Source organism: Hirundo rustica, chromosome 14, assembly GCF_015227805.2.
Source record: "Hirundo rustica isolate bHirRus1 chromosome 14, bHirRus1.pri.v3, whole genome shotgun sequence".
NCBI lineage: Eukaryota > Metazoa > Chordata > Aves > Passeriformes > Hirundinidae > Hirundo > Hirundo rustica.
The window spans coordinates 7,065,970-7,185,784 of NC_053463.1; the positions used below are offsets into that span (position 1 = coordinate 7,065,970).

The 119,815-nt window shown below is 42.3% G+C and overlaps 4 protein-coding genes across 23 annotated transcripts; 2 read left to right on the forward strand and 2 right to left on the reverse strand.

Annotated features, from left to right (window-relative positions):
• Positions 1-10,839: 10,839 nt before the first annotated feature.
• On the forward strand, positions 10,840-18,664 carry LOC120759208 (leukotriene C4 synthase-like). The gene is made up of 6 exons (XM_040078287.2): positions 10,840-11,134; positions 13,447-13,696; positions 14,496-14,595; positions 15,594-15,664; positions 15,899-15,980; positions 16,496-18,664. The coding sequence occupies exons 2-6, from the start codon at positions 13,639-13,641 to the stop codon at positions 16,620-16,622; spliced, it is 438 nt and encodes a 145-aa protein (XP_039934221.1). The 5' UTR covers positions 10,840-11,134; positions 13,447-13,638; the 3' UTR covers positions 16,623-18,664.
• Positions 18,665-25,860: 7,196 nt separating this feature from the next.
• Positions 25,861-41,407, forward strand: HNRNPH1 (heterogeneous nuclear ribonucleoprotein H1). Of its 17 annotated transcripts, XM_040078201.1 has the most exons (16): positions 25,861-25,922; positions 26,503-26,614; positions 32,566-32,625; positions 33,389-33,526; positions 34,374-34,529; positions 34,732-34,875; positions 36,376-36,514; positions 37,512-37,690; positions 37,920-37,991; positions 38,070-38,203; positions 38,370-38,505; positions 38,675-38,758; positions 38,891-38,941; positions 39,271-39,354; positions 39,954-40,046; positions 40,627-41,407. In XM_040078201.1, exons 2-16 carry the CDS (start codon positions 26,566-26,568, stop codon positions 40,749-40,751), a joined length of 1,644 nt encoding a protein of 547 aa, XP_039934135.1. In that variant the 5' UTR covers positions 25,861-25,922; positions 26,503-26,565; the 3' UTR covers positions 40,752-41,407. The 17 variants fall into 17 exon arrangements, with proteins under 17 accessions (XP_039934135.1, XP_039934147.1, XP_039934143.1 ...); XM_040078213.1 differs by lacking the exon at positions 39,271-39,354 and having other exon boundaries at positions 40,512-41,407; XM_040078209.1 differs by lacking the exon at positions 39,271-39,354.
• On the reverse strand, positions 27,211-31,874 carry LOC120759179 (deoxycytidine kinase 2). The gene is made up of 7 exons (XM_040078220.2): positions 31,655-31,874; positions 30,895-31,010; positions 30,301-30,494; positions 29,941-30,088; positions 29,588-29,703; positions 28,190-28,289; positions 27,211-27,514 (listed from the first exon to the last, which is right to left on the reverse strand). Exons 1-7 carry the CDS (start codon positions 31,752-31,754, stop codon positions 27,467-27,469), a joined length of 822 nt encoding a protein of 273 aa, XP_039934154.1. The 5' UTR covers positions 31,755-31,874; the 3' UTR covers positions 27,211-27,466.
• Positions 41,408-42,534: 1,127 nt separating the features above from the next.
• On the reverse strand, positions 42,535-57,538 carry RUFY1 (RUN and FYVE domain containing 1). 4 transcript variants are annotated; one of them, XM_040078322.2, is made up of 18 exons: positions 57,251-57,538; positions 52,557-52,730; positions 52,132-52,249; positions 51,392-51,493; positions 50,945-51,068; positions 50,476-50,534; positions 49,685-49,750; positions 49,040-49,109; positions 48,496-48,597; positions 47,921-48,037; positions 47,429-47,596; positions 46,593-46,690; positions 46,028-46,147; positions 45,121-45,250; positions 44,604-44,698; positions 44,115-44,163; positions 43,864-43,941; positions 42,535-43,258 (listed from the first exon to the last, which is right to left on the reverse strand). In XM_040078322.2, exons 1-18 carry the CDS (start codon positions 57,516-57,518, stop codon positions 43,115-43,117), a joined length of 2,082 nt encoding a protein of 693 aa, XP_039934256.1. In that variant the 5' UTR covers positions 57,519-57,538; the 3' UTR covers positions 42,535-43,114. The 4 variants fall into 4 exon arrangements, with proteins under 4 accessions (XP_039934256.1, XP_058278472.1, XP_039934257.1 ...); XM_058422489.1 differs by having other exon boundaries at positions 42,535-43,289; positions 57,251-57,524; XM_040078323.2 differs by having other exon boundaries at positions 57,193-57,392.
• Between the last annotated feature and the right edge of the window lie 62,277 nt (positions 57,539-119,815).

Consider the following 119,815-nt stretch of genomic DNA (forward strand, 5'->3'; position numbering starts at 1 on the left):
GAAATAAGTGCTCCTGCTGGGCCAGTGGGACAGACAGGCCATAGGAGATGCAGGGTTTGATGCGACCACATGAATGAGGTCACGATTAAACTTGAGGAGTTTCCATGTCCTGCCGCACACACATGTGGGAGGGCAGGGAACATGACCCCACGGTGAGGAAAACAGGCTCCTGGTACCCTGGAAGCTGCAGCACCTCTGAGCTGTCTCTGAGCTGCACCAGCTGAGAGCAGTTCCATAGAAAGCTGTGTCTGAACCACCCAGGTCAAAGTGAGCTCCCGTGTGGTCTGTGGGCTGCAGCCTGTTCCAGGAGATAAAAGGTATTCTGTAGGAATAACAAATCAAATATTACTAGGGAAAAGTAAGAAAGAAAAGGGTGGTTTTTTTGTTTTTTTTTTCCCCTTGTAAACATAAATCTGTTTTGAGTTGATGCAATGAGTCAGCAGTATAAGTTTCCCCACAGAGAAAATTCCACTGTGTTAGGACAAAGCAAGCAGGGCCCCAGCATTCAGAAATAAGGCTCAGCATAAATGAAATCAGCAAATCCCTGCTTGCACCAAAGTTTGGAATCAAACACATTTTTCCAGAAAGATACCCAGCCAGCTCCTAAACTGCTCTGTTGAGCTGTACCCGGACTGAGCAGAAGATGCAGACAGGCAGGGAAACAGGCAGCACAGGAGAGATCAGATTCTTAAAGAGGAATCTAAAAACATTATGATAAAATACTTTAAAGAATAAAGCAGTACATTTTAGCAAGTGCCCTCCTAAATCTAGGCAAACCCATTTTTCCACCAAATATCTTTCAACCCTTTCTTTTGAAACCTGTCATTAACTCCAACATGACTGCAGGACAGCATAATACTCCTGCTTAAATCACAGAAGCACCAGGAAGTCAAACATACACACACACACACACATGCGTGCTTTCCTGTTCTCTCCCACCCTTTCCCAAAAAAGAAAACATTCCTTCCTTTTACAACCTGCTGAATCATGGCACAGGCAGGCAGCCCTTGAGCTGGGTCCTGCCTGTGCTGCTTTGTCATCGAGGAGAACAGAGTAATGTAAGTTACAAAGAAAAAAGAAAAAAAAAAAAAAAAGAATCTGCTAAAAGCATATCCTATGCAGGGATTTTGAGACGTTTGAACTTAGATAAAAGAAATACAGAATGAACACAAGAGAGAAAGAATCCAGAAGGAAAACAAAAAGGGTGAGTAAAGGAAACAGAATAAATATGCACAGGGTTTAACTGCTTTGGCAGCTGAGAAGGTGGTATTTTTAGACTCTGGAGTGCCAGGGCAGGGAAGATGAAATAAAGTGAATGGCAGATACCACATGGTAAACATGACATTGTCAAGGAAAAACATTTTGGTGTGTTCAGGCTTTATTGCAGCAGATTTACTTTGTCCCACTGACAAACACTCGGGAAGTGTGTTGTTCTCTGACTTTGGCAGTATGGTTGTAAAGGCAGAAATCAGGCAGTGTGGTGAGACTGGCAGAGCCTGAATATGCACCCCTCAGAGGTGAGAGGCAACTCTCAGTTTAAAAGTGCACTAGAACTTTGAGTAATTCCATTTTGGGGAACTTTCTCGCCATGAGTGTTATCAGACAGAAACCTCATGTGCTTTCCACTGGTACTTTCTTAATTCCCTCTAAATTGATCTCCAAAGTGTTCCTCCTTCCTTAATCCCTTCAGGGCATTGCTACATTGCTGAAGTTCTCCTTGCGTTTCAAGCACTAGCTGTACATCTTTTCAGACTCATCTCCTCTGGAAAACTGGCAAGAAGCGAGTGGAAAATCCAGCAGGTCAGCGTGGCAGGAGGGACACCACACTGGCAGAGAGCAGGCAGTCAAGGCAGACAACCAATGAGAGAACACTGACTTTTGCTCTTTCAAACTTTGAACTGCAGGAGGGAAGGCAAGCTCACATCTCTGTATGGAGCAATGTCCATGTGCCCTGGAATGCTTTCCATGAAAAACACATTTTGTTACAAAGACATCTCTGTAGACAATGCTTGAGAGAAGGATGGGAAAAGATGCATGAACATCACAATGTGGGGAGGATAATCATCTTAAAGGGAAATAATGAAGTCCTGCCATTTTCAGAGCTAATAAACATGAATGTAAGAAGTGTTATAAATTAACTGTAATGAGATGAAGCAGATAAATAGAAGAAAAAATCAACAGAGAACCAGTAACAGAGCAATAACAAATGGATGGAAAAAGACAGGCAGACACAGAACTGAGGTGGAAGAAGACAATCTATCCACCTGATACCATTTGCACACGCTGGGAAGTGTCCCTGAAAACAGGAACTTTACAGACAACTTCTAGGACCCAGAGATTCAGTTACCCAAGACAAGACAGTAGGTGCAGGTTTAGTCTGGACATAAAGTAGGGAAATCCTGAAGTAAACAGCTTTTCTGGCTCCCATAGGCATTGCACCACTTTGCTGGGTACCATTTGGCGTCTACTGTGCCACTTTTTGCCAGTTCTCTCATGGACCTGGTGCAGAGTTGCTTAAGAGTGCCCCTCATACATCCCCAGAATTATGTCCTCCCTGAGGGTCTCACACTTGAGGCATTTGTATCCAAGCATGGTTGCAACGCGTGCAACAGGAGTTATTCCCTCACTAGAGAAATGCAAGTTACCCTTTGGATTTAAACACAGCTGAAGACTTGCCAGTAACAGCAAGAGGCTGCCAACACCTTGGTGTGCTGAGGGCATCAGCAATACCCAAAACCTTTTGCAAAGAAGAAAATGCTCAATCCCTGCAGTTCTCTGAGAGCCAGGATACAGAGGGGCTGCGAGTGTGATTAGCAGCAAGACCAAAAGAGAGACGCTGTGCTGGAACAGGGTCTTTCCACTTTAGCTCCCACGTTGCAGATTCACCAGATCAGAAACTGACCGGCAATAGCTGCTCTCCCCCAGCTGCTCAGAGCTCTCTGCTAAGTCTTCTACAATAACCTCTTGAGTCGGTACTGCCTTACATCTTACCACTGGGGGCGTCTGGCTCAGGGATTCTGCTTTGTGTGTTTCGAAGCAGTTTGTTTTGAGGAACAAAAAACAAAAACAAAACAAACCAAAAAAACCCCACCAAAACCCAAGAAACTACCCCAAAAACCCACAAAACCCCCTCACAAACTCACAACAAGGACAAACAAACAAACAAAAACCACTCCCCCCCCCCCAAACAAAAATCAATCCTTTTTCAATGGTCAAGTTTCCGAATGTCTTAAGTTTTGACAGATTGTTTGGATGTGATTAATGGCAACTGAAATTCCATTAAAACACACAATATCCCAGGGAGAAAGGAAAGAGGTAAATAGGTTTATTATTTATTTAGGGGGAAGAGGGGCGAGAGGATGTCCAGACTGACTCCAGGAAAGAAACAAGGAAGGAAGGAAGAAAGGAAGAAAGGAAGGGTCTTCTTCTCCCATAACAACATGATTGCTCTGGGGCATAGCGGGGTTCCATGGCCAGGACTGCCTGGAGCCCTCCACCCACTTGTCCTTTGGCTTCAGGGGACAAGAACTCCAGCCCTGCACTAGAAGCCAGGCATCTGGAGCCAGATGCAATCCTGGTTAACTGAGCCAGCCTCAGCACCGTGCTCCTCCTCAGCTCTCTGCTTTCCCCACCATATCCTCTTGAAAAACAAGCAAAATCATGGTAGAGTTGCTGCATTTCTGACATGCCATGTAAACAGCACAAGGCCACCACCTGGAACCCCTCAGCAATCCTAGTCCAAATTTACTGAAGTCAGTAAACAAGGAATTAGCAGCACTTAACTCAGTAACCTCTCCAGACTGGCCACTCTCCCACTTGCAATCATCAGTTGCTGGAGCTGAAGAGGCTGGATAACAGAAAACATGCATTTCAGCCATTTTAAAGGGTCTTTGTCTGTGCCTGATGAGAAAACCCCCACCACTCTCTTCTTTTAAGGAAGACAGAAACCCAGATGTGGTCGGTACCCTGCACACTGTCTTTTGATCCCTATTTTTTATATTTCCCTACTGCTTTCACTTAAATCTTGCATGTGGTTTTGTACTGAGCTTCTTTCCATTACAAGCGTGCCACCCTCCATGTGGCTTCCTTCTGCGTGCTCATGTGGCTGGTCCGTGGCTGGTGTTGGGCGTCTGTCCCAGCTGAAAGCAAATCAAGTAAAGGAAACATGGTTTGATCTCTGCTGGATTAGCAGCATTGGCTTTTTGAGGAGCAGCACAGATGTAGACACGCCTGAACGACTTGAGAAATTGAACCTCTCTAACACTTGCTGTTGAAGGCAGGTTGGTGCCGAAATACTCCACTGCCAGAATGGCCCAGGTGGGATATACATCCTATTCAGTTGTCCCTGTTATGGAGAATCATCTTCTGGTGGATGGCCCCTGTGGAAAACTGAGACAACCTATTAAATTGCTATCAAGAGCCCTGTAAGTCAGAGAGCTCTGTAATGTGCAGTAGGGACTTGCTTCTGGGAAATAACCCCCCCCCAAGGAAAACTGCTTCCCAGTAACAGCTCCTTCCCCATCATGTATGGAGGAGCAGGGAGGGTCATGGCACAGGCCACGGTGGCTGCAACCAGCCAGGAAAGGATTTCATGTGCATTCACTGTATCCTTAATAACCACTGGGTCATAGGTTGGAGCTGCAGGACAGAGGGACATTGCACATTTAGCTCCCTCTTCAAAAACAACAGCAGTGCTGCAGCTGCTCAAAGGGGGTGGTCCGTGCTGGGGCGGGATCCACGCCTGTGCTCACCCCAGGAGGGTTTCAGCAGATGGGAGGGCAAGGCAAGTCTGATGCATTTCTATTTTCCAAAGAAAATCATAAGAAAATTGCTCTCTCTACGCTGTTCTCTCCTGTGCTGTCCTAAGGACAGCGAAGGGGGTTGGACGAGGGAAGTACAACAAGGCAGGTTACAGACAGCAGAGGGAGAAGCTCCTGCTGCTTCTCGGTGGGGCAGATCCTGCGAACACCAGCTGCTCCCAGCCGCAGCTCCCCGCTGCCTTCTGGTGGCAAAAATGCATTATGGATCTCTCTCCTGGCCCGGGATTCTCCTCCCGAGCCGGCGCCGAGGCACTTGCACAGGGTGTGTGGTTTGGGGCCCTGTCTCACACCCTTCCTGGCCCCGCCTGTCCTCCGCTCCCTGCAGAGCCGTACTGAAATTCTGCTTCTTTTCTACAGAAAAAGGCTCCATTCTGTGCCAGGAAGGAAGAGGATAAACAAACCCTGTGTTTTGAAGGATCCGACTCTGCCTCCAGAAATGAGACGTCTCCAATGCTCCTCTGACTCACAGGAGCTCCAAGATCCTGGCAGCCCTTTGTCAACATCCCCAAAAAAGTGCAGGCACCTCCGAGGTTCCGGATGCCCAGGGTTAGCTGGTCAGAAGTGGTGAACGGAATTTTATTCCTGGTTGCTGGGAGCAAACCAGCCAGCAGTGAAGGGTTTATAGGATTTGCTGCTGCTCGTATTTGTGATAGACGTTGCCTAGGAAAGGATTAGCTGTGGGGTCCAGAGGTGGTCCCGCGCCTGCCTGGCCTCCAAAGCCCAGCAGGAACAAAGAGTGTTCTCAGGACTCTGTCACTGCCTGAGTGCCCCGCTGCTAAGCTGAGCTGTGCCCAGCAGCAGCAGTGAGTGGGCACAGATGTGGCAGCATGATGAAGAGGAGGACCACAGCAAACCCCTGCTACCAGCCCACTGCATGGGGCTTTGAGCGGTCAACCTGGTGTTGAATTCCTCCAGAATTTTCTGTGGGAATATGTTGCGTTTTCTTGCATTGCTGTGGCTGGCAAAACCAAAATAACATTACAGTGAGGTGTGCATTCCCTCCCTTGGTTACAGAGGAAAATTTACTTTCAATCACTTGTTGTCAGTCTGAACTCTTGCCCAAAAAGGTGTCTAGAAATGGGCAAAAAAGTGTGCACTGTGGAGATGTACTGGAGGTTTCTTTTATGGGAATGTCTATAGGCCCTTGAAGTGTAGTATGAACATGAGACACAGCCTGTGGTGTCCTTATTATCTTTGTAGATAACTGAAAACCCTTTGGATGGGAAGCCAAGGCTGTCCACATCATCTGCAATCACCCTGAGAACCCTGCAGCCCTGCCCCACACCAGAGGGTTCTGCTTTGGAGCTGCTTGTTCATGACAAGTAAAGACAAGGGTCCTGATGATTGTATTAGCACCAAACATTTCTGCCCATTCTGTGTCATTCCAAGGCAATAGCAGAGCCTCTCCTCCAGGCTCACCTACTGAGTTTGAGCCTTGCTGCCTCTGCTGTTTGATTATAGGGGAATGAAAGGAAACTGTGCTTAGTGCTATTTCAGAAATCAAAGAACCTTTTTTTAAAAGCAGATGTAGGCAAGAGCACATCAACCAAAAAAGACAATAAGTGGGAATCTGGGATCCACAGGATTTTCTTCTAGTTCAGAGTAAGGAGAGTGAGCCACATAGCCCAAAGGGTGTCATGTTCTTGCTGCTCTTTACTGTCCTGATCTTAGCTTCATGCCAGTCTTCCATGCAGCTGACTGGAAAGCTGGAGATTGTTAAAACCCCCTAAATGTGGCCATATTAACAGCATTTCCAGGGAAAATGGTGAGCCAGAGGTTATGAAGAAGCACTGTGGTTGTGTGCAAGTGCAACAAGAGGTGCAGTATTCTCTGCAGAGTTAGGAGATGCAGAGGCCCCAGGGAATGTGGAGGTGGGGATTTATTTCAGAACTGGCTGGCTATTAAAGCAAGCAGAAGTTGGGGGGTGATATGCTTCCTTTGCTGCCTGGATGGATAGGGAAATGAAGGTGGTTTAGCCAGTTACAGAAAATGCTTGGCACAAGAGGGAAAGGAATGTTTAAGGTTTCACAAGTGAAACATGACAACCTTTGCTTTCATTTTCAAGTCAAATAGCTCAGAATTAGATCTTATCATTCAAGACTTCAATTAATCATGGGGCAAGTATTTTAACTGAAAGAAATAGGTCAAATTATAAAGGCAAGCTGCTACCAAGCTCAATGGAAACTCAAAAGAATGAGGAGGAATGAAGAAAGAGATCTGCTTAAGATTAATAAAATTATCATCTGCACCTTAGGGAATGTTTGTGTTCTCAAACACAAATTCCAAAGTCAAGAATATGGTGCTTTAGTTTTCCATCAAGACACTGGGCTGGGTAAGAGCTTGAATTCTTTCAGAGTGGGCTAAGTCCCCCAAAATGAAGAGGCTGAGCTGAGCTGCCCCCTCATTTGACTTTGTAGAAACTATTGGGTGCATATCAAATAAACTCACTATTTTGATTTTACATTTCCAGTTCATTTCTTTCATTGATTCTAAATGTCTCCCCCATTAGAATCTCCTTTTTGCAAGTGCATATACATGGAACTGGAATCAGTCACTGACTTTGTAGAAGCTCAACATTCTCTTTGTTATTTGGGATTATTTTAATCTAAGACTTCGTCCTGTGAATAGGTACATTTTAAATCTGTCCATCAACTCAGTATGAAGGGCCTTCCTTTCTGTTTCTTCTGGACAAGCCCCATCCAAGGTAAAAGTGGACTGAGCTTTCTGCAGTTCTAGACAAACTTTTGTTAGAGGATGTTTTCTGATACCTTTTTACAAGGCAGCAAAAAGAATCAGGGATCCTTCTCCCTTTATGAATATACAGATAAAAATCTGAGGCAAACTCAAAAATCCTGAAATTAAATTTGTTTCTAATTATTTAGTAATTTTTTTAACTGATTACAAGCCAGGGTCTGCTTTTGAGCTCTTAATAGATTATTAAATATATATTAAAAATCTGTGTGTGTGTGTGTGTGTATATATGTGTGTGTGTGTGTGTATATATATATATAAAACAAAGTTATATGTAATAAAAATATACATAATAAAAAATCTACCTCTATGAATCTGCTTAAGAAACCCTTCATTAAGGATGAAGATCCCTGGTAAGATAAATGATAAATTCTTATAATTTGAGGATTTGGGGAGTGATTTTAACTAATTTTCACAGGAGTAAAAAAAAGTGTTCTGCAAATAGTAGCTGACTGTGTTAATCTATTGTAAATATTGAACCTCTGGAAATAATAGGTGGAGATTTTTCTGTTTGCTTTAGCAATAACTTAAACACTGGTCCCTGATAAGTGCTGTACCAACAGACTGGATTCATTCTGGGTCTCTGCAAGTGCTGAACAGAAGCACTAAATTGTGATGTAAAGCAGCGAGTTTTACTCAGCTTCACACAGCATCTAGGCTTCATATGAGGCTGGAGGAGTCACGTTCGTGTGGCAGCTCTCCCCAGCCCTGCTGTCCCTGCAGTTGCCACCACTGTTGGGTACACACAGGTCAGCTTGACCTTGGCCAGTCTCTGATACACAAAGGCCACAAGAAATTATGGCCAGTAAGCAAAAACCCATCTGCTCCCACACTCACATCTTGCTCCCACGATCTCCAGTTGCTGCTGTCTCCCTGGTCTTGCGCCAGCAAGAGCTGTGGAGGCCAGCTCTGTTAAATTTCTCCTTTGGAGATGGGAGAAGAAACAGAGCTTGTTTGTGTTCCTCTGTGCTCAGTGCTGTGTGACCCGGGCAGCCTCTTCACTCTGCTTCCAGTGCACATGCAGCCTCCCAGCTGCAGCACGGTGTGTGTGCTCCTGGCTGTCTGTGTCCCACCCGCTGCCTGGGCTCCATTCCCCACCCAGCACATCACATGGGGCACCTTCTGGGGGAATGACAGTGAATGAGTTCAAAGAACAGTCCACGTGATGGTCTGCTCTCATCCACAGGATTTGCCTTTGATTCATTCTGAAGATATATTTCAAAACTTTTTGTCACTGTTGACATCAGTGGAGTTCTGCAGAAACATCTGTCAGTTTCCTGCCCTCAATGCCTTCTGCCCTTGCACAGTTTTGTCTATGGGGCTCATGCTGATGTCTATGGACACTCTGTGGTCTCATCCTCTGTATTTCTCTGGCTGAGCTGTGCCCCAGTGTTATAGACAGGGTGACACAGGGCAGGATGCTCAGCAGGACTCAGCTTTGGGCACAGTCCCGCAGCATTAAGCAGGGAGGGAAGAGCATCTCCAGTGAGGACCTATGGCAGATCTCCCCCCAAACCATCTCCTTTCCCTCAATCCCATGTGGAACAGAACTTCAGTATGAAAAGTCACCATAAGGCAGAGGGACTATTGTCCTCCTGATTGCCCCATCCCCGAAGATATGACTTTGCACAGCGACACCTCCCCACTTCAGGAAAATTCCCCTGACTCTTTCCCTGTTTCTGCCAAGCCAAGGGTCTCTTCTTTGCAGGACACCTATTAGGAATTCCAGACTTCCCTCTGGAAAATGTCTCCTTAGAGCTGTCCTCACTCTGCCCCTCTCCAATGCCTCGCCCAGCTTTATCTCATAACCAAGTAGGGCCAGCCAGCATCTGGGTGTGCTGATCCAAACAAGATAGAAATGCTGAACAGCTCTATTTTTTCACCTCTATAATTTGGGAAAAGGGAACTGCACTTCATGACCACTTTTCAACCTTTGATGTATTCTGCTATATCTTGTACACTTGTAATTTTTCTCCCACATCATTATAGGATAATACTAAGTGTATGTTAACATAAGAGCTTCCAAAGATGTTTGAAAGGCTTGTTTGTCCCTCTGCAAAGGGAAATCCTCCCCCTCCCTGACACATCACTCCAGAGATTTATTCTTCAAGTGAGCCACTTTCTGGCATTGTTCCTTTTTGTTTACCAGCTATTCCTGACTTTCTGTTGAACAAGAGGTAGGAAAATTGCCAAAACACATGGAAAAGGCTTTCCTTGTGTGACAATAACACAAGGCATGGCACGGCCAGAGAAACATTTAATTAATACTTTTAACAGATGTTGATCATAAATGAAGGGGCATAATTCATTTGCATGTACCAGTGCCTTCAGTTGATGAATTAAGGGGAGAGTTTTGGCATTGCTTTTATATTGATGTGCCCTCCAGTCAGACTTAATGTGTGTATGGATAAAGCTCACCAAACTCCATTAGAAGAAACTTTAAAAAAGTTTTTCCAAATTATCCCTAAGTAAATGAGTATATATATTAATTTATGTGGTTTTCCAAAGGCTCAGCTTTCCATCTTGCTTTCTGGAAAATTACCTTTTTATGTTTTCCCTGTTTGATCTCTAAAGTGATCACCTTTACTTCACCATTCAAGCAGCCCAGAGAATGGTTTGGCCCCTATAAATTTTGCTGTAACTAAATATTTGTGAACATTTATGTGACCTCTTTGATCTGCCATAGATACATAAATGCCAGGAATGTAGTGTGAAATCTCTCTGGATGAGCAGGCTAAGGCACATCTCCAATATACATTGAGTTTGTACTCCAGGAGATGAGTAGTCTAATGCCAACCTGGATGTTGCTGACAAAACCAACCACCTGCTCTTTTACCTGAAAGGAGGACCTTCTGGATAGAAGCTCATTTTAGGAAAATACGGCAATTCTTGTCACGCAAAGTTTTTATGTTTTTTCAACATACAAAACCCAGAATATATTTCAATGTGCTCAGGAGATCGGATCTAGCTTATGCCTTGCTCTGAGTCCTGTTGGGAATCACAAAGCAGAAATTGTCTGCAGCTGTCCCCACTTCCTCGGAATATGTGGCCAGCTGTGCCTTCCTAAGGGATAAAATAATTAATTCTTTTTTTTTTTTCTTGCCGTATTTTTAGCATGTCCTTCCTTTCACAGATGGACATCCAAGAATTCCAGAAAAATCTCAACACATGTAGGTCTGAGTTTAAGAGAAGTCTCCACGGGAATGGGAGGTTAGGAGGGCGCATTGCCAAGCCCACCACCCCACCCTGAGGAGCTGCACTTGAACAGAGTTGCTCGGGGCTAAGCTCTCTTTCTTTCTCTCGAACTAGAAAAAAATCTTTCTTCTCTGTGAGAAAAAAACTCTTTTGAATGAACTTTCCCCTCTTTTTTTCTTTGTGGTTATTACAAAGACAGTAACTGTTCTGACAAGAAGTTCCACAGTCACGGGTTTGGATATACGTAGTGGCCGCAAAAGGATTCAGAGGGAAAGGAAGCACCAGTACAACCTGCATTAGAAAATATTTCCATATTTGTGCAATAGGATTGGAAGAACGAGGTGCCTCCATGCTTCACAGCTGAAGGGGTGAGTTGCTCATCTGCAAAACGTTCTCCTTTCCACTAACAGAAAGCTCTTGAGCCATTGTAAGCTCCTGAAATACATTTCCAGGGGATGTTACTGCATGTAGCAGTGCTGGATTCAGCACTACTGGCTTCTCCTTGCCCTGCTGCTCCGGGCAAGTAATAGATGCAGTAAACTCTATGGATACTTAAAACTCCTCCAAGGCATTGTGTTGATCAATTTTCTTCCTAACATTATTTTTAATCCCTATTGGTGTTGTGGTCCGGCTTAGAGTACATCTCTACAGTGAAAGTTAGGATGCAGATAGGATTATTGGCTGCAGGAAGAGGTGGCAGAAGCAACCGTGGCAGAAGCAACCATGGCATGGAGAAATGACTCAGTGGGAGGTGTGAGGACTTTGGTCTGTGCCCTCTGACGCGGGGCCACATTCACACCAAGTGCAGAGCCAGGGAGTGGGAGAGGGGTACAGCATTTCAGTAACTCCTGCTCAGCAAATCCACCCTGAGGTGCGCCTGGGACTGCAAGACTTGCCTTTGCCTAGAAGGGAACTTGTCTGTGTCAGCTTCAGAGGGTGAGGTTTTGCAATACGTTGTGGTCCACGGGTGCTGAGGCTGCCCACCCATGACAGTCTCACCCGGGGCAATTGGTGCTGGGACCGGGGTACTTGTGCCTGTTCCTTATGAGCACTAAGGAAGAATGGAAAATAAAGTGAGTTCTGATGGTCAGAAACAGGGACAAGTAAAATGTTGTGCTCTTCAGGAGTTTATAAACAGCTAGAAAAAATATGCTTAGGGAGGAGGGAGGGGGGAGATGTGTTCTTGTTTATTCATTCATCTTGCTATTAGCCTTTATAATATTTAGACCATGCTAGATGATGACACTAGAAGTATTTTGTGTTTACTGATGATCTGGAGAACAGGAATGCTCTGTGGCAGCCTGTGCAGCTCCTCCTGGCCCAGATTCCATTGCACACATTTGACACTGTTGATGCAGCTCATAGTGAACTGTCATCTGAACTCAAATCTTTTCTGCTTGGTTGTTTCCTTTATTTTCTTTCACTAGCAGGCTGTTATCAGACAGGAGCAGAGGGAAATCAAACATCATTAAGCACTGCATGGCCTCTGCCCTTCTTGAGCTGACACAGGGGAGTTCTTAATTTCTTTGACAACTAAATAGAAGAAAACAAAACACAGTGTTCCTCATATTTCTAAACAGTCGTTGCAATGAAAAAGGTTCAATTCTGAAACAAAAGAATTAATCTTAGAGCTGGTGTTTGAAAAACAATGGGGTGTGTATTTGATATTTGGAAAAATACTAAGCTGGGACATTGTTATAGCCATTTTGGGTGTCTTTATAACTTATAGAGAGGCAGAAAACCAGAACCAGCATATTGTTTCTCAGAAAGCCTATCAAAGACATCCGGAGTACAATGGAATTTCTGTAAACTGCTTTAATATAACTTTCTATAACAGTGGTGTTCAACGATCACTTTGTCTTAACCTGCTTTCCTTTTTCCCTGGTCTGATGGGAGAATTCTTTGAATGAAGAGAGAGGGAGGAAACAAAGTTGGTGGTCCCAACATCTTCTGCCTGTGCCAAACGTTGTGCTGTTAGATGGCAACTAGATAAATGGGTCTCTTCTGACACGTGAAAATGTAATTTTCTTTTTGCTATGTGCTGATGAATTCTGCAGGTTTTTCCCCACAAGGAACTCACTCTGGCGTTTATGGTGAGAATTCATTGGGCTGAGGATTGATCATAAGCCTTAAATGCACATCTCCCAGCCTTTCTGGGATGAGGGTGGCTCTGAAACCCCCTTGGTGTCTGACAGTCATTCTGCAGAACCTATCCCCAGATAAAAATATCAGTGTGCAGGACAGATCTAGAGACCTTTTATGCTTTGTCACATCCTCTCTTACCCTCTCAGAGAGTTTTTCATGTAGGGTCTCAGTGCTGTGGCCATAAGTCATTCTCCGTGTCCAAGACATGCTATCCAGAGTCTGTGTAGGATTATATACACAGGGATATGTACCTTGGAATGCTGACTGTGCTCTGGTGTGACACAACCGCCCAAGCAGAGCTTTCTTCTGCAACATCAGCAAAGGGGATGTGCCCTGGCCTAAAGCAATTGCCCTGGGGGCAGTGCATTAGTGGGCTATTGAGATTTGTCCATCCATTCAGCTCCCAGTTCCCTTATCTCTCACATTTCTCTCTGTACTGGCTTTTCCACTTCCTCATAACTCCGTTCCTGGAAAAGGGCGGGTGGGAACGGAAATACTCCATTAAACCTGTCTCCACTGATTTCCATTTCTACAGCGCATATGATGACGGGCAACAGGCTCCTCCTAGGTGTGGGTATCACAGCCTAAATCTTTGCTTAGCTTGTTTAATTAGAACAAACCTAGGCTGCCAGATACCATCACAAACTGACACATCAGCAAGGACTGAACCTGGCCAGAGGAACTTCTGATCAAGTAATAAGATTTTCTAAGGTCTGGAAAAGACGGTATGTTGGATCAGATTCATTGGCTGGCTGCTGTGACAGTCCTGGGAGTCCTGGAGCAAGGTAGGGGCCATTGGATGCATGTGCTCAAATACTGGCTGGATCAATCTACTCTAACTCCACTGATTTTCTTTTGCTTTCATATTTAATGTCTCCTGTTACACTAGCACTTCACTGCTTTTCATACAGTGAACTGACATGTCTTGTCTGGGTTCTGGAGTGCATTTAACCAAACTAGTGCAAGGGAAGCCCCTTCTCTGAACTGACCTAGCCCCTTTATTCAGAAATTTTTTGGTAGATCTCTCCCTCTACAAACATGCAGAATTTCCCTCTTTGGGTTTACAGCAGCTCCTGAAGTGCATGTATATGTGAGCATACAAAGAGCTCTGCGGTGTGAAAAGGATGCGCTGTGGTGGGTCACATGGAAAAACTCCCAGCCATGGGTCCACCTTGCATGACAATTTAATTCAATGTCTGGTTGGCTTATCTGTGGCATCAGTTCCGTGCCTACACAGATATCAGAATTTAGAAGAGGAAAAAACCTAAAAGAATTTAAAAAAACGTGACGTTGTCAGTAGTAAAGTGCATCTGAATTGTGTAACAATTTTACCATCTGCTGATTATGCAAGAAAGCAGATAACACTGGTAGTACGTGACTGTATATTCCTTGCTTCTATAGCTACTATAGTTCAGGGTAATTCCTTTTACCTATCTAAAAAGTACCTGGGATTTTATTCTAACTTTCTCTGCTGTGTGGGGGTGTGGGGTTAGGAGGAGACTGCAGATCTTTTTCCCCAGCTCCTGACTCCACCGTGCCCAGTCACAGGACTGACCACTGCTATTTTTCTCTCTTTTGCTGCAGCCTACTTCTTCCTCCAGGTGATCTATGCTAGGAGGTTGTTTGGTATTTCTCCTCCAAAGATCTCAGGCCCTCCTGAATTTGAAAGGATCTTTCGTGCACAGTAAGGAACTCCTCTTACCTGATATTTGTCAGATCTCATGTAACCGCACTGCCTTTCCCCTGCTTTGCTTCTCCTTTCCTGGATTGTAATTAAGCAATTACCTCCCTCAAGGTTAATTAATAGATTGAAGAGTCAGCATCAGGATTGGGTTGGCTCTTGAGTCCTAAACCAGCCATTGCTGATAGAAACAACACAGGAATATCTACTGTACAGTAAAGGGCTCCTAAAGACCCCGAGACATAGACTGGTTTTATCCAAGTGGTGTCCAAACCTCAGGCAACTTCAGCCCTGCTCTGAATCTCACTCATGGGGAAGGACAAGTTCCCAGAGAATCTCAGCTGGAGCTGGGATGAGGATAATCCAGCATCTCTGCCGTGACTTCTGCACTGGGGCTGCAGTGGGGAGGGAGGAGCTTCCACCTTTGTTGTAGCTGGCCACTGAGAAAAAAGCAACTGAGTAGCTGGAGCTGGATTCCCTCAGCCATCCCCTTCTTTGTTCCTTCGCTAGCCTAGACTCAGCTTCATCCAGTATCCTTTGGTGCTACTGTGACTTTGGGAGGACAGGGCATGGCATACAAACAATCCCAACAGTTATAAGCTCCCTCCAACTCCTGCACAAAGCCTAGGCTGCTCTGGCCTTATCTCCTGGAGGGACAGACCTTCCCTACAGCTTGGGGCTTTGGGGCGTTGACAGCAGGGTTTGAGCTGCAGCACTTGGGAAGGAACAAAGGGAGTGATTCATGGAGGCTTTCTGTGCACAGTCTGAACTGGGAAACTTTTACTTCATTCCTGGTACCCTGGAGACCCTGTTCTTTCCACTGTTTAATTTCTGTGAATAAAGCTGGGTCAGGACCTGCGGGAAACCAGCAAGCCTGGAGGCTTCTTATGACATCTGTTGTGACAAGCAAAAGCATCCAGTGTCTGGAAACTGCTAGAGGAAGCAAAAGAGGAAGAGCTTCCTTCCTTTCCCTAGTTTATGGCTTTCCTCTTTCCTGCCAGGGTGAACTCCTCTGAGTATTTTCCCATCTTCCTGGCACTTCTGTGGCAGGCTGGACTCTTCTTCCATCAAGGTGAGAATATCCCATTACCTGGTTTATCACTGGAACTGTTGCCCTGCATGCTGGCTCAGTCCTCAGGCCCTGCTCAACTTCTGAACAACAAATTAAGCAGTAATTCTATCTCTGATGGGAGGGTAGAGCCAGAGGACACAGAGTCTCTGTTCCTTCACTTTGGGCTACCTCCTTGGCTCCAAGCAGCTCTGAAAAGCTTTTTGAGGTGGTCACTGTGATCTCTCCTAAGCACAGGTCTGGCTGCAGCCTTGGGTCTGCTCTATCTCTATGCCCGCTACTGCTACTTTATGGGATACATGGCATCATCCTCAGAAAGGTAAACACACTGATGGACACTCTGGCGTGCTCTTACACACAGTTACACACCCTTGCACACTTTTATACGCATACTCTTGCAGACTCTTACACACTCACGCACACTTACATGCTCAGACACACACACAGCTACACATACACACACCCACACACAGCAGCACTCAGGGGAGTACAGGGTAACCCCTGGGGGGTTGTGTTTGGGAACATAATGTGCTTTGGGAAAGCTCAAGACACTTGGGTGCTCTGGGGTTCCTGCATGACTCAGCCTCCTCTCCGAGGCATTATGTGAACATGGATACAGGGCTGGGGCAGCAACGCAGGTGCTGGGCAAGGCTGGAGCTGCCCCAAGCCCTTTTGTTGGTGTGTGTTTGCTCCCTTGGGGTGGAAGCAGGACATGGGACCCCACGCAAGGGGCAGGGGACAGGCAGGGGCTGCCTTTCCACCCACTTCTGCAGGGAGGAAGGGGCTGTTCCTAGGCAGGAAGCTGGGTATCAGTAACTGCCTCTCTCCCATCAGACTCGTCCCGATATACTTCAGCGCTGGAGTTCTCTGGATTCTCATTGCAGTCTCAGCCCTTGGCATCCTGCATTTCTTCCTCTGTCACTACGTAGGGTTGAACGTCCTCCAGCTTCTCACAGCATGACCCATTCCTCCGTGTTTCTTCACTGTCCTCATCCTCATTTCCTGCCCCCTCCTGCCCGCCTTAACAGACTGGTTGCAACTTGACAGCCCTCAACAGGAAATCCACCCTCACCCGGGGTTTTAACATCTCCTTCCTCACTGCCCAGCACTGGCAGGAACTGCTGAGCTGTGTAGAGATACTTTTCCCCCATGGCACTTTGTGTGCCAAGTGCTCCACATCTGGCTGCTCCATCGTGTCTGGTGTGGAAACAACAATCCCAAACAAGGACATATAAAAGCAAACTCTTCTCAGTCTTAGTTTCCCAGTGAGTTGCCAAAGGGAAGTGCCATGTGCTCCCCATCCTCCAGTGGCTCTGCCCTCAGCCCAGGCACAGAACACGGATTCATGCCAGTTTTCCAAAGCTCACACCTAAGAAAGGCATTTGGAACAGATGTGGGCTGAGGCATAACAAAAGAGGTGAGGGATAAACTGGAGCAGCCACCAACATGTTGTGCAAAAGTCTGTTGGTGCCCTCACGCTGGTTATCAGCCACTGCTGTAAATTGGACTGTGCAAACTCATCACCACTGCTGCGTGTGCCACTTTGAGCTCAGCCCAGAGACAACAGGTACAAATAAAAGGTCACTGAACTTGCTGTCCTGGGTGTCTCTTTGTGAGTCTGCAGAGAACAGAAACATGAGTGTTTGAGTGCAAGGTGGCTGGCTGCCTTTGTTTCCCTGACATGCAGCCCAACAAAGCCTGCAACCCTGTATGCCATGGGAGGAGAGCTCTGAGGAAGGAGAAACTGATTTTTGGAGATGTTGAGTTCATGGGTTGGGTGCTGAGCTGCTCAGCACCAAAAAGTGGTTTACCCAGTGTTCAGGTCCCTCCCACATCAAGAGGGGCTGGGTTTTCATGAGTCCAGTGTTCATAATACTGATGCTTTTGGCCACTGGTCCCTTCATGTTGGTGCCCCAGCTCAGGAAATCCCAGCAGTGCTCCATGTGTCATGTGGGGAATTCACACCAAACCCAGAGAGTGAAAGAAATTGCACGAGCATGATGCCAGTCCAACCACATTATAAAGCCTACTGCTCTCCCCTCCTTTTCCCAGCAGTAGGAATATCTGGACTGTCAGAACAAAAGGCAGGGGCTTTTTGGAAGAAATTATTATTTTTTCACATCGTTTCTTTTCCTTCCGTGCATTTTAAATTGGCTTCTCCAGCAAAGCCCCCAGTCCATTTCAGGCTCTCCTGCCCTGGAGTCATGCTGCTGCATTGAAATTGGCAAATGCTGCAGGGCAAGGCTTAAAGCCAAACAAAAACTGTACAATACTTGTCTCCGCAAAGTTTTCCGTGCAGCAAGGTCCCATCCTCACTGGAATCTTCAGGTGTCACAGCAAGATAAACAATAACTTTCTCCTGGCATCTTTGGTGACACATTTCAGAAAAGTCTGAGCATAGTGTAACCCCGACTGTGCCTTAGCAAGGTCAAGAAGGAACAAATTTCACAGTGAGATTTCACTTAGCCTTTGCATTAACAGGCCCTACCATCTCCTGAAGTTTCCCCCAGTCCTCACCTTTTTACCAGTATAACCAGACACATCCCAGAGAGTTAATGCAGAAGGACCAGCCCCAGCTGCTGGTGCAGGTCCTGACTCTGCATCAAAACTCTGCTTTCTAGGTTTTGTCCAAGTGGCTGCTCACTGGTTCTGTAGACATGTTACCCTGGTTTTTCTGAGTTTTTTATAGCCTTTTAGATTTTCATAAATGGAGTCAGATTTTTAGTTACTGTACAATATTAAAAGCAGTTCTACCTTTTCCCCACAGATGTAACATAAACAAATCCTTTGTTTTTCATTCTCTGTCCTTTGTTTGCATATTTCTAACCTGAAAACAATTGTAACTGACGGCTGGTCTGGCCAGTTGGCTTGAGAGGTGAAAACACTAAAAGCCAATCTTCTGCTAGACCCACAAATGTATAAAAAGTAAGAAATAAAACAAAGAGGCGCTCTCCGCCCTGGATTCAGCCTTGAGCTGGACGGAGAAACCTCTGCTCTGCGAAACCTCTTGTCTGCGTGTGGCTGCTTTGTGTGTCTCAGTGACACAGACACAATCTGTCTTTTATCCTACAACCAGTTTTCTAAACCTGCTGTATCAGCCTGGAGCCACTGCCCACCTCAGCCCGGCTTGTGTCTGCTCTGTGTGTGACAGGGCCGCAGGATGACTCAGAGGAGGGAAATTAATGATTCAGCAGTGAGATTGTAGCCGGCTTCTCCCCTTGGATGCACAGAAACCATTAAAAATCCTGGCACGGTGCAGTCAGGCTCTGGTCTTGGTGGCTGCCACCACCAGTTCTGCCACAGAAAATGTGACGGGCACATCATCAGCCCTTCAAACCACTGTCAGAGGGGTCATTTCAGGTGCCCCGAGCAGAAGGGAAGCTGCTCCCCTCCACCAGGGCTGCTGTCATTGCTCTGCTGCTTGATCAGCCACAGAAAACCACATCAGTCGATGGTTCAAACAATCGATGATTTGGGGATTTACTCAATTCCTGATGCTGCTGCCCAGCATGCTGTGCCAGCGCTGTGTGGCACCAGTTTGCCCACCTGAACGTGCTGCAGAAGTGCTGAGGGGCCGCTGGGCTGCCACAGGGTGTGCTGGGGGCTGCACCTGTCACGCCGGGTCACCGTCCCGCAGGTGTGAAAGACACCCCGTGAACAATTTGAAGGTGATCCAGCCGCCAGCGGCACTGCTGCGCTCCCGTGGGCTCTGCTCCAGCGCTGGGAGGAAGGCTCCCACCGCTGCCCGCGCCATGGGCTCCAGGCCCACGCCATCGGCCCCGCTCCCGTCGGGATTCGTGTCCCTGTTCCCCCGAGATGCTGTCTCCGCTCCTCCCGGGATTCGCGGCCGCCCCGGCCCCGGTCGCTTCTCCTGGCCGTCGGCAGAGGGCGCCGGTGCCCCGCGGCGGAGCGCGGGCGGGGCCGGGGGCGGCGGGGCCCGGGGGCTCCAAGGGCAGCGAGCGCCGGCGGCTCCGGGCCCGCTGCCGCGCCCCGGCACCGCTGCCTGCACCCCGAGAGGGGCCCGCGGCAGGGCTCACCAGGCAGCCGGCGCGGCCACGGCCTCTGGCACTCATCCGCGAAACCGCCTGCTTCCAGTTTGATCCGTGCTGGGCCAGGCTCTGGCTTTGAGGTATTGGGTAGGGGAATCCTGGAACCTCGCAGGAATCTCCTAGGGACGCTTTCGACAGACAGAAAGCAAAGCGCTCTGCGGACTCCAGAGCTCCTTCCTGCTTTCTCCCCTTCCAGCTGCCAGTTCATTGCCAGCGGCGGGGAGAAATAACGTCTGGCGTGCGGTGTTTGGAAGCAAGTCCGCTCTGATAGTGCCGCAGGCTCCCAGGATAAGCAGCCGGCCGGATAGGAGGCCGGCAGAGAGCAAAGGAAACCCGCAGAATCAGCGAGAACTTTTTTATCACAAGAGGTACAGAGGCTGAACTTGTAAACAAGGCTCTGTCCCCGGCGGGGCGAGTTCCATGCGGGTGATGGTGGAAGTGCAGAGCTCTGTCCCCGCGCAGAGCAGCTGCCCCCCGCCGCAGGCACCCCCGGCACGCAGGGGTTCCCACCGCCCTGTTCCCACCGCCGCGTTCCCAGGACCCCAGCCAGGTTCCTGAAAGGATTTCGGATCACGGTGCACAAGTTCGTAGCTTGAAAACTTCAAGGGTACCCACGAGTACTTTCCTATCCGTGACGTGCCTGATAAGGGCACGGATCGGTTTGCTGCGGGCAGCGGCGGCTTTACAAGTGGCCACCAGACCGAAATATTGTGCCCTGGCATGAGAAAGAACAGCACCGGTGCCCCAAATCCCACGGAAGAGCACCCCAGTCCCTCCAGAGCACGCCTTGTGGGACGGATGTCGGACACCCTTGAATTTCCCGGGGAAGCAGAGCTGCTAACTTTCTTTGGGGGGGTGTTTGGGAGGGAAACACCCAAAGGAAGGTGCAGCTGGTGACCCCGGCTTTGTGGCACTGGCATGTCAAGCAGGTTTCCATAGCACCAGTATCCATAACATGGGGCCAAGGGGAGGGAGAGAAGTAGGTCAGACAGGGCTAACAATACCCAGACAGGGCTATCTGTGGCTCAGCCTGACCCAGGAAAGGGGTGAAACGGAGAAGAATGGGAGAAGGAAAGAAAGAAAGAAAAAAAAAAAACAAAAAAACAAAAAAACAAAACAAAACAAGAAGTATCCACAGTCTGAGCAATGTATTTTTTCCCTCAGAAAAATAAGGACCTTTTAAAGCCACCTTTGTGTATCAGCGCTGAGCAACCGAGACTAGCACCCACCTCCTGCCCATCTGACAACAGGCTACAAGGGAATTCAAATGCTAATTTGGAGCCAGACTTCTCAATGGGCCTTTATTTCTGTGGCAGCACCAGGATCAGAGCTCTGGGGAGCCAGCCGGCAGGAGCTGTGAGGATGTAGTCTCCAGAGCAGGACTGAGGACGCTTCCCCTTTCCCCTCACCATTCCTCACCGTCACTTTGTTACCCCTTGTCTTAGTTTTACTTGTTTACATGCAAACAACTTCAAGGGCAAGGAAGAAGAAAGGCGGGCACATGGAGTTGTGTGAGTGAAATGCCCCTGCTAGTGACCTATTTTATGTGCTGAGTCTGCAGAGGCCTCACTGTCATCGTCACAGCATTTTGGGGGTTGCCTGCTTTGCAGTTTGCTCATTTTGAGCTATGTGTCCATCAATGCCAAGAGTAGATAGAACATTATGGGCAGTGAGATCCAGAACCCTCTTGATCTGAGCAAACATGGACACACAGATCTGCTGGGCGTGTAACAGAGCAAGGTCAGGGGAAGGAGTGCTTTGCTCAAGGGGAATTGGAGAGTGTGGGTGCAAGAGCACAACCCTCACCGGAGAGGCTGAGATGGACTGGGGTGAAGAGAGTGACTGTGGCTGACCTGTGTCATACCTGCGGTTGGAGAACACCATGCTTGGCTTAAACATCATCCCCCCACCATCACAGAGGAGGATGCAGCAGTGGATGCAGGCACAGGGTGTTTCAGACAGGCCAGTGATAGCAGGCCTGTCACCTGCAGACAAGTTCTCCCTTTACATTAACCACAGGCCACAACCCAGTACAGTAAAAACCATTCCTGCACTTGATAATTTAGTAAAGTCTAAGCAAAACCAAGGCTATCTACAACTTTGTATTGTAGCAGGTCGGGAGGCCAGGAAAATCCACATTCTAAAATTACAATTTGCTCATTCTCATCAATTTTCTACCTCCCAGCAATTACACTTGTAAGAGAGCTCCAAGAATTCACCTTTCCCCAGGAAAGGGCAGAGCCACAGCATATATAAGATGGACAGGGCTTAACATGGCCCTTTGTGAATGCCCTCCCTCCAAAGGAAAACTGACCACCTGCTGTGGAACCTTAGAGAAGAGCATGCCCAGCTCCAGCCTCAGCAATGCTGTGCTAGACTCTGTTCAGGGACCAAAGGTAAAAGTTATGTAGGAAGAGCAAAAGGGTCAGGACTCAGGAGGACTCACAGAGCACTTCTGGACTGAGAGAATAGAAGAAGATCTGTGCCTGAGCATGTGGCACTGGTTGACAGGAGAGAGGTGGGTGACCCCAAATTACTAAAGCAATATTGCCTGCAAGAGTAAAAGTCAGGGATCATCATTTCAGTGAGGTCAAAGCCAGTGAGTCTCTGCTTCTGAGCCTGCAGTTGGCGAGAGGCTAAAATAGGCTCCATTTCATGAATGCGGTTGGCCAGGATCACAAGAGCTCAGGACTGCTGCCTGCCCTGATACCGTACCACAGTGGTCTGAGTCACCCCACTGTGCAGCATCTACATCTTTACAGCTCGTTCTCCTTTGGGAGGGCACGAAGAAGTGCAGACGAGGCTCCTTGGAGGTATGTGAATGGCCCCTTTCCCTCCCCTCTCCTGTCCGGGCAGCACACGGATGAAGTGCCAAGGTGCTGTGAATGTTCTGCCTGAGTGAAGGAGCCTTTCCCGGGAGCAGCCTGATGAGCTCAGCACGGCGCTGCTCAGCCAGATGGCTCCTGGACCAGAGCTGACTCATGCCCACAGAGCTCAGGCAGCAGAACATGCAGACACCTGCAGCACGCTGTGGGAGACACCTCACCCCGGCTGGCCCTGCACTCACAGTGGGGCAGCTCCAGTGGTAAAAACCAAGGGTTCTGCCCACTGCTGTAATTCTAAAACGGAAACCGTGACAGGCCTGGGTTCCACTGACAGAGAAACACCAGGCTGATGAACTCGCAGCCCAGCCCTGAAAGGGTGCAACCATTGAGCTCTTCATTCTCAGAGTGGCAAAGGATGGTGAGCACAAGCCGTGGATAAGCTAATGAAACAAAGAGAAGGGTGATAGCTTCTCACAGTGCAGCAATGGCCTCAGAGAGAACAAGGGACTTGGGTATCTGCTTTCCACTAAAACAGTCTTTATCAACCTCCCCGCTGTTTTCCAGCTTGGTTTCTTAGTGAATTTCCCAGCTTAGGAAAGCTGGGAAACGTGAGCTACATCCAATCCATGATGCAGACCCCCATTTTCAGAGAAATGAATAAAGGTAAAAAAGGCAAAAAGGAAGAAAGATTAAGTGTAGCCAAAAATCCTTTTAAATTGTCCAAAGCAAACTTGGGAGGGAGACTGCACTGGCAAAGCTGTGAGCTAGCAGCATTAGTGGGTGATGAATGCGGCCATGTTGTCTAAAATGGCAGAACACACATCATGCATTTTTAATAGCATTGTTAACTTCTATTTGTCACAGTGTCACAGCTAGAGGCTGTTTCAAAAAGCATGGGAAATAACAGGTTATAATTGAATGGTAGGGCTTTTGACTGGAGGTCACACACAGAGAAACATACAAAGCATTGGTAGTATAAGCCTTCCATGTATTCCCTGTTTTCAGCCCACATGAAAATAAAGTCGGCTGCAGCAGTGTTTACTGAGAGTTAATCAGGTTTGCAGATTAACTGTAAGATCCTGAATTATAGGTGTTTATATGCAAACATGAGGCACATGCAACACACATAGCTGAGACATGAAAAATGAACTGTGATGGTGGCAGCAGAAGAAATGGATAACAGCTAAGGAGGAAAGGGAAAGCGCATACAGTGATGATGGTCTGAGTTCTGTCATCTCTTCAGAGCAGGTATTTAAGTTCTGATCAATTCTCCCTGTAATAGCAAATGCTGGTCCATGAAAGATTTCTTGGTAATTATTTTTTTTGCATTACAACAATATCTCCAAAACCTACTCAGAAATGGGCTTTTTACTCCCAGACACACAGTGTCTCCATATGCTTGGATGACTATGGAACCCTCTAACCAGAGCTGCAGATTTCCTTCGTTATTTTCTTGCCCTGGAAAGAAGTGCAAGCAAGGTAACAAAGAGAGACTGGTATAAAACAGAAAATTCTTGAGCAGGTAGCAGGTTACAAGAGCTTTACTTCGCTCCAGGTCCACGTGTACACTCAGCTTTATGCATCTCTCTGCAGACTGGACTGGGGCTCCTCTCCATGAACCTGGAGGGAATTTGGGATGCTGCACAGGGGCAGATTTCTACTCTGGAGACCACCTCTTCACCCATTTTCTACCTGATGCACTACAACGCCCAGCAGGCTGAGCTTGGCTTGGATTATGACCCTCACTCCCCCAGCTAACTTGAATGAGGCGAAACCTTCTGGGAATGCAAATGGGAAAATGAGAGCAGCTCCTCTCCCCTGTCGTCTGGGCAGCAAGTGTGCCTTTGTCCATTGCAGGAATGAAACTGAACTTCTGAAGTAGAACAAAGCCCTTTCAGGAAAAAACATGTACCCAGAGGTACAGCATGAGCTGTGACAGACACACTGGAGTTCACCTGGGTCTGTTGGAGGGGAAGGTGTCCAGGTGTCAGGTTCACACCATAAAACAAAAAGCCAGGTAAACACGATGCCTGAGTTCTAGAAGACATCATGGAAGAAAGATCCTATATGGATATTTTCAGGAAGATTTTAATCTCCTGTCTCCCTCTGTGCACATGCTCACATACCATGGGACAACCCCCATGTGCAAAAGCACTTAACCAGCCAGGGTCTCTGAGGAAAAGGGCTGCTCTGTTAGCAGTAATTCTATTTGAATTTTTAATTATTTTTGTCTTTCAAACACAGCATATACATTGGCTAGTCACAACTCTTCTGATAACTGTTTACATCTTTGCTTGCCCCTGCTGCTCTTGCTTCCCTTGGAAGTGGCTGTGCCAAACTTACTGTGGGATAGGTCAAAGGCAGGCTGAGTTTTTTCCTAAGATTAGTAGCAGTTACATATTTGCAGAAAGAAGTCATATGACCTTTCTTCTAACTCTGGAAGGCTATCCAGAACTTCTTGTCAGTGTGAACGCAGGATGATTTTAATTTCCTAAGAGACCTCTAAAGAGAGGTCTTACATCAGAATGCTGTTTAACTAAATAAACATAAGATCAAGAAAATATTAGGCAAAACAGGGTTCATTTGTCATTGTAAATTAGATAGCAAGAGAACAGACATTACATCTCTCTTTAAAGCCATTTAATCATGTGGATGCATAAACATTTTCTGTCCTTTTTCAAATGCAGTAATGGGGACTAAAAATACCAATCAGGACTAATAAAATGACACATAGTAAATGTATCCCAGTGTATGAATATTAATACACACTACAAAAAGCCAAAAATTATCATTATCACACTGCTAGAAACGCCAAGGCCTCAACGAGGATTAGCAAAGGGATTTGCTTTACACTCACTAACACTGGGCCAGAAACAAAGCTTAGAGACGATGCCACACCTCCACAGTCCTAAGGCCACTTATTATCTGTTCAATACCACAGCAAGGCTCCCTTGCAGCTATTTTAACCCGAAGCTGCTTCAGCTCATGACTCTTTGTGGAGAGGGTCGGTCTGGTTGGGAGAGCGTGGTCTGAGGGCACGCGAGAAGCGGCCATTCCCAGCACCCACTCGGGGATTCCAGGGGCAGCTCCAGCACAGGAACCTCCTGCGCCAAACCAAGCAGCCCCAGCAGCGCCTGAGCGGGGCCCGCTCGGATCGGGCTGAGCTCCCCACGCCCGGCCTGCCAAACAGCGGCCCCCGCGACTGCTGGGGAGCCCTCAAGGCCTCCCCGGCCAGGCCCGCGCAGGCCCCGCCGGGCCCAGGCCCCGCCGTGCCCGGCCCCCGCCGCGGCGGGAGGCGGAGCCGAGCCCAGCTGACACGGGCGGCGGGCGGTGCTGCAGTGCGCGGAGCCGCCGATCGCCGCCGGAGCCCCGCGGCTGCAGCTCGCCGTGAGCGGGGGTTCCGGGGCAATGGGGACAAGCGGGGGGCGGCGGGGCGGGTGGGGGGGGGGGACGGACAAGGCCGCCGCCATCTTCGGGAACCGGGGAGCGGAACGGGCGGGGGCGGGACTCGAACCGGAGCCGAGGCCGGGGGCAGAGACTCGAACTTGGGTCCCGGAGGACTCGAACTTGTGTCCCCCGGCGGGCGAAGGGGCTCGGGGGGTTCGCGGGGCCCCTAGGGCGGTCGCGCGCTCCCCCCTCCATTATTTCCCCCTTCCCCTCCGCACCCCCCCGCACCGCGCGCGCGGGGGGCCGGACGTGACTGGCTGCGTTCAATTTGTCACGCGGCCATTGGCTGGCGGGGGCGGGCGGCGCGTGACGTCAGCTCGCGGCGCTGCGCGGCCGGCGGCCATTTATAGGCGCGGAGCGGGCGCTGCGCAGCCCGAGCGAGCGGGGGGTACCGGGAGCACCGGCAGCTGCATCGCGGCCCATCCCCGCGGGAGTGCTGAGAAACGCCCGGCGGAGCCCCCATCCGTCTTCCCCGAGCTCCGCTTCGGCCGCCGCTGAGCTTTTGTTTCTGTTCGCGCAGCGCCTCAGCGCCCCCGCCCAGCTTTGTTCTTCTCGCGGCCCCTGCGGGGAAGGCGCGGCCAAGATGGACCCTTGTCACACCGAGGAGACCGAGGGCGAGATCCCCGGCTTGGGTAAGGCCTAGCGATGGCGGGCGGGGAGGGCTTGGCGGGAGGGAATGGGAGGGGGCGGGGGTGGGCTATCGGACCCTCGTGGTGCGGCTCGCCCGGGCCCGGTGCCGCGGAGGCCTCACGGTGGCGCGGGGGAGGAGGAGGAGGAGGGGGGGGAGCGGCGGGGACGGGCCCGGCCGCGTGCGTCGCTCAACCCGCACCCCCCCCGCCGCGTGCGTCGTGTCGGGCGGGGCCGCGGGGGCTCTTCGGGGTCGCTGTTCCGCCTCCACCGCCGCTGACCGCCCCCGCCGGCCCTCCCCGTGCTGGGGAGGGGGGGTGGGCGTGAGATCGCAAACGAGATAAGCGTAAATTACAGTTTATTACAGGTCTAACGTCCAGCCTTAAGTAGCGTAAATCCGGTGGAAACGGCCACTCAGTAAAGCAGAAGTTGAAAGTAAAGGTTTCTGGACGCCATAACAGTCTCGTCTTAAAATGGTGAACCCGTGCCAGTTATTGCAAAACAACCCTGCTCAGCGCCTGCTCTGTGTTTACTGGGTGTCGGCCTCTGACGATCGCTGAGCTGCCCCGTGGGGAGAGCCACTCGAGAGGCAGTAGGACTTTTAAAATCTTTATTAAACAGCAGAGAATATACAGGGAACAAAAACATTATCAAATCACCCCATATTTATTCGTTTTAGCTTTACATAACGATTTATCAAAACCCACAGAGCTCAGACAAGGAAAAAAATAAACAAAACCCGAACTTCATTTTTACATTTCATTTTAGGCTTGCTTTAAAATAAGCTATACAAGTAATGCCTTTGCTTAAAGTAAATATTTGAACACACAGATTGTTAGGTGGACTTCAGGGACTTGTTATTTGAATTCTTTTTCATCTTCTAAAGAAGTTAGGAACGACTTGACCTATGGAAAAAAGGTATATGTATTATTTGGCGTATTAAAAGCTAAAGTACTAGGCTTTTCCCTTTATATGGGAATAAATTCTGTTACTATAGTTTTCCAGTGATGTTTTGCCCCTACATTTAGTTTATGACCTGAAGTGCATGTGGCCTTTCAGAGGGGCAAGGTAGAAGATGGCATGCCTGAGTGGCTGTTTAAAACTAAGCTATTAATTGCTGGTTTCCGTGAAGATGTAATGACAAATACCTCTACAATTGATCACTGTGCTCCCCTTCCCAGTTTATTTAGAGCTGCCTAATTGAGGGAATTAGTCTTGGCTTACAGGAAACATTCTTCAGTAATCTCAAATTGATGACCCAGGACAAGATGAAGAAAATGGCTTATAGGGTTTGCTAGGAGAGCACTTCCTCATGCTTCTAACTATTAGGTGGATTTCTTTCTGTTTTTTCCCCATGGACTGGCTAAACTACTCCACCTGAATTTCTTTCAGCATTTACTTCTCAAGTCTTGCCGTTCCTTGGAACTAGTAAACACCATTTTGACTGAAGTGACCTCTTTTAGTACCACTTTGTCTCCTCAAATCGTTATTTACTCTCTCCCAAGTTTGTTTGGAAGTGTTACTGCTTGCATGGTGAAAAGCGGATACACCCACCCCCCCCCCCAATCTTTGATACTTACTTTATCAATCAGGTACTCCTGTTTAATTTTATCGTTCTTGAAATCCTTACTAACATCCAAAACTAGAATAGGAATGTCCTTAATGTTCTCAAAATCAACTCTGAAATGGAAGAACATAGTTTGAGTAAACACTACATGAAATAATGTGCATTTAAGACCCCTGCTCTTGATTACCACATGCACCTGAGATGTTAAAGCTGATGCTTGTTGTTAGTTGCTCTTCATGTATTTCACTAATATGGACTCTTCAGTATCTATATGTAATGTACAAGGGAAGGGAAGATAGTTTTTACCTTAATTTCTTTCATCTCATTCTTGTCACGGAATTAATTACCAGGATCCAATTTTGTAAGATGGAGTGTTTTTTTTAAAAAAAAACTCCCTTGCCCTGTGTCTCTCTCACCTAATCCACTTACCAAGAAGCATTTTTAAAGCTTCCTTTCATAAGGATGACCTCTTTAACAGGCTGTAAGTCTGGTATTTAAAATGTCTTGGACATAAGCAAGACCATTTTGGCTTCAGTTTAGGAACAGATGGGAGCAGTAGTCTTTCTTCTGAATGTGGAAGACATTTCTAAAACACAGTACGTGTGCTGAGCAACATTCTAAGTTGTGCTTGCACACTTAAGTGTTCCTATTACAAACACAGGAAGTGCTTGCTTATGAGTTTGGAATGAGTTCACAACGTAAACATTCCCCAAATTCCATGTTATGCACTGCTTTCTGTCTCCTAAGCATTTGGGTCATCCTATGTGAAACTTTAGCATGTAGATCAAACTGATAATGTACTTTTCCTGGAATTGTAATGCTTCCCATTCAGTAGATTATTTTGGACTCCTCTAGGGAAATATCTAGAGTCTGCTTTCATGTTTGGAGATTTCTTAGATGGGAAGGCCAGTAAAAGTCAATAAGGAAGTTGAGGGAAGGTGTGCAGAGATCACTCAGTTGCTGATTAGGTTTCTTGTGTGTAACAGGTCTGCCAAAAGCCTTTCTGATCATTGTTCAAATTGAAGTTAGGATTAATATTTAAACTTCATGTAGAAATATAGTCCTGCTAGTTTAAAGGTACTTGGGGCCTTGTCTGCCCTTTACATTGCAACAGAAACTGCATGCTGAGAAATAATATGATTGGCCCCTGAATGCTATTTGAAGTGTCCTATTCCTGAGTCCTTCCAATTAGTAAAATCCATATCCTTGCTGAAGTTACGACTGTAAGGCTTCCTAGTTGAAGCTAATGCTAAACAAAGGTTTCAAATTAGGTGAAGTTCCATCTCTTGAAACCTGTGGTTGTAAGTTCATCCAACTGCCTGAGTGAAGCTATACTTGATAAAACTAAAGCTTAAAGTAGGAAAGAGCCTTGCCTGCAAGTTGAAACTTGTTAGAGAAAATGGATTCCTACCTCATAGTCCTTTCATGAAGCCAGGTTTCATGTTTATAGTGCAGGTTTTCCAAATACTCAAGCTCAATTCCTTGCTCCTCTTCTCTTCCCCTCATCTGTAGCCTTTCCATGCATTTCTGGGGGGGAAAAAAAAAGTACAAACCTTGTCATTAATCATATGTTGTAGGTTAAATCAGCTAAACGGATCAAGTGGCCCTTAACTTGGAAGGACTAATGCTAGACATTAGTGAGCATTAATTTTAAATGCTTGGCTGAACATAAACGAGTCAAATCTAGAATAACTTTTTTGTGCCCTCTTAAGCCCCTGGAAAAGGAAATTTGAACTGAAAAGCCTCCATTTTTAGTGAGCATACCTGAGGTGTGGTTCTGAGATAGATCATGCCATCCAGTTCTATATCTGATTGAAACTGATTCAAAAGCCATGTGTGCCAGTCCTGATAAATAGACCACTCTGTTTCACTGATGTTTCCAGACTCGAACAGGTTAGAAGCAAACACGTATCTGCAATGAAAGACATCAGTCTCATGCCAGGAATGACAGAAGTGAGCTCCCAAAGCAATTGTCATTAGAACAGAATGATGGTATTGAAAAAAGTCTTAATCAAGCTTGCTCCTTTGCAGGTATTAGTTTAGGTATCAAGTGTTTCCTCAGCTCCACGTCTTTAAACACCTGGAAGCTGCTAATGTGAGTTCTTGTGCTGTGAGAGTAATTACCTGTCACTGTATACAGATCTTTCGAAAAATTGCACTGGATGTTCTGCTTCATGTAGCTTGGCTGAGACTGGTTTTAATTGTGCTTTTACTCGGCTCAAGCAAGCATAAGTCTGAAATGTGTAAGCCCATCTTGTGGGTTTGTCATACAGCATTTGAAGTAAGTTTCCTCCACTCTTCTGAGATGTTGAAAGTTCCTAGAAGGCAAGAAAATAAAGTTAATATGAATGTACTGCATTTCTCAGTCCAGAATTCTGATATGTTTAGGTACGAATTCTTGGCTTTCTTTTTATTACTAAGAAAATGCTTAGGTGTAGGACCCAAGAGACTTTTTCCTCAGGTGATGGTAGTTTTCATGACAGCTTCTTTGAGTAGTTTGAGTTCCAGATTTTAGTGTGATTCCCGTGGAGTATGGGATGTGATTTAGAATATACATTCAGTAGTATCTTGCCTTTACAATTTGGGTGCCTGACCAACTGTGGTATGATAGTGGGGATGACTCTGGTTGCTGCAGACTAAGTATAGCTGGATTTTGGCATAGCTCCCTCTCCGTGCAACTCCGTGCAGTTTCTTCTGTCCCAAATCCTGCGCACCTACCTCATCCTCATTCTCGGCTGTCTGGATGTTGCACCACTTAGCGATGGGCTCAGGGATGATCTCCCACTCATCGCTGTGTTTCTCCAGCAGCCTGACAAACGTTGACTTCCCCGCAGCTGCGGAAGATTAGAGCAGTTCACAAAGGGTTCGGGGTTTGTTTGCTCTGGTGCTGCTGATGGACCGGGGGCAGTTTGAGGGTTGTTAGTTAGTGGCTGTTGGGGAGAGAGGCCGGCGGGGTGCGCCGAGGAGCAAACAGCGCTAATCTGCTGCGCCAGAGGGGCCGCGCCCGTGCGATAAGGGCAGCCGAGGAGCAGCCGACATTTTAGGAGCTGCCGTGGCGGGCGGAGCTTGGGATGAGAGCGAGGGAGCGGCTGCGCAGGCGCTGGGACTTGGCGCGGGCGGGCGGGCGCGAACGAGCGCTGCAGCCCCGGGCGGGCCAGGGGGCATCGGGGGTTTGTTTGTGCTCCCGAGCCCGCCCTGCGCCTTGGTGTGACTGACGGCCACCCTGCCGGGAGGCTCCCCATCCGCCCCCAGCCTTGCTCCGGGTTCGCGTCCCGGTGCGGTTCTCCCTGCAGAACCCCCGCTGCCCGCAGAGCCGGAGGGACAAGCGCCGCAGCCGCCCCTCTCTCTCCCAGTTCCCCCCGGCATCGCAGCTCCTTGGGGTGCTCTCGGCCTGACACCCCTCACCCCACACACCTCCTCCTTCTCCCCCCCGGACTCCCCTACCCCCCTGAGCCGCCTCCCGCACCGCCGAGCTCACCGATGTTCCCCTCGATGGAAACCTTCCTGATGCGCTTCTGGAAGCTGGATTCGAGGGAGCCGGCGGGGCTCTGGCAGTGCCGCTTGGCGGGGGTAGACATGGCCGTGCCGAGCGGGAACTCACGGGGTTCCCAACCGCTCCAGCGCACTTTAAGCGTCCCGCCAGGCGGGTGGGCGGGATGGCCGCTTCCCGCCAGTCCTCCCCGGGAAGAGGCGGAGGCGCTGCCCCCTCCCCCGCCGCCGCTGTCCCGCTCCTGCCCAGATCCTACCGCCACGGTGTTACAAAATGGGCGTTCGGCAAGTGAAATGGAGAAGAGAGCTTTGTGCAGGAAGTGACTGTAGCACGGTTCCACTTACTGATCTAATTTGCATTTCAGTAAACGAGTTCGCCATGTTGTTTGATTTATTTACATAAACTTGAGCATGCATTTAAAAAAAAAGTCAAAAAGCCTCCAGCTGTGAGGGTGGGGTAGTCGTTAGTCCGGAACACATTAAACAGTTACGTGAGAAATGCGGCAGTGTAGGCTCGTAGTTTGTTTTGGTACTGACTGGAGAAGAAACACTTGTGGATGAGTGGTATTCATCCTGGAGACTACTCGAAGCAGCTTCTGGGCTCCAAATACCTATGCCGGGGCTCTGGGAGCCTGCTTAACTCCAGGCATGGGTCCTCTGTCACCTGTGAAAACTAAGTTAAAACATGAGCTGGCTATCCAAGGGGGAAGGGGATGGAGGATTCTTAGATGATGAGTTATTCCAGTTTACCCTTTCCTCCTCGGTAATACTGAGATTCGAGGTGAAATCTAGCTAGGTCTGGTGTGTTTGGAGGAAATGGGAGGGAATTAACTTTTCCGTTCTTTTATGATAATTGTGACCCATTGTCTCTTCTTTCCCCATCTCCTCCAAACACACCAGGCTTCAGTGACCGAAGCGAGCAGATTGTTTCACGTGGGGTAGCGTCAGCCTTTGAAGCTGGTAAGTGCTAGTTCCCACGCACGGTGTGTGCAGCCAGAGCGCTCCGCTGTCCGCGCCGCGGGGGGGACCGCGCCGGGCCGGGGCGGGGGCGGCAGCGCGCGGGGCATGCGCAGTGCGGCGAGCGGCACTCAGCGCGCGCGGGGCCGGGGCTTTGTTCGGCGCGGCGGGCGGCGCGTGCGCACAGGCGGCGCGCGGGGGCTCGGGGGCGGGGCCGGGCCCCGCCGGGGCACGTGCGCCCCTCACCCTCCCCGGCCGCGCCGCTGCCGGTCCGGTGCTCGGCTCGGGGCTCGCGGTGCTTTGTACTCGCCGGCCGCACGCTGCTCTTTGCCAACCGGCCGCGGGCGTTGCGCCATCGCCGGGGGCCGCGGGCCCGCCCGGGCGGCGTCTGGGACCGCGCTCTTTGTGCGGAGGAAGGCCCGGCCCAGCGGAAGCGGGAGCACCCGCCGCCATTTCCTAGCGCGCTCTCGCCACAGGCTCGCCCGCTCGCTGCCGCCTGACCGGGACTAGGCGCTCTCCGGACAGCGGATCAGGCTCGGAGCCCTAGAACCAGCGCGGAGCCCCACCATGTGTGCGTGCGGGGAAGGGGCAGGGCGCGGGCCGGGGGCGGGAGCGGCGCCGTGTGTGTCAGGCGGCAGCGCCCGAGGCAGAGGAGGATCAGGGAGGGCCGGGGCACAGGCCAGGGGGGCCGCCGGGCGCTCTGAGGGGGTGCGGGTGGCGGCCGTGCGGAGCAGCATCTCAGAAGGGCTCGTTCTGGTCTTTCTAGCAACCACAGAAGCAGAGACGGAGCAGAGCCTCACCCCCAATGTGATGCTCAACTCGGAGAGCAGCGAGGGATATGTGGTGAAAGTCCGGGGGCTGCCTTGGTCCTGCTCCACCGAGGAGGTGCAGAGGTTCTTCTCCGGTAAGTGGGACTGTAGGGGGATAAGAGATGTGGGAGAGGGGCTGGACTCTGCTGTCAGTTCTGGGTCCCTACCAGGGACACTGTGGCAGTGGGAGTGTTGTAATGAGCAGTTGCAGGAAGTGTCAGTAGCCAGTTTTAATTTGTAGTGCAACAAGTACTTCAGCTAGAACCTGGTGTGCAAAGCCACGTTCATGCCAGCGGGAACTCAACACAAAAGAGCTTAGTCTGAGCTACGGGGATAGCCACAACTGCCTTTGCTGCTTGAGCAACCAGGAGAGAGAAGGTTTCGCTATAAAAAAAGTTCCACCTGAAGCAAGAATTTTGAAGCTAAATCAGTTTAGTTCTTGTATTGTCCCAGTAGACTCTTGTTAAGTGTTTAGTGTGTGTATCCTTCCCCAAATTAATAACATTCCGCAGTAATAAATAGTGGTGATAAATACATGCTTCCTGCAATAACTGGAGCTTTTGAAACTGCTTCAGGAACTTGATCTATTGGTCTTGGTTCTGATTTAGTTTGCTACACTTACACTGACTGTTACTATGCCTTATTTCATGCTAATAAGAAAGTTAAGATCAAAAGCAGGATGGTATGTTCAACTTGAAGCAGAAAAGCTTTGAAAATAGCTAACTTGCAGTTTACCATAATGATCTGTTGGCTTGACTAGAATGGTAACTTTAGTTAGTGTCTTAGTTAATTGTAATTTTTTAATTTGTAACAAGAATGCTGCAGGTTTTCTTCATATAATTGCTACACAGTATCAACTTTTTGTTTTTAGGCTGAAACTTTCAAAGTAACACTATTCCTGTAATAATTAAAGTAATGCTGGGCTTTCTGTTTCATTTTCAGATTGCAAAATTCTGAATGGGGCCCTGGGTATCCGTTTCATCTACACCAGGGAGGGCAGACCAAGTGGAGAAGCATTTGCTGAACTTGAGTCAGAGGAGGATGTGAAATTGGCCCTGAAAAAAGACAGAGAAACAATGGGACACAGATATGTTGAAGGTTTGACTCAGTTGGTCTAGTAACTGACTACACTGTGTTTGTGCTTGATGGGTTTTTGGTTAATTGCTTTTTTTTGTCTATTTAAAATGCATGTGAAAGGACAAATGGACTTGCATATCATAAAGTTGACTAGTTTCAAGGCAAATGACTTCTAAAAAACTTCCTTAATCCAGAATGCATTAATTCTAAGTGCCTTTTACAGTTTTCAAGTCAAACAACGTTGAAATGGATTGGGTTCTGAAGCATACTGGTCCCAACAGCCCTGATACAGCTAATGATGGTTTTGTACGTCTTAGAGGACTCCCATTTGGCTGTAGTAAAGAAGAAATTGTACAGTTTTTTTCAGGTATGTCGGATAAAAGTAGTAGCTGTAGCACTATTGGTTTATGCAAAAAAACCCCAACAGACCAAGCAAGCATGGATTGCCCAGTATTATTCCAACAGTATTATCATGGGTATTAAAAGTAAATAAACCAGTTCTTCACTAGTTTTCTGGGCATGAGGAATCCTTTGGATTACTTCCTAAAGTACTTGATAATTAAGTAATTTAGGGAATGCCAAAAAGGTACTCAAATTTATACTTGGTGGGACATACTGTTCCAAGTAAGGATTATAGAAAAGTGTCTTGCTTTCCAAGTAAAGCTGAACAGTTCATGTAGGAGGATATTTCCACCCCCAGCCTTGGCTGATTTGGCCCTGGTCAGTGAAGGATGTAGAACAGCCTCACAACTGGGCTCTGTGTGAGGAGCAGGTTCTCAGTAAGGGCCCATGATCTCTTCCCAGCATAGAGTTAGTATTGAATGAAATTCAGAGAAACCCTGCTGAACTCTCCCCAAGTACAGATATACAAGTTTGCCCCTTTCTCTTCCTGTGGGGAAAAACACTTACCCAGACCCTTGATGTTGCCTAGCTCAGTGTTATTGTACATGAAGAGATAATGTCTTGTTTTGACTAATTTTTACTTTTTTTGCAGCTGTTTTATGTTTTACAAACTGGAATTAGACTATTAAAATGTCTGAGAATGGAATCTGTTGATTGTTTAGGATTTCACTTGTTATTATTTTTGAAATACTAGATTTCTAAATGTTTTGCTATAACAAGATATGATTGAGCTTGCTGTTTTGCTTTAAAATACAGTAGAAATATTTCCAGTTTTACAATCTCAGAACTTGTTTTTTGTTTTCTCAATTGGTGATATGAACAAGAGCAATTTCTAAGCATGTGCATTTTAAGCTGTTTTTTTCTAATGGTGAAGTAATTCAAGCTTTTAAAGTTGTTAATGTGCTTAATATATAAAATATGTTTCTTCTGTCCAGGAACTAATACTTGAAAATTACTTCATGATTTTTTTCTTAATTAAGCACTTCTAAAGATTAAAAAAAAAAAAAAAATCGATGCTGAAACTTAATGTTTGCATAGTTATTTTACCTAAAATGATTTCTAGTAAAATTATTTGTTCTATATAAAGCTGTTTTAACTTGCTGTGTTTGAATTTAAGTTTTCTTTAAAGTTCATCTTAAATACTTTCACAGAATTGACGAGGTTTGTAATAATGTGTGAAGTTCTTAACGCACCCTGCATTAGATGCCTTCTCTGAGGGGCTGTCCCTGACCCTTGGAGCATTTCTGAGCTCTGCAGGGTGGGTTAAGAACCTGAACTGAATGGTATGTGATCATGGAGCTCTTTGTTGACGTGCCTTTCTTATTCTGGTGTTCTAGAATCAACATACCATTCTCTTAAAAGTGTTTAAATTCTGGTGTTTTTAAAGCTATAAGAAAAAACTCATGACTGGGCTTGTGATGTTAATATTGCCCCCCTACTGGGGTTATTTGTCCTTGGGTTGAAGGGTTGGAAATCGTGCCAAATGGGATAACATTGCCGGTGGACTTCCAGGGGAGGAGTACGGGGGAGGCCTTCGTGCAGTTTGCTTCACAGGAAATAGCTGAAAAGGCTCTAAAGAAACACAAGGAAAGAATAGGGCACAGGTGGGGATGGATGGTTGGTTGGCTCTGTCACTTTTCTTATGGTAAACAATTAAATCCATATTCTCTCTTCTGAAAGTGATAACACCCAAATCAAAATAGAATTTTGGTCTCTAATTTGGTGATGAGTAAAGGTATTGATTGCTACAGTGTGTGTGACACAGACTGTTAAATCTACCCAAAAATACATGATAAAATTGGACTAAACTAAAATGTGCTTTGGAAAATGAGCAATTACAGGCATTCAAAACTATAGCTTGGAAATGACAAAGTTGAGAGACTATGGCTTTAACTTCTCAAATAGCACCAATTCTGCCTTTAGCTCTAAAGACATGCACAGTATTCTTACTACCATAAGAAAATGTGATACTTTCTAAACTTGTTTTATAAGTTGAAATGTAACAAATTTACTTACTTGTATTAATCTTCAATGTAATAAGTATAGCTTTCAAGAAATTGTCACAAAGGGTTTTATTCAATTTTACCTGTGACTATTTTTCATTGAAGCATGCCCTTTTTGCCTACGCTGAATCATTGAAGCATAGGCTGGGTTCAGTAGTACATGCAGAGCTTTCTGTGGCATCCTGATGGGTTAAACTCTCGGTGGAGATCGGGTTTTTAACCCTCTGTTTCCGTTGCCTCGAGCAACAGTGCTGAGTTGAGTGGACACTGGTCCCTCCTACATTGTTTGACTAACATTGTAAATTGGGGGGGAGGTGGGTGGGGAATCAGTATTGCTCCCCCACCCTTAAGGCTGGGATACTGCAAAGTATGAGGAGCACATAAACCCTTCAGTAATTTTAATTTCTTGAAAATAAGCTGATTTAAATGTAACATAGTGCTAATAATAGAATGTCATTGCCTACATAACGTAAGGAAACCTGGCTTAAAATTACTGCCAGTGTCAAGGCTATGACTAAGTAGCTTGTTGTAATGTGAAGTTGTGAGGTGTTTGTGGAAGGAATAGAAGACTGACTTCTCCCTGTGCAAACGCTTGTAGGTACATTGAGATCTTCAAGAGTAGTCGAGCAGAGGTGCGCACTCACTATGACCCTCCCCGCAAGCTGTTGGCCATGCAGAGACCTGGTCCGTACGACAGGCCCGGCCTGACGCGCGGATACAACAGTCTGGGTAGAGGAAGTAGCTTGGAGAGGATGAGGCGCGGAGCCTACGGAGGAGGTAAGTGCCCGGAGGCCCAGGGAGCTGCTGGTTTGAAAAGCAGCAACTCTTGGACCTGGTAGTGTCTCCCCATCTCTTTATGTGCCCTTGGCCTTAATTCTTGTAGAAGAAATGTTGTAGTAGTGGTTGTTTGCAGTGTGTACTGTGTATTTGGATCTTTCTGTAGTCGAAATGAAAGTTTATTTGGATCTTTGTGTAGTTGAAATGAACATGTCCAATCTGTTTCTAGGTTATGGAGGTTATGATGACTACAATGGGTATAATGATGGCTATGGGTTTGGTTCTGATAGATTTGGAAGAGGTAAGGATCTCTAATAGGAACAGTAACTGAACTTACGACATGTCCCAAAAGAAACTAAAATACATCTGAAAGACCTAGAATGGACTCTTTTCTCCGCAGGGATGTCGGACCACAGGTACGGCGACGGATCGTCCACCTTCCAGAGCACGACCGGCCACTGCGTCCACATGAGGGGTCTGCCCTACAGAGCCACGGAGAACGACATCTACAACGTGAGTGTCACCTGCTGCTCCCCAGCGCGCGGCTTCGGGTCCTGGGGTCCTTGTGGGGCACGCCAGCTGCGTTGCAGCTGGAGTGTTCCTCAGGAGAACGTGGCTTGTTGTAAACCCGAACTTTTGCATTGGTGCGTTTTAATCTGTGTGACTGTTCCATGTGTAGTTCTTCTCACCTCTGAACCCTGTAAGAGTACACATTGAAATTGGACCAGATGGCAGAGTAACCGGAGAGGCAGATGTTGAATTTGCTACTCATGAGGACGCAGTGGCTGCTATGTCCAAAGACAAAGCAAATATGCGTAAGTCCGACTGTTCGGAAGAGGCGGCTTCAGGGAGCTGACACTGCTGCAGTGCAGTGCATCTGCTGCAGCTGGAATGCCAAAGATTTCACTGCAGCTTCACTTGAAGTGAGACAGGCTGCATGGGTTTGGTGTGAAATGCTCTCATGGGAAAACTTTTTTCTTCCAGAACACAGATACGTAGAACTCTTCCTGAATTCTACAGCAGGAGGAACTGGTGGTGCCTATGGTAGTCAGATGATGGGAGCAATGGGTATGTAACAGTCTCACTGCACTTCCAAACAAGCGTTTGCTATTGAAGGAAGCTGGCTCATTTTGTACAGCTCCTGCTTATTGTGTGCCTGGCATCAAAACTGAAATTCAACATTCTGTCTTAATCACACAGTCAAGGAGTCGGAAGGGGTAGTCCAAGATTGGAACACTAGCACGTTGCCAGGTACATAAACCTTTTGAGAATACATTTGAACTTTAATAGGTTGAATAAACTTGTGGTGCTGAGTGTGGTGTGCCTGTTGGGATGAATGGCTTCTTTGGGAGCGTGGTAGTGCAGAATTGGGGAGATGCCTGTCCTTCTTATTCTCCTTCCCCTTCCCTACTGGGGATACCAGAACATAGTTCGGTGTTGGAGGATGTATCTGTGGCACGTGACCTGCCATTCAAGCTGAGAATGGTGGTGAGAGAGAGATACTTGGAATTGGGAGAAATTGTCTGAATTGCTCTGGCAAACCCCAAAATTGTTTAAAAATCTAAAATGTGTGTTTTCAGCACAAGTCTTAAATGCCTGTTGCTGTTGTGCCTCTAAGACAGATACCCTCCTGACACCCAGCTGGGCTGGTTTCGGAGATGAAGGTGGGGTTGGTTTCTGTGGGGGCTCCTTTCTTGAGGGTACTGGGGGGGTGGGGGTGGTGTGGATACACTGATGCTTTTATAGTATTTGGTTACAAAATGTTTGTAGTTTTAGTGCTGATACTGAAACTAGAGAAAGGAATGTAGGCAAGTGATGAGGTAAAGAGCAGTTAGTTTAAATGGAGATATCTGTGTCTGAGCCACAGCATTGCTGTGATGCGATGCACAGCCATTCTGGAGCAGGGCCATGTGCACAGTGAGTGGCTCCAATTAATGAGCTGCTGTGCCTCTGGAAGGGCAGCACTCCTGTGTGAGGTTCCTTAAAGCCAAGTTTAAGTCTTTTGGGGTGTGTTACAGTGCAGATCAGTCCTGTTTAGTATAGTCCACAGAAATTGTAAAAGTAACTTCTAAAGTTCTTGTTACTGCTTGATTGCAGGGATGTCTTTAGAAACCCCATCACATTCCTTGAGCATGTTAAACTTCCCTTGGTGTGAGCAAGGTAGTGCCAGAGTGCAGGGGCTGTTGGTTGGGTGAGGGTTGGGTGTTGATGATGAGCAGATCTTGACCGGCAAGGTCTTAATGTTTTTACCCTTAACTTGAAGGGAGCCAGTCCAGTTACGGTGCTCCAGGCAACCAGCAGCTGAGTGGGGGTTATGGAGGAGGATATGGAGGACAAAGCAGCATGAGTGGCTATGGTAAGAGCATTTCTTTGCTGGTTTCCATTGGGCTGGGTGCAGCAGGCATAACATGCCCTTCACTGGTGTTGAAGGGTTGTGTTATAACCTGGGCAGCACAGGCTCTGAAAGTTAAAGATGTGGATGTTGGGGAACTGGGGGGGAATCAATTCAATGCTGCAATGGGGAGCTGAGGGGCTGAGGGGGGAAATGTGGAAAACTTTTCTTTAAAGGGGAAGGAAATGCCAGTCTTAGACTTGCATTGCTCTGATCACTTCTTTTCTTAATCTGAAAGCTGGAGATCAGCTTTATTTAAACACAATACAAATGGGGGTGGGGGTCATGGGAGGCTGGGTCCTCCCTGTTCCTTCCCCCAGAGCAGTGGTAAAGCTCTGGCTCGGGAAGGGGGGTGATGCAGAGCTCGTGCTGTCGTTGAACATCCGATAACTGACTTTGGGTACGGAGCTGTAAACTGACACTTTGCAGCGTTGGGCACGGTAGACGGTATTTACGAGGTGGCCCAGCAAGGACAGGCGTTGGGGCAAGGATGCTTCGAGTCGGCCTGAGGCAGCTGTGAACCTGCTGTCGGTTTCCCCCTCAGACCCCGGGAGCCAGGGCGCCATGAACAGCAGCTACTACAGCAGTGGGAACCGCGCATCCATGGGAGTGAACGGCATGGGCGGCATGTCCAACATGTCCAACATGAGTGGTGGCTGGGGAATGTAACCAATCGCTGACTTTTGGTCACATCTTTTTTAAAAAACAAAAAAACAAAAAACTAAGTTTAACAGTTTTGCAATACGAGCTTGTGATTTATGCTTTACTGTAAGTGAATTCAGGATTGTTTTAAAACCTTTCAGGTTCAGTATTTTTGAACATACAGAAATGAACATTCATCTAGGATGTAATAACCAAGTAAAGACTATAACTGTTAAACAATTTGGAGCGTTTCTCAAGTTAGTTTTGTTGTAGGAGTGTATTTAAGCAGTAAGCGTATTTAGGTTAAAGCTGTTTGAATTATGTTAAATGTTGCTCTTATACCATATTACATCCGACACTGTTTTGAATACATGTTGAAAGAGACATGCTTTTTTGTAAAGAACAATATAGGAGCTGTGTCTGAAAATCAAAGTGAACATTTGGCATGTTAGTTCTAGTTTATTTCTTTTAATATCCTCTAAGGCATGTTAAAGCTTTTTTTTTTTTTAAGTTAATGGGGGAAACATGTTGAGACGCAATACGGCTACTTTAGGATTTTGGTCTTGGTGTTCGTATAAAATTCTGAGGCCTTGATTTAATCTTTCATTGTATTGTGATTTCCTTTTTAGGTGTATTGCGCTAAGTGAAACTTGTTAAATAAATCTTCCTTTTAAAAACTGGAATTTACTCCTTGACATTCTTCTTGTAACCACACTTGCACCCACGTCCTCTGTGATCGTTGTGCTCTTGCCGAGCAGTGACTGCTCACGGAGCGCTGATCATGGAGTGTTACAGTGGCAGCTGGGGGAGCAGAGGAAAGGACCCCTGCTGCTGGGGGTGCCCCATGGGCGTTGGTTCAAAGCACTGCATGGCTGTGCCCTGAGCAGGGGGGCTGGGAACCAAAACTGCTGGGGGGCATGAGAGGTGATTTGTACTTTCCTGTAGGCATGGGTGGACTCAGGAGCTTACTGCAACTCTGTTTTAATAAATGCAACGTGGCAAACATCCTGTCTAAAGATGTGGTTTTGTAAGCAACATAGTTAAAGCTTCAGGAGCACAGTAACTTCCCCTGAAATAATACGGAATCTGCTTCCATGCAGTGGTCATAGTATTGTATTTGCCCCTGCTAATTGAACCACTTGTCCTGAACGGTTAACAACCTGAGGCCCCTTTCTACAGCGACAAAAGTGCCCTCCTGTTCTGTAGCAGAAGCTTAAGGGTGGATTCTGAGCACTGGGCACTGCAGCCATGGCTGTCTGCCATGAGAACAGCTGGGATGCTGACAGCCCAGCTCGACAGACTCATGGCCCTGCTGAGCTGCCAGAGCTGGGGCAGTGGGGATCTCCCCTGGGTTTGCACTGTTCCACATGGAGCCTGTGGAAGAAGCTCGCCTGGTCAAGGAGTTCCTCTGGAACCTGGGACGCTCAGGGGCGGTTTGCGCACTGCTGGTGAGGTGACAATGCCGTGCACTGGCGCAGGAACACAAACTGCCTTGGCAGCCCTGGTCAGCTGAGCCCGGGCCTGGCAGAACAGGGAGCAGGTGCCCCTGGGGCTGCGGCAGTAGCTGCTCTCCGTCCAGGGGTGGGCACAGCTGGAGTCACTGCCCTTTTTTTTAATGGAAAAGGGCAAAAGCAGTTCCAGCTGCAGAGCAGTGGCTTCATCCAGCACCTTCCAGGGAATACCACAGTGCTGGCCAGGTATCCCAGACACATTCTGGTACCTTTAGCTGAAACCCTGCTATGCACGGCTGGACTAGAACATTCTCTTCTAGGATCTGTCACAGGTGTCAGAAATTAGAACTTCGACTTGCTTTCAGTTTTTGCAAAAGACTTTTATTGTGTAACTACTGCACTGTGGTCACAGCGACTTCCAAAACAAGTATAGTGTGCAGTTTTTGACTCTGCAGTGAACTGAAGGCACATTCATTGACACTCCTTATAAAGCTTTCTACAGACAATTCATAAATTGACCTTTTCCTCTCTGACTTAGAGCAAATACAAAACTGTACATGAGCCAGGGGAACACACGGGAGCACCTACAGTGAAGGTAAAGAAATTAGGTTCATGTACAGAGACAATGATCTACAGGAATCAAATAAATGTAGAAATGCCATATACAAATTTTAATACAAATATCTATAAAAATCAGAAAAATGAATCTTAGTTTCAAATAGAATTTTGGGGAAATTACAGTTGATATATAACTTCTTAATTATTTCAGTTGGAGAAGCATTAGCTTGCACAATCCCTACAAATTTACACTGCTCTTACAGTGGAAATTATCAGACCAGCCAGTCCAGTCTGCTGCACAGAAGACACCTGCAATTCAGAATTAAAAAAATAATGGCTACTTTCCAATGTTAAAGTGGCTCAGTCAAGGGTGGGAGAGCCTTAGGAAGAGTTAGAGGAGCACTGCTGAAGCAGTAATGTGTGACAATTATCACAGACACGGACGGGTTTTGGGTACGATGGCAGCGCGAGTTCATTACTGGAACAAGTGCTGCAGAAGATGTCCCCGCAGTTCCTGCAGTGGTGCTACAAAAAGAGTCAGAATGAGCACAGCTGCCTACAAACAGCATCAGGAAGAGAGAAGTCAGGCCTTGGGAACTGCCCTAGTCCCTCCACTTCCCACCAAGCCCAGCCCTCCCCCAGCACCACTTCCTCCGCAGGGCCGAGCACAGGGCGCAGCCGCCCTCCCTCCCTCCACGGCCAGGAGCTGCACCCGTCTGGCTCGGGGACAGCCAGGAACAGGAGCCGGAGCAGGAGCGGGCCTGGCCCTGGAGGGAGGGCGGCTGCGCTGGGATCGGCTGCGCTGGGATCGGCTGCGCTGGGATCGGCTGCGCTGGGATCGGCTGCGCTGGCCTGACTCCCCGCGCTGTCCCACACCGCGGGCCGGGCACTGAGCAGCGCCTGCTCAGCCGGGAAGGGAGCCCGGACACAGCCATAGCAGCTCTCCACCAAGAGCACCGAAGCAGGGGGCAGTATCACATTTTGGGTGGTAAATGCCAAATTATTCCCTATGTATTTATCACTGCAGCAAGATTCGGAATTGAACAGGTTCAATCTTCCCTAGCAAGGGTATGCAACAGCACCGCTTTTGTTTTCCATGGATTATTTAAAAATCTCCTGAACAACATTACCTTCCTTCTTGAGATGGAGAATTCCTTTCTACATTGCTTGCAGTGGGTTGCTTCATCATCCTTCAGCCACGTATGACCCTGGAAAATTGGAACAAAAACAACGCTGGAGATACAAAGACGCTTACAGGCATTTTACCAACGTTGTTGGTATTTTTCAAAAGCCACCTTTTAAAGCAGAATAACCAGGGTGAAATTCAAAGGTGTTAAATGAAATTAATATGCTTAGTAAAATACCCATGAAAGAGTAGTACCTTTAGTGCTTTGTTTACTTCTTTAATGTCTTCCATCTTCAGCTTCGATCTGGAAAAAAAAATATGCCCTGCGTGACTTTTTATTTAGTTGTGTTTGGTTTTCCCTGCCATTCCACTGTCGAGCCACTGTACCCAAACCCCAATTCTTCAGTGAGCTCCCTGTTACCCCTCTGAACCACTCGCTGTCACTGGGAAACTTTGTCAGCTCAGGGTTTGCCCCTTTTCAGTATAAACAGAAGAATGTAGGAAAAGCACAGTTCCACTACAAGAACTGAACATTTCCTTTAATGTTTCCTCTCAGCCAGCTCACTCTGACAAGATCCTCCCTCACTTTCATTTCATGGCTCTTTAGTTTCTCATACATAGTAATTGCCTCCTAAAATTCTCACATCAATTGATTTTTATACATAAATGAGGTTTTAAATTCTTGGTATTAGTCTGATACTCCAGCTTCTGTCATTTACAGGAGTTCTGGTCCCTAGAACTTACTGGCTGAGATGAAGTCCCATTTCTTGAAGAGCTTGCTCCTGCTCCTCATGGACCTTCTTCAGCTGCTGCTTCTCGTCTTGCAGCTTTCTCAGTTCCTATAAAATCAAGTACAAACTCAAGTTTTTTGTGCACTGTTTGACCTATAACCTTGATCAGTCTACCCAAACTACCCAAGCAGTTCACTAGAATCAGCTCCTTTGCAAATTCCCCTATTTCTAAGGCTTGATTTTTAAAATTACACAGGGGAACTACCCACAGTTTCTGCACAAACAATGAAATAATTTAACCATATTTACCAAGAAAAGGAAGATTTTTCAGGCTTTGAACATCCTTCAGCATAGCTAGAACATGGCAGTCCTGTGCCAACACAGGAGCACACAGACAGATATAGGTGCACAATTGTGTCCTCAGAAACTGCTCCATACATGGCAGCAAATCCTCTTCAGGTTAACAAGAATGTTCATGCTTAAAAAATAATTCACATTCAGTTATTCTGAAAGCTTGAAACTCTGCATACCTTTTTCAGTCCTTCCATCTGTTGCAATTCTGTTTTAAGCAGAGCGGTTGCATCCTTCTCTTGGTGCAGTTCTTTTTGCAAAGTTTGTCTCTGTTCCTTCTCGGATTTTAACTCCTTTTCCAGAGTTGAGCTATTTAAAAATAATTCATTCTAAAAAAAAACCCTATAGCAGATGAATATCCTATAGCACTTAAGGATAGCAACAGTGTGAGAAGTAGAAATCTTGTCCAAAAGAGGGCAAAACTAGAGTGGTGTTCTGGGAAAGGAAAGAACAGGCAGCAGACGTCAAAAATGTTAACACGGTTAACATTTAAGATATGTTAACATTTTCAGGTCACAGAAAACAAACAGCAGTGAAGGCCTAGAAGAAAACAACAAACCAAAAGACCTCCAAAGAAACCAATCCCCACAAGGAAATATTTCACTACCTGTGTTTCACCTGTCGTGTTTAAATGGGACACTCTACCCTGAAGTCTGAACAGTGCAAGCAGCTTTTTCTATTGGTAGGAGAAATCTTTAGAGGATTAACATTCCCTAAGAACATACCCACAAGTCCCTGCAAAAATCCCAGTCCCTTTGGATTGACAGTCCTACAAGCATGACCATACCTATCTCCTGATTTATTAAAAAAGCAATTGAAAGCTCCATTGCTAGTTGGAATGGGCAGATTTTTACTGCCACTCTGTGCTCTAAATTAGACATTCTGGAAAAAACATGTCAAAAGCCTGAGGCTAACTGTGCACTGTACAGAAGTGCTGTGCTCCCCTGGGTCCTGCATACACCTGTCAGTGCTGAAGACAACAGAATTTCAAACTCACGCCCTCCTTAGACCTGAGCATAAAAGGAGTAGAAAACACTTTTTAAAGAAATGGCAAAGGGAAGGAAAACACCTGCTCAGATTAAATACCATTTGCCGTCCAGCTGGGCCATCTGCTGCCGACACGAGTTGAGCTTCCCAGCCAGTTCCTGCTTCATCTTATTGCACCGCTCCTCTGCCGCCTGCCTGGCCTTCTCTGCCTGCTGCAGCCTACATGGGAAAGAACACAGACATTTGTTTCCAATTCACTCCTTCCATGCACCCTCTCACCCTCTTCTTTGAGAGTTACCACAGGGATCTTTATAAAAGCTTGAACTGAAAATGCTAGTGGAGAAAAAAAAAAAACTTTCGAAAGCAGTTGTTTCTGAAAAAAACCCAAAAGCAAAGTCACACCTGTTCTTAAAGTGAAGTTAACATGTTTTTCAACAGCCTGCTTATGGAAAGAGCTACAGTTTCCCAGTGGGTCAGTTATGGGCACATTTGCCTGGGAAGAGAGAACGGCAAGCGCAGAGGGATGAAGAGGAGAAGTAAAAAAGCTCATGCTGGCACACAGGCCCAAATTTCTGTGGGGCATATGGAAGGTCATCCTGTAGAGGTTTATATTGGAAACTTTCTACTGACTTCAATGTTGACTTTCTGATCTTGCAATTATTACCTCTCTTCCATTTGTTTCATAGAGGACATCATCTCATTTGTTTTTCCTTCAAAAGAAGATATTGCTTCTGTTTTCTGTTGCAATGAACACTCTGCATTCTGTAGGAAATAACAAACAGTGTTTAAAGTGTGCCACCAGATAAAGAATGTTCAGCTTGCTAAAGGCCATGCCTGGGTCTGACTGGAATGTGTAAACAAAATGCTGATAATGCCAGAGCAGACATTGTTCCAGTTGTTTTGTTACAACCTCAGAAAAAACCCAAACCACCTTAACGAAGTTTTGACCTATGAGATCAACTACAAGCCAAAAAATGTTCTCTTGAGAAAAAAAGCCTGAAGAAATAAAACCAGATTAAATTGACAGGACAAGAATACCAAGATGATTTGAATGTAACAAGTGCATTCAGTGGGCATGGAACCAGGAAGCAAAAAAACCTCCCATAAAAATATTGCTTTCAAAAGCAAAGGCACACCTCAGCACTGGGGCTTCACTGACTTGCAAGTGTCTGGGAAGGACGCAAAGACCTGGTTAAAGCCTGAACAGGCATCAAGAAATAGGCTGTAAAAATTGAGAGAAATCCCCTCTGTATTTCTGGTGCCAGATGTGGGAAAGGAAGGCTTGCTCAACTCTTACTTCATGCATGGAGAGGCTGGTTAAACTTTTGTTTCATTAATGGAAACAAGCTGTGTATATTTTGTGTGAGCACTGCTACACCATGGCTTCCTTGTAGAAATGCCTATCATACAGTTTGGTTCAAATGAAAAAAATGACGTAAAACCACAACCCACCCAAACAAGAGAAACCCCACAAAACCATCCCCAGCCCCCTGTACATACCTGGGATTTGTGAAACATCTGCAAGTTAATGGCCTTCACTTCTTCTAACTGCTGGCGAAGGGCAACTAAAGTGTCTTGTTTTTCATGAGTATCTTTTTCCAGAAGTTTCATGGCAATTTCCATTTCTGTTTTCATTCCAATTTGTAGCTCCAATTCTTTCTCTAGTTCCTTACAAAGAGATTTCCTAGTTACTCCTACGTAGCCATAGGTTAGGGATAAAACCCAAATAACCCCAAACACAAACTGTGCCTCTGCTATAATAATGCCAGTGGTTTCTTAAAAAGAAGCCTTTTATTTCCAGCATTCTAAAAGCCCCAGTTCCCAGTACCTTACAGACACTGTTAATGACCAATGCTCAGCATCTTGCTTGCAATTGCTCTATGAATTCTGAATAGGTGCAAAAGGTGCACAGCTGTCATCTTGTATTTGTAATGTTACAGTAGGCTGAACCCAGTGTCTTTCACTTCACTTTCTACAGTTAAGTTTCCTTACCAGCCTGATTTTTTTTTCTTCTTTCAACTGCTTCCAAACATCACTGTACATTTCATCAAGACCCTGGCGTGACTGCTTGTAAGTATCCAATTCTACTTTTGTATCCTCTTTTGTTACCTACAAGAAACATCAGCTACATAAGATTACAAAGTATTTAAAGTATCCCTTTAATTCTTGTGTGTAACACAGTATTTCAATGTATTATTTCAAGTAAAATCCCACTGTTTTATAATTAATGACATGGTAAACATTAATAAGCTGAAATTTCAGTAATGAAATAACTGTAGTAATTTCAGTAATGAAATATCAGGTGAAAAGATACAGTAATGAAAAAAACACTTTAATCCTTTACACTTTTACTTTAATACCGCTAATACTTGGAATTCTTCCTTCTCCAGGTGTACTTTTGGGTGTGTAGTAAAGAACAGTAAAATCTAATGCCTGAGCATACAACACCCAAACCCAGTGACCTGCATAGGAACGTGCTTAACTGTGCTGAGCATTCCAGTGCACAATGGGCTTGGGAGAACTCACTACAGCTGATCAAAAGCTCATCATCTCTAAAAATGTCCCACCTCTACACTTTTTTCACTCCGTTCACGAATTAATTCATTCTGTTGTTTTAGCTGCTGCTGCTCTTCCTGAAGGGATCCAATTCGGTCGGTAGCTGCTGCAAGCTGTATGAAGGGAACAGATCTCTGTTTAATCACTGTGCAATCATGCAGCATCTAGAGCAATTCTTAAGTCAGTAGCTCAGTCTCTGCAGCAGCTGTGCTGTTCACTTCCCCTTTTGCTCTCCCCAGGAACTCCCTGACCCTTCTGCAGCCGTACCCACTGTCAGCTGAAATTAATGTACTCACCAACATTTGTTCACCAACTTCTGCTTCACGCCCTCACCAACTCTTTTAAATATTAACTGAGCAAAGAAAGGCACCATAGCGTAAAAGGCTAAAATTCACCCTGGATCTGTGGTACGAGCTAGAAGTCACACCAATCCATGCCAGTCCCCACAGCTCACCAGTATCTACTCAAGTATTTTAGGTGTAAGGTACAGTCTTAGGGAGTTTTGTCTCTGATGGAAAGGGGCTGTGAGAAATACTTAACAGACCAGATACAAACCTCTTCCTGGAGTTTTGAATTGGTCTTTTCTAAACAGTCTATTTTGTTCTGGAGATCTGCAACCGTGCAACTGCAGCAAGGGAGAGAGACACATAAAAACAATAACTGAAGTGTCAATGTTTACTCCTATCCTCAGCAGTATTTTTATCATCTTGCATTTGTTAACAATGAAGTACTTTGGTGAGCTGGCAAAAACTCAGAGGAGGAACAACTGACCCTCTTCAGCACTGAGAGGACCATGTCCTTCTGCTGGCAGCCCTGTTCTGGCTTAGCTTTTGTGGTTCTAACACCTCTCCTGCTCAAGAGAGTAAGGGAGGCCTGCTCCTCCCACTGAGCAACATATGGGGGAAGAGTAGAGACTCTTCCTCTAAGGAATAAATTTCCAGATGCACTTGTAATAGTTCCAAATTGCTCTGTTAATCACTCTCAAAAAATTAAACTATTACACACACTTGCTTCCCTCATTGCACGTACCCGCAGAAGAGTAGGACTACAAAATAAAACTAAGATTTTTGGGAAATAATCAGAAAAGGCATTTCAATATCAAACAAAAATCTACAAGACTGGCAGCAGAGACATTCAAAGCCATGCTGGAAAAGCTAAACAGGACAAGTATTTGTAAATGAGAACAGATGAAAATCCCACCTTAGATGTCGGTTCAGTTCTTCGACATAATGCTTCTGGTCAAGGACAGCTGTAATCCCTCCATCTCTAGTTGTAAAAGCAAGAATTTATTGACTGAGAAGAAACTCCTTCATTCTGAAGTGCTATTCTGTACTAGAGCTTTAAGCACAAACAGAGACAAAATCTTTTATCCTTTCCTTATAAAAAAACTTGTGCCTGAGCTGGATCAGAAGCACCAGGGAGGTGAAGTAGCTGCTTGGCTGCTTCTCAGCAGCTCCACAGTGAAGTGCTCTGAAGTGACAGAAGCACATAAAATATGAAGATGCCTTCATTTACTGAAGGTCTTAGAAGACCTTAGGAGACCTGATCTGTGTTGCTAACTGCAGTCTCAAATCTAATACTTCACTTAAAATTACATTTTTTTCCTCCATAACTGATCTCTCCCTCAAAGACAGCTACTCAGTTGAGTGGGTTTCTGAAACTGTGCTTAGAAACAAAGCAGTGAGCTGGCAATGGGTGACTTGGGAAATCATCTCTTCTAAAACCAAATAAAATCACAATCTAATATTTTGTGTACTTTTAATCTTGTCCCAACTCAAGACTGAAACTCTCCAAATTCTTGTTAAAACTACCACAAATTCAGTCTCTGAAAGATGTTACTTTTGTTTAGGTAACAAAATCTGGTTTGGGTTCTCCTTTTAGGATGATTAATAGTTTGAGATCTCCAGCACTCCCATCCTCCCACAGACTGTCTGACAAGTTTGTTCTACAAAGACTGTAATGATTTAGAATTATTAATTCACCATACATACTGTTTGCCATCACTATCCTGTGTTTCCTTAAGGTACAAGGAAAAATCAATCACTCCAACCTGAAAAATATATTTAAGATATTAACACACCTTCACAGTGCAATTATGAGTAGAAGAAGGCATTACTGTATATTTGGAAAATGAGAAAAATCCGAAGTTTAGATTTAGAGAGACAAATAATACCTATATTCTTCTTAGCTGATGCAAACAGGCAAGCTAGCATTTGTCATAAAAGCATCAAAGTAACCATATTATGTGTGATGAGTTTCCTCACAGTTATCAGTTTTGACAGTATTTCCATAAACTGCTACCTATGAACTTCTTTTTAATTTACTGAGGGGAAGACAACAAGCTTCAACACAGTCCATGCTGGAAAGAAATCTGGACCCATCTCAATAAAGTATTTATAGATGTACTTAATTCTACTAGAATCTTATACCAACTGATCCTATTTAAGCTTTAATCTTCACCTGGGAATCCAAGTCTTCTCCTTTCAAGCAGAAGTTTGCATCAATAACATTCAGCCCAACCAGCAGACCCACAATAACTGCTCCTTCCTCCTCCATCATCAATGCATCAGGTTCATAAAATTCACTGGAACAAAGAGTATAAGGGTTCACTGCACATCAAACAATTATAATCACACTTCCATCATTGAAATCACATAAACAATAATGCGGCCTTTACAAAACTTAGCTGAGTTCTCACTAATTTATTGCATAAGGCAGAAGATTTAGAACTCTCCGAAAATTCTCTGCAAGTTCCTTTGCAGATTCCTTGCAAAAACAATTAACCACTTGCTCCTCTGCAGGCTGCAAGAACTTGCTGCTTAAATTGGTCAATTAATGACTCTCCTTGGAGCCACAGGAGGTGTCAGTGATTGAGGAATATTCAGGAATACATGTCTGTGCTGTTACCTTAACAGATGCTTGTGGTCCAGGAGTACTTTGAGATAATCTGCCAGTTTCTTTTGCATGAGTGCCAGATAAAGCCAAGCCCTCCCTCTGCCCACAGCAGTCCTAAAAAGAAAAGTTGCATGTAAAACCAAGGTGTTTTATTGTCGAGATTTGTGCAATTCAAAATTCTCAGTTACAAAGTGAGAGGAAGGAGATTATATACTAAAAAAACAACAACAAATCTCTGGGGAAATGAACTGCTGTCTCCAGAAGACAAGAACATTTAAGTATATTCCATTCTTCAGGGAAAGTATATTGTAAAGGCTTCTTAATTTGAAAAAAACATACGTATTGTCAACTACCACCATAACCAAGCATTAATATATCCTAGTATTAAAATCAAGTCTATTTCAATCATCCTGAATTACTCAAACCAAATACTATCAGCACACACACAAAATGACATAAAATCATGAAAGTGGGGGAAACAAGAGAAAAAAAAAATACCAGTGAAGACTTTAGTTATTTTTAGCAAGGTTATAAAAGTTTCCAAATGCTGTTTTCAATCTGACAGCATTGTTTGAGACAGAAACTGAATATTTTGAGATATCCTCCTTATCTCTTGGAGAAGTCAATGCCTCCTACACACCCTATTTTTTTCTTTGGGAACAAGAGCTTGTTAAGGAAGCCAAGAGACTAAGAGAAGGATGCCTTTTCCCAGCAGTATGAGCAAAATGCATCATCCCCAACAATTAACTTACTTCAACTCTGGCAGATTTTTAACACTAGTTGCTATATCTGATGCTTCGGGACAAAGTTTTTCCACTAGCTCCAAAGGACCAAAAAACGATTTGTTCTGTCCAATAAAAGTCTTCTTCACTAAAGGGAGCATACAGAGAGATTTGTGAGGAAAAATTATAGGCTTCCAACTCCAGAATTTTAGACAAACTTTACTTTCTTACTTTGTCTTACCAGCTCATATCTGTGGAAAGGGGACATTAAAAATACCCTGACAGGAGGAGACACGAAATACAGGGTGTACAAGGGTAACGACATATCTGTAATACTGACACCAGCATTGTATGTTTATAGAATTAATGTCATTCAGAAATCAAGATGGAGCCACGGCAGGACATGACAGAGACTCCTTGACCTGCCTCTCTTCAGCCTGGCAGCCAGCGCCCACCTTTGAGCCCATGCTTGAGGCAGTGCTCCAGCACCACGAAGAACTGCTGCAGTGGAGGGAAGTCGGAGTCCAGGGTCCGGCCCAGGCTCAGGGCTGACTGGATGAGGATTTTGATGCTGAGCTTCATCATGTTCATGAGGTTGGCACGCTCCTCCATGGCGTGACACCGTGTACCTGGGGGCACATGGGTGGGGACAGGAAAGCTGCTTTACAATCACAGAATCAATAAGGCTGGAAAAGACCTCCGAGATCATCGAGTCCAATATATGATCAAACTAGGCCAGGGCATTGAGTACCAGATCCAGGTTTTCTTTACACAGCTCTGGGGACAGTGTCTCCACCACCTCCCTGGGCTGCCATTCCAATGTATAATCACCGTTTCTGTGAAGAAATTCTTCCTAATATTCAACCTAAACCTGCCCTGGTACAGCTTGAGATTATATCCTGTTGTTTTATCACTGGTTGCCTGGGAGAAGAGACCGACACCCACCTGGCTGCAGCCTCCTGTCAGGGATTTGTAGAGACTGATAAGGCCATCCCTGAGGCTCCCTTTCTCCAGATTAAACACTCCCCACTCCCTCAGCCGCTCCTTATAGGACCTGCGCTCCAGAACCTTCCCCAGCCCCTCAATGCCCTTCCTGGACCGAGGGGTCCCGAACTGATCACAGCACTCGAGATGTGGCGTCCCCAGTGCCGAGTACCTGGGGACAATCCGCACGGAGACGCTGCGCAGCTTTTAAAAACCCCTCGCCGCGGTGCCCGCGCTGGGCCTCCACCCTGCGGCGGGGGCGAGCTGGGTAAACCCCCCTCAGCGGCGCACCCGGCCCCCGGGGAGGGGACACGGCCCCAGCTCCGGCCCCGGCCCCGGCCCCGGCCCCGGCCCCGGCCCCGGCCCCGGCCCCGGCCCGCGGGGTCCCTACCTGAGCGGCGGGGCCGGGCCGGGGGAGCCGCGGGCTGAGGGCCCCCGGCCCGCCGCGTTACCACGGCTACAGCGCGGGCGGGGGCGGGCCGGCCGCCATCTTAGAGCACTGTGAGGGGCGCGCGGCGGGCGCGGCCCGGCCGGGGCGTGTTGCAAAACGTGGAATATGTATAGATTTACTTAAGAAAATATGTTTTTCGATCTTTGTACTATTTCAAGCCTAAGCGATGATAAGGATGATTTAACCCGTGAAACATCAGCTAACGAGCAAGCTGTAGGTGACGCCCAGGTGTTACAAAGGAGAATCACTGGTCGGTAGAATTGCCTTGTTAAGGTTTAGGGCTGGACATGATTCGGTGACCTCAGGCCTAGGGGAGGTTAATAAAAGGATGTAGCACTGATAGTGGACTCAAAGGATGCAGAATTTATGCGCCTCAAGGACGGCCTGAAGCTGAGTCAGGGGAGGTTTAGGTTTCGATCAGGAAAAGGTTCTTCACCCAGAGGGTGGCTGGCGGCTGAGCATTTGTACAACAGGAGCATTTGTACAACACTTTCAGACACATGGTGTGACTCCTGGGGATGGTCCCGAACAGGGCTAGGAGTTGGACTCAATGATCCTGCTGGGTCCCTTCCAACCCAGCATATCCTATGATTTTATGACACTTGGCTGAACCCCCAAGATAAGGAAGAAACTTGTAAAGCCAACACAGCAACTGTGCTCAATCAGCTCTGACCGGCTAGAAGGTAGTTCTGGCAGGGGCAGATTGTGACCACCAACCCTAGAAACTCACTGACACAAAAGAACAGATAGACTGAGCATGTGAACTAATGAGCATGAAAGTGACCCTTTGAACATTAATGCCTAAAAGAGTGAAAAGTTTTGGAAGTTGTGCTGGCTTTGTGGATTTGCCACCCAGCCTCCTTCCTGTGCAAATCCGTAAAAATAAATCAAATCCTTCCACTCTGTGCATAGATTGGCCCCTTGCAGACCAAGTGAAAGAATCTGTTTTAGGACAACAGGGGGCGTGGGATTAGGACTCTTGCTCCTTAAGGCACCTACAGGCTCTGCCTACAGGAGCTGCCAACAGCCCAGTGGCCACCAAAATCACATTTTAAGCCACTGCTGTTTCATTAGGACACTTTTGCTGTCACCTGTGGGTCACACACCGCCACACTCTGCAGAAACAGCAGTGGCAGAAGCCCCAGCCCCATATCAGTCACATTCAAGATGGTTAACAACGCTCTTAAGGTCGTGCAAAAGTCTCTCTAACGTTTTCATTTTTGTGCACACAATGTTAATTTAGGGTTAAAAATGAGCAAAACTCCTCCTTATGTCAGAAGAGGGAAAACAGAATCATTCTAATCTAACTGACCTTAACAACCACAATACACATAAAATGCTGCCATCTCTGCAGGCTATTCTATAGTTCATTGTATATATACTACATACACTAGATACAATAGGATATATAGTATATAATCAATATACAGTATATTATGTATATACATATATTAAAAATGAGTATATTGAATATTTTCTATAGCCAGTGGGTGCCTCAAAACTGTATTTAATGTGTTGATATGAGGCTGAGGATTAAAAGCACTGTAATAATTAGAATTTTGATCTCAATATTGTCAGAAAAAAAGCTGCACAAACAGAAAACCAGAGGTTTTTTAGTGTTTCAAAGCAATGCTAACCATTTTAATGGTTTTTGAAATTTGAATTTTTACTTACCAGGAATACTTTGCCTCTACACCTTGCTCAAGATATATATATACTACCCACAAGACTTAAAAAAATAAGATACCATGAATGAAATGCTCTTTATGAACACAATTTTAAATTAAGAAGTGGATTAATATCAGTTTGCATTAAGTTAAATAATTACTCAAACAATATTTTTTAGACTGTTGCAAATACACACAGTCAAATACATCTTTTGCAAAACTGTGCAGGTGGGTACATGCAAAATAAACAGGTATTAGACACACTACCAAAGCCAAGCATCAAAAATTAAGTATCAGGTTACCAGTGCAAAAGATCACAGATGTGATGCTGCAATCTTTAAGAATGCGGTCACACAGTTTTGTATCTTATTCAACTCAAGAGATTTGTTTCGACATAGTTTTGAAGCTACATGCCTTGTTTACTGTAATTATTCAGCGCACTTTGAAGTCAGAAAACACTGAAGCACAAAGGAAAGCTCACAGTTCTCCATCCCTCGGTCTTTGGGACTGCAAGTCTTTCTTGATTTGTTTTCTTTAGATTTGAAGCTTCTGGCCTCTCTGCAAGGCAGGACACAGTTTCCTCAGTGGCAGACTAGTTTTAGGATGGGGTTTATGTGTTTAGAACATGTGATCAACAGATCTGAAGTAGCAGATAGATGTTATAAAATCTCTGGGAAAAGATTTCAGTAGGCAACGAGCTCCAAGTTTTCCACAAGTAGTCTTGCAGGCCTTGGCTCATTTCTTAAACATACCTGCTTGATCAAAGGTAAATAATATTGAACAGGTAGAACAGGTGCCTTAGTGCCTGTTCATATTTCATATACAAGTTATTAACTTATTTTTCATACAGAATTTTCCACAAAACTCATCAACATATTATCCAAATCCTTTGAACAATATGGGAAGGTTGTGGTGTGTTTCCTTACTTTACAAGGAAGAAGCTGAAAGATTATGGTAAAAGTTTCATTAAATGAGGGAGCTTCATTTCAGGTAAGAGAATATTTTATTCCCTGCCCCTTGCCAAATGCTGTATGCTGTTTTCAATTATATCTATCCACAGCATTATTCCAAAAACAAACAAAAAAACTGGGATATTCTGCACTTGGTCAGGTTAGATCCTGATGGGAAACAAACCTGCAAGAAGTTTCGTGTGAGACTTTGAGATGCAGGAAAAGACAAAAGACTATTTTTTCAGTACAATTAATCTTCAACTCTAACTATGTAACACTGAGGAATTTTCACAAAAAATGAAGAAGTCCATCAGCAGTAACATTGCCCCATGCTGTCCCAATTCAACTCCATGGAACTGCCCTTTGAATACTCAGTACTATAAAAACCAAAAGGTTAGCACCAAACAGAGCTAAGTTAAGTTCCAGTGCTCCAGAACAATTAAGCGCCAGTCTGAGACTCTGGAGTACAATGCTCCAGGCCAAATTTCTGTTGCATTTAAATAGGTTTGGGTTTTTTTTTCCACATTATGAATAGTGCTGAGATTTATTTTCCATATGATTCAGCTAAAGCCATTTTAATTGTTTTAAGAGACCTGTTCCACAATTCTGTAGGGCTGCTAGATCCACAAATGCCAATGTTGAACAAAGCAAGCTGTAGTTACTGAAGGCATCTTTAGTGTAGTTAAAAAGTAGCTTATAACAAATCTGTATCTTAGTTTGCTTGTTTAGTCTCTGACATGAAAGGTACCGCGAATTCCTTCCCGGAACCAGCAGCACTCGAGGGAGGATGTAGAATTTTGAGAGATCCCTCAGTGCAGCCAGGCTGCTGGGGCTTTAAGGAGAAGGAGAAAAGGCAGCAAATAAAACAAAAGTAAATTTCTCCAAATATAAAAGTTTAGGTTTCTTCTGGTTATAACGCATTTCTTAAGTCCTACATCTGTGTCGCTTGTTTAATTTTACTTGAATACAAAACTGCAGCATCTTAAAAGAAATTCAAAGTAACACCCATGCACCACTGACACGACCCAGCAGCACTTACGGGAGCGAACTCATTTGCGCACCACAAAAGCGAGTTTACTAAAGAAGCGGAGCCGTACTTGTCTTTGCCGGGCTGTCACTGCTGCCGGGCTTGGACACCAATCCCACCAGGGATGCGGACTTCAGGGCGCTGCCATAGCCCAGCGCCAAGTTTTCCGAGGCTTTCCTGGCCAGAGACAAGATCGGAGCAGACCACCGCGCTTCCTCCGGTTTCGCCTTCTCCTCGTTCCTCAGCTCGGCCGCGTCAGGGAGCTGTTTTTTGTCAATAATCTCAAAGTCTTCCTCCTTTCCCCCGGCGGGCGCGGCGCGAGGCTCCCCGGCAGCCATCTTGGACGGGTCACATGACCGCGGCCCGGGGCGAGGGAGCCGCCCCCACCCCGGATGAGGGGTGGGAGCCGGGAGGGGTCCGGGAGCTGGGGCACGAACCGGGAACGAACCGGGAACCGGGCACGAACCGGGGACCGGGAAGGAACCGGGAATGCGGGCGGGTACTGAAGCCCGAGCAGATCCCGGAGGCAGCGTGAAGCACTTGCACACAGCGGCAGGGCTGCAAGACAGGCCCGGCCAGGACTGAGCGCTTCGCTTGGTGATCGGAGTTACAGGGCGTGGAAGATGAAAAAAGAGTTTCCCTTTGAATAAGTTAGGAAAGGAACAAAAAGTACAGGTTTTTACTGCTATCTGTGTCCCCACACATAATTTTCAATAAAAATATTAATGTGTTTTGACATCTCAGATTGACACAGTTAGGTTGTGAGAGCTTAACGAGATCTCTATTACTCTGGCTGTGAATCAAATCGGTGTAACTTAAAGTGGAGGTTTGGTATGACAGGTGCACTGCTCTGAAAAGGGCTTGTCCTCGTCACTGACTTGAAAACACAACTACTCAGTAAAGCCACTTCATTAATGTGTATGGGCTGGGTTTGGTAGAAAGATCTGTCGTGAAGGGGAACTGAAATCATCCCGGTATGAAAATTTGATCTTGTGTGTCTCAAATATTGATGTAGCCTACTGATGTATGGCTTGTTAACTGTTTTTTTCATCCAGCAGCTGCATGTGCTTGAGATATGTCAGTCATTTAGTCACGAGGTAGTAGATGCTGCGTATGAGCTTTTTGTGCTACATAGAGGAAAGTAAGAAATAGAAGGAGAATAGAATCAGCGAGTTGAAGGTCAATTTCCTTAGTCCTGCAGCAATATAAATCTTCAGGTCTCTCTCTCTATATTCCCCCTCTACCCCCCCCCCCCCCCCCATAAGCTACTTTATGATCGATTCTGTCTTCTTCGCTTCTTAGCCACTGAAAATTTAACAACTTCCGTGTGTTACACAAAGCACATGGAAGCTCTTATGTTTTTGTTGAGAATTCAGAGATCAGCAGCCTCTTATTCATCCATGATTCAGATGAGCTAACTATAGGCTTTAAGATACTTTTGGTAAAGGTAAATGCTAGAAATAGGTTCTGCTCCATCTTGTGGACTCCAGCAGTATCGGGATGTTTGTAAGGAAATAGCTCAGCTCTGTAGCTCCTGTCTTGCAGTTGAATATACGAATATACCTCTTGACAGGAGTAAGACTTGATAATGATTTTCTGCCTTTCATTAACTGCCCCATATTAGAGTCAGGTGGTGAAGGTAGTCTTGGTTAGAAGCAAAATTCTAAGCATTAAATTAATGTGTTTTTTCCAATGGATCTGAAGAATAGGGCATAAAAGTTTTGTGACCGAGAACATAAGAGTTAACCAAGGCTCCTCTTTGCCTCATTATGTTGCTCCCTTAAGATAACAGTGCCTCAGACTCTTCTTTAGAGCCTCACAATGAGTTATTTTGTAAAAATATGAAGTGAAGCTATCACATAGTCTGCGATAATCTTTTCTTATGTTACTATTAAAGAAACATTGGATAATTTTACTTCAAGTGTGTGATGAGGAAAATTTATACTGTGAATATAATGAATAATGTGATAAAACTTTTGCTACACATGATTTAATTGTGCTTCACTTACTACTCTTTGGCCAAAATTATTTAATAAGCCACTGATTATTTTAAATGCTGTCTGTCCTCACACTTTTTATTTTAAAGTAATGAAGAAGTCTTGTGGCATTGTAAGGGAGCCCTAATTTAAAGAGATTTGTTTTGTTTGCAGAGTACAATTTCCTAAGGAGTCATTTGTGACAGCCAAGGAGGGTGGAGTTGATACAGAATACAGCTTTAGGCATGTTAAATAAAAAATAAAAAAACATAAGTGATGTAACTTTGGTTTTTGTTCACTGATTTATCAGGGAGGTGCAGTATGCATGAATAACACTGTTTACTTTTAGCTTGGAGATTCTGCAGATGATGATATTTCACCACTCTTTCCTTTTTGCAGACCACTGGTCCAGCTCTTGCTACTCATGTGAAGATGAACAATATTTTCTTTTGAAAGCCCATTTTGTGGCTCGTTTACGTCTGCCATAAATGTCAGTGCTGTGTAATCACAAAAATACTTTAAAACGTTAGGGCTCATTGAAAAGTTAGAGGCCTAAGTGACACATTTAGTACTTCCTTGTTTTCCTAACTCCAGAAATCAAGGTGTTTCTAAAGAAAAAAAATTGCATTATGAAGCTAAGTAAAATTATATTCTTTTTTCATGCAAATCTTGCACAGCCTTGTTTGGTTTTATTGTTCCCCCTCCTCTCTGTGTTCTTACATGTCAGGATAAAAATTCACTTTTGAAATATTTAAAAAGTAGTGAATTCAAAGTGTAGAAAAAGATTATTCTGGAAAAAATCCTATTTTAATCAGGAAATTGTACATGTAATACAAAAGTCTGTCTAGCAGAATGGAAGATAATTTTAGAACAGGAGAAACTCAATTCTTATTCAATGATACTTAGCAAGATAGTTTCTTTGGCTAATTCTTCTTTAGCTGAGATTTATTTTGGGGAGGGGGATAATGTTTTAAGAAACTTTTTTTTTTTTTTTTCCATTTAACATTTCCAGTTAATCACACACTATAAATATTTAAAAGCAGCAAAATGCCATTGTGTGCTAAAGGCTAAATTTCTGCGATTAGCTGTTATTTATACTTTGCATTCCTATAAGTTTTTCAGTCAGCAAAACAGATTATCTTGCGAACGATCCAGTTGAATTTTTGACCTTTAAAAGCAATAAATACCAAGTGTAGCTGTAGTTGGGAATAACATAAGACCCCCCAAGGGGTGTGTTATGTGTTTGACAGCTGATTGTAGAAGTTTTAGGGAGCAATACCAATCACAGTATTTGTTAAGAACTCAGTGGTTGCTTTGTAGAGCTGCATCCGCAAGTCCTGAGCCTCCACTTTGTGCAGGCAGGACAGAAGCCGTGCATGGACACAGTGCGGACACCCAGAGTCACCTCCCAGCGACGGCAGCAGGGTCAAAGAGCAATAAAATGTTCCTTGTGCTCTTCTCTCTCTTCCCATTCCTCAAACCACTAAAACATTCTTCCCTTTGGCTATTGGGGTGAGTGCCACTTGAGGAGAAATGGTATTAGGAAATGATAACATTTCCTTTGGGACGTAATCAAAAAAAAAACCCCAAACCCTCAACAATTTCCAGAGCCATGAATGAATTCCTCCGTTATAACTGTGATTAAGTAATTAGAGACAAAAGTTCTAGTTGTTGTTCTATTCTAGTGCAGCTAATTAGTTAAGATACTTTTCTATCACTTCTAATAAAAAATTGATTTAAAGAAAACCAAAATTCCAGTTGTGTCATTACACCTGTATTGAGTCAAAGATTTTCTTTTCATTTCAGAACCACAACTTTGTGCTCCCTGATCCCACTGCAGAGCTAGTGTCATCCTTGCAAACACACATTGGTAATGACAGAATCAGCTGTTTGAAATTCCTTTCTATTATCATTAGAGTCCCTAAGAGAACATGAAAACATTTATAGCTGGAAATGTGTGTCATTGTAGTAAATAAAGGAAAAGACAGTAAAATATGGAAGGGAAACTTGCATTGAGATGTTGGCATGGAATCAAAAGAATTGCAGCTCACTCAGTATAAGTTTAAATCAGATAGTTAAGACCAAACATCCACCAGATATATATTGAATGGCAGTCTAAAGAAAAGTCCAGGTTATTTATTGTTCTGCTCTGAACTATTGCCTGGTTTTTCGGGGGGAAAAAAAAAAAAAAATCTTTCAATAGGAATATAGTGGACTAGAATGTGAAGTGTCAGAAAGAAGGTAAACCCCAAACACACTGATTTTCCTGTAGTTATTCAACATTTATTTGTCCTGTAAAAAGAGGCAGGGGCAAAACTTCCCAGCAGGTGACACTACAGCACCGCTTTATTCAAGAGCAGCCTCTAACGCCCAGCGAACACCACGTTGTGCAGCTACCTGAGGAAATACCGGAGAGCTCCCAAGAAAAAGAAAAGAAACAAAAACTCAATTCACCTGAGCGACCCCTGGAGCTGCTCTGCGATAGCGGCTGTGCTAAGAGACCTCTGGGGGAAAGGAAGGAGCTGCTCCAGGAGTGCTCTCTAATGGAATAATGGAATCCGACCTGCTCATGAAGCAGGCTCGTTTACCAGTTTTCGAGTTTCATGTGGGATTATGAAATAATTAATATTTTACAAAAGCTGGGTTTTTTTTTCTGATGCAAGTTGTTACATAATGTTCCAAGGACTTTATGAGTAGGAAGGTTTGGATAAATGTTTGTCATTTGATCTGGTCTACTAACTTAGAAATCAGAGAACATCTGTTTGAATACCTTAATTTCTAGACTTCATGACCTGTGTGATTTTGGGTTACATTTTTTATGGTTTATCTGTTTTGTGTAGCTCCCCCCCCCCCCCCCTTTTCTCATTTTTAAGTTTTTACTAGCTTTATTTTTTTAAATTCTTCCTACTATTGAATGCAGACAGTTTTGTATCAAGTACAAATTTGAAGGTTTTATAAAAGTGCTGTGAATTGACTGGACTGAGGGGCATAGGGTCAAAGGAATTATAAATGTGATTACAGGCTGAATCCTAGTAAGATATGAACACAGTATTTTTGAAATGTGCTGACGTTTTTGCTACTTAATGCAATTTTCAACTAACACACAAGAGAATACTTATATGTGACTTAATTAGGTGAAGAAATGGGCTCATATCTTTCTATTAGTGTAACAGAAATTATGTAAATTGCACAAGAAAATGTTGTTAGTTATTGTATCAACCAATGAAATACTTTATACACCCACTAGACAAGTTTAGGAAAACACCTTTATGCTACACAAAAACACTGCTAGTAATTTTAATCATCTGTTTCAAAAGCAGATATTGGAAGTTCATAGAAAATATTTAATCCATTATCGAGAAACTAAAGAACATTTAAGTGCTTGCATGCAGTTCTGGTGACACTGCACTCGTGCACTTGAGGGCGCAAGGTGGCACAAACTGCTGCAGGTTTCTCCACAAAGAATTTAGGACCGAGTCCTCTGTAAGGTGCAAGACACAAAGAGTTAGAAAAGATTGCAACGAGTAGTGTGAGAAATGCAATTCCCGACTTTTCTGCTGCCTTTGATTTTCTCATTTTCTGATCTCTCTATGAGTGACACTGCATACTAATTAGTAAGATATTTAGAGAGCTTAAACCGAAAACGAAGTCAATAAATCTTTAGCTAGAGTTTTCTTTGCTTTAAATAGAAACAATATCTTCTCTCTCTTCTTTCCCTTCCTTCCTTGGAGTGTTTTTCCTTGCAGAGCTGTAACTTAAATTTGGTATACCACACTAAGGGATGTCTCCCAGACCCTTTGATTCAATAGGAATTTTTATAGGGTGAAAAAGAGAAGAAATGTTTTACAGATGTACAAAAGCACCTTAGTTATTGACAGAATCAAAGGGAAACCTGAGCTTTTGGTTAATGCAGGTGTGCAGCTCAGCTTCACTGTGTCTCTGTTATCAGTTCCCCTCACATTACAGCTTAGGCTAATTTCTCATCAGGCCTTTCCATGCTTGATGGAAGCTGGAGTAGGCAGGTTAGATCTCAACAGTGAGATTGTTTAGTGATCTCTGATTAAAAATCCTTTGAAATATCTTCACTAATCCATCTGAGGGAATTAATCATATGTAAGCATGTCACCTTTGGAAACAGAACTGAAAAACGTAGGGCTCTAGTAACTTGAGTGGTTTAAACTAGTTTAAAGGGCCACTGGAGTGCTGCTGTTCTCCTTTTCCTGCAGCTGCGTTCCCATTTCCCTATATAGCACTGCTCCCCATCTGACCTCCTGCCAAGCCAGTCTCAGGTGAAAGCAGCAGGGAATACAGGCTGGGGCTCTGTAGCACCCCAAGGGCAGCACTGCTGGCTGCCTTCTTGTCACCTCTTGCCTCTGGCCAAACCCCCTCCTCAGCTCCCTTGACCATTGGCTTGCTGAGCCATTTCAGTCACTGAGTTGGCAGAAAAACTAATACAACAAAAGTGAATAGTTATTCTGCTGATGGAATGTACTGAAGCAGCTCATATTTTCCAAATTGTGTACTGGAAGAATCACTTCCTATATGGGTCCTGTGCAATCCCCAGTTTTCTGCCTGCCCTGGCTTCTTCACAGACACTCCACATGGCAGATTAGCAAAACAGATGACAGAGCTACTACTGGAGTGTTTTATCTTAAATATCCTTCTTTCCATCTTTTCTCAATCATAGGGACTCCTGGCATCATACCAGCATAGGGGGAAAAAACCAAACAGAAATAGAAAGAGGAATCATTGCTCTGATAAATCCCAAAAGCTTCTAGTAATCAATGGATCAGAGACTTTGTGATTAGGAGTTGTATCTAAAGTAGCCATATTTAGATAAAGAGAATATAGGGAAAACAAGATGTGGGTATAGACTGAAAGCTTGTACATGAAACAGCAGAACCTCCTCAAAAACCAGCAAATTATTATTCTTTCAATTTTTTTTTTTCTGTTTAGCTCCTCAGTTTATACTGTTTCTGATTTACACATTAACCTTGAATGCTGATGATACTGTCCTGTAGGCAGATGTAACTTCCTTCCTCAAATACCGAGAAACAGAGCAACCAAGGAACCATGACAAAATATTCAGCTAGAAAAAAAAATAGAAGGGTCTAATAAACCCAACTGCATTTAGTGTGCTATAGGTGGCATTGTTAGAAGTGCCTACCATGGCAAATTTCTATTGACACCTCACCTGATATAATACAGATCTCTTTAAACTATCTCACATAATCAAGAGAATTCCTTTTTCTATGGCAGACCTCCTTCTTAGGGGTGAACCTTAAAAGCACACAAAGATGAAAGTTAGAGAGTTGTGAAAGAGCCACAATTTATGATAACTTGGGTGGCAATGAAGAAGTGTAATGATGGCTTCAACGCAATAAAGTGGAGATCGTTAATCTTTTTAGGTGAAACTTGTTTAAAATGTCTAGCAGTGTTAAAGAAAGACCTCTAATTGAATTGCCACTTTGTGCAAGCGGTGTGGCAAAGACACATCTGGTAGATGGCTGTGTTTTGTTAACAGAGAGTGGTAATTGGCATCCCACTGTTAAGACACAGTGTCTTGCCATCTTTCCTTTTCCTCTTTGGTCTAATAATTTCAGAAGATTCTACACGTTGCCCTGACTGCTGTTGGAAATTGTTTCAGTATTAGTAACTATTAGTATTAGAAATAGTGTTAGTAACTGCAGCAAAATTTTCAGGTCCTCTTTTAAAAAGAAAAAAACCCAAAACACCCAAACCCCCATCTGAAAATGGCTCTGTTGACTGAAGTGAGGAAGGAAAAATGTGAAGCCCAAAAGTAGTAATAAAGACTTAAGTTGAAGAGTTTTGTTGTTTTTCCAATAAACATAAACCAATTATTTTTGGTTTTTAAGTACAATAAGAGCAATAAAAAAATCCCATCATTCTCTGCCAATTATCACTTCAGGCTGTGAACTTGTCAGAATTCATAAGCTCCCAGTGCAGCATCCAGTACTGCCAGGATATGTTGGTATTGATCTCCCCTGAGTCGATGCTTTATAATGGTTGAGGGCATGAGGCCCCCCAAGGCACTGTCACATAATGCCCTGCTTTGGTCTTTACCTGTGTCAGGGTTGCCACATGCAGTCTGTAAACATGGAAGGAAAAGTTCTTTCACTGTGTTATATTTGTGGGTAACCGCCGCTCTCTCGGAACTCTCACAACAGGCTGATATTTCAGGAGCATCTCCAAAAGTTCCAATGATGATGGTTCTTGCCAGTCAGGCATCCCCTCCCAGGACCTCCGTGGTACTCTTGGTGTCTTGTTTCTTAAAAATCCACCAGTACTTTCAGGTAAAGGAGAAAATCTGGAGATGCTGTGGAAGAAGATGAGTAAATGGGATTTAAAGGCAGTTCCATTTGTTGTATTTTAGTTGCAAATTGAAAAGTCATTGTGGAGTTGCATGGTGTCAGAAAAATAGTTGGCTTTGATTTTTGGAGAAAATGTTATGTTTATATGTAAGAGAAAAACTGCTTGATTAAAAAACTTCACAGTTTACCAATAAGTGATACTGCTTTTTACTAATAAGGAGAAGATTTACGGCTGAGACACTGCAGGGAAACTTAGATATTTATTTAATTGCCAGGTCTTGGGTAGTTTATTTATGTCATGACACTTATGTTGTTTATGATTCCAAACTTTGCCTTCATATTCTTTCTACAGAATGGTCACTATCTTCCTTAATTTTCTCCATGTAAGCTGCAGGCTGTTTGGAGCAGGGACTTCTCATTCTATTACTAGATGCATGTATCATGCCTGGCACAACAGAGCTAATGTGGTTTGGGTAAGTAGATATATATTTAATGCTACTGTTTAAAAAAAAAATTATTGTAAAGTGCTGCTGTTGAATTGGAGTGCTTCCAGTTAAAGTTACTTTTATGTCTGGTTGTAGAGAAAATGTTTCACAGTGAAAGCTATAAATTTTCATTAACCAAAGCCAACTAAATTTGCCACAGGCTTCTAACTTCAGCTCATTATGTGTCTTTGAAAGTAAAGTATTTCTGTTATTTGTTATTTGTAGAGACTGAGCTGCAAAATCCATAACTGCTTGAGAAATTATGTAGATTTGATGGATCCCAGAATAAGAAAGATGGAGGGAAGGAAAGAGCAAAATTTTGTCTTGAATAAACAGAATGTGAGAGAAGATTTTGAACTATTTTAAGACTGTAGGATAACAGAGAAAAGTTCTAATTTTCCCCTTCTATAACAGACTTATGATTTCTCACTGCTGTGCTCATATTTTATAAAACGCAATTAAAGAAAAAATCAGTTAATACAGGCAGGGCCACTATTTTATAACAAATCCAGCTTTTTTTCAGGCTAGCCTCTGGTCAGTGCAGATCCAAAAATAATGCAACTATGGACCTAGGTGCAAGTTAACTTTTTCAAAATAATTTCTGATACATATCTCTTTCCATTTGACTATGACATTCTGTAGAGATTCCTAATTAGCTAAACTTCTTTTAAAATTCAATTTGAGATCAGAATCAGAACAGTTGTTTGATTTCCCACTGGTGGAGAAGTGAGTGAGCAGCTCCACGGTGCTTAGTTTCCAGCTGGGGTTAAACCATGACAACTTATTATGTAAAGTTTTACTTCTAGAGCAGCTCTGAGATGCACTGAGCACAGAGTCCAAAGGGAAATATTTCCTTTATGCCTGAAGTATCTCTGAAATTTATTGAAAGAGGTTTTGTGATAGTTTGGAGGTAGTGCCTAGATCTGAATTTTGGGCCTTAATCCTCGATTCTGCCTTTTGTATTCATCTTCCTCCTTTATGTTCCCTAGGTGGGCAGAGGTGATGGTGACGATCACATTGCTGTCTTAACTAAAATTTATATTGCTTTATGAAGAGGAAATTCACTGGCATTAATTAAAGATAGGATCCCTGCTTGTTGATAAGGAAAAAAAAAAAAAAAAAGCCAAGTGATTTCAGATCTTGCTAATCAAAATTTCAATCTCTGCAGTGAATAATCGACATGAGATCCAAATCTCTGTAAAGTAACTTTAATTTATACTCATGAGCATGACAGAAGCCACAGGAAGCTGGTAAGAATTTGCTTTGAGAAGTTTCCTTCTTCATGATCATAGTTGTGAGGTTTATTGTTACTTTAATTTAAAATTCCAGAAGAACTTTATATTTCAGGACAAATCAAATGTAACCTGCATTGTTCTTAGGGGCCATAGGAAGAAGAGATTGAATTGGGGGTTATAACAAATTGTAACAAACAAACAAACAAACAAACATGCTCAGAGGTTTTCCTGCACAGGTTAATAGATGTTCATCTTTGGTGTTAAGTTTTGCATTATGTCTGAGCCAGAGCAGGAGCTCACAATCTCCAAAAGAACATAACTTCTTACTTCTTTTTTCTGCTTGTTTGTCACCAGCATGTTCCTTCCTTCATCTTCTTCCCTTGGCTCAGGAACTCATCTGACACTTACCATGAGCTGATTCAGCTAAATCTGATTAAATGAGCAGAAAACTACAGCCCTCAAAAAAAAAAAAAAAACAAAAAAAAAACAAACCCTCCACAAAAACCCCAACCAACCAACCACAACAAACACTGCCCCCATCCCCCCAACACCTCAGTATTTTTCTACTTAGCTGGAGAGCTGAATGAACTCACTAAAAGTCAAGTGAGTGTCAGAGACAGTGCCAAGGATGAAAATATATAATTGGAAGAGGGACTTATTCTCTCCATGGGAAATAATATCTCATTTCAGTTACAGGGCAGGAACTTCTGTTATTAAACTGCAAATCTAGGTGTAATCCTTTTTATTTTCTAGTAAGTCTCTCCCTCTTGCAATTTAAAAACTTTTTAAATGTTACAATATGCATTTTCAAAAAACCATATCAAATATTAATTTAGAATGTTACTTTTTTTTCTCTTTTTAGGAGACCATCAATACAAAAATCTAATCTTTGTGAATCATTCAAGCTGGCAAGGACATCTTTGGTATCTGCTGCCGTCTGAGAAATCTGTTCTATAGGTGGCACTTAATCTACTTTTCTTTAGCATATGCCTAATTTTTCTGATTTGAGTGATCTTGCTTAGGAATAAAATAATCAGAAATTGAGCCTTGCCAACACAAAAAATTAGGCATCTCAGGAAATACCATGTTCCCATTTTTTTTTATTAGTTCTCCTTCAACTTGTTGGACCTGACAATGACCAGTTACGGTCATAGTGAGATCAGTTTAATTTCCATATCACTCTTTGCACATATTTGACTTTTTCCTTTGACTGTGATGGTTTCCTGCCTGCTATACTGCAGAGTCTGATGAAAATTCAGCTGCTGTGAGAAACATGTGGCACCAACACTGATGACTCAAGAGCTGGCAGGGAGCCCTACAGTTTTGCTGAGTCAGTTGTTATTCCTGAGTTTGCAATTTAATGGCTTATCTTTTTGCTGGTAAAATTTATATTATGATTTGAGGGTTATTATGGTTTGTTTTTAATTTTCATATTTTCCTACCTATGACTTTTTCTGTTATTTTATAGAACCAGTCTAAAATAAGGGGTTTAAAACAGTGGTCTCCTTTTTAGAATCTGAGAACCTTTCACACACCTCTTTCTCGGAGTTATTTCTGACTAATTCATTGAGTTGTAAAGCATAAAAGAAAGAATTTGAATTTTTTTTTGATGATGATAATTGAAAATATTATGAAATAAAAGCTATGCCTTGATATAAGTAGCAATTTTTGCTGAACTGAATTTCTGTCTCAAAATTCCCAGACTTTTCAATCTTAAAAAAGGCTTTTTTTTTTTTTTTTTTTTTTTTTTTTTTTTTTTTTTTTACTATTTGTAGAAACACTGCACTGTACAATAGGAAATAAAAAACAAGTTTCACAAGGTTTTACATTTTTCTTTACAGAAAATTTTTATTTTTATCTTAATCTTGAAATATTGCAACAACTCATGGGACTAGTTTAAAAATACCTCAGTGTGCTGCTACCTCCAAATTTGCAAATGAAACTTTGGAAACCCAACCTGGGAAACATTTTTTTAATACAGTTCTGAATATACAGTTCATTACTGTCACTAAAACACTCAAATTTAGCTTGACTTAAATGTCAGAAAATATTATTCAGGTGCAGAAGACACCAAAGATCACATCTAACTGTTATATTGAATCTTAATTAGCAGGGGGACCATATAAAACTCAGAAGCTTCCATGAACTAAGAAAACAACCCTGACATTCTCTGCTCACTTCTGGATATTTGTTACTGACTTTGATCTCCAGTGATAATCTCCAAAGACCCAGGATTCTGGTTCACTTAAAAATTTGGTTTGCTTTCAAATTTTGCTGTTAAGTCATTATTACCAAGGAACTGGAGGGACCAGAACTTCATAAAAAGCATTTTATTTCCCATTACAAGAGTTAGAGTTCAGGCATAAAGCAAAGCCTGTTTCGTCTCTGCAGCTCAGTTTACTTAGTGTTAAATATATTCTGTGCATTGACACTGTATCCTTTTTGGGTTTTATAAAAATCAGAAGGTTTTGTGCAGGTCCCATTATTTTTAGAAAATATCATAATATTTTTAAAAGATGGAATAAAGTTGTGAAATGGCCTAATGCATCTTTGCTTGAGATAAGACCACAGTCCACATCATGTTAATATATTAATCTGGAAAATAGGGAAAAAATCAGTTTTTTTCTTCTAGATTTTCTTCTTTGATATTTGTTCCTTGCAGGATTATTTCTAATTAGATTGTTCTTTTTTCCCAGTCTCAGAAGGGACACATACAGTGAGTGAACAAGCAGACTTTGTAGCTCATACATCTGAACTGCAGCTAATAAAGTGCACTGACACTGCAGCTAAATTTGCATTTTTAAGAAGTCAATTGTCATGATTAATTACATAATTTCCCTTTGTTATGTGAGAATGGTAGGGGAGCAATCTGTGAAAGACTCTGCATCAAACTTCAGATTATCTGGACTTTTATTATGGTTAAATTTATGAATTTGCAGTGTGATCTTGAAAAATACTTCAGGTGCTCAGAAGCCTGAGGTGAGTTTTGTTTGAGAGGGCCACGTTAAATGTTCTCTCATTCTTCTCTTGTCATTTAATTGGCACCGTATCACCTGTATTATAACAAATTATTGGGATACCAGAATCTGTCTCTTTCTTCCTGACATTTCCATTGTTATGAAAAGTGAAGTTGAAACCCCATGTCAAAGAAGGTGGAAAATATGCCTGTGTTTATATTTAAACACAAGCAAAGCTACTCTAAGCCCGTTTCCTCATTTCTGCCTTCAATAAGTAAAAACCATTCCTGAGCAAGGTATCTACCAAAATCAATGAGCTAATACCCAGGTTTGCATGAAGTGCTGCAAAAGCAAATGCACCAGGGAACCTTTCTGAATATTTATGTAATGCCCCCCTTGCTCTGCATGCTGTGGGAATATCATGTGAGGACAAATGGGATCAACACTTGGATGCTGAGAGTGATGGCTGGAGAGGATGAGATCAATTTAGCACCTTGAAGTTGGGTTGGAAACCTTTTGGTTGGCTGCAGCACACGGACCGTGATTGCTCTGTGTTACTGCAGCTTTTGTTCATCACAGTGCTGTGAGCAGGTTTCAGTCAGTTCTCAGCTGGCATTTGAGAATGGAGCTGATATAAACTTGTAATTTTCAGTTTGTGGGACGTTCTGAACTCCATGTTTTGTTTTCACCTCAGGATATAAATCAGTGCACTTTCCGAAACAATTCTCAACGCGGCTTTGTTTAAACTGACACATTGCTGACAAAAATGGTCTGTGATAGCCCAACATAATTTTTCCCGTGGCTGCTTTGCTGGGTAAAACTTCATTCTGGTGTATTCTGGGAAATTTCAGGTATGTGACAAGGTCCTTTGGGAAACAGAGTGATACCATTGTCACAAAACATACAGGACACTATGAACACTGTAAGTTTTACCTCTGAAGTTTAGTAACAATGTTGTCAGTTTTACCTTTTGCTTTGGATTATTTATGTTTCCCTACATTTTGGATTGCATACTCCATTTAATGGCCAAATTTCTTTATTTTCATAGCCATTTCTCAATGTTTTCAGGAAAAAACATATTGAGGTGTAAATTTTAGATCATGACCTCACTCTGATGGGTCTGCTTAAAAACTGAAAGCAAAGAGATCTTGTCCCAGAGCTCACCATCTCTGTGAAGTTGTTCTGTGGCTCTGTTGGACAGAGAATGGTCAGTCACACTGGTTGTCTTAGCTCTTACCTGGATTTTCAGGTTATCAGTTGCTGTTTGGGCAAACCTTTCTGCAAAACCTGCTGAAAGCTGCCGTCCCCACTGCTTCTGTTACAATGTCAGGTGCAGCCCTTTGGTGATGTGGATGTGTCTTGAAGCTCAAGCTTCACAAACTTACCTAGATGAAAATGATTTTATTTTATTTTTTTGATAAAAGAATTATTTTCTTAAATGCTTCCTGTATAATTGGAGAATGTGACTTATTTTAATGTTGGGAAATTGAAAAAAGGAAAAAAAAAAGAAGAAGCAAGGTCTGCTGACTTGTATGAAATTTGTGTTCCTAAGGCAATGATTCAAAGTAACTTATAACACTGCTACTTGTTTTTATCAGTGAAAATAATTTAAATATTTTTAACATCTCTTTCTGTGGCACTATTCAGTATAGACCTCAATTCTTTTGGAAGTCACTGTTAATGCAACTGTACATTAATTCAGCCATACATCACAGGTGCTGATGAGAGCACAGTGTTGTGTGCATGGGGATTTTCCCAATCCTGTTGGCACATCCACTCCCTGATCTGTGCCTCAGCCTCCCACAGGGTGCCACGGGAGTAAATGTCTGGGAAATGGTGATGGACATTCCTCAGTTGCCACGATGACCATGGAGACAGAAATCATCAATGTTGTGGACTTCAGATTTGGCACTCATCACTGGCTACCACACTCAGGTGTTAGGGCTGAAGAGCCACACTGTCTCTGCCATCTGTTTGGGCTAGAATTTAAACTTGGAAAATGAGAGCAGTGAGGAACTTTCTCTCTTTCTCTCTCTCTCTTTTTTAAAATTTATTATTATTATTATTATTATTATTATTATTATTATTATTATTATTATTGATTATCTTCTGGTTCTCTTTGATAAATACTAAGGGAAAGGAAAGGAAATAATATTTGCTCATCTGGTGTGCAGGAAATGTGGTTTGACACAACCAAGTGGCTTTTAGGTGGTAGGTCCTTATAAATAATTACATAGGAGTTACTTTGACTTATTTTTACTTTATATAAGAAACAATGCAAAATGTAGGTATTTTGTCAATTGGCTTCCAAGAAAGAAGAAATGTAGGACATATAATAATATGTTACATTTAGAAATCCATAGAAACATGACTTTTCATTGCATTCATTGTTTTCCTGCTATTGCATAAATTAATTTTTTATTTTCTAATTTCTATTTTCACTGTCTCTAGATGAAGTCACTCTCTTGTAGTCTGTGACTGTCAACTCTTCCCTTCAAGAACAGATTATTGACCATTTTTTGAGTTTACTGTTTGTGAAGAAGCCATTTAAAATAATTTTAGTAGGGTTGGCTAAAGTCCATAAGTCATATGCTATCTGAGTTTTTTATCATATTGAATTCAGGACCTGAAAGTGACATAGTAATGAAAAGTCAGAAGAGGGAGAAGTGGATCAATATATTGCTAAATTCTTATTGAAATTCTCATGCTTAGACTGTTCTGGGCGGTTTTATTTCGGCTTAACATTTGCTGAGTAAAAGTCATTGCCCTAGAGATGCAAGATTTATTGACACACAGAGATGAAAATGATTAGCTAAAAGGTTTCTGCACAAAGAGAATCCGAATCAGCTGAAGCACTACAGGGTGGCTCATATACAAGAGGCTGAGCTATTTCAAATAAGTTATTAACGCTCAAACCTGAAAGCTGAGGTTGTTAATATTATACCAATTGTTTATTCTTTGCTTCCCTTGTAGGGACCGTAAAATTCTGACAAAATTTCAGCTATATATATAGGCTTATATATTCTATACACACAGGTTTTGCTTTTTAGAGTTCATGAATGTTTTATTATATTACCATAGATTTATTTTCTAATTAAGCACATGGTTGTTTATGTATAGATACCAGCTTTAGAAGAATTGACTTTATGGAATGTTCCTGCAGTCCTGACAAATGTAAAGCTCTATGACAATATATTCTGGTTCATTAGGAATCATGCACACTCATTTTTCATTTGATTTCATATGCCACATACTCAGCATCTTGGTACACCCTGTTTAGCTTTTCAAACGTCTGAAAGGTGTCAGCATGATTTGGCTTCCAGTGCACATGACCCTGCCAGGAACACAAGGCAGAACCTCTGCTTTTTGGCCTCATGAAGAGCAGGTTTTGTCCTCAGACTTGACTTTCTCTTGAATTTGTACAGGCAGACTATAGTAAAGCCTGGAAAGTTTAATTGTCAGACAGATCAAATTGAATTACAGTGAATTACAGAACTCTCAGAAGTCAAACATAGGGAAAAATCTTCTAACTAGGTGGCATTCCAAAAAGTTTACTAATCTTACTAAAGCTACTTCAAATTGCAGTGTCACCACATTTCTAGTGATAACCTTTAGTGGGCCACATTTTGCTTCCTCCATCCAGCTGCTGAATGGACAGTCACCCACAGGAAATTTGTGGTACCCTGTAAAAACCTGCTGGGTCCTGCCCTGGGGCCAGCACAAGTGCTGAGGGTGGTGAGGGATGAGCAGAGAAGGTTCTGGAAGCTGTGCCCTGGTGCCCCGAGTCAGAGCTGGGTTTGAGGAAGGAGACATCTCACTCTTGTGTCTTGAGCAAAGGACGGGGCTTTATCTATCCTGCTGTTTCTGCTTATTAAAGCTGGAACATTCTAAGCAAAAAGTACTAGATAAAAAAAAGATTAAATACAACTCACAATTCAGAGAAAATGAGATGAGAGATTACTGAACACCAGACAAACCTGGAAGTATTGAATAATTATATATACTGTTGCAGGCAATGTTGTACGAAATTTAATTCTAGGTTTCTCGCAGTTTTAAAAGCTCTGAGCAGGTTTTATTTTGAAATGGAAATGATTAAATGTAATTTTTCAATAGTTTTATATGATTAATGTAACAGGCTGATTTTCCTTTGAGTACATCATAAATACCATTCACATTGGTGTGCTATATATGGAAAGTTTTATTGCTGCAGCACTTTATGAAATTATTCTTTGGGAAATTATAGATATCCAATGAATAATTCAAGGGAAAGAATAAAACAAAATCTAATAAACTCTGCGTATGACTGAACTTTGACATTATTACAGTAAATGTGCATACACAAACCTCGCTGCTATTGTGGAAAAATGATCCAAGTAGAGACAGACTTTTGTAAGAAGAGATGTTTCCACACTTTAATTGTCAGAGTAGAAAGGTGACAATCATTAATTAATTGATAACCTGAACACCAATCACACTTTATTCTCCTGTGAAGTGAAGAGCAAAATATATAAAAGACAAACTGTTGAGGAAATACTGGAATTTTGCCTGGGATTCCAAGCATTATAACATTTTCTGTAAGTCTAAAATACTCCTGTAAATCAGAAAATTAAAAACCTTGCAGAAAGTCACACCTTAGAGGATTATTCCAAAAAGTGCCTGGTATAATTTTCTCCCTTCACTACTTTGGGGAAACCACAGGGGTGAGGCAGAGGTGGTTACAACAGGTAGGGAATAAAAAATGAGGAGAATGGTGTGGTCCTGACTAAGCTGGGAAAAACCGGGGCAAGTAATGAGAGAGACTGAGCAGGTACCATCTTGGTGCTTTTTTTTGTGTACAGCTGCAACCCAATTTCCTGCCCATACTTAATTACTGGGCTGTGGCAAATAGTTCATAAGCTCTTTAATGTGTGCTTTAGGCTGGTATGAAGTGTCCCAACCGTGAACTTCTTGTTTAACTCGTTACAGGAGCCTTGGGTAACTGGAATGTGCACAGAAGGATACGCCCAAAAGCTTCTCACATGTTTTCAGTCTCACCATCCTAAAGGACAAAGAAGTAGGGCAAAAGAGGGGCATTTCCTTCTCGAGAGGGTTAAAGGTGATTTTGCACCATACTCCTGCTCTTACCTGCCCTCAGGATTTTGTTCTCTCTCCCTCCTCACTGCACAGGTGTCCTGTAGAGCCTCACCCCCTGGATTAGCATCGAGGGGATATGAATGTCTGCAACAGCTTCATGTGATGCACTGACTTTAGAGACAGTTTTAGACAAACACCCCCCTCCCCCATTTCAATGATCCTTGAGCCTGGAAAAAGGACAGAGCCAAAATCAAGCCTACCCTGTATTTCAAACAGATACAGCAGTTTCAGACATTTGTTAAAAAAATGAAGTCCTGTAGCTCCCGTCACAGAAATTTCTTACAAATATGTCAAATTTTCGTATTTTATTTGGTATATAACATGGCAGCACTCCTTTAGTGACTGTAAATCAAAATAACACCATGAATTTTAAGAGCAGTATATGAATTTATTCCAACTGGTGGGCTTGTGAGTACTGAAGTACTTGTGATAGTGTGAGTATCTTCAGTGGTCCCAGGGAGATTTATGTTAACTGGAGGATCTAATCCACTGATTTCAGTGGAGCTGTCCAGCTCACTCCAGGTGGAGAGCTGCCTAAATCCTACCACTATTTCTTTCAGATTTGTTAAACTAAAAAAAGTGATTACAAAACACAGAAAAAAAACCCTATGAGTTTGACATGTTGATGACTGTCATGGAGTTTCCTTGAGCTGACTGGATCTTTAGGTACGGACCTGAGTCTTGCTTTCTCCCTGCTGTAGATCCCCAGCTCTTCACTTTGTCCCTAACTTGAATCAAATGAGCAATCTGACTGCAGCTGCACCAGACATATGCCATGGGACTGTGATGCTGCTGAAGTCCCTCCACTGAAAACAATTGACAAAGTTCTCTAAAACTGATGTAAATGAGAGCACTTGTTACCTGTTTTTTCACCATTCCCTCTTTTTTCCCCTTTTCCAATGCAAGCAAACACTGCCAGAAAAAGACTCGATCCTACTCTCATTTACAAGAGAAACTCTCATTTGCATTAGAAAAGGAGAAAAAAGAGGGAATGGTGAAAAAACAGGAAACAAGTGCTCTCATTTGCCTGGAAAAGGCACTAGTGCTTTTTTGGAATTGCCTCCTGATTTGTTATGAAACTCTAAAACTTTTATTTTTAGTTCAGTTTCATGACTAATCACAGTTTGACAAATATGGAAATTTGTAAGTGTGGGGGAATTGATGTGCAGTAGTTTTTGTTCTTTCCTCTGTTCAGTTTGAGGATCTGCATGTTGATGTATTTATTTTGAATTAATGTTTATTTCAGTAAGCTGAGGGAATTGTTATGATTATTATGAAAGGGCCTGGTATCCATGTAAATGAAATGCAGAGAAGTAGGAGAAAGGAACTAATTTGCTGTTGGAATTTGAGGATATGTTATCTTGGTCAAAGCTTCTAGATAAATATTATTGCACATAGCGGACCTGTTTCCTCCTTGTCTTAATGAATTCTTGTATTGTAAATTTGTGTAAGGGAAATTGATTTGGAACACCAACATTAGTTTAGTCAGTCAGTTTATATGTTACTGGAATATTTTCAGTTACGAGCAAGGTAACACATGTCCGCCTTATTTCTAGAGGAATTTAGGGAAACAATATTCTTGTCAATGTGTGATGACCGGGTGAAGATCTGGGTTTTAAAGTGCAACAGATTTTTATTTCAATTTATTTTGCTTGCAAGGATTTTGTTTCGCTAAACTGCATAGAAAAGTGGTTTTAGGAGACTTGGTTCTTTAGATATAATACAGGGAATGTGCTTCTTTTTTTGTTTGAAGAAAACTCGTTTTAATGTGAATTACTTTGATACTTGCAGTGTAAACAATGCACAGTGGGATCAGTTATCAAAAAGGTGACTTTCTAATGCAAGTTAAAGGCTGAAATGATGAATTCCACATCTGTTAAACAGACTTAATTTCTGGTGACATTATAAACTGAAAAGGGCAACAAGCTCCATCTTCATCACACGCAGATCTCTCCAAACAGATTACAATTTAGAATGTGTTCAGAATTCAAGTTAAAACCGCTGAATGGTCTGAAGAATGGAAGTTACCCTGTTAGGGGAATATTTGCTGTCTTTTTAGGATTTTGGCTCATTTTCTTGGCGGATATTGCTGGACGCAGTGGTAGAGATGGACTCTTGGAGCAGATACTTGGAATCAGTAAATATCTACAGTGACTTGCATTGTATGACACCTGGCAAGAGTCAGTCTCATGTTCTGGTATGTTAATCCACTGTGTGTTTGAAGGATATGAACATGAGAAACAGACATTAATCATAATTTGTGATTAATATGTCCTATGAAAGGCACAGTTAAATTTCTTACGTCAGGATGGGCTATGGAATTATTGCCAGTGGACACTCTGAAGGAGGCATTGACAAGTTATAGCTGAATCCATTACATTTATACATCTGTGTCCAAGGGGCAAGAAAAAATTTGCAGAATCAAGTTTGTAATGCAGCACAATGAACTACCTGCAGGTTTGATGCATTCTGTAACAATTACTTTGCAACAGGACTTCCTAGTGCTGTATGATTTCTTTTTCTGCCCCATTTGTTTCACAAATACATTTTTAGTCCATTTCCCTCCAAACCCCTTTTCTTCCCTCAAGGCAGTGATCATTTATCTACTATTTGTACTTAGCTGATGAGTCTGTTATAGTACTCATCTAATAATTTCCCTTTCTTTTTATTGCTTGTAAGTGATGAGATCTATTCTAGCTTTACAGCTGAAATTAATTTGGAAGATTGTTTTTATAGCTGATTATTTTTATATTAATTTCTGAACTATAATTCATGTGCTACTAGTTAAAATACTTTGTCATGGATACACTTCCAAGTCTTTCATTGAGTGATATTTTCAAAGGCATTACAATTTTTCCAAGGCTTTCTAGCAGAAAAATTCACTTACGGAATTGGCCTAGGCTATTTGTTTATCTTGCGGTTTTCATAACCTGTACCAGCTCTGGTCTACATCTTCAGAGAAGCTTTTTCTCTTCCAAAAAGATGCTGTTTTACATAAGATTCAGCTCTAGACTCTAAACCACTGCAAATTAGCAAGGTGGCATCTGTGGAACAACCACACGTCCTCCTCAGTGCGTTCATCTCAGCTGTTACCTGAGGACACAGAGGTCAGGGAAACATGGCTATAAAGGCACCACACCTTGACCCTTCCAGAACCTCATACCTGAGAAGCATAACAAGAATTTATAGAATAAAATCTTCTTTATAAAACATTTCTACCAAATAAAAACACACTGCAAAGTCAGAGCTAAGAAAAGGACAGAAAGAACTCTGCTTACGGAGGCTGACTTGTTTTCCGGCATTGATATTTTGTAGTCCTTCCACTTCATCCTGACAATTTTCTTCTGTTATAACATAACTCCTCATCCTCACAATTCCTTTTGTAAATACCATAATTGACTACCATTCAGAAAAGCGTGATTTCTTCTTGACTTATGTACTAAAGGGCTCAATCATGGGTCTTCCTCTGATGCAAAACTGGCTTCAAGCTGCTTTGAAGATTGCAGCACGATCCCAACACATCCCAACATTTTGAAAACAAGGATTCAACTATATTCTAATATCACTTACAGGAGTCTAATATCACTAGCCATGCTGAGATCTTTGTACCTTTTGAGAGAGAGAATGTCAGCAATGGGAAGATCTGAGGGGTCAAATCTGTAGCATGGTAATACCTTGATAATTTCTTCCTTCCTTTTTTTTCTCTTCTCCTGAGGTTATTATTACTGTCTTCTACCTTACACTTGTGTCCTGTACATTTTAATTAAAATCCTTTTCCCAGAATAGAAGGGAAATGATAAGTATGAAATTTTAATGAAATGCTTATTTTTATGAAATATTCATACTTTTTCATTCTAGTAAACATTTTTCATTGCCATCTTGGGATGGCAGGTGCTTGAAGGGCTTTTGTTTTGTGTTTCCAATGGAAGTTTGATGTTATTTGATGTAAATATCTTCTGACAAGCTAAGGGTATCACTGGGTCATAGCAAAGGTAGTCACCCAGAGGACAGATTCACTGAGGTGTGCTGTCAGACTCATTTTCCAAGCAACCAATCATTTAATAGGAAAGATGGTACCACTCCTGTTTAATAAAATGAGTTATACATTGGAGAACCAACAAAGAACCTTGCAGAGTTTGACATTTACTGTCAGACAGAGAGAAGAGTGATGCAGTTGCTAATGACTGTGTTGTCACTAGGTGTCTAAGAATCAGACGTTAGAGCAACAGGTTTTTTGCTCATTCCTAATGATTCTGTCTCAACAGTCAATCGATGAGCAAAACAGAAGCTAATGTCTTGTTCAGGTGCGCCTTTAGTTCTACAGAGCTTATTTCTGAGAAAATCTCAGTTTGCTGAGTAGGTTGGTAACATTTCAGACAGTTAGGACTTTATAGCCCATTTTAAGTATCTGCTTAGATGCCTAGGAGGAGCAAGAGGGTTTTAATGTAGAATGCAATGTGGCAAATGATTACAGAGGGCCATCTGATGGGAAGGCTGAGGTCTGGTAGCCAGTCCCACGCCTTGAGTTCCATCCTCATGGTTTATGAGTAGAAGGACCTTCACACTGTTTGTCCGGTATATTACAATTTAAAAAAAAAAAAATTGTTAAAATTGACCAAGGCAGAGAATTTCTGTCCACATTGTACTGGATTGCAAGCAGTACGTTTTGTGTTTGAGTTGGTGCCATCCATGGAGATGCACTGGAGCCTGTCACACATGGGGACTGCAGCCTGTGTTTGTAGTAACAGACCCTCAGAGCTGCTGGGACAGAATCTGTTTTGTGTAATAATCCCTGCTAGTGAGGTCTAGCACGTGGCTCTCTCCCTCAGACAGGTCTGGCTGCTCCGTCCCCTAAGCACTGTGTGATTCTATCATTTATGTCTTTGCTGGCTCTTAGACCCTGCCATGCCTTTTACCATCTCAGCAGCCTCAGCCTCCCTTGCAGTTGCTCACAATAGCACCAACAGTAATAGAAGGGATGTCTGAGCAAGGACAGATGGAAAATTAATCTTCTGTGGGATTTTATAGGTTCAGTAAGAAAGAACACTATGGAACACTGAGCCAGTGTGGCTCCAAAATGGAAAGTCACAGAGAACTGTGACCAAAAGAAGGGTTGCTACTCTGATCAGGAATAAATAAATAAATGGGGGAGATGCTTCTGTGGGACCAAAGCAGGGATAAGGCCTGTATCATCTAAGATATTTTCTCCTTGAAAGGATTGGATTTCTTCTGATCCAGGACAAAGCGTGAAGTTCTTGGTTCTTACTCAGTCCTCACTTTAGCAAATACTCATCCAACCTAGTGCCAGAACTGAAGTCTTCAGCCATGAGATTGCTCTCAAATTCTCATACAATGCATTGCTTTTTCTTCCTCATCATATCATGTCATACCATATCAAGACAGTGCAAACATCAATGCCATTTAATGAACTGTAATGGCAGCTCATTGGTTCCAGGCAATAACTTTTTATTTAGCTATATTATGCAAAGATTAATATTAGAATGATAACTTCATCTGATTATTATTTTTAAGCTGTCCCAATTTTATGGACACTGTGTGACTAAATTGTATTTGTTCTTCTTCTTCTTCCCCTTGCAAGCACAGTTTCCCTAATATTAAATCTTCCAGCATCCTGCATCCTTTCTATCAGGGTGTGCTGTTGCTGAGCAACACCAGATTTGCTCTTTAAAATTATCCAGGTTTCTTTAGCCAGCTTTGTGAGTTGGTGCAGCAGGGAAGCAGTAATATGTCTAAATGCTTTAAAAATATACATACTTTTAATTCAAACTATTTATTAACGTTTCTTGTCTTTGGGCCATCATACATGGATATGTGGCTACATGTTTAAAAATAATACAGGTTTCACATAATTTTTAATTCTGCTATGAGGATTTTTGTAATTATATAACTGTACTTGTATAACGTGCATTAACTCTTTATACATAGGTGTGAGAAGAGAGAAAAATGAAAACATACATGTACTTGGGAAAGTTCTCATCAGAGGGACTATTGATTGATTTTTTTCCCCCTAAGACATATAGCTTACCTGTCTAGATGGTCATAAAAGTTGACAAAATGTTTCTTTTGACCTTATAATTCAGTGTTGCAGGAGTTATTTTCTTGTAGATTAAGTGGAATTGACTATTTCAACACAGACCCTGATGTAGGATTATGTATGTTCCAAATGTTTTATTCTTTAGTGTCAACTTCTAATAAGGATAGCAAAAACTTTCATTACTTCTTTATTGAATTGTTCCTGTGAATATGACCATTACCAGCAAGGTCATAAAACATATCTGTAGTACTTGCACATATGGCCAACACCTGATTAGTGGGGATGCAAAGCAGGAGAGAGGCTGAGGTCTTGCTTGCCTGGTGGAAGCTCAGACTCATAAGAACCCTTGTGAAAATTGGAAACCTCAGCTTCAGCAGATTTTCTGTGCCTTCCTCCTCCTGTGCCATAGCACAGAAACACTTTGGGAAAGAGGAGCCTTGAGCATCTGAGCTGTTTACCAGGAGCTGAGTCTGAAGCATGTTCTTCCCTGCGTTCAGCAGAAAGTAATGTGTGCGTGAGTTCGCACTGTTAGAACGAGGCACTGGGAGAACAAACCAGTGGCAGTAAGTTTGGAAATGGAGCTGCACTTTCAGACACAGAAAGGAAGAGACTGGGCTGCAGCTCCACACCTGCTTTCAGTTGATTTTCAGCTTGCTGTCACTAAACACAGTAATATCTTCAGTCCCTGCCCTTCTTCCTCAGCAGCATATGTTCGCTGTTCTCCAGAGCTGGTGCTTGTAGAGTTTTGCGATGAGTTATGTCAGGGAGCTTATTTGACTAAAACTGAATATTTGAGGGGGTCATGCTGGTTTGGTTTGCAGTTGCATCATTTTCGGTGTCAGACTCGATGTGCAACCATGGGAGAGCTAAAGCCAGGGTTAGTGAGGGAATGAGAAGGAATAGTTTCATAGAGAGGGGAATTTAGAAGTCCCTCATTTCTCTGGCAGACTGGATTTATGCTGGATTAAAGCAGCTGTGTAACCATGGCCACAGATCTCCTAGGATAGCTAAAGGGTTTTACAGGTGCTCTCTTGTCTTTTTCTGTGAAGCTTGTGAATACCTGCTTTGCAGAGGAACAGTGCTGCAAGAACCTCGTGTGTGAACCCACGAGGGATTTTGGGACTTCTCTGCTGCTTGTGTGATATAAGAAGAGGGAGTTCTGGGAAGATACTTTTGCATAAACCTACAGTGTAGCCCTCAGCTGAATGTCTAAGTGGAAGAATCTTGTCTATTCTCCATCGTAGTTTCCTTCTTATTGACTCTCTTCTTGTGTGCTCAAGTCAGTTTAATGATTAGAGATCAATTTTAAATTAAAAGCAGAGAATATCCAGCCCCTGGAAGATGAAAAGAAGGAGGCAGTTGAATACACATGCAGAACACAGACAGCTAGAACAAATCCTTTGGCAGCCATTGCAGAGGAGGCAAGGAAGAAAAGCACAGCAAATAATGATCTGAAAATGTTGATTACCACATTTTTAAAGCTGCGAGAGCCCCTTGAAAATGTTGACCTGAGCAATGATTACCTAAGAGAAACAAAAGGTAATTACTTAGGAGATAATAAATCCAAGATGGAAGACAAAAATAGTATCAGGGGAAAGTGTTAAAATGTTGTGCAAAGGATGAAAGGATATTTTAAGTCCAGATGTTCCTTTATGAATTTATGGGAAATGAGCCTGCATTTGAATAGTACTTTGAAAGCTCTCCAAGGAGAAAGGGAAAAAAAAAAAAAAAAAAAAAAAAAAAAAGGCATTTTTAAATTCTGTAATTCTAATATAGCTGGGAGAAGTCTTTTTATTAATCAGCTCTCAGAAGGATGTTCTCAGATACTTTGTATATCTCTTTAAGAATCTCATTTCCAACCATGTTTGTAAAAAGAATTGGCCGCACTTAGGTTGTTGATGTACTTGCAGCACAATTTATGGCACTCACAGGCAATATCTGTACGTGCTTGTTTCATTGTGCTCTGCATGTGGTTTCTCACCTATCTCCCATCTCTTTGCATGGATGATAGGCTCTCTCTGGACAGAGATAATTTTTGATTCTCTGTTGCTGCACACACTGTGTGTCTGGGTCCCAGCCCTCGGCTACGAATCCTGCTTTTTGTCATCACAAGGATAATGCCATTCAAATACCACTAAACTCTGCCATGATTCAAAGTCTTCTGGCCTCTAACCTGTGCCCATAACAGTGAATTTCTGCTGCCATTTCTGAAGTAAGTTTGGCTGCTTTGGACTTCTGACCCTCCCTGACCCAATTTATCAAACTGAGTGACAGTAATTCCATTAAGCTGAACAGCTATTTGGAGAAGAGAAATGGACTAAGAAGTGAACCACACGGGCTCAAAAAGTATTAAATCAAAGAAAATAGCTCAATGCTTTTCACTAAAAAAACCTCCAAATCCTAAGACTTTTAGTTTACTTTGTAAGGTATTAAACAAGCAGATGCTATATGCTTTGCTGAATTATAGCAGCTTGAATGAAAAATAATTTAAAAAATACATAAATCAGTGTAGTGAACATGAGAAGTGAAACTGGGCATGTTCCTCAGGATGGAAGACAAAATCAAGTATATTATCTAGGTCCTAAAATTTGCAAGTCACCTTGTATTTAGTTTCCTTCTTGGTAGAGCATTGAAGATATTTGCATGTGGACGAAGTCCTGGCAGCACCTTTCAAAAGCTGACAATTTTCTTGCTTTTTCTTGGTTTACATTTTCACACTACAAAGTCTTGAAGAAAGACCACGGCCAGTTAATTAACTGGAAGAGTTGGCTGAAGGTGGAGGAAAAAGGGGTTTGAAAAATGAGGCTGTTGTTGTTTACTCAGTAGCTGAAGGGATTCGAGGCTTCTGGCACGCTGATGCTCAGCCCTTTGCAGGTCAGAAGAGCAGCTCACCAGTGTGGTGTAGTGTACTTCAGTTCTTATGAAATTAAATTATATCCACTCAGATAAATGAGCTTATGCTTAACTTAAATCATATTGCAAAGCATTCAAGAAAACATTTTTTTCCCAATTACATGAAAATGAAGCTAGCGAAAATCTTGAGAGATGAAGGATGTTTTAATGATATGCTTGATATTTCAAGATCTTTAATTTCAGTTTTTCAAAGTCACAAGTAACCATGAATGCTGCACATCATTATCTAAAACAAACACTTCATGATTTCCCTAAGCACATCCTGGAAATAATGATCAGTTGCCGCCTACAGAAGATAACAAACAACAAATACTGCACTGTAAAAAGAATGAAATTTTGCATCGAAGTGCTTACCCTATGCCTCTTTAAATTTGCACATTATTCAGACGGTATCTAACAGAGTATTTATTTATACACCTAAAGTTAAACTCATTATGAAAGCACCACCACACGGGCAACTCAAGATGTATATTTATTTTCCAAAATCTCATTAAGCTCAGGTACTTCTTCTACATTTCCTTTCATAATAATGAAGCACATACAGTGTTTCTGCTAACACTGAACAAGGCATTTTTGAAGACAAGGCATACAAATCTTAGGGACAAATCTGTTAGGACAAATATGTTCTGTCTCCCTTTCTACTTTTGGCACAGTGATCTGCCAAGGTCTTCCTTCAACACCTTGCCTGGTCCCCTCCTTCAGGTACACTTTACTGCTGCTACTTCAGACACTTAACTATAATAAAGCTGTATATTATTAGTAATTGGAAGGGAGCATGAGAAACAATAACAAAAGCTTCCAAGTATAAAGTTTCCTCTCAATGTGGAGTGTTTCCGAGGTTTATAATTAAAACCAGCACTAGATCATAGAAAGGCAGTTTGGATTTGTCAGTCGAGTTATTCCCTCAGCAACATCATCATTTTATCGCCCTGCCAGGGATGTGTGTATTTGTCCACATGTGTCAGTAACTCCTTGGTAGTAAACCTGTACTCACAGGTGTATTTATAGAACATATACATATAGAAAAAACCCCCAACATTTGCAATAAATGTATATATACATTTATTATATAAATAAGAAAACCCCAGACAAGCACCCCACTATCTATTAGTGATTGAAAAAAATGTATGAACTTTACATAACTGACTTATCTAAATGCTTTGGCCTATCCTCAAAAGTTTCTCATTTTTCAAAATTGTTTTCAACTGGAATGACATTTTGAATTCCTCCTAGTATGAGTAATTGGATTAAAGCCTGGCAAGTATTTGTTACATTGAAAAAATGATTAAAAAAAGGTGCAACTTCCAGTGATTTTTTTCCCTCCCCCCCGCCTCTTTTCCCTGAAATGTTCTGTAATTTAATACAAAGAACAACATCAAAAGAAAAAAAGTTAAATCTGTCCTCTCTCCTCGTTTTCAGGGACTCGTTAATGTGACAGTGATATTTATTTTTGGCTTTTTGAATTCTCTGCAGATTCACCTTATGTTCATTTATGAAATAGTCTTTTGAAGAGATATTCAAAATTGAGATGTTTAATGGAAATATGTGATTAACACCCAAGCCTACCTGAAATGTCCTGGGAAAAAAATGTATTGTCTGTAACTGTGATTAAAGTACCTCTATAAGTTCTATAGCCAAGTTTTCCAACTTCTTTATGACTGTCTCCATTGCAGAGGGTTAAGGCGTGGGTGTTACACTTCTTTATTTTCATTATTGGAATAAAAGATAAGTATTGTTTAATAAGTATGTGAGGATGAATTCAGCAGTAGGGCTCGAAGACTAATGAAAACATTAACTTTATAATCTTCCTAGAACTGCCATCTCCATAATCCAAGAATATTCCACTTAATCAGAACCATTATGACAGTTCCTGATTCTCTTTTCCCAGGGGTAGTACCACAACCTGACACCACTTCCTGAAAAGTCATGGAAAAAGTTGTCATTGTGTAACGTGAATGTCCCTTCTCGTGTCCAGCCCAACATCTGGGCAGATGTGATGGAAGTGAATTATGCAGAACATGATGAGGCATCAGAATATTAACTGAGGAGGTGCCTGTTGCAGCCAGAGATGTCTCTGCTCCTCGAGATTTTTACTCTCTTCCAGAATAAGGGTGACTTAACAAAAATCACCCTGTGGTAAGGACTTGGTGTGCAGTGCTCGTAACCTTTGTTTACAACCTGTTATTGAGCTCCTTTCTAGTGATGAAGTATTCACTGCTGAGAAACAGTCCTGAGAACGATGATAAAACACTGCAGATGCCTAACTGGGGATGTTCATCTGTAAAGGTGGTGTTTTTTACAGCTGAAATATGTTATGCTAAAATACTCCCAGTAGGCCTAATTAAAACTGGGAAGCAAGCGAACACCATATTTCCCATCTTTATGTTCTGATGCTCTTAACCTATAGTACACGCACTTATGCTTCAATAAAATTCATTAAGAACCACATAACTCAGGGATAAATGGCAGGAATTGTAATCATTGGATTATAAACCCATGACAGCATTTTACAGTAGTTATAATGAATTTCAGAAAACTCCTTCCAGTAACTTTGGGTTTAATCCAAGGAGTATCATAAAGCACTAAATGGTCCTTTTTATGAACAAATATTGAGTTTTCTTCGTGTTGTTGTACATGTGAGGTACCGGCATACAAACCACAGTAACCAGAGAATCCTTTCCCCAAGGCATTAGGGTGAACTAAAAAAGAATTTCCAAAAGGGAAATGTCTTCATCTCTCTGCCTTCAGTGTGAATGACTGAATGCAGTAATCATTGCTCTCCTCTTTGGTTTGATATCGGCTTTCAGATTTCCAGTTTCACATCAGATCTGCTGGACTGGGATGTCAAATTTTAAGTCATCATCTTTGTTTTGCAGTTTTTGCATCTTTGATACAGCAGTATCCGCTGTATTTATTTGAGACATTGCATTCAGATTCAGATCTCTTGCTGGAAGTACAAAATGATCATTAATTACTCAGGAATTAAAACTCCATGTTAGAGAGTAAAGCATTTTAAAGACAGGCTAAATAGTTTTCTTAATTATTATAGGACCATCTCCTCAATACCTTATTGACTTTTAAACACATATAATTGCCATGATCTAATAGTCTTTATTTTTCTTAACTGTTTTTCAGTTTTCTACAGGGCTTGCATATCGACAAGCTCTTTTTAATGCTGATTTAAACAGTAGCTGGTATCTTTAGTGTTTATTAAGCTTTCAAAAGCCTCCCTTGCGTGTCCATGTGACGCGGAGCTAATGGCTGGGTCCGAGGCGGGACGGTGACCTCTAATGGCAAACGAGCAGCTCACAGAATGAATTGCAGCGACTTTTCTCATCATACTCGTCATGAAGCTGCCTTTTCTGCGCCTTTCCTCAGGGCCACAGGAGGCACAGGCAGGGCAGTGCTCTCCCAAGACAGCCAGAGAATCAGGGGCAGCAGGCAAGAGCCCTGAGCCAGTGCCAGGGCACTGCCAGGTTCTAGTGCTGCTCAGGAGGAGCCGGAGTGGAACGGGGTCACTGCAGGTGTGACAGCAAAAAACCCTTTGCAAAGCCTGGCACCCCTGTTATATCATCAGAAAACCCTTTGCAAAGCCTGGCACCCCTGTTACATCATCAGAAAACCCCTTGCAAAGCCTGGCACCCCCTGTTATATCATCAGAAAACCCCTTGCAAAGCCTGGCACCCCTGTTATATCATCAGAAAACCCCTTGCAAAGCCTGGCACCCCTGTTACATCATCAGAAAACCCCTTGCAAAGCCTGGCACCCCCTGTTATATCATCAGAAAACCCTTTGCAAAGCCTGGCACCCCCTGTTATATCATCAGAAAACCCCTTGCAAAGCCTGGCACCCCTGTTATATCATCAGAAAACCCCTTGCAAAGCCTGGCACCCCTGTTATATCATCAGAAAACCCCTTGCAAAGCCTGGCACCCCTGTTACATCATCAGAAAACCCTGTGCAAAGCCTGGCACCCCCTGTTACATCATCAGAAAACCCTTTGCAAAGCCTGGCACCCCTGTTATATCATCAGAAAACCCTTTGCAAAGCCTGGCACCCCTGTTACATCATCAGAAAACCCTTTGCAAAGCCTGGCACCCCCTGTTACATCATCAGAAAACCCTTTGCAAAGCCTGGCACCCCCTGTTATATCATCAGAAAACCCTGTGGAAAGCCTGGCACCCCCTGATACATCATCAGAAAACCCCTTGCAAAGCCTGGCACCCCTGTTATATCATCAGAAAACCCCGTGCAAAGCCTGGCACCCCTGTTATATCATCAGAAAACCCTTTGCAAAGCCTGGCACCCCTGTTACATCATCAGAAAACCCCTTGCAAAGCCTGGCACCCCTGTTACATCATCAGAAAACCCCTTGCAAAGCCTGGCACCCCTGTTACATCATCAGAAAACCCTGTGCAAAGCCTGGCACCCCTGTTATATCATCAGAAAACCCTTTGCAAAGCCTGGCACCCCTGTTACATAATCAGAAAACCCTGTGCAAAGCCTGGCACCCCTGTTACATCATCAGAAAACCCTGTGCAAAGCCTGGCACCCCCTGTTACATCATCAGAAAACCCTTTGCAAAGCCTGGCACCCCTGTTACATCATCCCATCCCTTTGAACAGTGCCAGAAGAAGCCAAGTTCTGCTCCCTTTCCAGATCTCTGTCTGGTTTCCCCCCCATTTTTTTCCCTTCCCAGAGAAGGTGTGCCCTGGTCACTCTCCTAGCAGATCCCAGAGTATCTTGGTTGTACTGGAGTGCTGAGAAACCCTGGGTCAGTTTTACTGCTAAAATGACGCTGGAATTTTTTAATATGAGAAGATAGAGTCTAGAACACAGGTGGAAAATGTGGGACAGAGATCTGCTTGAACCCAGAGAGATGAGTTTGGAAGCAATGTGATAATCTTTCTCTCTCTCTCGTTGTTGTTGTTGTTGTCCCTAATTAAACGTGGCAAAACTTTTACCATTCTGTATGCAAAAATCGCGACTAACACACATTCGAGTCTGTATCTAATGCATAGAAATCATAGCTTTGTGATCATTTTGAACGTTTTTATAGCACTTTTGTCTTCATAATACTAGATCACATTACAAAATTGCCTTTTGCTGTTGGAGCTGGGATGATGCTGTGGTAGGTCACACACAGATGTGCTGCACGTGGATCTTTCAGCACCAATCCCAAGCTGGTGCCAACAGTGTCCAGCAGTGCCAGCACTGCCACAGCACTTGCTTTGCACTTCGTGTAATCATCGGGGCAAGATGAGGAACATTGGTCAAGGTGGAATCTGATCAAAGCAGATGAGCACATTTCTTCCCCAGTGTAATGCTGAGCTTCCTGGGCTGCAGAGTTTGATCGGTTCACTTTTAGCTGTGGGAAACTGGAGATGGTTTAGGCAGGAAATGTCCCAGAACCTCGAACAGGAACTGCTTTGCAACTGCTTTGGCTGAACTTATCCTGCGTCTCAGGAATGTCATCTTTAATTTTTTTGCTGACATTCACATCTTGAGTTTTCTAACAGTTGGCAGAGATTTTATTTTGCCACTTGGTGTATTACACAGTTACAGGCTCCAGATATAGGCTGCAGTTCCCAGGAACTCAAGGTTTTTCCACACTTATTTCTAATATTGCTGTAATTTTGTGTGTTTCAGATTCTGGCTTCCCCCCCCCCCCCCCCCCCCCCCCCCCGCACAGCATTATGATCTGGTTTACTTTTAGCAGTTGTAACAAGAATATCAATGTTGACACCTTCTGGCTTCATCAGTAAGATTGTCAAAATTAATCTGAAATCTCAAATCTATCCCTGACTGCTTCTGTGCAGAAGGGGTTTATTATTCTAAATTTTTTTGCAATACTTGATCTTGAATACTTCTAGCATTCTGGGTAAAATTTTTGTGAAAAAATCTGTGATTTGAGCCTTAATTTAAAAATGGATTTTAAGGAACAGACTGTTCCTGTACACAAGATACACCATTGAGAACATATCAAATGCTTGTACAAATATTTAAGGCTCCTACTTTAAATATAAATAAATAATCGAGATTCATTGGGAACTCAGTAGACTGAAGAACTCCACCAAAACAGCCGAATTTCCATCGTGTTTTTTTTTTCCTGAAGTAAGAATATCAATGTTTCAGACTTACTAAAACAGCTAAGGAGAAGGTAACAGTTTGTGACTTCCAAAATCTATTCCTTGGTGAAGTCAGAGAGTAAAATATTTTAAGACTTATGTGATGGCAGAGAGTAGATTAAAAGTGTGCAGAGAGACCATGAAAAATGTATTTTATTGTTCTTTCCTGGTAGAGTATTCTTTTTGTCAAAATTGCAAACTTCAGGTTATTGTTGTCAACTGAGATTTAAGTTAAGGAAGCACAAGCAGTGCTATATGGGCCTTCCTCCTGCTCAGTATAATCACATTGAACTACAGGGATTATCTTGGAGTTTTCTAATCTGCACTAACTGGATCTTTTGGGGGTAGACTTAAAATTATTTGATATAATAATTAACTCTCCCAAATATATTTTTTTTCCCCCGAGAACTACTGGAATATTTAATTCAATAAATAAACACTTTGTGACAATTCCCTGATATATATAAAAAAATCCAATTACTGTTTCATAATCCTGTAAAAATTGCAAGAAGTTAGGTTGTCAGGAAACTTTAGTGGAGTTAGCTTTAATGGGAGCAATTAAATTGAGTGCTCTGGTATTGTCAGTAAAAAAGGATATAAATATTTACTGGTGCTCAGTTGTTGTAAAGCAGTTCTTTATAACTTACTAATTTTTTTCCCTGCATGTTTCCATTTTTCTATATCACAGGTGAATATTAGATATAAGGATATAGAGGGTATAGGTAATACATGTGTTTCTGTGGTGCTGTTTCCATCAGTTCATATGTAATATTTCCTGCTTTCTGGTCTAAATACCTGGTGGACTTTAGAAGTACTTGATGGAATGAACTGTTTATACTTTGCCTTTAAAATCCAGTATGATATGTGGTGAAAAGGAGAATAATAACTCAGTTTAATTTAAAAAATTTGGTTCATAGTTTTTTGTAGGTGTGACAAATAAATATATATATATATATATATACTCCAGATTTGTGTATTCATGTCTCTGCAAATTAGGAGTGATTGTTTTAACAAGGAACAAACAGCTAATAATATAACAACAACACATTTCACCTGCATCCTCTAATTACGATCAATGAACAATCTTAAGCTAATGACTGTGTAATGTATTTGGAATTTCATAATGGTTTGGGCTTCTTTGCAGTTTTTCTGGGGACACCTGTGTGTTCAGCAGTGGCAGAATGAAAAGATAAAAAAGCCCTCGGGTTTAAACTCTACAAACTAATATACAGGAATAATAAAAATATTGTAAGTGACATGACCTTTGAGGTGCAATTATACACTAACTGTGGTGGATTATTAAAATTTCCTGTATGGTTCTATCAATCCAGCTTAAAAATGGGCACTGGGAAGAGCAAACAGAAAAAGGTTGCCACTCATGGATGTAGGTGCAGGTGCACCAGTGTTAGAAAGGCTCCTCCTATCCTGCCTTGTCCCCTGGGAGCGCTGAGAAACAAAAATCTCCTCCAGTTAACAACAAATGCTTTTCCAAAGCCGTTTTTAGGAGCTGCCACCCATCACAATGAGGTGGAAACAGAGGTGATAATTGCAGTGGCTATCCAGGGGTCCAGGTAAAACCCTGGTGCACTCCAGGACCCAGCTGAATCCCTGTGCCAGGTGTGGAGAGCTGTGTAGAATGCACAGACTCAGTGTTAAGAATGTCTCCTATATCGCTAAATCCTAAAAGAACTTCTACATGTATCCCTGATTTTATGATATTTATGATCTCCTGTCAAGATTTTACAATGTGGAACTTGAATTTTCACAGAACGTGTCTTCCAAAAGAAAGCTTTAAAAATCACTAAGAAATGTTGTGACTTGAAAAGTGTGTGTGCAGTCATTGAATTATATCATCACTCAGAGACAAAAATCAGTCACATAAGATTATTTAGGCAACATGACTTAAGTTTTTAGGTTCTTGAATTTTTAAGTCTATGTTACAAGCATGAATATGCACTATTTAAAAGAGAGAGAAAATCTGTGATGGGATTTTTTTGTTGTTGTTTGTCCCTTGAACCACAGAATTTGTGGAGAGAACATACGTTTTATATGAAAGGAAACAGTTCAAATTTAGGACAATAGCCACTTGGAAGCTTAAAGAGTCTAGATACAATGAAATTCTGCAATTAACCTTAAAATCTACCTCTGTAGAACTGCAGATTAATTGGTCTTATATTGCAATCAACCATGAACAAGCAATACATTGAACAAAAGAATAGCAGATTTCAGCATAGCAATGAATTGGATTCTTAGTGTATCTGTAATAGGAAATTTAATCCTGTAATTCCTCTGTGTCACTAACTTGACTCTAGGTCATGGTAAATGATTCCCCAAAAATTCTTAATCTGCTCAAAACCCGTATCAGAGAAGATGTCTTGTTTGACAAGTGTGTGTTACTTAGAAACATCTTTTACTTAAATGTAAACAGCTAATAGCTGATAACAACATCATAAGTCACTAATAGGTTGGAAGCACTATTAAATTTGTCAAAAGCACTCTGAGACAGATTTTTAGATTTGTTTTAATTTGTGTACTTTTCAGAATTTCAGCTGGAACTGGAAAAGAAGCTTGATTTGCTGTACAGGGGGAAGAGAACACCTAGCAATCCAAGTAGACTAAAACCTACAGTGAGAAAACAGGGGAAAGATTTTTTTAAAAAGTAATTTCTAGGAAACTATTGAGGATGTGACGTTTAAAGTACATGCAGTCAACAACTGCATTTTGTATAACACAGCTGTGAAATTTTATTGAGTTTGGATGGGACGCCTTTAAGGGTTAACAGTGTTCAGCACATGATGTCCACGGTGGCTCTGAAGTCAATCAAGTATGAATTTGTACATCTCATGCTGAAGGATAAGTGTGATGTGATGTGATGGTTTTTCTGCCTTTCTTCTTGAAACAACCAGATTTATGTGAAATGGGTGAGCTGTTGTACTCAGTCTGTTCACAGCAGCTCCCTTCCTGTCTTCTTAGCTGCCAGTAACGAACTGCAGGTAAGCACAGAGAAAGGAAATTAAATGTCTTAATTTTCTTGCATCTGGTAGACAGCTGTCCTTTGAAAGCACACCATAGAGGAGAGTAAGGAAAGAACAGCACTTCCTTTTATCTGCTGATCCCTGCTGTAATAAATACAGGGTAGGAAATGAAGTATTACAATATCCAACTGCTGCTGAAGATTTTACAACTAAACCCCTGGACAGCATGTTCGAAAGGAATTAGCAAATTACGTGGTGTTCAAAACTCACAGTGGACAAATTCAAGTAGTACATGGCAGCTTGGGAACATCCCAGCCATACAATTGGACAGAGTTAATGTGGGAAAGGATGTTCTTTTCCCAGTCTCTGCATATTTATGGTGAATCTATGGCATTCCTATTTTTTTTTCTGAAAGTGAGACAGCAGCATCATTTTCCTCAACCACCTCTGTACACTGTAAAAAACTTGACACAACTCTGTAAAAAAAATACTAATTTTTTTATCCTAACACGTGTCTTTGCATGTCCTGCAACTTTCCAGTCACCACCAGTGCAGCTGCAGCAATATTCCCAACATCCATTATACATGGATGTATAAAAATTTTGTCTTTTACCCAAAAGACCTGATCTGATCAGGAAAAAAATAAGCTCCAACCTCAACAAATCCTTTTCTTTCAAATCTTCATTCAGATTAATATGTGCAAATTCCCTCACAGAATCCCTATTTGCTTCTAAATATTTCCATCTGTGGACACAATTTTCTTTTATTTTTGTTTGCAGCGGAGAGCTTATCTTGATGTATGCATTTTCAGCACATCCAAATAATGATCTTAGTTTTTCAGTTTCTGTATAATTATGAAGAATTGCCAATTTACAAGTGGTCAGTCAGAGAGCACTCAGTGTGTGCTCTCTAGTAGACTGTGATAATTTTTTTGCAAATTTTACTGTGTGAAGATTATTCTAAAAGGGAAAGTGGGCACTGACAATTCCTCAGAGAGGTATGTGTTATTTTTGCTTTGGACTCAAATAGGCCAGTCCCTAGCCACAGTGGCAGATATATCATCCGAGTTATGTAATAAATTTGTCACTTTAAATTCTATTTGGGAAGATTTAAAGAATTTAGGGCTTTATGATTTGGGACTCAGTCAGTACATAGTGTTCTTTCTGCACCGAGGGAGGAATAAAAGGCCTTGTTTTATGACTTGGCTGCTTGTCCTGCCTGTGATAGTTTTCTCCAGTGTGCGTGTTTTCCTTTGGTAGAATTATGGATGACAAAAGAGAACCAGAAGTAGCAAATTGCCAAATGACAACTTGACTTTAAAGACCAGAACTGACCGTGAATGAAGTGAAAACTCTTTCAACAAGTGTAAACACCTAATTCTTTTCTCACATGAGTGTCAATCAGAATAACTCCTGTGAGCCTGCAGTGATTCAGCTCAGAGTAAAAGATGTGCAGCAGCACCGTTGTCACTGTTTCCAGTATGATGTGCTGTTTGATGGGACATGGTAAGTGATCTCAGAATTAAGACATTCAAAGTAACAGCAGGGGCTAATCTCAAGAACTAAATTTAAACAGAAGCACAGCTCAGACATGTCTTGTTCCATTTGAAAGATGGGATTCTTAGTGCATTTAAGCTGGCTGTGCAAAATCCAATTACTATTTAATAAATGTTTAAGGTAACAATTTTGCCGAATCCAGTTTGAAGCAGATCTCAGCTAACTTCTCTCGCTTTTCCTCGTTTGCATTTTATTGTCCCATCTTGTGCTCTGCATAGCTTGAGAATCACAGTCAGCTGACAAAAACTCCTGCTATAAACAGAAAACCTTTTTTCACTCAGTTTCCAGAGAATATAGTGCTTCACTGAAGCAAGGAAGACCTCCCCAAAGAACAGGGCACTGCAGAGAGCAAGAGTATAATTGCTTGGCTGCTGAGCACCTGAAAGTTTCTACAGGGCTTTTGAATGCCTTGGCATAAGGTGGGGTAAAACACAGGTCATGTTTACAGGGTGTTATTATTCCTCTGTAATGATGCCAGTGTGCCTCTGCTTTCCTGTGGGAATGTTCTGTTCCAGAATAGTCCTTTCAATCCTTTATTTGAAAATAGAATGCCTGCAGAAAGGAGAAACATGACAATACTCCGGGTCTGATAGGTGTTCATCTGCAGTTCTCCTGGGTCAATACAGCCATGCAGGCAAGATTTTATCATAGTGTGGAAAAACCAGAAGGGTTTCTCTGTTTTCAACTGATATATCTGAATCTTATAAAGATTTCCTCCCCATGTTAGAGTGTGTGATGCAGTAGGAAATGCTCTTTTAAAAACATTCTCTCACATGCCTAATGTTATTCAAAAAAAAGGATCTCATGTACAAAACAAAGATACACCATTACATCTGCTGTCTTATCACCTTTATATCTCTCAAAAATTCTTTTCAGCCTTGATACATCTTCTGGGTGTGCAGATCCAGCTGGTGAGCTTTGACTGTCCTATTCTTTCTTTGCCTTCTTTTACCTCATATGATCACCTAATTCTCAGTGCCAGCTGTTTGTAATCCACCCTTAAAAAGGAAAAAAAACCCCTAACAGAACAAGAAGCATCTTCTAACAAATGTACCCAACTTTTCATGCTGTTCACCTGCCTGCATCAGATCACCTTGTACTGTTTCTCTGTTCACACCTTGCTCGACACTAAAACCTTCTGAGGCAAGACTGGGTTTTATTCTGTGTTTGCATAGCAAAGGGGTGATTCTTCCTTGTGCTCCAACTACAGCGAACATATGTATTTTCACAATAGTAAAGAAGAAAGGTTCTAATACTCCAGAGAATAAAGAAAGAAAGAAAGAAAAAAAATATAGTTAAAAGGAATGGTGTTAGAGATGCAGGATTCAGACAGAATGAAAGTAGAAAGATGGAAGAATCTACTGGACTTCCCAAAGCTCCGCAGTTATATAACTTCACATAAATTTCAGAGGAGTGTGAATTTATGTCCATGTCATTATCAGATCATTCTACTTTATTATTCATTTTTAATTAAAAAAAAAAAAAAAGCTCCTGAAGAGTGTGTTTATCCCTACAAAGTTCTTTCAATAAAATAAAATGAAAGGCAACAACTAAGTCAGTGTTCTGCATCTCTCAGGTCTACACAGGTCAGAAAAAGAAAAGGGAAAAAAGATGGAGTAAAACTGTCTGATCTCATTTTACACTCAGACCTGATTAAGGTTTTACATAAGGTGATCAGTTGCCGTGACCATACACAAATATAATAAAGACTTTTAAAAGGCATAATAAACTGAATTTTTTATTTATATTTGTCAAATAGCAGCTCTCACTTACTAAAAACATTCCCCTGACTGAGATTCACTAAACCGGATTAAAAAATTAAGCAAGTAGAAACAAAAATAAAAATATTGATTATTGCAGTGGGTTGGGACAAAACACAGTTATTTGAAAGAGATCAAAGCTGCTGTAGGATCGTGACTCGCTCTGGCCAGGAAGAGGTGAGCAGTTTTAATTTTCCTTTGGCTCAACAAAACGCATTGGGCAGATCATTTAAATCAGATGAATTCATCTGATCTCAGCACTCCTTGTTATCCCTTATGAAAGCAGTGAAAGAAGGGAAAGAATAATGGGCTGAAATGAAACATTTTCAGTACATTTGCCTGTGTGATTCACACCCTCCCCAGGAGGGAAGTGCCACAGAAATCAGGGAGCTCTTCTGCTCATCCCATCACTCTTTGGAAGCTGGAGGTAAAAGTCACTGTCTATGGTCGGCAAGATTCCCAGAAACTTCACAGAGTAATCGAAGGGATTTAAGAAGAAAAAAAAAGAGGATAAAACTAATTCCATAAGAATTCTGTCACCAATCACTAACCCAAGCAAGTAATAGCAGACTTTCTGTTGAATTTCATTAAATTTTGGATGTGGCCTTAATAAAACAGCGTGCTTCATGGGGCCATCACAAAGCACTTAACTAGGTCTGTCTTTGGGAGAATGTTTATATTTCTTAAATACACTACTGACAGAAATACAGACTGAATTATAGCTGGCTTAAATAAAAAAATTTCTGCCTCTTATCTCTTTCCTCATGGAATCATTTTACAACCTTAAGTGAAAAAACTAACCTCTGTAAGATTTTTGAAATGTCTTATAAATTTTAGTGAGGAATTATGTTGCTATCAAATTCCATTTAGAATTTGAAAGGCCCATTAAAATGTGGAATTCTCTGGCAAAATCAATAGCTCTCCAAATGTGTTCTACAGAGCCCAATGATATTTCAATGAAACCTTGCTGTTTCATTCTACTTGGAAATCTTTGGTTACTCAATTAATGGAGCAAAACTGTTTTTCAACACTCGTGTCTCTCTGGTAGCTGCAACCCGTGACAGAAATTACTGAGCTCCAAGGCAGGAATAATGACATGAAATTCCATTGAATTCCATGAAATTCTCTCATGTTGGCTCTCCAACCACAGGCCTCAGGTAGCTTTGAAAGCCGCTATGGTTCTTAAAGCTCTTTCTTCTGTAGGAGCCAGGTCCTACTCCTGCCGAATCTAATTTAAGTTTTTTTACATGTTCCTCTGAAATGTTTCACTGGCCATTTCAGGTCAGCTCTTCTGGATGCTAGGCTCTGAACCAGCTACTTAAACCCTTATGTTTTTCTTATGGAAAGTTTATTTCTTTTGATGTAACTTTCCGTTGTTATGGCTGGAGAGGTCAGCAGGGAAGTAGAATTTTGTAATAGTTCTTCAGATTTCACAGATGTTGATTTGCCCAGAATTGAAGCAATGAAAAGCATCAACAGAATCAGGTGTCCTAGCTGAAAAGAAATATAATAGAACGTAAAATATAGAAACCTCACCTGTGTTGTACTGCATCTTGGAAAAGCAGGCAGTAAAAACCTATTCTAAGAGACATTTAGAAAATGTAATTAAAAGTTATTTCATTTATTTAATTTTCATCCGGGGCAAAATACGGTTACACCTGAGTGTGACTGCCTCTGCTGTGATACTTTCTGTAAAAATAGTCATGGATCAACTTGATCCCTGGTATAATTATATGGTATTAAACTGTCAAATATGCTTAGCGCACACACACACACACAAAGACAGGAGAGGTCATTTGTGGCAGCAGAGCTTTAGAACATGGAGTCTTCTGCAAGTGGTTGTTGCTTCATAAGTGATAGTTGTCACTTCAATAGCTCTTCTGTTGTCAAGACTTTTGGTTGAAGCATGTGAAGCAATTCCTCGCTGGGCTCAGTGCAGTTATTGACTGGGGGATGGAGTGAACGTGCTGTTGCTGGGAAACTGAGAGGGAGAGGCAGAAGTAAAGCATGGCAGGTGGAAGCAGCATGTGGAAATGTGGAGATGATGGTGCTCCCCTTCAGTCTGAACAAAATGTCCTTGGTTTTTGATTAACATGTACCTGCTGTAGCAGTCTATGCATAGGTTGAAGAAGAAGGTGCGTGGATGTCATTGAGAAGTTATGGTGTGGTCAAAGCACAATGAGGTGTGATTTCAAGTAAAATGTTACATTACTGGCAGAATGTTAGGGGACAAAATACTATACATGTTTCAAGAGCAAGAGAATTATCTAAATAGTGATTTTATATTTTTTCTGCTTGTTTTTCGGTAAGGATGTGCCCATTTTGTAGGCTGTGGGGTAGTAGAAGAACCAAAAAACCCCAAACAAGCAAAAAAAAGAACAGAATAACTTGGGGTGAAGTATCTCAGTTTTTAATCAAGCAAATGCCATGACTATTATTCCAGTCAGAGGTTTGCAGATGCTACTAATGCATAAATAAAAAAATAACAGAAAGATAAAGAAGAGGGACAGAAAAAATACTGGAAACTATTTATGTTTTCAAGAGCAGGGCATAGTGTTGGTGCATCATGTTCATCCGGATGGAGCAATTTAAAACGGAGATGGTAGGAGATAAAAATGACAAGAATTTTTACTTAGAATAAATGTGTACATGATGGCTGGCATCTTGGTGTGAACTAAATCACGTTGTCCAGAATGAAAAAATTTAGACAAATTTGCCTAAGAGACTAAAAGACCCTGAGTGAGGTTGTAGGATTTATATCCTCTACAAGGTGGACACTAAGGGAAACTTTAAACCCATATTCCTCAATGGCAGAACCCAACAAAATGAGAAATAACATTTTTGGATTAGAGCCAGCTGAGTTTTACTCTCATGCCCCCAAATAATGCAGGATCTACAGGGAGTATGTTAAACCTAGAAGTCAATAAATTTCTTACTTGATTTGGAATGAAACTGGCAGGGAACCGTAGGAAGTATGAACTTTAATTTTAGACATCCATTCCAAAGATAAAAAGCTTTTTGTCTTCCAGGGGACAAACGGACCTAGGATGTTACAGAAATCTAGTGGTGTGTTTTTTTGGTTTTTTTTGTTTTTTTTTTTTTAGTACTCACATAATGGGAAATTAAATGTTCCTTTTTTCAGTGGTGGAGATTACAGAAAAAGAGCTAAGGACCTTCACATGGGAAGGAATATGCGAGTGCAATTTAAATATAGCACGACTTCCTTCATGTGCTGTCAAGGAGGCAGGCTGTTGTTTTTTTGTCTTCTGAGAATGAAGAGGTAGTAGGGGGTAATCTGGCTGCTGTAGCTCATGGCTACAGTCAGATGATCTGAGACAGCATTTATGCCAACATGTAAAAATATAGCAGTACACAAGGGCTATACATTGAACCACACAATTAATACTGGAAATCAAATATATGACAGTGAAACTGCTGAAAAATAGTTTCCCAAATTAATATGTGCATCAGATAGCAAAGAGTATACTTCTAGGTACAGTTGTAGGTAATATTGGAGGTACAATTTACTACATAATAAAGCAAGGATCATAGCTTAAATAGATTTGGGATTAAAACAAAAATGAAAGTAAGGAGAGCGCTGCCAAGAAATTAAACATGGAAAAGGAGAAATGTGCCCTGAAAACATGCTGTGTTTTATACTGCAGAGCTTTATTAGAAGGAAATATTTAATTAATCAAGTCTGGGGCAGAGAAATAGTGAAATATGCCAAAGATGACTGTAATAGGTAATAAAAACCAGAGAACAAGGGCATAACCCAGCCTCATGGAAACCAAATGAGCTTTTGCCATTGGTTGAGTAGGATCAACATCTACCAGAAGAAGTCAGTGGGAAATCACCATAAGAAATGTCCAGATTAAATGCACTGAGGGCATTTACATTTGGATATTAAAACTTCCTTAAAAAAATTAATTGTTAACCCTGACCCATTGAATATAAATTAAGAAAGGAATCACTGTCCATCCAAAGTTGCTCAGTCCTCATTCTGCCAACCTTACTCTGAAGTAAAATCAATAGGACTCTTCAAAGGGCAAGGTGCTGCTCACTATAATGCAGTGACTTGCTAAAATACATTAGAAACATTTCTGGGTGCTCTTTGATTTGTGCAAATGTTGATGACAAATGACTTTGTGAATAAAGTGTTATTTTACATATGTTTACTTGAATTCATTCTAGTTTCCAAGCTTTGCTTGTGATGCAGAGTTTCTATGATCGCTTGGCACATCACAACTCCAACTGCAGCTTAGCCAGTTTAGGTACTCTCATTCCAACCTTCCATCCACTAAGAATAACTGCAAAACAAGTTAATGTCCAAAATTCATGAAGCCTTTTGGGATCATATGCATTTGGAGTGATGCTCAGCATATGTATTGCAAGCTTTCAGCATGTTGGAAATGCTAATACATCTTAAGTATATTCCATCAGATTCAGCCAAGACATGCCTATGAGCACAGAATGATGCAAAAGGAAGGATGTGCCAATTAAAGCTAGTAGCAAGTCACTTCAGTGTAGGCAGAGTGCTGCTTTCTTCCAGGTGAAAATCCAGCTGAATGACATATCCACAAGTCATCTGCTCGTTAGAGAGCATGGCAGGAGGAAATCTGGCTTGGGTTAGCTTCATTGGCAAAATGTCTGCAGAAAGTGAATCAAAGCAGCATTGGCAAGAATTAATGGAAAACCTTGGACTTTTCTTTGGCTTCTGGAACAGGCCAGCCTCGAGCCATGTCAAAGGAAGCACATCAGAAATTTTTGTGACACGTGAGGGGACGTAATGCTGTGGTACCACCTTTTGGTGCCATCCAGCACCAAAAGAAGAAAGAAATTTAAAGAAATTCTTCCAGTAGGAGCTGCAGTGCCGGGTTCATTGCTGTGTTGCCCTGTGGTGCTGGACACAAAGGTGGCTGGCAGATAAATGATACATGGGAGCAGAGTGTCGGAGAGAGGCAGTAGTGCTGGAGCCTGGAATGGCCCCAGCTAAGAGAGAGCCTTGGTGTGAGGCTTACACTCAAGTTAGGTTAGCTGGCAGGTCTTGAAGGCAAAATTTTAAATTTAAATGGACAGGTATATTAGAATTGCAGATGTTGGCACTCTATTTTGGGAATTGAAACAATTGGTGTATAACTTTACCTGACTGCTTTAGTGATGGCCGTTCTTTTCAGATGGAGACAGGAAACACTTGTGAAGAACATTACAGTATTCAGCTACAGGGAATCAGAAGAATTGTCCCCAGAACCTAAAAAAAAAAAAAAAAAAAGGTTGGAGAAATTCCTGATCTTTTAGAGTATTTGCAAGCAGTGGAATTTTTTTTTTTTACCACCATGCATAATCTTTCAGCCTTACATTATTCTTTTAGCAGAGAATTCCACCTGGAAACTGTTGTAGGTAGGAGGTGAAAGAGGAAATAACACTGTCTACATTTTGCAAATGGAAAATTAAAGAATAGTGCTCAATGGCTAGATTTGCAAAGTTAGTTATTTAAAATCCCCCGGAGTCGGATGTCCAGATGCCCATAAAAACCTTGCTCTGAGCGACGTGCCTAAGGTCACAGGGGAAGTCTGTGGCAGAACAGGAATTTAAATCAGCTCTCCTTACTCCCATAAACAACATCATATTTCCTTTGAATTAAGCCACACTTTTCCAGCCACAGATTGCTGAGCTTTCCTGGTTTTATGAAGACCCCAATGTGACAGTAAAATCCATGTCTCCCTCAGCTTCCCTTATGGTGAAAGCAAGACACTAAAGTTAACCTACTCATACCATCCAAATTTAGATATTTAATTCAGCTGCCTGCAATAGGGCCTCTGGGCACATAATCAGGGAGGTGTACTGTGAACAGAGTTAGGTAGTGAGGATGCTCTAATTACTCTCTCCAGACTCCATTGACTATAGCGGGTGCCCATTCTATTCCAGTTTAATGCTAAATAGTTGCCTAAAACAAAGAGCCATTGGAAATAAGGGAGTTCTTACCTGTCTCTAAATGAAAGTGAGGCAGAAGGGAGAAGAGACGAAGTCCTTAAATAGGTTTTTACTCAACATGTTTTGGAGCACCTGCCTTATCTGCCACACTCACTATTCAAACAGAAGAGAAAAGGGTGAATAATTTTAAAGAACTAAATGTCACTTTGTGAAGTCAGTCTAGAAATCAGTTAAATGTAAGGGCCTTGTTTATTAAATAACTGTTCTTTTATACTGTTCTTAATGCTGATTGGAGAGTGATTAATTTTGAAGCAAATGTAATTACTATAGTTAATTAATGAATAGAAATTATGGGGAGAACCTCAGGGAACCCCCTTTAATACTATGAAGGTATTTATTCTAATATATAAGTATATACATTTATGACAGATGGATCATTTTAGGAATTGAGCTCTATCCACCACCTTTATGTACAGTATAGTATCCTATACCATGTACTGTACTCTAATTAGGGTAGGTGGTTCAGTTGAGTGATCAGTCAGATAATTTATTTATAAAGCTGTTATCCAAACTGTGAAAAAAACCCCCAAAGACATGAACAATTAGAGCTTTTTAAAACTGTTCCTTAAATGCTTTATTTTTCAATGAGGACTCTGTCAAGGGAATGGTATAATCGCCTCTATTTCGTCATTGAAAGGGGCATTTTACACATAGTCCTTAGTTTTTAATAGAGTGATTCTAAGCTTGTTGTTGTCAATGCATTGACATCTTTGACAATTTACTCAGCCCACAATTACAGACAGCGTGAAGAACAAGGGAGCATTGCAGAGCAGGAGGAGGGCAGGGCACAGCCTCTTCCCTCACAATTACGCGTTTCCAAAAAAAGTTTCTAACAGGAATTACTCCCAGCAAATTCCTACGCTGCAGTTTGCTTTTCAGAAATCCGAAGTTTTACTACAGAAGAGACAGCAGAAGAAATTACAATCGATTACAAAACTGATTTAGTAACTCATATTTCTGTGGGATTAGTTAGCGACAGAAAAGTAGCAACCCCCCCCCCAAATGAACATTCTCTGAATAAACCAGATAAATGTAACTTTTTCGGGAGATACTTGTTGAAGGCAGTAGTATGGATTGCCATTGAAAAACCACATCTCTTCAGAGAGGAGCAATGTCTGTGTTTTAAGCTGTCTGACTTTCCTCAAGGGTAAGAAGCGTCCCTGCCCAGCTCGCAGCTGGTTAGATAAAGTACCCAGTTAGTCACACGTATCGAGACCCAGTGCTCCCTGGAGGTAGCTGTCAGTATTATAATCACCCTGGGATCTGCCTTGGGAAATAATAAGACATGAGGAGAATAGTTAATTCTATGGAAAATGTCACAGAAGAACCGAACATCAGGCACCAGATAAAAATTCACGAAGGGATAGGAATGTCTGTATTCAGTGTGAACAGAATCTCCGAAACTTTTAATCCTTGTGTTTCTATTTCAGAGTTAAATAATACTAGAATTCCTAATATCAGTACCAAACTTAGAGATTGTTCCATTTTTCAGTTTTAAATATCCCCAAATATTTTAATGTCTACAGTGAAAAAAAAAAAACCAAAAACAAACCCAAACCAAAAACCCACCAAAAAAAAAAAAAAAAAAACCAAAAAACCCAAAGAACCAACCCAACAAACCAGTTACGTTTGAATTATGGCTTCAAGGAACTGTCTTGTACTCCAGTGCTCCCCACAGAGCAATCAGTGGGAGGATGCAGAGGCACAACTATGTTATGGGCATATGCCAATGCCTGGAAGATGCATTCCCTGGGTCGTGAAGAGCCTTGGGATCCCTCATGCCCAGGTAAAACCACCCTCAGCCAACAGCAACTACTTCAGCTAAAATGATGGCAACAGACTCTCTGCTGTTTTGGAGCAGCGTTGTGTGCCCTTGCCTCTGCAGGCACATTGTCTTAGGCACCTGTTCCCAATGTTTCCTCTCTGTCCTGGGTAAATTTCCAAAAGTTTAAGACCCAGTATTGCTTGGAGTTTCCCTGGGGCTTTGCTCTGCAGCTGCCCTGCTTTCTAATGGTACAATCATACTCTAAAGTGACAGGTGCTGCAAGTGTAAGCGAGCGAGGAGAAATAATAAAAAGGGATCTAAAGAGCTCAGAAATATATGCAGGAAGCAAAATGAGATTCAAGCTGGAGAACTGCAAGCTGATATATCTGGAGGAATTGAGAATTCAGCTCAATAGCAGAAATGTGAAAGGAATTTAGAGACAACTAACAAAAACGATTAAGAGGCGGGACAGTGTAACTTCTGCAGATCGTGAGAAGCACAAACGGGGCAGTCCCAAAGCCCTTACTCAGCACATGGAAGGTGATCATGGCCTTCCAGAATCCAGTCCTATTCTCAGCCCTAAAAATGACAGAATTAATATTTAGATGAAAGGTAATGAGGACAATCCAAAGGGAAAGAAGGTTGAGGGATAGGAACTGACCAAACTAAAGCGCAGGAAGCCACGGGAGACAAAATATTTCTCATGGATCAAATCAGCACCAGGACAGGCTTGAAAGAAAACCAGAATATTTTATCTCTGAATTCTTATTTCATAGGTTTTTGGGCCGCTTGTGTGTTTATTACCTAGATGTGACTTTGTTTCTAGTGGCTGGAGGAGATAAAGGATGATAAGTGCTCAAATGAAAATGTGAGAGAAGTGTGGGGTTTTGAAACAGAAGCTAAAAGGTTTTCTTGCACATGTTTAAAATGGCATATGTGTGTTTGGCTTTGATTCTAAGGTGTTACTTGTCTGTGAAATGGTCAAAAGAGATTACAGTTGTACTTGATCTCAGATTAAAATTTATATCAATTAATTCCAATATCTCATGTTATAGTTAGACTATATTTTAATTTTTTTCATAAAACTGAGCACAATATACAATTCTAAAATATTGTATATTTAATAATTCCTTATACTTTAAGATTTTATATGGACAGTAAAAAAGTTCAGCTGCCACAGTCACTGTGTAATTTAAAACAGAATCTTGGTGAATTGAAAGATAACATTTCCCAGGATACCTGAGCCTCACAAGGTATTGCACTTGGAAAATTCATTTATAGCTGGTATTTTCAGTGTATATTTTTGCATCAAGTGCATTTACTTCAGAATATTTTTTTCACTATTACTATATCCTTTATTCTTCTTACTTGTTTTTGTCCCTTATCATTAAGAGCCCCATCAGTTCAATATACTTTTCAACAATTCCTTTCCTAAGCACAAAAGTAATACAAAAGAAACAATTGCTGTCTTGTGTGTTGTGAACTATTCGAATATGTCCATGATTCCACTGTACATAGCCAATGTTTTAGACACAGGCAGCTCGATATAAATCATGCAGCCCTGGAGGATGATTTTAGGTGACTAGGAAGCTGAACATCTGTTCTGTAGGTGAACAGAATGGCAGCTAATCTCATATTGTCAGTGTGTTTATTCCCAGCCTTTTTTTTGTGTTTGATGCTTGGCTGTGCCTCAGCGTGGATGATGCAAATGGCATCTTTTGAGAAGTAAGAGCACACAAGTATTTGAAACACGGGCAGGGCTGATTTAAAATCTTTTGCCACAAGTTGATCATGCCAGCTGTTGGGAAGTGCTCACCAGCAGCCATATGCTGTGAACGAGATAAGCAATTACTGTGCACCATCCAGGCTTTAGACTGAACAGGGGAAGATTGTGCTTTTAAGGTAGAACTCCTCAGGAAAAGTACTCCTCCACTCCCTGTGTCTGTAACCACCTATCAGAGGGCATTGTTGCTAATAAATACCAGCAGTAACTTAGTGAGAGATCACTGAGCCAAATCATAAAGTCACTGCAAACCCTTGGGTTACGATTCCATGTCTCTGCAGGAATAATTTACCCCAGCAAGAGCTGGATGGGGCTGTGTTTGTGTTATTGTTATTTCCGCCTCACAATTGTTGTTCTCATTGTGACTGAGCCCTCAACCATTTGTTAACAATTTAGGCTTTTGTCAGAGGTGTGGCAGAGAATGAGAGTTGTTTTGGGAAAAAACAGTTGGAATAAGTTACTTTGACTGGTCTATAGAGTTAATCAATCTGACAATAAAAAAAGGAGTGCAGCTCCAGCCCTACAATAGCAAGAGATAGGGCCAGATAGCGTTTCTCCATGTTATTCCAGGAAGCTGTGTGCCCCCAGCTCTTGTTTCCCCAGCCTGCAGCAACACAGACTTGCTGAACAGCTTTTTCCTGCTGTTTGTGGCCCTGAGCAGACACTTGCAGGTGAGAAAATATGGGGAAATTAATATTCTGTTTGCTTTTACTAAAGACTTGGGATTATAATGTGGGATGTTCTGTATGGGAGGATATTTAGCAACCTTCCCAGTATCACAATTTTTACAATAGCTTTCAAACATGTAGAGACTCTATGAATATTTTTTTCTGTTAATATTGCAGTAGAGCCAGTACAGAGACTGAAGAACTAATACTCAGCTGAATACCACTGCTAGCAATTGCTGGTGACAGCGCTTTTTCTTATTCTTCACCCATGTTTGTGACTCCCTTGAGCTACGGGAGAACTTTCTCTAGTTAATATGTAAAAGCAGATGCTCTGCTGGGTTGCCTTTAATCTGTCTCATGCAAGACCGTGCATCCTGAAGAGGATCAGTGCAGCCATAGAGTGCCTTCAAAGAGCTGACTGACCATAGGATATAATTTCAGATACCAAATTACTCTCAGAAAACATACAGGAGGTCTTCTAATTTGTGTGCGCTTCTGAAAGAGATGTACGAAATTGTCTTACAGGGAATAATAGATATTGATGTGGCCTTGCAGGCCATGAAGAGTACTATGAAACCTCGTGTATTTTTATTTTCATAAGTGGAGAATTCCCCCTGCTCCAATTACTATTCTTTGCATTTGGTGTAAGCTTGGGACTTGTTTAATAAACAGCTCACAGAGCTGTGGAATTTTGTACTTTGCATTCATAGCATTTCTTCCTAATTTGGGGGTAATCACCTCACATATTCAAATGGATTAGAGAGAAAATAGCTTTTCATACAATCAAATCCTTTGAATGGGTATTTTTACCAGAAGGGGTTGTTTTGGGGGCAGTAGTCAGACAGCAAAGCCTGGATTTGTCGTATTTTGATGAGAAGGAATTGGGTTATGAAGCAGCTTGCCATTGCCTTGGAGGGGCTGAGAACATTGCAGTGCTGGACTCTCAGGGAATGTGGCTTTTCTCCTGAGACCCTGAAACAGGAGCTGAGTGAAGCTGAAAATCAACCTCCCCACGTAGGTGCTCTGCACTCCTAGAAACCAGTGCCAAAAAAGTCCCCAGGAAGGGACAGATTCTAATGACAGCACACTGAGCCCCATCCATGGGCAAATAATGTCCTTTTGAGCTGTTATGTGCCATCCTGTGCTGCTCCATCTCACTACATTTTATTCGGAGGCTTCACCTACACACATGCAGAACAGTTCAGAATAAGAAGCTAAAAAGGCTTGTATTAGGGGTAGCTCAAGAATTTTTTATATAGTTACAGAAGAAATTCCTCTCCCACCCTCCTGAAATGTGATCATTATAATAACATATATTCCAAAAGAAAGCATCTGTATCAACACCTCCTGACATAAATGAATGGAAATACTGACTTTGTCTATTATTATTATAAAGGTTGTTAGTTCTGCTAATAAAATATTTCTTAAGCTCCACAGCTAGATGGGTTTCCTGTGGAATTGTCTAAATCCTTCCAATGCTAACTGTTTGCAATATTCAGAAAAGTATTTGCAGAGCTGCTGTACCAGAATAAGGCCACCTTTCCCAGGAAATACAGCTCCAGTTACAGTTGTATTGAAAAGAGGCCAAAGAGGCCAGAGCAGAGCACTTATAGACACATTTCCTCGTCATACATGGAATGCTGAATTACTGCTGCCATGCAGTGCTTGGCTTTAGAACTGAATTTGCAAGGGGAAGCTGACTGCAGCAGGACCAAAGGGCATGGAGACAGAGTCCTGCACACTTTTTCCACTCCAGACCTCTCTGTCCCACACATACAGCGCACTTGAACTGTTCGTGGCTTCTTGTCTCTTTTCCAAAGCCCACAGGCTGCCTCGCCCTTCATCTTCCTGAATTCTTTACCATTTTCTGGCAGCCATCTGCTGTGTCTCAGTCGGAAATGTCTGCTCCTCTGTCTTAATTTAAAAAAAAAAACCAACAAACCCACAACATTTTCTTCCAGTTCTTTTGGAGAGCAGTGCACACCCTGGGCTGCCGCTCACAGTGAGCTGTATCGTTGTCTCCATGGCTGTAACTTTGTGCAGAGAGAAAATGGGCAGATGTAAGATCAGCTTGCAGACTAAAAACTGGATGAGCCTCCAAACAATCTCGTATTCAAACCCAAATTGACTGCTGAACTTTCAGCTCAATTTTAATTTCCCTTGATGCCTTATTTTTAAAATAAATATGCAGGGCCTTTTTTCCATTGGTGTTACCCAGCCTCCTGCTGCAGCTGCTGCCAGGATGTTCCAAGCAGCCACACGGGGTGGATGTGAGAGGTCTCAATATCTGCAGATTGGTTACAATAACAATCTCTCTTGTCCCTCAGTTCAAACAATTTAAAATGTCATGTCAGGAATGGAAGGATATTAATCACTGCACAGCTAGAGAGTTCCTAGGAAAAAGTCTGAAACTGTGGATTCAGAAGCCTGTTGAATGAGATGAGGAGCGCCTTGGAAACTCGATTCAGCAGATGTGAGATCCTGTAGGTTCTGAGGTCAGGTCCATGGAGCTCCGCTTCTCTCCTGTTTCAAAGGGAAGCACCACGTTATATGCAGAAGAATTGGCACATGAAGGGTAATATTTAGGTATTTTGAGATAACTGAAATGTAAAACTAAGCAAAATAGTTTCTTTTCGTCGTGACATAAGTAGCATTTTGTTTAAGCAGCATTTGAGGATTATAACAGCAGGGACCAACGATTTTCTTTCATAATTAGCCCTATTAGAGTGAAGACATGCATATGGATGACCTTGAAACAAGAATCAATACATATTTTTTTTCTTTTGTGTACATCTTCCCTTTTTAATTTCTTCAATCATTTAACATACTCTTTGATCAATATCTAATGTGATGTAATATCTAAGAAAGGATTGAATGCAGATGTTTAACGTAAGTTGCATGTTCTTTCACTGTTCTGATGTATCAAATTACCAAACCCTGTAAGAGTGAACAAATGTTTATCCAAGTGTAATGCAGATTCATTATGGTGATGTTAGATTATGTTCTGAGGTAATGATTACATGGTCCATTGAGACGTGTCCTTGATTGTTTTAGCTGACCTATTGTATGATTTTAGGCAAGTTATATGCTTACTCGCTGCCAGTCATTTTCTTACCATGTTTATCCTGTCCTGTTTATGTAAATAGTAAGATATTTACAAAAGAGTGAGTCATTGACTGTATTTAATAGGATTTACCACAGTATGTTCTGGTCCTGTTTGAATCTGCTTTGCATTAAATAATTACTTATAATCATGGCTCTTAATCCACTGCAGGCACCAATGGCACATTTTCTTTAGAGAATCTGTACATTAATCCTCTCTTATACTGATATTGTTGTAATGATATTAAAGTTGTAAGGGGTTGAACAGCAAAATTCAAATCTAGTAATTTAATAGCCTCAGACAGCATTGAGAATTATTTGGTTTAGTAAAAATCAGAGTAATGGGAATATCAGTTTGTGTAATAATGCTGATCACTAGTAGCTCAAGTTATGTTTCACTTCCCCTTCAGTTTGAGGGCAGAAGTTTTAAGATCTTGCCTGATATTGCCCACTCTTTGGTTTCCATAAGACTGTAATTCTGTTTTGGAGATTATTTCCCTTTTGCTCTCCTGCTTGCAATATTCAGTTAAATATAGGAGAGCATCAGCTTCATGAGAAGCTTCAAGTTTTTGTGATATCATAGGAATGGCTGAGCTAAAATTGCAATTAAAGACTGAAGCCAGATGGAACACCATCAGTAACATGGGGGTAATGTTGGAATAAGGAAATTTCTAAAGAAACTCAGAAATGAATAAAACTACTCTTTGTCTTAGAAACCTGAATAACCTTGGAAAAAAACAGCATTTTAGAAATACTTAGCCTGGTCATAAAAAACATTTGCTTTTCTTTCTTCTCCCATGGAACATGACAGGTACTAGTTAAAATACAAGGCCAGCTGGAGGAAGAGTACAACAGATTTCTAGAAGACACCAAAAAAACCCAACTGTTTTTCCCTTGTCCCTCAAAACCAGAATTGCTCATATTTTGATACATACATATTCAGTAACAAATAATGTTTGAATAACCACTAAGAGTGAAGAGCTGAAGAAGTCATGGAAGTGGTATACAGTGGTATCTGTAGGAAGAAATTCCTTTTCCCTGTGGGCAAGGATTTTTCTAGATTTGTTTACCAATTGTGTTCCAGCTGCATTTCCCCTTCTTCTCTTGATATAAATTATTTCATAATCAGCATAATTTACAGTCAGAGGTATGTCTTGAGAGATCCTACATACATTTGAGCACTCTATATGTATATGAGAAACCCCATGATTACCATCATGATAAATTATTAATTTAACTACTGACATGATAAGCATGACATTTCTACAGAATATAGAAACATTCAAGCATATTTCTAAGAGATGATACAATTCAGAAGAAACTTCGGCTCTTGTTAAAATATTTAACTGGAGTCACTTTTAGAACCAAAGTAGCTGGTGCCTGTTCCTTAGTTTGTGCATCTCTATTTGTGTGTACACGGCCACAGGGAAGGCAGGTTTTACAAAGGGAAGGTACAGAGATGAAAAACTGATTAGTTTTAAGAATCTCCCCCAGAATCACGCACATCGGTATATGCATATTGTACAGAACATATACGTCTTGCAAAACCTGCCAGGCAAAGAATGAAATCCCTTTTATGAGGACAGCTGGAGAGTTATGCAACTTCAGGAGGATTATGCAGATGTGTATACGCTGTGAAGTTGCCTGATGGATTATGAGCCTGTGTAGGTTTGATTTAAAAAGAAAAACTACTTAATTCTCTTCTGTGGGGAATGGAATGTTTCCAGAGAGGGGGCAGAAGCCTGGAATCTTCAGAACTGAGAGAGTCTGATGAATGCACAAGCCTATACTGGTGTCTTCAGTTTGACCAGCGATGAGAATTGACCAAGTTTAGGCAGGACCTGTGTTGCTCTGTACTCCCAATAATGGAAATTATGTTCTCAGTCTCTACAGAGCATGCTCAAAGCACAGTGTAGACAGACTAGCTGTAAATTAGCCCTATTGAAATCCTTTTGTAATATGCCACCTAATGAAGATGGGCATTTTACACAGTTTCATGAGTATGTAAACATTAAGTAGACATGTTCTATCAAGAATTGCATCAGTCATAATTAGGAGGCAGATGTAATTTTACCTACTGTTTCACTGGAAGGGTTTGATCCTGTTTGTTCTCAGGCATTGCCCTGGCAGGACTGAGTGCCACCATCTTCAACATTTGCAAACAGGAATGCTGGAAGCAAATATGCAAAGGGAAAGGCGCAGCTATTTCTGGTGGCTGAGGGCTCTGTCCACTCAACCACAACACGCCTTTGAGCTGGAGAAAGCTGCAGGGAGTCCTGCAGGTCCATCTTGCTGTTTCCACAAATGCTTTGGAGAAATGAAAGGCCTCACACTCATGAACACAGATCAGAAACTAGAGTTGTTTCTGCTTTAAAGAACTCGTCTTTGACAAAGACAAGATACACGGAGCACTTCTGAAGTTCAGCAATCCATGTACAGCAGTGCCTAAAGAAGGCAGAATCCAGAATTTATTTCAGAAGGAAAACGTTGTCAGGGAATGCAAAGCACGTGTACTTTGATCATTGATGCAGTATCCCCTGTGTAATATCACATAATTATTGTGAGCATAAAAACAGATCAATAAAATACCCCACTGGAGTTGGTTAACTGTTCTGAAACTCAAGCAGCCCCAAACACCCCAAACTGCCCCATGATGCCTGAGGAAATAAATTGTAGGACATCACATTTAGTAGATGTACTTCATGTTTTTCACCTGTTTCTGTGTTTAGGGATTTTTTGCTGTCTGAATATGAAATGCACCTTAAATAATTGCCCAAAACTACAAGTTAGAGGCAGGGATGCTGCAAGCGTGGCAGGATAAAATGATTCAAAACCACGCTGTCAGTAGGTGATCCTGATTGTATTAACATCCATTTCACATGAGGGTAACAGCTCTTAGTTCAGTGAATTTACTCTTCATTTATATGTCTATAAAGGACAGGAACAATCATAAGATACTCCCTGTGATACTCTGAAATCAATACAAAGGACCAAAGAACAAGGAAAGCTGCTAACAAGCTTTCAGGTCATGGACTGAATGTTGCAGTCTACTTGTCAACCATTGGTTGAAAGCGGAGCAAAAGCCAGTTATAAATTTGCTAAACGTAAGATATCCATTTGAAAGCAATTTTATTACATTTGTGAAATGAAGAAGGTCATTAGAAACATCAAGATTTTTCCTTTGTTGCCTTGGGGCACTGAAATGCCTAATGTGTGATTTGCACTTACTGCACCAAGCCAGCTTTCTGCAGCTTTGAATTTTCAGGTGGAAATTATTTCTTATTATGCTTTCTGAATGTGTTTCCTTAAATTTCCATTTCTGTGAGCTTGCTCTATTATTTCCACTAAACTAGACTTTCTGAAGCCGCAACAATTCTTTTTGTGTAACATAGAGCAGGCTTACCCAAGTTAAAGCTCTTCATATTAGGCTCGACCCCAACATGTCATTTGAAGAATAAGCTGAAGAACAGCCAGAAACATTTGGTTGTTTTACTGCATGTGTTTCAACAATAGCCCTGGGCTTGCTAGGGATTTTCCATGCTATTTTCCTTTGATGCTAGTGTGACACAATTTATAGTTCACTCTTTAGGAGTGCCAGCTCACACTCAAGTAAGTTCTGTTTGAGGATTAAATAGGAGGCAGAGATGGGATTCAACTCCTGTATGATAAAGGTGAATAGAAATGATTCTATTCTTAGTCCTTGTCTCAGTTTTTTCTTAGTGACAAATGATGCAAGTGGCTTGCTTTTAAATGTTCCTAAGGAATACCTGCCCTCATTTCCTCATGTGAATGAGTGAAGGATTAGGTAGAGCTTCCACATCATTTGGCAGGCTTGGTGACTGGAGCTAGAGGAAGTGCAAAATTCACAATCTTAACATAACTCTCTTTTTGTAAGGTAGAAAATGCACATTCCCAAAAGCTTCCCATTTCCCAACAGCCTGAGAACTGCTTTCCTTTATCCTTCAGGCACTGTAATTGTGACCTTCCCCCTGAGTTGGCAGTTCTCATAGAGTCACATTCCATGAACCTTCTGAGCTTGTTTGACTTGAGGCTGCAGATATTCCATATTGGATAAGATCCCAGTAATCTGCTGTGCTTTTCCTTCTGTGTTCCTTATATACTGAAACAGCAGCCACAGAAATTCTGTCATTTCTGTGACTGATGAAAACCCTCTTAAAACAGAGGGTCCTGGGTAGTAGCAAGTTTTCCTTACCCTAATTTGCAAGGCCTTCTCTGACGAAGCGTGGTGGAGCATATGAATTCAGTATTTCTGCCACTGCTTAAAGCTTAAACTCATCTCTGAAGATGCAATTATTTACGGTTTTCTCCCTTTCAGCTTTATGGCTCCCAGCAAGCATGATTAAGGGGGAAAAAAATAAAAAAGGCTAAGTTGCAAACGCGAGGCATCTCTTGAGGAGATGGAGTAGGCGGTGAGAAGGGAATTAGCTTAAGACTTCTGTTGTTAAAGGATAAAATTATTCAGATAAACTGTTTGTAAATGTAAAGAATAAATACTATTTGAAAAGTGTGCCTACGAGTAATAGATAAGGACTTCAGAGGTGATTTTTAAAAATATTATCCAACCTGTTAGGATTTTGAGATGGAAATCCTTATTTTTGTACTTGTTTCACTAAACTTCTATATTGAATTTTGTACTTAGGGAGGTCACTTTCTTCACTGTCTTACTAACTCAATAGACCTCAGTCTCAGCTGGGCCTTCTAGGCATTACTTCAATACAAATACATAAACAATGATTCCGAAACTGGAAAATCTCCTGGTCTATTCTAAATGGGTATTTGTTTTTAGTGAAGATGTAAACTAAGATGTCGTATTATCAGAGTTGCAGCTGTGAAGCAGGCAACAGGAAAGTAAAATCGGTTTCATTTGAAGAGAGAATTGAATCTGAAGATCTTGATAAGGCTTAGTTTTCAAAATTTCTCTGTTTTAGGAATAATCTTGCTTTCTGGTTGTACTCACATTTATTAAAAATATTTAAAAGGCATTTGCTACTGGTTATTAGGAATATTTTTGCTTTGTTTCTTAACATATACTCTTTATGTGTATCTTTCCTCACTACAACAATGCTTAAACTGAACGAATGACCAATTAATATCAGCACTAGGTGAATCAGTGAGAATGAGTGGTGTGGTTTTTCTGGAGAGTGAAGAAGTCTGCATGGCTGAAATGCTCCTGAAATGTTTTTTTTCTAGCAGAAAAAATTGTAAGTATGGTTGATTGAAAGTGCTCCATCAAAATTGTTTCTCAACAATAAGTTAGTATGTTGACTAGAAATATATTTTTCTTCTAGAAAAGTTTCTTCTGGAAGATGTTGATCCTTCTCTTTTTAAAAAGATGTGGTGCACAAAACTAATATATTTCGCCCAAACTTCTTAAATGTTTTTCAGGGAAAATTTTATATGGCTAGATTTGCCCTGGGAAAAAATCCCAAACCCTTGTTTGGGGCCTAAACTTCCTTTATGGGTAAAGCTGACAGGGAAAGTGACAGATCTGAGAGCCATCAGATTTTATTATATTTCCCATATCTTGCACACATTTGAACTTAGTGACTTGTCTCAATTTGTGGCATGATAAGGTGTTAAATAAGGTCTGTCTTTCTGTAAGGACAGGAATGCTTTATTGTCACTGCCTGTGCACTCGATGTTTTTGAGATTTCTGACCTAGGAGAGTTATTTTGGCATCAGATTGACATGAACAATATGAAGAAAGGTAGAACAGTATAGAAAAAGTGTTTGGTTCATTCTGTGACTCTATTCTCTCTCCTCAAAATGGGTGTCTCATACTGGAAAGGAACTGGTTAGTAGCAAATGAGAATTCTTCAAGAGGGAAATCAAATGTCCCAGTACTAATTAGTTGAAATTAAGATAATTCAAATATTTATATAGAGAAGGCAAGTATTCCGGGAACATGCTGGGCTAAATCACATGGCTGGAATATTAATAGTGAGGCAATAAATCTGAACAGAAAGAATCAAGGTGAAAACATAGGGGAGGGATTGTACTATTTATCAAAAGACAATTACACTAGCTGGTAAATACAGTTGGTTAGTGGAAGCAGTGGTAACAATGAAATTTTCTATTTTCTCTCAGCATAATACATAAAGGGGAATTAAGATGGAACATCTACCATGGGCCACAAAATCAGGACAAAATCACTGTACCAAATACTGAAGGTGCTGAAGGAAACTTGGATCCATCCCTGCAGTTCTGTTACTTCCTTTCCTGGATCTGAGTGCGAACTTGTGTGTGTGCACAGTTCAGGTGCAAATTCAGGTCCTGTGGTCAGGCAGGAGCTCTGGGCCAGCACAGAAGGAATTTGAACATTTGTTATTAATGGGCACAGACCTGAGAAAGTGCCCACAGCTGGTCCCTGTGTCAGCAGCATCTTGCAGGTTAATCTCTTGGCCTGAGTGAATTGCAGGCAGCCTGACCTTTCTACTGTCCCAGGCTGCAGCTGTCCCAGCAGTGACACACGGAACAGGGCTGGGAAGAATGCAGGCTGCTCTGTTCTGTCTTGGAAGAATGGACACTTGAATCTTCGACAGCTAAAGTGAGAGCTAAGTCCCATCGTCCAACGGTGGCGAGATTCAAAATGGAAAACTGCCCAAGTTTTTCTAAGTAAAGCCCCTGAGATTCTGGGGTGTGTCCCACGCTGCTCCTGGCTCAGCAGAATCACCAAGTCTGAGGAGCCTGGGCACACTGAGCATGCTTGGGAAGGGCTTAGGAGCTGCTTCTCAGGATGAACAGGCAGAGGGGTGCCCTGCTTTTATACCTTCACTCAGTAGTTTTCTGTTGAAGGCAGGATTTTATTACTTAAATATGCTAATATATTTTGTAATATTACCCGATTTCTTATTCCAAGAATCTAAGGGATTGGCCTGGGTATTACTCTTTTAATTTGGTTCATTTTCACATCACCTATCTTAGAATATTTCTTTGGCACTTCCTTTAAAAAGACGTGGAAGTGAAATTATTAGCAAGAGCTGAATAATTCGAAAATTTGTTGATAGTTCCATTGGTCTATTTTCTGTGTGATGGATTTTTTTGTTACCCTGCTAAAATAAAAAGGGGGAATTGTCCCAATTTTAATTATTCTTTAGCTTGCACTGCTTCAAAATCGCCATTAGATACATGATTTTTTTCCTAGGTAGTACATCACAGTGCCACATAATGGCAATAGGGTTCAAACAATGTGAAGCCTGAAAATATGAAGTATCAAGGAAACAAACTGGCACACTGTTTTAATTTTTCTTCCTTTTTATTAAGCTTTATAATGTTGCATACCCACAGTGTGCACAGCAGCCAAGGGTGAGAGCAGACAATCACTGGCATGAGAAACACAGGCAAAATGCAGTCCTTGTGCAGACAGGTACCATCTTCCCCATCAGGAGGTCAGGAATGAGAATTCCCCTTTTGGGGAACCTCTCACCTGAGAGCTTGGACTACTTTGAGCCATAAGCAGACTCAAAGTTACCTGCTTGGGTGTTGGTGTGCCCTCTGCAGAAGGCACAGTGCTGCAGTCCAGCATCTCTTCTCACAGCCCCACTAATAAAAGAGTGATTTTCCCTTGAAAACAGCAAGAGATCTTAGAAATTCCAGATATAGTAAATTTCTCATCGCAAGGTGCAGTTATATGTGTTTTAAACACCTTCAGAGCAGTGTTGGTGATTAAGCTTAGGATCTATTCATTTTCCTGAGCAAAATTAAATGTTGTGAGAACATCTCCAAGGGAAGGTCTGGCTGCAGTTTATGCAGATGTACCCTAGCTGGAACAGGAGCAGATAGCACAAACTCGGTGTGGATTAGAAAAAACTGCAAATCCAATAAATACTCCACAGCCTGTGCTGAGACCCGTATCAGTTCAGTCACAGGGCTGTTCATACCTCTGCTGGCTCGTTTAAAACTAATTCAGGTATTTCAGCTGCTAGAACACCTTTCCTTCAGTCTGGGCATTCATTCAGGACACACAGACCATCATTTTCTCCTTTCTGTATGCCTGTTTGAAGGCAAACATCTGTGTGGCAGTAGTCACGGCTGGCAGCAGCACAGCCATGCTCTCAGATTGAGCTATCCAAACACAGTTGCAGTATCTAGTCCTTCTCCCCTCATTTCAGTGAAATAAATATGGTGTGACTTCATTCACACCAGTTAATTTAGAGGGTTGTGGACTATAATTAATGCAGCAGTCCATACATTCCACACTGACTTTTTTTCCTAGTTGATTCTAAAATGTACAGAATTGTTCTGGAGACAGCCACAGTAATGCCCCACTAAGGAAGGAAACCCAGGCCACGACCTCATCTGTCTGTGACAAGAATTCCAGTTTGGGAAATGGAGAACTAGTTTTGAGGAAGATGTTTCCCTGAATTTCTCTGCTGCAGTGCTGTAATGGCAGGGATGTAATTCAAGAAGGACTCTTCTTGAATTTCACTCCTCTGGGCCCTGTGGTGGTTGGCACGCTTTGGACCACCTCCTCAGGGTCAAACATGCATCCATTTTTCCTGTGGAAGGATAATGGGCCCATTGCTGTGCCATGTGGCACATCCTCAGTTGGTCTAAATCTCACTGAGAATCTATTGCAGGAAATCTTGGCTCTGCTTAAGTCAATGGCAAAACTCTCGCTGACTTCAGAGGGGATCAGGATTTATTCCAGCGAGTGCACTGGAGGCAGAGCTTTTACCAGCTGCAGATCTGGCTCCATTGTTTGACACTGGTTCTCAGTTTGGTTTTGTTTAAAATTTTAAAGGAGGTTGTAAAACAGTCCCCCCAAGCCCTGGAGCCCATGGAGCTTTTGTCTCCATGTGATAAGGTAACAACATGTGCACACAGAACTTGGTTTCTGTATAGAAATAAACTGCATGAAGGCAAGTTACTGATTCTTTTTGTTTATATCATTACTCTGCAGTACAGCTGTTATCCATATTAAAGCATATTTTCTAACCTCCAGTATTTTTAAGAGTAAAAATCCATCTTAATTAGTAGAACTAATGGCTGGGTTGTTTTGTGTTTGGATAATCTACTACTCTTTTTTTTTTTTTTTTTTTTTTTTTTTTTATGAATAATATACAAATAAGACCTTTGATTTCAAATGTAGAGAGCCAACCCCTCTCCCTTTCAAGTTTATGTGCAGAAGTTATTTCAATTTGAGCAGGATGGGATGGATGAAACATAAAAAAGCCACATCATCAGCTTAAAATACAAGTCCAATAAAAATGAAGTTGGAACTTTACCAGCTGTGTACTGATGAAAGCATATGAGATTTTAAGTAAGAGAAGCTGCTCAATATGGACCTAAACGCAAACCAAAACAAAAAAAAATGAGCTAACATAAAACCAAACCAAAGGAAGAACTGGGAGGAGCCTGGTGCAGACAGTAATTCCAATTAGGGGTCATTTGAAAAGATAAGAAAAGGGATGTTAGAATGCAATGTACAAGTTGATCTACTTCATCATTCAGAATAATTTTTCCCTTTTTATCCTTAGTCTAAAAAAATGGGAAAGCCAAACCAGAACATCAAACCAAGCAAGCAGAAATCATATACTCTGCCATAACTGATCAGGGCTGGGGTCCATAAAGCCTCATCATGGGCAGGGAGCAGGACTGGCTTGCTGTTATTTTTTCTTCCATACCCTTCATTTGTATCCATAATATAGGAGTGGAAGGTAATAGCTGGACCCTTAGTCATAAAGGAGCAAGAATAATCAAGGATACCCAGGAAAATTCCTTGGCAGAAGACCAGCTTCCTGCAGGAAGCCACTGCCTGCAGCTTTCCAGAGAGGTCTAACACATGCAGATACAGTG

Bases quoted from the DNA above. Each gene is read 5' to 3' on its own strand.
- LOC120759208 (XM_040078287.2), top strand. From the start codon at position 13,639: ATGTTGGATCAGATTCATTGGCTGGCTGCTGTGACAGTCCTGGGAGTC. The intron at 13,697-14,495 runs GTAGGGGCCATT...CTTTTGCTGCAG, and splicing joins CCTGGGAGTCCTGGAGCAAG to CCTACTTCTTCCTCCAGGTG. The intron at 14,596-15,593 runs GTAAGGAACTCC...CTTTCCTGCCAG, and splicing joins GAAAGGATCTTTCGTGCACA to GGTGAACTCCTCTGAGTATT.
- HNRNPH1 (XM_040078201.1), top strand. From the start codon at position 26,566: ATGGACCCTTGTCACACCGAGGAGACCGAGGGCGAGATCCCCGGCTTG. The intron at 38,506-38,674 runs GTAAGTCCGACT...TTTTTCTTCCAG, and splicing joins CAAAGACAAAGCAAATATGC to AACACAGATACGTAGAACTC. The intron at 38,759-38,890 runs GTATGTAACAGT...TTAATCACACAG, and splicing joins TCAGATGATGGGAGCAATGG to TCAAGGAGTCGGAAGGGGTA.
- LOC120759179 (XM_040078220.2), bottom strand. From the start codon at position 31,754: ATGTCTACCCCCGCCAAGCGGCACTGCCAGAGCCCCGCCGGCTCCCTC. The intron at 31,011-31,654 runs GTGAGCTCGGCG...AATCTTCCGCAG, and splicing joins TTCCATCGAGGGGAACATCG to CTGCGGGGAAGTCAACGTTT. The intron at 28,290-29,587 runs GTAGGAATCCAT...CTTCCATTTCAG, and splicing joins CTTCATGAAAGGACTATGAG to AGTTGATTTTGAGAACATTA.
- RUFY1 (XM_040078322.2), bottom strand. From the start codon at position 57,518: ATGGCTGCCGGGGAGCCTCGCGCCGCGCCCGCCGGGGGAAAGGAGGAA. The intron at 49,110-49,684 runs GTGGGATTTTCA...CCCTTGCTGCAG, and splicing joins GAACTGAACCGACATCTAAG to TTGCACGGTTGCAGATCTCC. The intron at 43,942-44,114 runs GTACTACTCTTT...CCAATTTTCCAG, and splicing joins AAGTAAACAAAGCACTAAAG to GGTCATACGTGGCTGAAGGA.